We start from the raw sequence: 144,179 nt of genomic DNA, 5'->3' as shown, positions 1-144,179 counted from the left end.
CGAACTCATAGTTAAACCAGTTACGCACCTAGTGGGGACGAATCCATTGAAGTACCTTTTCCTTCTCCTACTTGGCCTCTCCTTCCACTCTGTTACATCGATAATGAGGAATAAACTCAACATTGTTTGTGTTCGGTTGCCTGCCACTTTTTTTTCGGAGCCATTTCTGATTCCTCATTAGCATTTTGCTCGGATGTTCAATTTCGCTTGCTATTTGATGGATTACCCACAGTTTGCCCCTTGGCATTTGAAACCTTTGACTCACCTATAGTGCCTAAGACTTCATCATGATCTCTTTCATGTCTGCCTGATGGCTGAGCAGAATCTTCAAGTAATTGTATTATCCTATGAAAAGAGATAGATACGAGGGAGAATGGGGATAGGATTACTGAAGCACACAACTAAATTTTGATAGATTTTTTTCCAAAGAAGTAAATTAATATTTTGAGTAAAATTTTGGATCAAATAAATGAGTTGAACAAACTAGTATTTTTGAAGGAAATACACTAGTTTTATTTTGAGTAAAATTTTGGATGAAATAAATGAGTTGAACGAACTAGTATTTTCGAAGGAAATACACTAGTTTACGGGCTAAACATTCCATTCATACGAGACATGAACAAACCCTATATCTAAAATGTTAGATGTCAGGAACAACTACAAACCGCATCCATGAAAGTTACCTAACAAACATGAAAAATAGCGGTAAAAATATGAAAAATCTACCACAGCCGAACTCGAACAGGAATAACGGAACGACAACTTCAAATTGCATATACCCTAACTCGGTGATGCGCAATAGCTATGAGAGCATGGTGAAAGAGATGGACCGCAGTGGCTATAGTGGACTCAGGCGACCCAACGGCGAAGGAGGTCCACGACATGGAGCTTGAGACGGAGCTTCAGAGAGGTTTTTGGTGGTGGAACGGAGAAGCGGATGAGAAGGACGATGGGAGCGGAAGAGCATATATATATGTGAGAGGATAGGACCTCTCGTGGAGAGGCATATCGGACGACCATCGTCAGAGGACTTTTTTTTATGTAATAGTGTAGATGAGATGGTAATTATTGAAGAGCTCGTGGAAAGTGTCACTAAATATGTGGACTTGACTTGGGCGGGAAACCCCAATTTTTTGGACGACTCTCGCAAAACAGATTAAGCTTGAAACATAACTTTTATCATGGACAGGGACACCGGATAAAATTTCGTAGCTGTAACATCCCAAAATTATAAATTTTGGAATGTTAATATAATTATTATTAGATTGTTTGTTTGTTTGCTTGAGTGATTGAAACTTGAGTGAAATTTGAAACTTTTCAAAACTTTTGAATGAGAGGGAATAAAATGACTTTCCCCTTCTCCGGTGAATTAAATTTCAAGCTTTTAAAAACAAAGAGAGAAGATGACATGACTTCTTCAACTACGAAGAATTTGAACGGAGATATTTGCATTGAATTCTTTTTGCATTTCCATTCGTTTTCTTCGCGCAAGAAAATGCCGGGAAATACATTCGGTCAAACAGAAAAGAGCGGAGGAACATGACCCTCAAATACCCGGGCATTTTGAATGTTATTTGAACCCTAAAACTTAGAGGGTCATTTGAAAATTATTTGCAAAAGAAAATAAACCTTTTAGGAAATTTGTGAAAATAATTTTTTCTGAAGTTTTTATTTTTGCCGTGGATCTGTGTTTCTGTGCCATCCCTGGATCAGTATGCTGGCACACACAGTACATCAATGTATATATCAAAGTGCAATCACATGTAAATAGCGTAAAACTGGTATATACCTTAATTATCTCAGCGAAAGCGGTCAAGGGTGTGGAGTCCCAATGAACACCAACAACAAGTTGAGTGTAGACCGTAACCCTGAATCGTACTCTTACTCGTCGAAGGAAAGTATCTGCAACATAAGACGTTGCAGCCATGTAGGTCAGCATATTTAATATGCCGGCAAGTCACATAAGAGAGGGGTAAAGTCATAATCAACTATCTCTACATGCATATTTGGTCGGTGGAGCTAAGTTTTGCATAAAGCCAGTTTTATCCTACAACAAGAGGGGTTGAAAGCAAAATGTTACTACAATGTTTGTTGTTAACGAGATGGTTCCGCGAACCAGTTCTCGTACCTGAGTTGTCAATAATTACCCTCATCAAATATGTATAGTGGTGTTGGGAAATCCAGATAACTTCAGTTCCTTTGGCTCAAGTTGTCCATGACCGTGGACACGGCTAATCGATTAGGTTTGAGTACTCTGCGGAGTTTTGCACACGTTCCCCACAAGATTTGATCGCCTCCGAGTATGTCCTCGCACTACAGGGTGTTTGAAGACCGGATGATCAAAACATGGTCTTTCAACGGGTCCCTCTGAATCCCTGTCGGTGCCCATCCATTCCTACCGTTCGTCTACATCTGCTAGCACCGCCTGTCCAGAGTCGCCGTGTTTTCCAACCAAGCCAGAGCCCATAATGACTTGTGGCTGTGCAGGTAAGCCTTGGGTCTTGAAAATATCCGTCCGTCTCTTTGAGCCTGGGTGAAGCTTTCCGCAGGATGACATGGCCTCTCCAGCATCCCGGGCATCCAGTGGGTTTTCCAGGGAGCCGATCAACCGTCCTTCACCCAGAGTTGCATTGCGTCCGAGGTCTTGAAAATCTTGTCTTAGTCTGGTCTTGATTATTATATCAACCTCGCATCAGTCGTGGTATACACTCAACCGATAACCCGTCTACTCAAGCATAGCATTAAGAATTTGTCGTCCCGGGGCCAAGTGTCGGGGTTGTTGTGTTCCTACCACATGATACTACAACTTATGCTAAAGTTTCCAAGTACCTAGGCAGCATGCAATTGGGCATAGGATGGTAGAACTACAATGCATAAAACATGGGTGATAGTATGATCAAAGTGACTTGCCTGTGATGTTGACGAAGAAGAATGTCTCGACAAATAACTTGATAGACTACTCGTCACTCTCCGATGAAATCTATATAGCAAACATATCATTCACATAAGCACTCTTACTAGCAATCATTCTAGCAATCAAAACAAAAGAGAGAGCGAATAGGAATTCCGAAAGAAACTTCAAACAAGACTAGAGAGTCCTCTACCACGTCAAATACTAAATAGTTTTGTCTAACAGAAAATAATGACAAGGAACTAAGATATAAGTTTAACTAAGATAAAATAAAGTGTTTTTCACAAAACCTTTTGAAAGTATTCCCAAACGCAATTTGAAACAATGCGGAAACCAATTGCAAGTTACTAAGGAACTACAATTCATTTCATGAAAACAAATAAACATAAAATAAAAACTTGTTGCAAAACTACTGTTAACTAACATAAACAAAACAATAATCTTTCTGAAATAATAAAGAAAATATTTTAAAACAATTTACAGAAAAATAATGGCCATAGTCCTAAAAGAGCTAAAACAGAATCTGTTTTTGGTAAAAACCCCAATTAAAAATATTTTTAAAAAATTGAAACTTAATCTACTGAAAGATATGATCAATAGGAAGCAGCAGCAAAAAGAATAAAATTAAAAGCTACTTTTAAACTCCCGTAATAAGCAAAACAAGCTTTAGTTCAAATCTGATCTAACTGAATTTTTATATATCCAAACAAGACAAATTATATATCTACAGAAACTTCATAAAATTTGTGATCCAAGGCAAAAAGAATCACCTAATCCGGAGTTATAGACTAATAGATATGAATTTTCTAAGATCGCAATTTTCTGAAAAAACTGCAATACGGGATTTCGTGAATCTCACCGGAGTTATTCGCCGGAATTGGAGAAGACGATGGGAAGGTGGCTCCGGTGGCCGGCCGAGGCAGCGGAGGGGTCCAGGCGGGGGAGGAGGGCTCCGTCCGAAGGTTGGTGGTGCCGGCGGGGCGTGGGGCGACGGGAGGAGGCAGCAGGACCTCCGGCGAGTTCCTGTTGAAGATGAACTTCGGCGAGGTGGGGGCTGCGGCTAGGGGCGAGGAGAGGTTCTTGCGGAAAATGGATAGAGGAGGGTGTGGGGGTTCTTATAGGGGCGACGGGAGGTGCTGGGAGGGAAAGAGCTTCGCGAATCCCGGGGGTGGGGATTCTCCTCTCCATGGAAGGTAAGTTCTCTGTCACGTGGAGAAGAGATGGAGGTAGGAGATGATCTCCTGTTGGGCCAAAATAGGGAAAGGTTTTAATGGGCCAGGAGGTATTCCTAATAAAAGTGATTTCCTTCCTATTTTCAAAACTAGGAAACTAAAACGTTAAAAAGGAAAGGAAATCAATTCAGAATAAAGAGTTTTTATATACTCAAATTATCAGAAAAATAAAATATAAATGATGGGAATTTTTCCACGGAAAAAATAAAAACTTCAGAAAAAATTATTTTCACAAATTGCCTAAAAGGTTTATTTTCTTTTGCAAATAATTTTCAAAGGACCCTCTAAGTTTTAGGGTTCAAATAACATTCAAAATGCCCGGGTATTTGAGGGTCATGTTCCTCCGCTCTTTTCTGTTTGACCGAATGTATTTCCCGGCATTTTCTTGCGTGAAGAAAACGAATGGAAATGCAAAAAGAATTCAATGCAAATATCTCCGTTCAAATTCTTTGTAGTTCAAGAAGTCATGTTATCTTCTCTCTTTGTTTTTCAAAGCTTGAAATTGAATTCACCGGAGAAGGGGAAAGTCATTTTATTCCCTCTCATTCAAAATTTTGAAAAGTTACAAATTTCACTCAAGTTTCAATCACTCAAGCAAACAAACAAACAATCTAATAATAATTATATTAACATTCCAAAATTTATAATTTTGGGATGTTACAAACTACCACACTTAAAATGAATCTCGTCCTCGAGATTCGAAGAGGCTAGAAAGAAAGGTTAGGGTTTGGGGGTCTTCTAACAATTCCAATCTCCTGCAAAGTGGGATGCTACCACACTTAAAATGAAGGTTACTGGTCTCTCAAAATGCTTTAACGATCCTCTGGGGTTTTGGCAACTGACATCGCACAGTCTTCATATTAAATCCTTTGGTGATGCTCTCCCGTTGATATAAGCTTCTTCCATCACTGGGTCTTCTTAACTCACAGTCTCGTGGTCAATTCGAAATAACATATCGATGGTTCTCATGGTGGTCTACCATTTGTGGTTATCCTGCAGAGAGAGGGGTCTTGGTTTTCATCCTCACCATAAAATTTCCTACGCGTGACAACAAGTGCCATGTACATGGGCTTTTCTTATACCACTCTAAGGCTTAAACAAAAGCTTCAAAGGACATCGTCTCTCACTATGGGTAAGTCTCTCAGATTTACCATTCCGAATAGCAAGATCAATGATAAGAGTAAGTCGTCATGGTGATCAATCCATTCCGCACCCAAATCATTTCTCTGTATAAGGTTTAGCGAATCTCGCATTCTAACACTTGGGCATCCTCACAAGCGTTGCAGAATTTCTCTTGTCCACGAACGAAGTTCGGATAATCCATTGGTTCTGCAAGCTGAACGAAACATCTATCGTATCTTCACAACTCTCAGGTTTTTGTATGCTCCTAAGAAAATGTTTGCTGATACAAGTTTACTTCTCCAAAAAGATAGTACTTGATCTTTGTTAGTCCCGGGGTCTGTGGGTTTCAGGCATACTTGGGGTAAATGTGACACGCCGCTGGGTGGTGGGTGGTTCCTTCACACAAGAAACAAGTCACCTGACTAGTTGGGCATTCCTCAGCTGGGTGATTTTCTTCACAATGAGTGCATCCATCCTTGTGTTCTTCCTGGGTGTGTCCTATTTCTCCACAGATCTTGCATGCACAAGTCTTCTCGTTCGGATTATCATAGCACTTCCAAATGGGACAGGATCTTAACAGATTGTTCTTGAATTCATCCCATGTTTTTGCTCCACTAAATCCTTGTATGGCATGGTGCATTTTCCACCAGATAGCAGAACTTTGTGTAAAGTACTGAAGAGCATGTTCCACTTCATACTTCTTTGAGATCAAGTTGCTCCCGAAGTGGTTCTCCATGTTCTGAATCCATATCTCAGTTTCCAGCTGGGTCATTGGTCCAGATACTACAAGTCTAGCTTCATACTCCATCTGGTAGGGTTGAGGTTTTGGGGATGAGACGGGTAAGAGAGGGAGGGAGATACACACAATACAAACAATATTTTTGAGAATAGGTTTTGTTTGTCGCTGTCGGAAAACACACACCAATGACGGCTCACAAATCATCGTAACTAACGTGGGTATATAACAGGGGTTTGGAGTTCTAATGGTCATATAAATATTGGAACACTTCAGGGTCTTTGAATTCTTCGGGTCCTGAGAGTCTTCAATTGGTGTAGCTTCAATTCTTCAAACGCGTGGTGAAATCCTCTTTACTTTGAAGTAGAACTCCGTTGATTCTTCATGAGGTCAAAGGGGTAAGGGGATTGTATAACTATTTGGGGTGAGGGAGAACATTTGATGAAGTCAGAAGAGATGAGAAGTAAAAGGTGTTCTTGAAAATAAAGTTTTTTGAGAGATCCTTTCCTAAGAAATTTCCAGTTTCTAGGGTCACGTCCTACAGTCAACATGTGCTCTGATACCATTTCTGTAGCGACCAGACTCAAAATGAGTCAAGCCTCTGTGTTTCTGTGCCATCCCTGGGTCAGTATGCTGGCACACACAGTACATCAATGTATATATCAAAGTGCAATCACATGTAAATAGCATAAGACTGATATATACCTTAATTATCTCAGCGGAAGCAGTCAAGGGAGTGGAGTCCCACTAAACACTCAACTTGCCGTTGGTGTTTAGTGGGACTCCACTCCCTTGACTGCTTCCGCTGAGATAATTAAGGTATATATCAGTCTTACGCTATTTACATATGATTGCACTTTGATATATACATTGATGTACTGTGTGTGCCAGCATACTGATCCAGGGATGGCAGAGAAACACAGAGGCTTGACTCATTTTGAGTCTGGTCGCTACAGTAGCCTAATGAAGTTGTGCATTCATAACGGATCATTAGTATATTGGGCTTCAGCCATATATAGAGAGACACAATTCTGCTTCCTTGACAACCAACATACCAATGATCTATCAAGGAAACCACATGTCCTAGAGGTAGATTTCCTATCAACCCGGTCACCTATATGATGTGAGTCTGATTATCCCATGAGATCAAATTGTGCTCCTTTAGGATACCATAAAGCTAAAGTGGAGGTGTGAGCCAAATATTTTAGAATACACTTGACCGCTTGGTGATGCGATTCTTTTGGTGCAGCTTGAACCCTTTGTCAATAAAAAAACCTATTAAGAGTGTCATACGAGGGTCGAGGAGCTTGCTTCAGCCCATAGAGAGCCCTTTTCGACTTGGAAACTTTGTTAGGGAACTAAGGGTTTTGAAAGTCGGGTGTATGCCTAAGATAAACTTCTTCCTCAATCTCACCATTGGGGAAAGCACTTTTCACATCCATTTGATAAAGTAGAATATCATGGTAATTTGCATATGTGAGAAGAACGTGAATCACCTCAAGGAAAGCAATAGGAGCATATATTTCACCAAAATCAATACCTTGTACCAGTGTACATCCTTGAGTAGCAAGACACACTTTGTGTCTCACCATGATGCCATTTTCATCTTGCTTATTACAGAAAATCCATTTGGTGCCAATGATATGTTATTCTTAGGATTCAGTCGAATGACCGATTCCTGACTACTGATGATCTACGCATTGCAGACGTGACTACTGATGATCAAATGAATGATCCTGAACACCTACCTACGTCAAACATAACCCCACCATGTCCTCGATCGGAGAAGGAACTCACGAAAGAGATAGTCACGGTTACGCACTCAGTTGGCATGTTTTAGTTAAGTTAAGTTAAAGTTATCTAGAACCAATGTTAAACAAAGTTTCCACGTTGCCACATAACCACGGGCACGGCTTTCCGAAAGATTTAACCCTCCAGGGGTGCTCCAACTAATCCATCACAAATTACCACAAGCCACATAGAAATCCTCGATCACGAAGCTCGCGATCTCGTCAGACTCCTTAGTGGAAAACCTCAACTCTGAGATTACCCAAAGCATCACCGGAATCCCGATGCACAAGATATCTCGTCAAAGGTAAAACTGCTCCAGCAAGGCCACCTAACGTGTCGACGATCCCGATAGGAGCCGCGTATCTCGTTCTCAGGACACGACGGATGAGCGATGGTTACCACGCCAGACGCCGAGTTGCCCCGGGTAGCGTTAGTAAGCTGCTCTATTTTGGACCAGCACCATCAACACTAGCCCTCCCTATAATATGTAAAATTAATCCTCGGGTTCATGACGCCCTATGCTTTCAGTATTAACAAAGTTATTATGTTGGGAAAATGTAGTACCAATGCTGGGCCTTGCCAGACCAGCTTTAATATAAAACAAATTATCAACGGGGTCCCCATAACAACCCCGATCGTGTTAGGAGTGCTCATTATGGAACATAACACCGGTAGCCGAAACTATGGGGGCAAAGGTGGAACAAAACACCAGGCTAGAAAGGCCAAGCCTTCCACCTTTTACCAAGTATATAGGTGCATTAAATTAAATAGCATTTAATAGGGTGATATAACAAGGAACCCATGTTGTCACATGGAAGCAACTGCACCTGCAACTAGAAACGCTAACACATGGTTAAGCAAGTGGTAACATAGCCAATAAGTGGTTTGCTAGGTTGTGTAGAGGTTGAAGGTTTTCATGGCATTGTTGAGAGGCTGATATTTAACATGTGGTAGACAACGAGACATAATCGATAGAGACGGTAATACTAGCATGGCAATGATAGTAATGGTATCTGGGGAAATGGTCATCTTGCCTGAGATCCCGCTTGGAAGAAGAATGACTCCGTGAAGCAGACGAGCCGATGTAGTCGAACGGGTCCTCACAATCCGACACGCTTGCGGAACTCCATCGAGACGAAGCAAACCAGAAACAAGAATCAACACACGAGATTCACCACATGATGCACCCCACATATGATGCATGAACATCTGAATACATGCAAGTCACGGAATGTCAACTCACAACAACCAAATACTACACATTAAGTGAAGTTCAATATGCAACGAGTTGCATATTGACGAAACTCCACATAAGAGTTATTTAGTTCTATCCCGATTAGGTACACGACAATATTAAATGTGGTTACACATGGCAAGAGGTGAAGCGTAATTAAACTACCTATCTAGGTATTTTAAATGAGGTCAGAAATGACATATAACACCTCCGAGATGACCTCACATGTTAATTTACAATTCTGTACAGATCTGAACTAAAACATTTAATTAGTTGTTAAACAGAAAAACAAATAGGTTCACGTGATTCTACGCGTTGTTACAAGCAATTTACACATAGAGAACATCTCCAACGCAGCTACAGATCAAAAGATACGGACACCGCAAAATATGTTGGCATGAATGCAATATGTTTGCAAATGGCATCCACAACATTTCAAAATGCACAACCAGCAAGATAAAGTGAAACTACACGAGATTCTAAGCAAGTTTCATATAGGACACGGCCAAAACGGAGCTACGGTTCAACAACTATGAGCCAAACAAGAAATCGCTACAAACTGCCAAAATCAGCCACATAGCATTTTCTACACCCCACAATTACGAGCTACACAATTCCAATATACTCAACCAATACATGACACGATAGAGGGCAAGGAGCACTACAACATACTACTAACAACACCTAGCATGGAAGCATGGAACACTAGGAAAAGAAGTCACAAAATGGCTTCTCACACACAGGTTCAGACTTAGTGAAAACAACAGTTTATGAAACTGGAGTTTTCGATCTGATGGCATATTGACAGCAGCAAAACCATAAGCTACAGGACTCCAAATGGCATGAAAATTGACAGCATGCTAGAGAATCCCAAAGTCTACAACTAACTCCATTGCACCAACCTCAAAAGAGCTACATATCACTAGATAAACTCATGCAAAGACAATAACAAAATATAACAGATTTCAGCTTAGAAATATTTCAGCATCTCCAATCAGCACTATTTTCTAGCAACTTGAGAGCAAGCAAACCACACATAAACATGGATTTCTATTGCAACCAAAAGTACCAGAGGCTAGTCTAAACATCCAAGGGCATATCTCTAGTTGACAACTCCTTCAAATGAACCACGGATTAAATCACACAAAAGAGACAAGAGGGCAATATAGCAAAATATCACGCGCACTAACTTGCTCAAAATCCAAAACTAAATGCACAGTAAAATCCTATGGATTTTTCTACCCCGAAAACATATATAACACGAGGGGTTGCACAACAATAATATCACCACACGTATATGCGGGAATATGTCCTAAACGCAAAAATATAAACTAGCTAAGGAATCCTACATGCAAAAGTACCAATTACTACTCTAAAATACATGGCAAAGGGGTTCCTAAAACATGAACATTTTATCTACGGAGTTCTAGCAATCCGGACACGCGCGAAAAATAACTACGGGCAACTATCCTACTGAGACAGCACGCAAAACTAGACATATGGCGGCTCAAACTACTTCAAACATTTTTGAAAGTTGCATATTCGTGATCTACGCGAGATTCTACACAAAATCCATATCTAAATCATCGCGATCCTACATACGGATTAAAAGTTACGGGCGTTTTAAATATATGTCTATTTTCTAGAATTTTATCAATTCACAAAAATTCCTAAAAGAAAAAAATATCAACGGGCCTAACGGAGAGGGCGCAATTTAGTATAACTCGCCACGGGCGGGGGATAGGCTCCCCTTGGGGGGCCTCTTGGGCCGGTTGGTGGAGGAAGCTGACCAGGCCGACGGGATGATGGGCCGCGGGAGGAGCTAGCCTCGCGGTCAACGCGCTGGGGCGCTCTGGGCCGGGGCGAGGCCTGGGCCGGCACGGAGGCGGTATGGGCCGCAGCGGGGGGAGGCCTGGGGCGCTGGTGTTGCTGGTCCCCTCCCGTGCTCCCCAGGAGCACGAGGGCACGGGCATGGCGGTGGGAACCTACGACGGTCACGACGAGGTTGAGGTGCGGGGCGAGGGGGATCGACGGATCTGGCGCGGGACCTCCCGGATCCTTCCGTTTCTGAGGTAGGGGCGACTCGAGGCGGCGCATGGGTGCTCGGGCGGCGATGCGGACATGGCGCGGCGGCTCACTCGCAGGGGAGGCCATGGCTGGCTGCGGCGACGGCTCGCTGGCAGGGGAGGCCAGTCGGACTGGCTGGCGGCGGCTCGGGAAGGTCTGGCTCGCCGACGACGGGGCGTAGGTGCAAGGCGGTGGCGCGGGGAGGAGCAGCTCGGGCGTAGAGGAGCTGCTGGCGGCGGCTGGCTCGGGTGGGGTTCGCGGGCGTGACCTGGGCTCGAGCGGGCCCGCGGCGCTGGGGAGAGAGAGGCTGCGGGAGGAGGCTAGGGTTAGGCGTAGGTGGCGCGGATTGCGAGGTGCGAGGAGAGGGGCTGCCTAAAATTAGGAGGAGGTCTATATATAGACAAAGGGGGGGCTAGGTTTAGCGAAATTTCGTCCCGGATCCAACCCCGCGGTCGGAATCGGACATTTCCGAACGCGGGACGAGCTGCGTGGCCGTGTAGAGTAGTTGTCCGGAGACGAGAGGGAAAACGGGCGACCCAACAATGAGATTTAAAACTCCGAAAGACGTCTGATGAATAACTGAAGACGGTGCCGCTACGGTCGACCGTTCGGGTACCAGACGGACTCCAATCGTGACGAAATTTGACACGCGGCCTACCTATATTAAAATAAGACCGCATGTCAAATCTCAAACCCAACAGAGAAAGTTTTACACACACTGTTGAAAACAAGATTTCGACGATGCCGCGGGCGCGTGCGTGTGTGGTCGGGCTCAGAACGGACAACGACGACAACCGGCAACTACTAACGGATGCAAGTTTTAAAGCTGGCGGCAACGGGATGCCGATGCAATACTGATGATGCGCATGATGCGATGATGATGTGACAAATGAAAATAGACACACGACGAAAACGGAATAAAGGGGGGAATCTTCTGGAACGTCGGTCTCGGGCTGTCACAGTCTGTAACCTGGATCCTCAAGTTCTTCAAGAATTAGTTTGGGATCAACTTTATTTGCCTCTTGTGGAAGAGGATTTCCTCCATCACCATTATTTCCTTCGGCATCGACATTTGGGTTTGCATTCCGATTGGCATCTTCATTAGCATTTCCATTAGGTTCGACTGCCACATTTAGAGCAGCAATTTCTTCAACAGTTGTTTGACGAGCTTTCGTTCAAATAGAAGAGGTATCTTCATTGGAAAAAAATCATAAGCATATACTTCGACAATGCTGACCTCTCCAATTTCCATTTTTCGAATGGCATTCAAGATCGATGGTTCATCTATCACATTAGGCAAGTGCTCCTTTTGAGAGCCATTAGATTCATTGAACTGCACATTTGGAGTCTCCATAAATTTCCCATGATGAGAGTTATAGACACAATAAGTATGCGAGTTCGGGCCATAAACAAGAAGAAAACCTTCATGCGCATTAGGTGCAAACTTAGAGTTTTGATTCATGTCACGAATGTAGCATGGTGCACCAAAAACACGTAAATAAGAAACATTTGGTCACTTGCTAGTGATAGCTCATATCAGGTTTTATTAAGGAATTTGTGAAGATAAACATGGTTAATGACATGGCATGCAATGTTAATAGCATCATCTTTGAATCGAATGGGATTTTTGTACTCACTAAGCATAGTTCTCGCCATTCGATAAGGGGTCTATTCTTCCGCTCAATGACTCCATTATGCTCGAGAGTTTATTCGAAGGAGAACTCATGAGTGATACCATATTAGTCGAGAAAATCCTTGATGTGAGTGTTTTTGAACTCAGTACCATTGTTGCTTCTGACGTGCTTGTTTTGCATATCATATTCATTCTGAGCCTTCTCGACGAATCTTTTGAAGATGTCTTGGGTGCAGGTTTTCTCTTTGAGAAGGAATACCCAAGAGTATAGAGAGAAATCATCAACAATAAGTAGACCATAGTGACTTCCACTGGAACTAGCATTGTTCCGAGGTCCTAATAAGTCCATATGAAGAATTTTGAGGGGTCTCGCCGTGGTCATGACTATTTTTGACGAATGGTGCTTCTTGTCCAATTTGCCAGCCTCACATGCACCTCACAACCAATCTTTATTGAATTTCACATCCAGAAAGCCATGAGGATGGATTTTCTTCATGAGAGTATGCAAAGACCTCATACCTGCATGACCAAGTCTTTGGTGCCATAACCAGCCTTCGGTTGCTTTCGCAAGAAAGCAAGTTTGGACTGAGGGACACTTAGAGAAATCTACACAATATGGATCACGTATTCTATTTCCTTTGAAGATGAAGAAAATTTCAGTGGCCATAAAGGCAATGCATTTGGTGATGGAAAATAAAACTATCATGCATAGATTGCATAGTTTTCCAACTGACATAAGGTTGGATCCAAGAGACAGAACAAGTAAAACATCATCAATGTTCTTTTATTTGGATATTGCAATCTTACCAAGACCAAGTACCTTTCATTTATTGTTGTTTCTAAAAGTAATATACTTCAAGGGTGAAGTAGATAAGTTGGGGTCGACAAACAATGACTAGTCTCTGGTCATATGACTGGTACATCCACTGACCATGATCCATTTAGTGCACCTGGGTACATAGTCCGACAAAGGAATTAGGCTTTCCTAACGATCCACATCTTTGCAGGTGGCGTGGACACATATGAGCTAGCAATATAGGATTTCTTTCGTTAACCATAAGGGTATGCATTAAAGTTCTCTCCACATGAGTGAGCAAAATGATAAGATGAAGTATGCATGTACTCATTCCGCGTGCTCTTCTTGAGGATATATCGAGCATCTTCTGCCTGCAAAGTTAGTAGAACAGTAACAGGTAATTCCTTTATAGTTTCCTTGGAAACACAAATTGTATTCTTTGGGGGTCATTTTTGTTGTTAGGTCCAACATAGCGAGCGAAGGCTTCACCACATTGGTTCTTTAAAACTTGTAGTTATGCATCGAATCATAGTGAGAGTATTTAGGTATGGGAATTTATAACCCGGGAGTAATGTTGGGTCGAGCAACTTGCTCTTGTAAATAACCCACACGATCCGAGGGTATTGATTAGGTCTCTAGTAAGTGCCATCTTCATTCAGTTTCCTTTCAAAATCGACACCCTCTTTTCTGGGGTTCTTATGAAGAATGGACTTCTTCAAAACATCACAAAAGGTTTGATGCCCCTTGAGACTTTTAAACATTCTATATTGAAGAAGATCCTTTAACCTAGCATTCTCATCAAGAATGGACATATTTCCCTCAGTAGAGGAGTTAGTAGCAATATCATTCAATGAACAAATACTTTCAACAGTTTTAGAAGATTCAACATTGGATTTAGTGTTACTGCATTCAAGACATTTTAATCTAGGTGGTACAAACACTTCAAGTTTCTCCTTATGTTGCTGGGCTAGAAGAGAATGTTCTTTGATCAAACCATCATGAGCCTCTCTCATTGACTCAAGTTCTTCCTTACTTTTCAGTAGTCATACGTCAATCTTTCATTGTCGGCTAAGAGAAAATCATGATGGTTTGCTAGTTCTTCCATTCGTGACTGGAGAGCAGTATGCTCCTTTTTTTAGCATCTGATTTTTCTCCATCTACTCAAACAACAACCCTTTGGATTTTGTGAGTGTTTTCTCAAATTCCTTAGGTGAGTTTTTTTGCGTCTTAGCAATGATAACCAGTTTAGCATGACCATCCTCATCAAAAGAAAATTGATCACTGGTGAAAACCTTGTGATGTTTGAGTCTTTGTCCATGAAGCAGTAGGCACGGGCTTTGTCATCACTTGAGTTATTTGCAAAAAAGTTCGAAGCTGGAGTAGAGACGATGCTATGCCAGCCATGCCAGTGTCGATCATCATCAGGGTTTGCAGTTTCCTCAGAATCAAATGACACTTCTTCACCCGAGTCCATTTCCTTTCCAAAGTAGGCTTTGGCCTTACGAGAGGTGTTCTTGCGTTGGGAGAGGATTTGGAATAATTTGGTGTATAAGATTTTCAAGAGGACTTGGATGAGGAGTTGTCCTTATTTTTGGAAAACTTCTTTGATTTCTTCTCATCATATGCATCGTGTTCTTGCTCGTTCCTTTTCCATGGTTACAGCTTCCCGAGTCAAATCTTCCACCGGCACAAATTTCAACTTCCCAAAGAGGGCAGTCTGAGATGAAATGCCTTTATTTTTTGCACTTGAAGCAAGTGTAATCTCCAGTAGGCTTTGTCAAATATTTGCAACTGTGAGAACTACTAGAGCATTTCATTCGAAACTAATTTTTTCTTTCGGAAATGCTGGAATCTTTTTGTGATCAACGCGAGATCCTTGCTGATTCTGCCGAGGTCATATGAATCTTGTTTGGTGTTGTCTTTTGAGGAAAATTCAACCACAACTTTGAGTGTGTGATTCTTTTGGTGACTAGAGCCACAGAGTTTTGTCTTTTCTTCATCCTATTCCTCATGGGTGTTTGACCATTCCTTGATATTAGCATAGTCGAGAATTCTGAAATCAACATGTTCACAAATCATTAGAACCAAAGTGTCTATAAAACCACCAAGGGATGGGAGCAAATTCTTCACAATTTCGTGATCGGTGATATCCTTGGAGATGAGACCTTGCAACTCGTTCGCATTATTACTCATACAATTTAAAGTTTGTTGGAAGCTTTCATTTCCAATTCTCTTGAACCGATTGAATTTCGCCGAGAGAGTGTCAATACGAGCTTCTTCATGAGTTGAAATGCCGTGGTTGATCTTCTCAAGAATGTCCTAATTCCTTTGCAATTTCGCATTGACAGTACCGAAGAAATTGAGCCCAAGAGAGATGCCCACCAATTTAATCTTTGGCTCGAGCATCCATCTCAATAAGTTTCTTCTCAAGGTCACTGGGGACATGAGGAATTTCAACCATGAAGCCATTCTATAACATGTTCCACTTTTCATCATCAATGGCTCTGAGGCTGACCTTCATCTTCTCTTTCTTGAAGGGATAATCCTTTCATCGAAGATAGGATCTTGAGGTGCAATTTGTAGCTCATTAAATATGTACTTAAACTCCAAAGTTGTTAGACCAAAATGAGCAAAGTGAATGAGTACCATGCTTTAATAACAATTGTAGGAAAGCAGTATGTCAACCAGAGAGGGTGTGAATGGGAATTTAAAATTTTCTTCAGAAACTTTCAAAATGTCGAAACCCAGCAGCACAGAGAATGTAAATAAGCTACAACTAACAAAGGTTAAGCTAACAATCGACAAACAGAATCATACAAAAAAGGTAAACACATGATTGATATATCATAGGTAACCGAATGGAAGAGTGAAAGAAAGAAGTCATCAGTGGTGATCAATGGCGACAAGGGGATTGATATACTAGTCCGCCCTTCTACGGAAGGAATACGCCTGGTTGGAGGGGCTGTGAATTAACACCAAAGATAAACTCTCTTCACCCTATTCTCCTCGACAACTGGTTCATCAACCAATGTTGAGTACTCTTGGTAGATACATGAGGTGATCTCTGAATCTTTACAGACTTCTTCTTTGAGAACGACAATTACTCTTGGTCTCTGAAGAGATTGACACCTGCCCGTCTATAGAGTTGCCAACTCTCAAGATTAATAGGTGGAGCGTAATGGAGTTAGATTCGAGTGATGCTAAACCACTATCTAAATTTTCGGCTCTAGGATTTTTCTCATGGTTGGTTTTGAACTCAGATCACTTTGGACAGGGGGTTTCTCACAACTACCCCGGAATCACACAGAACAGCCGCCGGGCAAAGCCGGTGCGGGGTGGCTATTTATAGCCGCAACCTTCCCTAGTGGGAAATGACCATATTGGACATGCGATCCAACCAATGGCCAATTGTCACTTTCTCAATGGCTGAATTTTGGAACAAATCGTAACATTACTTGAGGAACAAGTAATGCTAACTCCTCGTCTGATACAACTCTCTTACAATAAAGAATAACACAATCTCTTGCTCGCAAGTATTTGCTCGGAGCACAAGTATATTTCCCTCGCAACTTTCATGGGATTGGGTTTAGCATCATAGAACCAAAGTTTCGAACACAATATCCCTCTTAATAGTACGTTGCTCCTATGACTCAACAAAGAAAAAGAGGAACAACAAAATAAATGCTACGTCTTCACTTCCCCTTCGCCTTCTCAACTACAGTCAATTCCTTTGGATGAACAACGAACCAATTGCTTATCTTTAGTTATTTTCAGGGGTCACTCTTTTTAGCATAATCTTTGATGATAAATCTCGCTGGCATGCACGGAATTATTTTCGGAGTTTGAACCCAACTCCTCATGACTCCAAGGACTTGTTACTCTGTGTGCACTAGAAAACACATAAGTCATGTTTGTACTGACAAGCAATTGGCAGATATCTTCAATAAGCCACTTGATGAGAAAGTTCTTTGTTTCTTGAGGAGTGAGCTGAACATCATAGATGCTTCAAACTTGTTCTAGAGACTCACTGAGATACATGCAAAGTTCATGAGATTACATGAATATTGCTTGATACTACTGACATGACACCATTTCATATCTTGGAAAACTATGCTCCCTTGCTTTGCATCTAATCTTTTGTAGGTACTTGGATGAACTACACTCCATAAGATTGACATCAACTCAAATCTTAAGCAATCTTGCCATTGCCAAGTATCAACAGTTCCACTTTTAGATGAAGGAAGGAGACATCACAAACTATATCCTTGACAAACATTTGATGCAAAACCCCACTCTTGTCATCTGGATATATTTATGTTCTTCCTTGCATGAGTAACCCATGTAGGAGGACCTACTTCAAAGGAAAGAAGGAATGCTCTAAACTCCAACTCTTGAGTATCCACAACAAGTCCACCTACACGCTATGTCATCTACATCATGCAATGGTACGTAATCATATCCTTGAAGAAGCTTTACTCCAAGATAAGAGATAAAGCAACTCTAAGTGATATGGGAACATTAAAAATGCTTACATGAAAAATGGTAACCCCATTTTGAGCTTAACGATGAGTATGACCTATGATCAAGCATTCTTTCTTGGCTCCTTAAGTCAATATACTATAATATAGGTGACCTAGTCGCCGACCAACATCTGTATAAGGAAAATGAATGGATGATCTTTTGATGCATGTTTTGTTGTCATCATTCAATTCACACCTAGATGAAAATTCCTTGCAAATCTTATTGCCAATTCTCGCAAAATGGTCAAGTTTTTACGAAATTTTCTTTGACAAAATTGTCCTAGAATAACTTTTGCCAAGTTAATGTTTACAACTCGGACACACTGACATAGGGGTATCAACATTACCGATGTTACCCAGAGCCCTAATATACTTTCCAGTTTCACTGATTGCATTCACCTCAGAGTCTGTGAGACTTGCTACTGCATGTGTCGTTTGCCATATCCTGACTTTTTTAGACGAAACATTCCATGACCCTCACACTCTAGGATCCCTTGCCCTCTAGGTGTCTCATACATTCCTATGCTCAACTCAAGGGAATCCCACATTTATGACAATCTCTAAACCCTTCCAAGCATATGTGTGTATAGACAATCCTGGTGGTTTCCATATAATGTTGCACAGATTCCTCAAAACCTACACCCAAGTTTCCTCTAACTCCATCTCCAACACACCATAACGACTGGAAAAAGCTAGCTGTGTGCATCAACTTCACAAGGAAATACTAGTTGTCCCCTACATCGTCCATTTAAAGTTCTTACATCCACATCCACATATGGCCTACAATCATCCAGAAACCCCTGCGAGCAAGCCTTGAAACAAACAAAAGCCCTCCTAGAATATTCCTTCTCAAATGCTTCCCCCCTAATTTTGTACTGAACAATATGCTTATCAAGCTCTACAACACTGCCTGGACTTGCCATCTCCATTTCAGCTTTGTAGGTCTACAATGAAGCAAAACTTTCATTCCTTGGACCATTAGTTCTGTCAAGATCCATTTCCTTTGCATAAAAAATCCTCATGTATGGTATGATCATCTTATACTTCTCAAAGAACTTCTTGTGTAGTGTTGTAGGACCAAGTGTTGGTGTGTCTATAAGCCAATCCATGATTGCATCGACCAACCACGTTATTTTTGCTATTTGTTTGGGACTCCCCCAAGGTGGATGATGTTTACTATGCAACTTTATTCTTGTAGACTATGTTGGGACTCTAAGCGTAGAGTTTTGTAGGACAATACCAATTTCCCTCAAGTGGATGACCTAAAGTTTGTCAATGCACGAGAGGTGTAGGTTGAATGTGTCTCTCTCAAACAACCCTACAATCAAAATACAAAGAGTCTCTTTGTCCCCAACACACCCAATAAAATGGAAAATTATATAGGTACACTAGTTTGGCAAAGATATGGAGATATAAGTATAATAGGGATGGTAGAAATAGGTTTTTGTAATCTAAATAGATAAAAATAGCAAGATAGCAAGTAGTAAGTAGCTAGCAAAATGACATACTAATACTTGGAGATAAGGCCTAGGGTTCATACTTTCAGTATTGCAATATCTCAACCATGCTAGCATAATCGAATCATATAACAATCCTTTAGTGTGTGACATACAGTCACTCCAAAGTTCTTATCAATAGCGAAGAACATCAGATGAAATTGGTGTAGGTAGCAAACTACCTCAAAGTTATCATTCCGATCAATTTATTTATCCATTCCTATAAGTGTGAAAAAACATATGCTCCCTTGGAGGTTTTGATAATTCATGACAACATACATTATCTCTTGTACTAACAGTTCTGCCAAGTTTGTTCAGCTTGATTCTAAAGATTCAGATTTTCAGAATTGTGAGGAGGATCCCCTAGAAGGAGAGGAACATCAATTGGCAAAATCTTCAAGACTCTACAGTTTCACTTCATGTGAGATATCACATTTGATTCCATAGTAAAGCCAATACTATTAAAAGGGTATGAGGTATCTACGATGATATGGTTGCTCAAAGTGCTTAGAGATTAGCCACCAAAAATCTCAACATTTCTCCCACAAAACATTCTGTCCAAAACCCTAAATATCGAATTCGGTGCCACCAACAATTCACACATCATCCATACTGATTTTTGCTTAGACAAAACCCAAGCCGTACAACCGAGCCTCGCTTGCGTATACACGAAAAGCAGTGACTGGTACATCCATTTTATTATCATGGTTTATTATAGATAATTATATTATTATTGGTCATTTTTCCACTTTATGATACAATTCTTATGCTTTTTCTCTCTGAATTTACAAGGTACACCATAAAGAGGGTAATTGCCGAAAACTGCAAATGTGGACCTGAAAACCAAGAAAAAGGTTGAACATTCACTCGACTCCAAATGACATGAAACTTCATGACGAATTTTGTTGGAATATTTGAATTTATGAAGCAAAGAGGTGCCTGAGGGGGCCACCTATTGGTGCCAATACAATAGGGCGCACCCTGATGGCTTGGGGCCACCTCGAAGGTCCTCCGGACCCCTTTTCTGTTATATTATGGGTTTTGACCTAGAAAATAATTAAGAATATACTTTCAAGGCGAAGCGCCACTGTCTCTAGGCCTAAACCTGGCCAAAGGCCATTTTGCTCTCTCGTAGAGTGATTTTGCCGGGGAAAGTTCCCTCCGAAAGGGGGAAATCGAAGCCATCAGCATCACCAATGCTTCCTCCTTTATGGAAAGATCAATATGCATCAACATCTTCACCAGAACCATCTCATCTCAAACCCTAGTTCATCTCTTGTATTCAATCTTTGTACCAAAACCTCAGATTGGTATGTGTGGGTTGCTAGTATTGTTGATTACGTCTTGTAGTTGATGCTAGCTAGTTTACTTGGTGGAAGATAATATGTTCAGATCCTTATTCATAATTATTATACATCTGATCTTGAACATGGTGATGATTTGTGAGTAGTTACTTTTGTTCCCGAGGACATGGAAGAAGTCTTGTTATAAGTAATCATGTGAAGTTGGTATTCGTTCAATATTTAGATGATATGTATGTTGTTGCTTCCTTTAGTGGTGTCATGTCAACGTCGACTACATGACACTTCACCATATTTGGGACTAAGGGAAGGCATTGTGGATTAATAAGTAGATGATGGGTTGCTAGAGTGATAGAATTTTAAACCCTAGATTATGTGTTATTTCATAAGGGGTTGATTTGGATCCACATGTTTCATGCTATGGTTAGATTTATCTTAATTCTTCTTTCGTAGTTGCGGATGCTTGCAAGAGGGGGTAATAATAAGTGGGTTGCTTGTTCAAGTAAGAATAGAACCTTAGCACCAGGCATCCACATATCAAATTATCAAAGTAACAAACGGGAATCAACTCAACATGATGAACATGACTAGACAGAAATTCCCATGCGCCCTCGAGGGCACTTTACTTTATATAACAGTACTTTCAGGCTTGTCCTTCGCTATAAAAAGGATTGGGCTATTTTGATACACACTTTCTACTTTTTTTACTTGTTACTTGTAACTTGTTATGAATTATCTTGCCACAAAACTAACTATTACTGTTACTTACAACACTTTCAGATAATACCTTGTTGAAAACTGCTTATCATTTCCTTCTACTCCTCGTTGGGTTCGACACTCTTACTTACCGAAAAGACTATGATTGATCCCCTATACTTGCGGGTCATCAAGAGTATTTTCTGGCGCTGTTGCCAGGGAGTGAAGTGCCTTTGGTATGTGGAAATTGGTAAGGAAACATTTTCAGTACGTGCTGAAATTTACTAGTGCTTGTCAGTACGGATAGTAATATTTTGAAGGGCCTATTTGGGGTATCTTCACCCTGACCAGAAGTGGAAAAATTTGCCCCTCAACCTACTAAAACTACTGAGAATATTTACTATGAAATTCCTTTGGGTATGTTCGAGAAACCGCTAGCTAATCCTTATCCAGGAGACGGTACAACTCATCTTGATTTGCACCCGATACATGTAGATGAGATTTGTGGATTATTTAAGCTTGGAGGTTTATCTGAGGACAAAGTCAAGAAGAAAGTTTCCCTTTATCTTAGGAGGTAAAATCATTCACTTGGTATAGGATATTGGATCGTGGGACTTGAATCATTTGAAGCTAGAGTTTAGTTAGAAGTTTTATCATATGCATCTAGTTCATCGTGATCAGAAGTATATATATAATTTTCGGCCTCACGAAGGCGAAAGCATCGCTCAATCTTGGGAGGGGGAGGGGGAGGGGTCTTAAATCTATGATGCACACTTGCCCAACCATGATCTCTCAATAGAAATGATTGTAGCAAACTTTTATGATCGGCTTTCTCATGATTGTCAATTAATACTCGATTCTACTTCCACTGACTCCTTCATGAAGAAAGCTATTGAATTCAAATGGGATCTTCTAGAAATAATTAAATGCAACTATGAATATTGGAAACTCGACAAATGTAAAGAGTCACGTATAAAGCTTGAGTTTGATTGTGTTAAATCTTTTATGGAAACTCATACTTTTCGTAAGTTTAGCAATAAATATGGGCTTGACTCTTAGATAGTAGCTTCTTTCTATGAATAATTCGCTACTCATGTTGATATCCCTAAGGAGAACTGGTCTAAATCCATCCACCTATTTAAAAATAATTAGGGGAACCCATTAAAGTTAAATAAGAAACAATTGTTACCATGTTGATCCAGTTGTGCCTACTGCTTACATTGGGAAACCACCTTTTCCTGTTAGGATTAAGGAACATGCTAAAGCTTGAAATTTGTTTAATAGAAGTAATATTAGCGCACCTAAACCTTCTAAGCCATTAAAAGTAGAACTTAATATTCCTATGGTTAAATATATTCTAGGTTATAATATTGATGGTCATGTCAGTTACTTCTATGATGAAGGTGGTAGAATTGCAAAACCTGTTAGAAACAAGTAGGATGAGTAAGAGAAAAATAAACTAGTTGTTGGCATGCCTATTGTTTGTCTTAAGATTGGAGATCATTGCTATCATGGATTGTGTGGCATGGGTGCTAGTGTTAGTGCTATACCTTTTACCTTATATCAAGAAATTATGAATGGCATAGCTCCCTGTGAGATTGAAGATATTGATGTCACTGTTAAACTTACAAACAGAGACACTCTTTCAACACTTTGGATTGTTAGAGCTATTGAAGTCTTGTGTTGAAAAATTTAGTACCCCACTGATTTCTTAGTACTTGGTTCACAACAAGATAGTTTTTGTCCCATTATATTTGGTAGATATTTCTTGAATACCGTCAATGCTGAAATTAATTGTGTCATGGAGAGTGTTAAAGTAAGCCTTGGTGATGAGTCTCATGGACTTAATTTCTCTAAGTTAGGTAGGCAACCACTTGAGAAAGAATTATCTAGTAAGGATGAAATAACTGGTCTTGCTTCTATTATCGTACCTCCTACTGATCCGTTAGAACAATATCTGCTAGACCATGAGAATGCTATGCATATGAATGAAAGGAATGAAATATATGAAATATTCTTTACACAAACACCTATTATTAAACACAACTTGCATGTTGACATTCTAGGGGATGCTCACATTCTAGGGGATCCTCCCCCACCTAAGGGAGATCCCGTGTTTGAGCTAAAGAAATTACCTGATACTTTGAAATATGCTTATCTTGATGAAAAGAAAATATATCATGTTATTATTAGTGCTAACCTTTTAGAGCATGAATAAAAGAGATTACTTAAAACTCTAAGGAAGCACATATATGATATTGGATATACTCTTTATGATCTTATGGGCATTAGTCCCACTCTATGTCAGGACAAGATCAATATGGAACCAGATGCTAAACCAACTGTTTATCATCAACACTGCTTGAACCCTAAAATGGAGGAAGTGGTATGAACTGAAATACTAAAGCATGTGGAGACACGTATAATTTATCCTATTACTGACAGTAGATGGGTAAGTCCTCTTCATTGTGTTCCTAATAAAGGAGGTATAACTGTTGCTCCTAATCATAAAAATGAACTTATCGCCCAAAGAATAGTAACTGGTCATAGGATCGAAATTGATTTCAGGAAATTAAACAAAGCTACTAGAAAAGATCATTACCCTTGCCTTTTATTGATCAAATCTTAGAAATATTATCGAAGCACACACACTTTTGCTTCCTTGATGGATATTCTGGTTTTTCTCAAATACTTGTTTCGAAAGAAGACCAGGAGAAAACTACTTTTACTTGCCCCTTTGGAACCTATGCTTATGGGTGTATGCCTTTTGGTTTCTGCAATGCACTTGCTACCTTTCAAACATGTATGAATGCTATTCTATGACTTATGTGAAAAGATTGTTGAGTTGTTCATGGGTGTTTTTTCCCGTTTACAGGACTCCTTTTGATGATTGCTTAAGCAACCTTGATCGAGTCTTGCAGAGATGCAAAGAAATTAATATTGTCTTGAATTGGGAGAAGTGCTACTTTATGGTGAATGAAGGTATAGTACTTGGGCATAAATTTTTTGAATGAGGTATTGATGCAGACAAAGCTAAAGTTGATGACACAGAGAAAATGCCATGTCCAAAAGATGTTAAAGGTATACGGAGTTTTCTTAGTCATGCTAGGTTTTATAGGCATTTCATTAAAGGTTTATCAAATATTTATAGGCCATTAACTAATCTTCTTCAGAAAGATATTCCATTTGCTTTTATGATGATTGTGTAGAAGCCTTTGCAATACTTAAGAAATCCTTAATTTCTGCACCTATTGTTCATCCACCTGATTGGAATTTACCATTTGAATCATGTGTGATGCTAGTGATTATGTTGTTGGTGCTATTCTAGGGCAAAGAGTAGATAAGAAATTGAATGTTATCCCTTATGCTAGTAAAACTCTAGACTGTGCCCAAAGAAATTATGCTACTACTGAGAAAGAATTTCTAGCAGGTGTGTTTGCATATGATTAGTTTGGACCTTATATTGCTAATTCCAAAGTTACTATTCACACTGATCATGCTGCTATTAAATACCTTTTTGAAAAGAAAGATGCTAAGCCTAGACTGATTGGGTGGGTGCTTCGACTTTAAGAGTTTCATTGGCATATTGTTGATAGAAAGGGAGATGAAAATCAGATAGCAGATAATTTGTCTAGAATGGAAAATGTTCTTGATGACCCACTGCCTATTAATGATAATTTTCCTGATGAGCAATTAGCTGTTATAAATGCTTCCTGTAGTACTCCTTGGTATGCATACTATGCTAATTATATTGTTGCTAAATATATACCACCTAGTTCACCTGCCAACAAAATAAAATGTTCTTCTTTGATTTAAGACATTACTTCTCGGATGACCCACATCAATATACAGAAGGAGTAGATGGTGTTATTAGACGTTATGTACCTGAGCATGAATATGAATAGATCCTATGGAAGTGTCATTCAGAGGCCTATGGAGGGCACCACGCCGGTGACAGAACTGCACACAAGGTATTGTATTTTGGTTTTTGTTGACCTACTATTTTCGAAGAGCACTACTTCAGGATGCTGCTAATGCGACACTACATCAGAGACCCTTCGATGAAACTGTGTGAGATGTATGAATCGCAAATGATGATGTGAAAAAACCATAACAATGATACAAACCATTTGCGATGGTGGAGACATCAAACACGGTTCATATTATAGTTGCGTCTGCGATGCATGACATATGGTTAATCCATAAGAACTGTTTGTGATGAGTTAGAACAACAGAAATGGGCAGCTGGATCAAGGTGTGTGCGATATACGACATACTGTTTGCTTCGATGATCCGTTTGCTATGATCGAGTTGAACTCAAATGATTTGGCGTACCAAGATGTGTGTGATACCCGACAAACATGTCGGTAATCAGAATTGTGTGCGATCATTATAGACGGTGCATACGATTTTTTTGTGAACTGTGTGCTTGACATGGCACACAATTCAAAAAACCTACTTGTGGGCGATAATGTAAAAGATCTCTATTGAGTAGGTATTGCTAAAATTTTTCAATGAGATTGATAGGGGAAACAGAGATAACAAATTAATATGAGTGAATGGAAATAGAGATATATACAGTCTACTTAATTTAGTCTTTCTGCTTCCTGTTGTTATTGGATGGACTCAGGACATCATCTTGGCGAGGATGCTTCTTGCTGTAGACCATTGGCTTTGCATCACCGCCGCTACCGTCATCATCGTTGCTGTCATTGTCGTCGTCGTCCTCGTTCGACCATTCCTCATCATCATCGCCACCGTCATCTTCTTCATCCTCTGACGGCTCCTCATGCGTCTGGTTGTCGTCTGACAACTCGGGAGGCGGCGTCCCTTCCATGATCCGGATAAAATCAAGGTCTAGGCTCAACGCCAGAGTCATGGAAGACGAGCAGGATGATTCCAATGTTGACCTATCATTGGGCGCCACACAACTAGCGAAACTGTTGTCCTTGCTATCACTCAACATGGCTGCTGTACTTATACAAACCGCAAGAAAGAGAGATCTCAAAGTGTGTGCAAGTGTGTAGCACGACCAGCCAGGGACGATGAAGATGGTGGACACTTAAGTAGGGTATGCAGAGAAGATGAATGTTAATTGAAGCGGGGGATTGACGTATTATCTAACCGCTGATATAACCAGCCAAAATTATTTGTACCGAGTCGCTCCAAATTCCCGGTGTTGCACAGTTCTCAATGTGATAATTATGCACACACGTTGGAGCGTCCAAATATGAAACAAGCATTTTTCATATACTAATCCCTCCGTACCGGCGACCTACATGGGAAAATAATGAGAGAACTTGATGATTATTTGCTAATCAATACCATTGCGTGTAGAGAATTGACCATTGCATGTTATGCTAAGTAGTCTAAAGTAATTGAATGCATACAAGACCCACGACTCCTATTGGACGATTTCTTTTTTCACGACAAAAAATAGGGAACGCCTTTTGGGATTATTTGGTTTTCGTAATGTGACTTATACACTGATATGAACAGAGTAGGATAGTTGGCAAGCAATAAATTGAGCTCTACTTATTGATAAAGCCAGTAATAATCAAACAAAACCCCTAATCATCATTGCAAACAACGCATAGAAGATGGCTAATGCGACATCCACAACTACACATGCGAGTTCCTTCTTTTGTCTTGCTTTCATCTGTTGCATGTGATTGATTCTTTCTTCCTTCATCGTATTGATTGTACACTACAGATTAGTCCGTTTGTTCTTTAGCTTTATGTTATCTTCTGTGAGCTTGGTGATAATACTCCAAGTCCTACCATGCCATTCTTCATCCAACTAGTTAAAAAAGGCGCAAGGCTCACATCCCTGTCAATGTAAAATAGTATTTAGGATGAGTGGTGGCATTAACTCAACTACAATGATGAAGTTAGCCCTAACTTCTAATGAACAGCTGAGAAACCGCCTGCCAATGTTGAATCCCTTCATTCATACACGTTGAGCGGGAGTGTGTCCGTGCACACAACTCATCTTTTGGTACTTCTCGGTGGTGCAAAACTTGGAGTCGAACTCATGTTGGGGGAGTCTCGAGTCATACTCCGGATTTGGTGGCTGATCGCCTTCGTGTGTGTGTGGTGGATGGGGGAGGGGTTAGGACGGATTGAGCAGGGAGCTACTTTGGACATGCTAAAAATATCGGGAGAGATTAGTACACCTTCCTTCTAATGACCTCACACAAGTGCACGACGGTGATTGCCGTCGTGGCGGCGTTGCCGAGAGTGGCGATACAAGCAGGAGCAGCCGCATCGAAACCATCAACACTACTCGTCCGCATTCCTCCTATATTAGTGGCACATGAGGGAATTTGGAGGCTATCTAGGGATTTGGGGGAAATGGAGAAACTGTGGGGATATGCTAACGGTCGGAAAACTATGGGGACAACCGTATGTGATGTACTACCCTATACATATGGGGATGCAATAATTGAGTTACAGTAACAGTGGTAAACAGCCGCTCTACTAATACCTGTAAAAAATAAAAACACTCGCTCTACAGGTAGAGATGGCGGCGGTGGCCGAGGTAGCGCTTACCGAGTAAGAGCTCAATTCTTGTTTGGTGGGCGGTGGCAGCATCATAGAGGTCAACCCATGGTCTGCGGAAGGATATAGGAGGAGCTCAACCATCAAGGTCAGCGGCGACGTGATTGGAGCACAACCATCGCGGTCGATGGCGGGATAGTGGAGGTCAAACTTCAGGCGGTTGCCTCACTAAGCTTTGCTCCTTGACCCTGCTGTCTCGGCATGCCACCGCATCACACTTCTCTATCTACTGGGTGGAGGTCACCACGCGGCTAATTAATTAATGTATTCTTTTTGTTGAGTGGCTTAATCAATGTATTTAATTCATAAGGATAGTATTGTAATACTCTGCGTGTAACACCATTAATTTTTGTCATCGCACGTGTGTATAACAATATGGAGCGCCCTGAGTAATTATGAAAATAGAATCTTGTGATTTATGCATGCATCTTTGGGCTTACTTAATTCGTGTGTTGATGTTGTTATTTTGTTTTTAATTACCCTTCGTGTGGTGCATATGGAACAATCTAAATGGATGAAGAATCAGAGAACCTCAAATTTTATCAGTGGGGGTGACATAGTTCATAAATTTGGCTGAAAGTACTACAAAGAACAAAATTGGTAATGATTATTATATCCTATGTCCATGCAGTCGTTGTGCCAATACATAGTCACTAAAATTATAGTTTTTGAGTTCCAATTAGTCACTTGGGGATTCATGGATGGATATACACGTTGGACCATACACGGTGAAGAGCAGGTCATGGATGAATATACCCAGGGCTGCGAGATGCCAAACCTCGGTGGGAGTCACATGTATGTTGAATCTAACATCTCGGCTCGGGTGTTAAGCTACCAATGGAATACCAGAAAGCCAAAAACCCCACCGGAAAACCAAGATGGAGACGCAGACAATGTCGACGACCTTGATATGCCAGATTTTGTTGCTATGATTGCAGATTTCAAGGGCCCTCAAAAAGATATGATTGGGTACAAGGATCTGCCAACCATTGACGCGGACTCCAAGAAAGATTTTTATCCAGGTTGCAAAAAGAAATATTCCAAGCTGAGTGTCACTCTCGCGCTTCTCAGATTTAAAGCAGCAAATGGTCTATCAAACAAGGACTTCGTAGAGTTGTTACGTCTTCTCAAAGAAATTCTTTTAGAAGATAATGTACTCCACAAAAGCATGAACAAATCGAAGAAAATTGTTTGCCCATTGGAACTTGAAGTATAGAAGATACACGCTTGTGTGAATGATTGTATATTATACCGTGGTGAGCACTACAAAGATTTGCATGCATGTCCCACATGCAAGCATGCGCGAGACAAGCGCAAGAGAGCAAAGGACATGTACAAATTGGATGACGAGGTCAAGACAGGAATCCCTTTCATGTTTGTTTGGAACTTGCCTCTAATTCCAAGGTTGAGGCGTTTGTTTGCAAACCCTACAGAGGAAAAGAGGTTGCGGTGGCATATGATGAGCGAACTGCGGATCAATATATCAGGCACCCGAAAGATGGGGCTCAGTGGGGATTAGTTGACAACAATTTTGAAAATTTGCCAAGGATCCTTGAAGTATAAGGCTAGGGGAGTGTACTGAAGGGATGAATCCTTTCGGTGATATGAGCACCAAACACAACACATAGCCGGTTCTTGTGTGCATATATAACCTTGCTCCTTCGTTGTGTATGAAGAAAAAATAAATCATGATGTCAATGATTATCCAAGGCCCGAAACAACATAAAAATGACATCGACATTTACTTTGAGCTATGATACGTCCATTTTGCATCATGCTTTCATGTTGATATTTATCGCTTTGTGGGCTGTTATTACATTTCACAGTACAATACTTATGCCTTTTCTCTCTTATTTTGCAAGGTTTACATGAAGAGGGAGAATGCCGGCAGCTGGAATTCTGGCCTGAAAAAGGAGCAAGTTTGAGATACCTATTCTGCGCAACTCCAAAAGCCGTGAAAATCAACGAGGATTTATTTTGGAATTTATAAAAAATACTGGGCCGAAGAAGTACCACAGGGGAGTGCTGCGGCAACAAAAGTCCTTCCCTGGCGCTTAGGAATTCTTCTTGTTACTTCTCTGGTTTGCGTCGGTTTTTCCCTTGAAGAGGAAAGGGTGATGCAGCACAGGAGCAGTAAGTATTTCCCTCAGTTTGAGAACCAAGGTATCGATCCAGAAGGAGGGCCTCGTCAAGTCCAAAGTACCTGCGCAAACACAAACAAGCTTGCACCCAACGCTTCAAAGGGGTTGTCAATCCCTTCAAGATTGTTTGCAAAGTGAGGTCTGAAGGCGGAAAGTGCAACGAAGTAAAAAGTGTAAGGTTGAAAATATGGTGTGGAGTAGACCCTGGGGGCCATAGTGTTCACTAGAGGCTTCTCTCATAATAGCAAATATCACGGTGGGTGAACAAATTACCGTCGAGCAATTGAAAGAACCGCACAAAGTCATGACGATATCTAAGGAAATGATCTAGCATATAGGCATCACGTCCGAGACAAGTAGACCGATACTTTCTGCATCTACTACTATTACTCCACACATCGACCACTATCCAGCATGCATCTAGTGTATTGAGTTCATGACGAACAGAGTAATGCTTTAAGCAAGATGACATGATGTAGAGGGATAATCTCAAACCAATGATGAAAACCCCATCTTTTTACCCTTGATGGCAACAACACGATACGTGCCTCACTAACCCTTCTGTCACTGGGTGAGGTCACCGCACGGTATGAACCCAAAACCAAGCACTTCTCCCATTGCAAAAATCATAGATCTAGTTGGCCAAACAAAACCCACAACTCGAAGAGAATTACAAGGATATGAAATCATGCATAACAGAGATCATAAGAAACTCAAATAAGATTCATAGATAATCTGATCATAAATCCACAATTCATCGGATCTCGACAAACACACCGCAAAAGAAGATTACATCAGATAGATGTCCATGAAGATCATGGAGAACTTTGTATTGAAGATCCAAGAGAGAGAAGAAGCCATCTAGTTACTAGATATGGACCCGTAAGTCTATGGTGAACTACTCACGCATCATCCGAGAGGTCATGGTGTTGATGAAGAAGCACTCCGTGTCCGAATCCCCCTCCGGTAGGGCACCAGGACGTGCCCCAGATGGGATCTTGCGGAGACAGAAGCTTGGGGCGGCGGAAAAGTAAATGCGATCCTCTCTTGATTTTTTTGGGAATATTTGAGAATATATAGGCGCAAGATCTAGTTCAGGGAACCTCCAGGGGGCCCACAAGCCTGGATGGCGCGACCCCCCTGGCCGCGGGGTGGGGGCTTGTGGGGCCCCTGGTGCTCTTCTGGTTTGGCTCCCAAGTTCTCCGATCTTCTTCCGTTCTAGAAAAAATATTTTCTGGGATTTTCTTCCCTTTGGACTCCATTTCAAAATCTCCTCTGAAAGGGGTCAAAAACATTGAAAAAACAGGAACTGTCACTTGGCACTGAGTTAATAAGTTAGTCCCAGAAAATAAATAAAAGGCATGCAAAACATCTAAAGTTTGAGAAAATAATAGCATGAAACCATAAAAAAATTATAGATACGTTGGAGACGTATCACGGAGCGAGCAGGAGGCCACAAGCCTACTAGGCGCGGCCCCCTTGGCCGCACCTAGGGGGCTTGTGGGTGCCCTGGTGGCTGCTACTGCAACAAAAGACCTTCCAACGGCGCCAGAAATAGTCGTGTCAAGGGCACCATGAATCCTTCTGCTACGGCTCCGCCTTAAGGTGTTGGGGAATGTCGCATGGGAAACAAAAAATTTCCTACGCGCACGAAGACCTATCATGGTGATGTCCATCTACGAGAGGGGATGTGTGATCTATGTACCCTTGTAGACCGTACAGCAGAAGTGTTAGTGAACGCGGTTGATGTAGTGGAACGTCCTCATGTCCCTCGATCCGCCCCGCGAACCGTCCCGCGATCAGTCCCACGATCTAGTGTCGAACGGACGGCACCTCCGCATTCAACACACGTATAGCTCGACGATGATCTCGGCCTTCTTGATCCAGCAAGAGAGACAGAGAGGTAGACGAGTTCTCTGGCAGCGTGACGGTGCTCCGGAGGTTGGTGATGATCTTGTCTCAGCAGGGCTCCGCCCGAGCTCCGCAGAAACGCGATCTAGAGGAAAAACCATGGAGGTATGTGGTCGGGCTGCCGTGGAAACAGTCGTCTCAAATCAGCCCTAAAACCTCCATATATATAGGGGGAAGAGGGGGAGCCTTGCCTTGGGGCTCAAGGAGCCCCAAGGGGGTTGGCCGAGCCAAGGGGGGAAGGTCTCCCCCCCCCAAACCGAGTCCAACTTGGTTTGGTGGGTGGAGTCCTTCTTCCCTTTCCCACCCCCTCCTTTTTTTCTTGTCTCTTTGATTTTATTCCTATGGCGCATAGGGCCTTCTTGGGCTGTCCCACCAGCCCACTAAGGGCTGGTGTGCCTCCCCCAAGGCCTATGGGCTTCCCCGGGGTGGGTTGCCCCCCCGGTGAACTCCCGGAACCCATTCGTCATTCCCGGTACATTCCCGGTAACTCCGAAAACCTTCCGGTAATCAAATGAGGTCATCCTATATATCAATCTTTGTTTTCGGACCATTCCGGAAACCCTCGTGACGTCCGTGATCTCATCCGGGACTCCGAACAACATTCGGTAACCAACCATATAACTCAAATACGCATAAAACAACGTCGAACCTTAAGTGTGCAGACCCTGCGGGTTCGAGAACTATGTAGACATGACCTGAGAGACTCCTCGGTCAATATCCAATAGCGGGACCTCGATGCCCATATTTGATCCTACATATTCTACGAAGATCTTATCGTTTGAACCTCAGTGCCAAGGATTCATATAATCCCGTATGTCATTCCCTTTGTCCTTCGGTATGTTACTTGCCCGAGATTCGATCGTCAGTATCCGCATACCTATTTCAATCTCATTTACCGGCAAGTCTCTTTACTCGTTCCGTAATACAAGATCCCGCAACTTACACTAAGTCACATTGCTTGCAAGGCTTGTGTGTGATGTTGTATTACCGAGTGGGCCCCGAGATACCTCTCCGTCACACGGAGTGACAAATCCCGGTCTTGATCCATACTAACTCAACGAACACCTTCGGAGATACCTGTAGAGCATCTTTATAGTCACCCAGTTACGTTGCGACGTTTGATACACACAAAGTATTCCTCCAGTGTTAGTGAGTTATATGATCTCATGGTCATAGGAACAAATACTTGACACGCAGAAAAACAGTAGCAACAAAATGACACGATCAACATGCTACGTCTATCAGTTTGGGTCTAGTCCATCACGTGATTCTCCTAATGACGTGATCCAGTTATCAAGAAACAACACCTTGTTCATAATTAGAAGACACTGACTATCTTTGATCAACTGGCTAGCCAACTAGAGGCTTGCTAGGGACAGTGTTTTGTCTATGTATCCACACATGTAAATGAGTCTTCATTCAATACAATTATAGCATGGATAATAAACGATTATCTTGATACAGGAATTATAATAATAACTATATTTATTATTGCCTCTAGGGCATAATTCCAACAGTCTCCCACTTGCACTAGAGTCAATAATCTCTCCGTCAGATCATCATGCGAATTACATTGCCATAAATCTAACACCCATACAGTTCTGGTGTTGATCATGCTTTGGCCGTGGAAGAGGTTTAGTCAGCGGGTCTGCTACATTCAGATCCGTGTGCACTTTGCATATATTTACGTCCTCCCCTTCGACGTAGTCGTGGATGAGGTTGAAGCGTCGTTTGATGTGTCTGGACTTCTTGTGAGACTGTGGTTCCTTTGCTAAGGCAATGGCACCCATGTTGTCACAGAACAAGGTTATTGGATTCAGTGCGCTTGGCACCACTCCAAGATCCGTCATGAACTGCTTCATCCAGACACCCTCCTTAGCCGCCTCCGAGGCAGCCATGTACTCCGCTTCACATGTAGAATCTGCTACGACGCTTTGCTTGGAACTGCACCAGCTTACCGCACCCCCATTAAGAATAAATACGTATCTGGTTTGCGACTTAGAGTCGTCCGGATCTGTGTCAAAGCTTGCATCGACGTAACCATTTACGGCGAGCTCTTCATCACCTCCATACACGAGAAACATCTCCTTAGTCCTTTTCAGGTACTTCAGGATATTCTTGACCGCTGTCCAGTGATCCACTCCTGGATTACTCTGGAACCTACCTGCCATACTTATGGCCAGGCTAACGTCCGATCTAGTGCACAAAATTGCATACATGATAGAACCTATGGCTGAAGCATAGGGGACAGAGCGCGTATGCTCTCTATCCTCATCAGTTGCTGGGCACTGAGTCTTACTCAATCTCGTACCTTGTAAAACTGGCAAGAACCCTTTCTTGGACTGTTCCATTTTGAACCTCTTCAAAACTTTATCAAGGTATGTGCTTTGTGAAAGTCCTATCAGGCGTTTTGATCTATCCCTATAGATCTTAATGCCTAGAATGTAAGCAGCTTCTCCTAGGTCCTTCATAGAGAAACTTTTATTCAAGTAATCCTTTATGCTCTCCAAACACTCTACGTTGTTTCCAATCAACAATATGTCATCCACATATAATATTAGAAACGCCACAGAGCTCCCACTCACTTTCTTGTAAATACAAGATTCTCCAACCACTTGTATAAACCCAAATGCTTTGGTCACCTCATCAAAGCGTTTGTTCCAACTCCGAGATGCTTGCACCAGTCCATAAATGGATCGCTGGAGCTTGCACACTTTCTTAGCATTCTTAGGATCGACAAAACCTTCGGGTTGCATCATATACAATTCTTCCTTAAAGAAACCGTTAAGGAACGCCGTTTTGACATCCATCTGCCAGATTTCATAATCGAAAAATGCAGCTATTGCTAACATGATTCTGACGGACTTAAGCATCGCTACGGGTGAGAATGTCTCATCGTAGTCAAGTCCTTGAACTTGTGAAAAACCCTTTGCCACAAGTCGAGCTTTATAAACGGTCACATTGCCGTCAGCGTCCGTCTTCCTCTTAAAGATCCATTTGTTCTGAATAGCCTTGCGGCCCTCAGGCAGTACTTCCAAAGTCGACACTTTGTTCTCATACATGGATCCTATCTCGGACTTCATGGCTTCTAGCCATTTGTTGGAATCTGGGCCCACCATTGCTTCTTCATAATTTGCAGGTTCATTGTTGTCCAACAACATGATTGATAAGACGGGATTACCATACCACTCTGGAGCAGCACGTGGTATCGTCGACCTGCGTGGTTCGACAGAAACTTGAACCAGAGTTTCATGATCATGATCATTAACTTCCTCCTCAACCGGCGTCGCAACGACAGAGGTTTCCCCTTGCCCTGCGCCACCATCCAGAGGGATGAGAGGTTCGACAACCTCATCAAGTTCTATCTTCCTCCCACTCAATTCTCTCGAGAGAAACTCCTTCTCGAGAAAAGCTCCGTTTTTAGCAACAAACACTTTGCCCTCGGATTTGAGATAGAAGGTGTACCCAACTGTCTCTTTTGGGTAACCTATGAAGACGCACTTTTCCGCTTTGGGTTCCAGCTTTTCAGGCTGAAGCTTTTTGACATAAGCATCACATCCCTAAACTTTAAGAAACGATAACTTTGGCCTTTTGCCATACAACAGTTCGTATGGTGTCGTCTCAACGGATTTTCATGGTGCCCTATTTAAAGTGAATGCAGTTGTTTCTAATGCATAACCCCAAAACGATACCGGCAAATTGGTAAGAGACATCATAGATCGCACCATCTCTAATAAAGTACGATTACGACGTTCGGACACACCATTACGCTGTGGTGTTCCAGGCGGTGTCAACTGTGAAACAATTCCACATTGTCTTAAGTGAGCACCAAACTCGAAACTCAGATATTCACCCCCACGATCAGACCGTAGGAACTTGATCTTCTTGTTACGATGATTTTCAACTTCACTCTGAAATTGCTTGAACTTTTCAAATGTTTCATACTTGTGCTTCATTAAGTAGACATAACCATATCTACTCAAATCGTCAGTGAAGGTGAGAAAATAACGATATCCGCCGCATGCCTCTACGCTCATCGGACCAAACACATCGGTATGTATGATTTCCAACAAGTCACTTGCACGCTCCATTGTTCCGGAGAACGGAGTTTTAGTCATCTTGCCCATGAGGCATGGTTCGCACGTGTCAAGTGAATCAAAGTCAAGTAACTCCAAAAGTCCATCGGCATGGAGTTTCTTCATGCGCTTTACACCAATATGACCTAAGCGGCAGTGCCACAAAAATATGGCGCTATCATTGTTAACTCTAACTCTTTTGGTCTCAATGCTATGTATGTGTGTATCCCTATCAAGATTCAATATGAACAATCCTCTCACATTGGGTGCATGACCATAAAAGATGTTACTCATAGAAATAGAACAACCATTATTCTCTGACTTAAAAGAGTAACCGTCTCGCAATAAACAAGATCCAGATATAATGTTCATGCTCAACGCAGGCACTAAATAACAATGATTCAAGTTCATAACTAATCCTGATGGTAACTGAAGTGAAACTGTGCCGACGGCGATTGCATCAACCTTGGAACCATTTCCTACGCGCATCGTCACTTCATCTTTCGCCAGCCTTCGTCTATTCCGCAGTTCCTGTTTCGAGTTGCAAATATGAGCAACAGAACCAATATCGAATACCCAGGCACTACTACGAGAGCCGGTTAAGTACACATCAATAACATGTATATCGAATATACCTGATTTTTCTTTGGCCGCCTTCTTATCTGCCAGATACTTGGGGCAATTGCGCTTCCAGTGACCCATACCCTTGCAATAGTAACACTCTATTTCAGGCTTAGGTCCAGCTTTGGGTTTCTTCGTCGGATTGGCAACAGGCTTGCCGCTCTTCTTTGAATTTCCCTTCTTGCCTTTGCCGTTTCTCTTGAAACTAGTGGTCTTATTCACCATCAACACTTGATGCTCTTTACGGAGTTCAGACTCTGCGACTTTCAGCATCGCAAACAACTCGCCGGGTGACTTGTTCATCCCTTGCATGTTGTAGTTCAACACAAAGCCTTTATAGCTTGGCGGCAGTGATTGAAGGATTCTGTCAGTGATAGCCTCTTGCGGGAGTTCAATCCCAGCTCAGCTAGACGGTTTGAGTACGCAGACATTTTGAGCACATGTTCACTGACAGACGAGTTCTCCTCCATCTTGCAAGCATAGAATTTATCGGAGGTCTCATACCTCTCGATCCGGGCGTTCTTCTGAAAGATAAACTTCAACTCCTGGAACATCTCAAATGCTCCATGACGCTCAAAGCGACGTTGAAGTCCCGGTTCTAAGCCATAAAAGACTGCACATTGAACTACTGAGTAGTCCTCCTTACGTGCTAACCAAGCGTTCTTAACATCCTGATCAGCCGTAGCGGGTGGTTCATCTCCTAGCGCAGCATTAAGGACATAATCCTTCTTCCCAGCTTGTAAGATTAGCTTAAGATTACGAGCCCAGTCTACAAAGTTGCTTCCATCATCTTTCAACTTAGCTTTCTCTAGGAACGTATTAAAATTCAGGGTGACTGTCGCGTGAGCCATGATCTACAACACAAACATATTCAAAGTGGACTTAGACTATGTTCAAGATAATTAGAGTTTAACTTAATCAAATTATTTGCTAAACTCCCACTCAAAAAGTACATCTCTCTAGTCATTTGAGTGGTTCATGATCCACTTACACTAGCTCAAGTCCGATCATCACGTGAGTTGAGTATAGTTTCAGTGGTAAGCATCCCTATGCTAATCATATCATCTATATGATTCATGATCGACCTTTCGGTCTCATGTGTTTCGAGGCCATGTCTGCACATGCTAGGCTCGTCAAGCTTAACCCGAGTGTTCCGCGTGCGCAACTGTTTTGCACCCGTTGTATGTGAACGTTGAGTCTATCACACCCGATCATCACGTCGTGTCTCGAAACGACGAACTGTAGCAACGGTGCACAGTCGGGGAGAACACAATTTCGTCTTGAAATTTTAGTGAGAGATCACCTCATAATGCTACCGTCGTTCTAAGCAAAATAAGGTGCATAAAAGGATTAACATCACATGCAATTCATAAGTGACATGATATGGCCATCATCAGATGCTCCTTGATCTCCATCACCAAAGCACCGGCACGATATTCTTGTCACCGGCGCCACACCATGATCTCCATCAACGTGTCGCCATCGGGGTTGTCGTGCTACTCATGCTATTACTACTAAAGCTACATCCTAGCAAAATAGTAAACGCATCTGCAAGCACAAACGTTAGTATAAAGACAACCCTATGGCTCCTGTCGGTTGCCGTACCATCGACGTGCAAGTCGATATTATCTATTACAACATGATCATCTCATACATCCAATATATCACATCACATCGTTGGCCATATCACATCACAAGCATACCCTGCAAAAACAAGTTAGACGTCCTCTAATTTTGTTGTTGCATGTTTTACGTGGTGACCATGGGTATCTAGTAGGATCGCATCTTACTTACGCAAACACCACAACGGAGATATATGAGTTGCTATTTAACCTCATCCAAGGACCTCCTCGGTCAAATCCGATTCAACTAAAGTTGGAGAAACTGACACTTGCCAGTCATCTTTGAGCAACGGGGTTACTCGTAGCGATGAAACCAGTCTCTCGTAAGCGTACGAGTAATGTTGGTCCAAGCCGCTTCAATCCAACAATACCGCGGAATCAACAAAAGACTAAGGGGGGTAGCAAAACGCACATCACCGCCCACAAAAACTTTTGTGTTCTACTCGAGAAGACATCTACGCATGAACCTAGCTCATGATGCCACTGTTGGCGAACGTCGCATGGGAAACAAAATTTTTCCTACGCGTGCGAAGACCTATCATGGTGATGTCCATCTACCAGAGGGGATGTGTGATCTACGTACCCTTGTAGACCGTACAGCAGAAGCGTTAGTGAACGCGGTTGATGTAGTGGAACGTCCTCATGTCCCTCGATCCACCCCGCGAACCGTCCCGCGATCAGTCCCACGATCTAGTGCCGAACGGACGGCACCTCCGCGTTCAGCACACGTACAGCTCGACGATGATCTCGGCCTTCTTGATCCAGCAAGAGAGACGGAGAGGTAGAAGAGTTCTCCGGCAGCGTGACGGCGCTCTGGAGGTTGGTGATGATCTTGTCTCAAGAGGGCTCCGCCCGAGCTCCGCAGAAACGCGATCTAGAGGAAAAACCGTGGAGGTATGTGGTCGGGCTGCCGTGGAAAAAGTCATCTCAAATCAGCCCTGAAACCTCCGTATGTATAGGGGGAAGAGGGGGAGCCTTGCCTTGGGGCTCAAGGAGCCCCAACGGGGTCGGCCAAGCCAAGGGGGGAAGGTCTCCCCCCCCAAACCGAGTCCAACTTGGTTTGGTGGGTGGAGTCCTTCTTCCCTTTCCCACCTCCTCCTTTTTTTTCTTTTCTCTTTGATTTTCTTCCTATGGCACATAGGGCCTTCTTGGGCTGTCCCACCAGCCCACTAAGGGCTGGTGTGCCACCCCAAGGCCTATGGGCTTCCCCGGGGTGGGTTGCCCCCCGGTGAACTCCCGGATCCCATTCGTCATTCCCGGTACATTCCCGGTAACTCCGAAAACCTTCTGGTAATCAAATGAGGTCATCCTATATATCAATCTTCGTTTCCGGACCATTCCGGAAACCCTTGTGACGTCCATGATCTCATCCAGGACTCCAAACGACATTCGTAACCAACCATATAACTCAAATACGCATAAAACAACGTCGAACCTTAAGTGTGCAGACCCTGCGGGTTCGAGAACTATGTAGACATGACCCGAGAGACTCCTCGGTCAATATCCAACAGCGGGACCTGGATTCCCATATTGGATCCTACATATTCTACGAAGATCTTATCTTTTGAACCTCAGTGCCAAGGATTCATATAATCCCGTATGTCATTCCCTTTGTCCTTCGGTATGTTACTTGCCCGAGATTCGATCGTCAGTATCCGCATACCTATTTCAATCTCGTTTACCGACAAGTCTCTTTACTCGTTCCGTAATACAAGATCCCACAACTTACACTAAGTCACATTGCTTGCAAGGCTTGTGTGTGATGTTGTATTACCGAGTGGGCCCCGGGATACCTCTCCGTCACACGGAGTGATAAATCCCAGTCTTGATCCATACTAACTCAACGAACACCTTCGGAGATACCTATAAAGCATCTTTATAGTCACCCAGTTACGTTGCGACGTTTGATGCACACAAAGTATTCCTCCGGTGTTAGTGAGTTATATGATCTCATGGTCATAGGAACAAATACTTGACACGCAGAAAAACAGTAGCAACAAAATGACACGATCAACATGCTACGTCTATCAGTTTGGGTCTAGTCCATCACGTGATTCTCCTAATGACGTGATCCATTTATCAAGCAACAGCACCTTGTTCATCATCAGAAGACACTGACTATCTTTGATCAACTGGCTAGCCAACTAGAGGCTTGCTAGGGACAGTGTTTTGTCTGTGTATCCACACATGTAAATGAGTCTTCATTCAATACAATTATAGCATGGATAATAAACGATTATCTTGATACAGGAATTATAATAATAACTATATTTATTATTGCCTCTAGGGCATAATTCCAACATAAGGGACTTCCTAGGCAAATATGCAAAGGATTTCCAACGTGGCCTTGGAGCCTTGCGTTGGTGTTACCTCAAAGCGGAAAGGGTGATGTAGCGCAGCGGTGGTAAGTATTTCCCTCAGTTTTGAGAACCAAGGTATCGATCCGGTGAAGGAGTATCACAAGTGCCTGCACAAACACAAAGAACCTGCTCCCAACGCTATGAAGGGGTTGTCAATCCCTTATAGATTGTTCGCAAAGTGAGAACAGAAAGCAACAAAGTAACAAAGCAAAGTAAAAGTGGAGGTGTAAACGATAGATGTGAATAGACCCGGGGGCCGTAGTGTTTACTAGTGGCTTCTCTCATGTAAGCAAGTAGACGGTGGGTGAACAAATTACTGTCGAGCAATTGATAGAACCGCGCAAAGTCGTGACGTCACCTATGGCAATGATTATATCTATAGGCATCGCGTCCAAAACAAGTAGACCGATACCGTCGTGCATCTACTACTATTACTCCATGCGTTGACCGCTATCCAGTATGCATCTAGTGTACTAAGTCCAAAAGAACAGAGTAACGCCTTAAGCAAGATGACATGATGTAGATGGACAATCTCATGTCAACGACAGAGCCCACCTTGTTACCCTTGATGGCAACTACTCAATGTGTGCCTTGCTACCCCTACTGTCACTGGGAAAGGTCACCACATGGTAAGAACCCAAAACCAAGCACTTCTCCCATTCCAAGAATCATAGATCTAGTTGGCCAAACAAAACCCAAGACTTGGAGAGACTTACAAGGATATCAAATCATGCATATAAGAAATAAGCAAAGACTCAAATATATATCATAGATAATCTGATCACAAATGCACAATTCATCGGATCTCGACAAACACACCGCCAAAGAAGATTACATTAGATAGATCTCCATGAAGATCATGGAGAACTTTGTATTGAAGATCCAAGAGAGAGAAGAAGCCATCTAGCTACTAACTACGGACCAGTAGGTCTGAAGTGAACTACTCATGAGTCATTGGAGGGGCGATGATGATGATGAAGAAGCCCTCCAACTCCAAAGTCCCCTCCGGCAGGGCACCGGGAAGGGTCTCCAGATGAGATCTCGCGGAAACGGAAGCTTGCGGCGGAGGAAAAGTATTTTCGAGGCTCCCTTGATTTTTTTTCTGATTTTTAGAGAATATATAGGCGCAAGATCTAGGTCAAGGGGGCGCCAGGGAGGCCAAAAGCCTGCCCACCGCTGCCTCCCCCTGGTGGCGGAGTGGGGGCTTGTGGGCTCCCTGTAGCCTTCCTGGCTTGGTCCACAGGCCCCCTGATCTCCTTCTGTTCGGGAAAAAATCATTTCGGGGATTTTATTCCGTTTGGACTCCGTTCCAAAATCAGATCTGAAAAGAGCCAAAAACACAGAAAAAATAGGAACTGGCACTTGGCACTGAATTAATAAGTTAGTCCCAAAAAAGATATAAAAGGTACGTAAAACATCCAAAGATGACAAGATAACAACATGAAACCATCAAAAATCATAGATATGTTTGAGACGTATCAGTGGCCCTCTGGCCCCCCTCTTTTTCTATAAGAAGGGTTTCGTTCCATAAAAAATCAGGAGGAGGGTTTCGGGAGGAATCGCCGCCGCCACGAGGCGGAACTTGAGCAGAACCGATCTAGAGCTCTGGCAGGGTCGTCTTGCTGGGGAAACTTCCCTCCCGGAGGGGGAAATCATCGCCATCGTCATCACCAACACTCCTCTCATCGGAGGGGACTCGTCACCATCAACATCTTCATCAGAACCATCTCATCTCCAAACCCTAGTTCATCTCTTATAACCAATCTCCGTCTCGCGACTCCGATTGGTACTTGTAAGGTTGCTAGTAGTGTTAATTATTCTTTGTAGTTGATGCTAGTTGGATTACTTGGTGGAAGATTATATGTTCAGATCTTTGATGCTACTCATTACCTCTCTGGTCATGAATATGATTATGCTTTGTGAGTAGTCACTTTTGTTCCCGAGGACATGGGATAAGTCATGCTATAAGTAGCCATGTGAATTTGGTATTCGTTCGATATTTTGATGTGTTGTACGTTGTTTTTCCTCTAGTGGTGTTATGAGAACGTCGACTACATAACACTTCACCATTGTTTGGGACTAGAGGAAGGCATTGGGAAGTAGTAAGTAGATGATGGGTTGCTAGAGTGACAGAAGCTTAAACCCTAGTTTATGCGTTGCTTCGTAAGGGGCTGATTTGGATCCACTAGTTTAATGCTATGGTTAGACTTTGTCTTAATTCTTCTTTCGTAGTTGCAGATGCTTGCGAGAGGGGTTAATCATAAGTGGGATGCTTGTCCAAGTAAGGGTAGTACCCAAGCGATGGTCCACCCACATATCAAACTATCAAAGTAGCGAACGCGAATCATATGAACATGATGAAAACTAGCTTGACAGAAATTCCCATGTGTCCTCGGGAGAACTTTACCTCCTATAAGAGTTTTTCCAGGCTTGTCGCTTGCTACAAAAAGGGATTGGTCCACTTTTTTGCACCGTTGTTACTATTTTTACTTGCTACTTGCTGCAAATCATCTTATCACACAACTTTCTGTTACTGATAATTTCAGTGCTTGCAGAGATTACCTTGCTGAAAACCACTTGTCAGATCCTTCTGCTCCTCGTTGGGTTCGACACTCTTACTTATCGAAAGGAGTACGATAGATCCCCTATACTTGTGGGTCATCAAGACTCTTTTCTGGCGCCGTTGGCGGGGAGTGAAGCGCCTTTGGTAAGTGGAAATTGGTAAGAAAACATTTATATAGTGTGCTGAAATTTATTGTCACTTGTCACTATGGAAACTAATCCTTTGAGGATCTTGTTCGGGGTATCTTCACCTCGAACGGAAGCACAAGGAGTTGCTCCTCAACCTGCTGCACCTACTGAAAATATTTGCAATGAATTTCCTTCGGGTATGCTTGAGAAACTACCGGCTAATCCTTTTACAGGAGATGGAACAACACATCCCGACTTGCATCTAATCTATGTAGATGAAGTTTGTGGTTTATTTAAGCTTGCAGGTTTGCCCGAGGATGAGGTCAAGAAGAAGGTCTTTCCCTTATCTTTGAGGGATAAGGCGTTTACATGGTATATGCTATGTGATGATACTGGATCATGGAACTACAACCGGTTGAAATTGGAATTTCATCAAAAGTTTTATCCTATGCATCTAGTACATAGTGATCGGAATTATATTTATAATTTTTGGCCTCGTGATAGAGAAAGCATTGCTCAAGCTTGGGGGAGGTTTAAATCAATGTTATATTCATGCCCCAACCATAAGCTCTCGATAGAAATCATCATTCAAAACTTCTATGCTCGGCTTTCTCATGATGATCGCGCTATGCTTGACACTTCTTGTACCGGTTCTTTTATAAAGAGAGATATTGACTTCAAATGGAATTTATTGGAAAGAATTAAAGGCAACTCTGAAGTTTGGGAGCTTTATGAAGGTAAGGAGTCAGGTATGAATTTCAAGTTTGATTGCGTTCAATCCTTTGTTGAAACAAATACTTTTTGTGATTTTAGCGAGTATGGACTTGACTCTGAGATAGTAGCTTGATTGTGTGAATCATTTGCTGCTCATATTGATCTCCCCAAAGAGAAGTGGTTTAAATATCATCATCCCCTAGAAGTCAATGTAGTTAAACCCAATCCAATTGAAGAGAGAGTCATTGCCTATAATGATCCTATTGTTCCCAGTGCTTACATTGAGAAACCACCTTTCCCTGTTAGGATAAAGGACCATTCTAAAGCTTCAACTGTGATATGTAGGGGCTACATTAGAACATCTACACCCCCTGAGAAAATTAGAGTTGAACCTGGCATTGCTATTATCAAAGATCTCATGTCCGACAATGTTGATGGCCATGATATTCACTTTTGTGAAGATGCTGCTAGAATTACTAAACCACATGCTAGAGACAAACATAGGCCTGTTGTTGGCACGCCTGTCGTTTCTGTTAAGATAGGAGATCATTGTTACCATGGTTTATGTGATGTGGGTGCTAGTGTTAGTGCAATACCTCGATCCTTATATGATGAAATCAAAGACGAGATTGCACCTATCGAGATAGAACCCATTGATGTCACTATTCACCTTGTCAATAGAGATACTATCTGCCCTTTGGGAATTGTTAGAGATGTTGAAGTCTTGTGTGGTAAAATGAAGTATCCTGCTGATTTCCTCGTTCTTGCTACCACACAAGATAGCTTTTGTCCCATCATATTTGGCAGACCCTTCCTCAATACTGTCAATGCTCATATTGACTGTGAGAAGCAAACTGTCACTGTTGGCTTTCAAGGTGTGTCACATGAGTTCAATTTCTCCAAGTTTGGTAGACAACCTCATGAAAAAGAGTTGCCTAGTAAGGATGAAACTATTGCCCTAGCTTCTATTGCTGTGCCTCCTACTGATCCTTTGGAGCAATACTTGCTTGAGCATGAAAATGATATGCATATGGATGAAAGGGATGAGATAGATAGAGTTATCTTTGAACAATATCATATCCTTAAGAATAATTTACCTGTTGAACTGCTTGGAGATCCACCCCACCAAAGGGTGATCCTGTGTTCGAGCTTAAACAGTTGCCTCATACTCTTAAGTATGCTTATCTTGATGAAAAAGAGATATATCCTGTTATAATTAGTGCTAGGCTCTTAGAGCATGAAGAAAAGAAGTCACTCAAAACTCTGAGGAAGCATCGTGCTGCTATTGGATATACTCTTGGTGATGTTAAGGGCATTAGTCCCACTCTATGCCAGCACAAGATTAAAACCAATCCTGATTCCAAACCAGTTGTTGATCATCAACGAAGATTAAATCCTAAGATGAAAGAGGTAGTAAGAAAAGAAATACTAAAGCTCCTGGAAGCTGTTATTATCTATCATGTTGCTCATAGTGATTGGGTGAGTTCGGTGCATTGCGTTCCTAGGAAGGGAGGTATTACCGTTGTCCCTAATGATAAGGATGAATTGATCCCACACAGGATTATTACTGGCTATAGGATGGTGATCGATTTTAGGAAATTGAATAAAACCACTAGGAAAGATAATTACCCTTTGCCTTTTATCGACCAAATGCTAGAAAGACTGTATAAACACACACACTTCTGCTTTCTAGATGGTTATTCTGGTTTCTCCCAAATACCAGTTGCACAATCTGATCAGGCGAAAACCACTTTCACCTGCCCTTTCGGTACCTTTGTTTACAGACGTATGCCTTTTGGCTTACGTAATGCACCTGCTACCTTTCAAAGATGTATGATGGCTCTATTCTCGGACTTTTGTGAAATGATTGTTGAGGTTTTCATGGATGACTTCTCCGTTTACGGGTCTTCTTTTGATGATTGCTTCAGCAACCTTGATCGAGTCTTGCAGAGATGTAAAGATACCAACCTTGTCTTGAATCGGGAGAAGTGCCACTTTATGGTTAATGAAGGCATCGTCTTAGGACATAAAATTTCTGAAAGAGATATTGAAGTCGATAAGGCTAAGGTTGATGCAATCGAGAAAATGCCATGCCCCACACATATCAAAGGTATAAGAAGTTTCCTTGGTCATGCTGGTTTCTATAGAAGGTTCATTAAAGACTTCTCTAAGATTTCCAGGCCTCTTACGAATCTCTTGCAAAAGGATATTCCTTTTGTTTTTGACGAAGATTGTGAGGAAGCCTTCAAAATACTTAAGAAGGCCTTGATAATTGCGCCTATTGTTCAACCACCAGATTGGAACTTACCTTTTGAAATCATGTGTGATGCTAGTGATTATGCTCTTGGTGCTGTTCTAGGACAAAGAGTTGATAAGAAGTTGAATGTTATTCACTATGCTAGTAAAACTCTAGACAGTGCCCAAAGAAACTATGCTACTACGGAAAAGGAATTTTTAGCAGTCGTGTCTGCATGTGAAAAGTTCATATCTTACGTAGTTTATTCCAAAGTCACTATTCACACTGATCATGCTGCTATGAAGTACCTCATGGACAAGAAAGGCGCTAAACCTAGACTTATCAGATGGGTTCTCTTGCTACAAGAATTTGATTTGCATGTTGTCGATAGGAAGGGTGCTGATAACCCAGTAGCAGATAACTTGTCTAGGTTGGAGAATGTTCTTGATGACCCACAACCTATTGATGATAGCTTTCCTGATGAGCAATTGAATTTCATCAATGCTTCACGTAGTAAACCGTGGTATGCTAATTATGCAAACTATATCGTTGCCAAATATATACCACCTAGTTTCACATATCTTCAAAAGAAGAAATTATTCTTTGATTTGAGACATTACTTTTGGGATGATCCTCACCTTTATAAGGAAGGACTAGATGGTGTTATTAGACGTTGTGTACCTGAACATGAACAGGGATAGATCCTACAGAAGTGTCACTCTGAGGCCTACGGAGGACACCATGCGGGAGATAGAACTGCACACAAGGTATTGCAATCAGGTTTCTATTGGCCCACTCTCTTCAAGGATGCCCGTAAGTTTGTCTTGTCTTGTGACGAATGTCAAAGAATAGGTAATATCGGCAAAAGTCAGGAAATACCTATGAATTATTCACTTTCCATTGAACCATTTGATGTTTGGGGCTTTTATTATATGGGACCTTTTCCAAAATCCAATGGGTATATTCATATCCTAGTTGTTGTTTATTACGTCACTAAGTGGGTAGAAGCTATCCCAACTAGTAGTGATGACCACAACACCTCTATCAGGATGCTTAAAGAAGTTATCTTCCCTAGATTTGGAGTCCCTAGATATCTAATGAGCGACGGCGGTTCACATTTCATTCATGGTGCTTTCCGTAAAACGCTTGCTAAGTATGATGTCAATAATAGAATTGCGTCTCCCTATCATCCTGAGTCGAGTGGTCAAGTAGAGCTAAGCAATAGAGAGATTAAACTAATTCTGCAAAAGACTTTCAATAGGTCTAGAAAGAATTGGTCTAAGAAGTTGGACAATGCACTGTGGGCTTATAGAACTGCTTATAAGAATGCCATGGGCATGTCTCCGTACAAAATGGTTTACGGCAAAGCATGTCATTTACCTCTTGAGCTAGAGCACAAGGCTTATTGGGCAATCAAAGAGCTCAACTTTGATTTCAAACTTGCTCGTGAGAAGAGGTTATTTGATATTAGTTCGCTTGATGAATGGAGAGCTCACGCATATGAAAATGCCAAGTTGTTCAAAGAAAAGGTTAAGTGGTGGCATGATAAAAGGATACAAAAACGTGAGTTGAATGTAGGTGATTATGTCTTGCTATATAATTGTCGTTTAAGATTTTTTGCAGGCAAGCTTCTATCCAAGTGGGAAGGTCCTTACATTGTTGAGGAAGTATATCGTTCCGGTGCCATCAAGATCAACGACACGGAAGGTAATTTTCCGAGAGTGGTAAATGGGCAGAGAATCAAGCATTATATCTCAGGTACTCCCATAAATGTTGAAAGCAATATTATCAATACCATAACTCCGGAGGAGTACATAAGGGATATTCATCAGCCTGTTTCAGACTCAGAAAACGAAGAGGTATGTGATTCGGTAAGTAAACCGGCTCCAAAACTTTTCCAGTAGGATTTTCCCCCGTTTTAGAATTTTTCAAAAAATAGAAAATTTTAAAGCAGTCCGGAAAGCGCACGAGGAGGAGACAAGCCTACCAGGCGCGGGCCACCCCCTGGCCGCGCCTGGGGGGCTTGTGACCACCTCGTGTGCCTCCCGGACTCTGTTTTCTTGCAGAGTACTCCTTCTGGTCGGAAAAAAATCATTATATATTCTCCCGAAAGGTCTGCCCTCGTATCACGCAAATTTCCTCTGTTGTCGTTTCGAGCCTGTTTTCTACCGCAGATTTAGAGCAAGATGTCGTCTCAGGAATCTGTGGGAGAGAACGATCTCCCTCAAGTCTATGAAGAAGTAAATGCTGATCTAAAAAGAAACTAAGGGCAAATGTAAGGAGAAGAATCCGGTGTTGGACGAAGGGCAATCTGTACTCAACAAGGAAGAAGCTGAGGAAGATGTTTTTCTTCAACCTTACCTCCACCTTTTACCTCCATCCTTGATCGAGCTCTTGAGGTTATGTGAAATAACTCATGTTCGTAATACTTATCTCATTCGTGAAGTTGTTTTGCTGGAGAAACATATCACAGAGCTCCAAGGTATAAATCAAAGATTGATGGCCCTCTTGGAATCAAATGACAAAACAACTTCACCACCATCACCATCGAAGGAAGACAAGTAAGCATGGGTATGGGCAATCCCCTTGGATTATTCCAAGCTTGGGGGAGTTTCCCCGGTATCGTATCACCATCAGATCTTTTGCCTTTACCTTTTCTTAGTTCGTTCCATTTTGGTTTTATCTTTCTCTAGTAGAATAACGCTCTTAGTGTTTTAGGCTTGAGTTTTGCTTTGTGTCACCCCCGATGTATTCGAGCACGTGAGTCATATAATAAAGAGTGTTTTAGTTAAGGGTCTTGCCTCATGCCATGATCAAGAAAAGAATGATAAAAGAACAAAAGCATGAAAGGTCGTGTAATGATCTTATGGGAAGTGATGGCTTCACATATAAAAAGAATGTTGATTGAAAGTTGTTGTAGGAGGACAAATGTAGACCTTGGTCATTGTTGCAATTAATAGGAAGTGATAAAGAAGGAGAGGTTCACATATAAATATATCATCTTTGACACCATCTATGATTGTGAACACTCACTAAACTATTGCATGCTTAGAAGTAGATGTTGGACAAGGAAGACAACATAATGAATTATGTTTGCTTGGTTCTCAACAATGATTATATGACTAGAGACCCCTTAGCATGTGACGATTGCTTCCACCCCATATCAGCCAAAACTCCTGCACCAAGTAGAGATACTACTTGTGCATCAATAAACCTTCAACCCAGTTTTGCCATGAGAGTCCACCATACCTACCTATGGATTGAATAAGATCCCTCAAGTAAGTTATCATCGGTGCAAGCAATAGAAATTGCTCCCTTAATATGTATGATCTATTAGTGTGTGGAAAATAAGCTTTGTACGAACCTGTGATAACGAAGACATAAAAGCGACGGACTGCATAATAAAGTTCTTTATCATAGGAGGCAATATAAAGTGACGTTCCTTTACACTAAGAGGTCGCACATCCAAACCTCAAAAGCGCATGACAACCTCTGCTTCCCTCTGCGAAGGGCCTATCTTGTACCTTTACTTTTCGCCCTTGAAAGTGTCATGGTGATCGACACCAATTCCTTATTTCGCCTTTATCTTGGCTAACGTCATATGCTAGGGAAAGATCTATATTCATATGTCAACTTGGAAGTAAGTATTCATGAACTGTTATTGTTGACATTACCCGTGAGGTAAGTAGTTGGGAGGAAAAATTATAAGCCCCTATCTTTCTCTGTGTTCAGCTGAAACTTTGATCTCATGAGTACCACGTGAGTTGTAGCAATTGTAGAAGACAAAAGGATGATTGAGTATGTGGATTTTCTTTACAATATCTTACTTGACTCTTTGTGATGTTATGATAAATTGCAATTGCTATAATGACTAAAGGCTATTGGTTGTTAATTCTCAGTAAGGTTCTTGATCCTTACTTTACTTTGTGAAGGAATTATCACTTCAGCATGAGAGATTATATGTTCCTATTGCTGTTCTAATTATGATCATGATGCCTGCATGTCTGTATCTTGTTTTGTCGACACCTCTCTCTCTAAACATGTGGGCATATTTATTGATCTCGTCTTTCGCTTGAGGACAAGCGAGGTCTAAGCTTGGGGGAGTTGATACGTCCATTTTGCATCATGCTTTCATATTGATATTTATTGCTTTTTGGGCTGTTATTACATTTCAAGGTACAATACTTATGCCTTTTCTCTCTTATTTTGCAAGGTTTACATGAAGAGGGACAATGCCGGCAGCTGGAATTCTGGCCTGAAAAAGGAGCAAGTTTGAGATACCTATTCTGCGCAACTCCAAAAGCCGTGAAAATCAATGAGGATTTATTTTGGAATTTATAAAAATTACTGGGCCCAAGAAGTACGAGAGGGGAGCCAGCAGGAGGCCACAAGCCTGCTAGGCGCGCCCCCTGGCCGCGCCTAGGGGGCTTGTGGGCACCCTGGTGGCCCTCTGCCCCCCCTCTTTTGCTATAAGAAGGGTTTCGTTCCAGATAAAATCAGGAGGAGGCTTTCGGGAGGAATCGCCGCCGCCACGAGGCAGAACTTGAGCAGAACTGATCTAGAGCTCCGGCAGGGTCATCCTGCCGGGGAAACTTCCCTCCTGGAAGGGGAAATCGTTGCCATCGTCATCACCAACACTCCTGTCATCTGAGGGGACTCGTCACCATCAACATCTTCATCAGCACCATCTCATCTCCAAACCCTACTTCATCTCTTGTAACCAATCTCCGTCTCGCGACTCCGATTGGTACTTGTAAGGTTGCTAGTAGTGTTAATTACTCTTTGTAGTTGATGCTAGTTGGATTACTTGGTGGAAGATCTTTGATTCTACTCATTACCTCTCTGGTCATGAATATGATTATGCTCTGTGAGTATTCACTTTTGTTCCTGAGGACATGGGATAAGTCATGCTATAAGTAGTCGTGTGAATTTGGTATTCGCTCGATATTTTGATGTGTTGTATGTTGTTTTTCCTCTAGTGGTGTTATGTGAACGTCGACTACATAACACTTCACCATTATTTGGGCCTAGAGGAAGGCATTGGGAGGTAGTAAGTAGAAGATGGGTTGCTAGAGTGACAGAAGCTTAAACCCTAGTTTATGTGTTGCTTCGTAAGGGGCTGATTTGGATCCACTAGTTTAATGCTATGGTTAGACTTTGTCTTAATTCTTCTTTCGTAGTTGCGGATGCTTGCGAGAGGGGTTAATCATAAGTGGGATGCTTGTCCAAGTAAGGGCAGTACCCAAGCGACGGTCCACCCACATACCAAACTATCAAAGTAGCGAACGCGAATCATATGAACATGATGAAAACTAGCTTGACAAAAATTCCCATGTGTCCTCGGGAGCACTTTACCTGCTATAAGAGTTTGTCCAGGCTTGTCCCTTGCTACAAAAAGGGATCGGGCCACTTTTCTGTACCATTGTTACTATTGTTACTTGCTACTTGCTACGAATCATTTATCACACAACTTTCTGTTACCGATAATTTCAGTGCTTGCAGAGATTACCTTGCTGAAAACCACTTGTCAGATCCTTCTGCTCCTCGTTGGGTTCGACACTCTTACTTATCGAAAGGACTACGATAGATCCCCTATACTTGCGGGCCATCAATCTACTTGCAGAAGAACTGATGACATTATGGGTATAAGAGCGTGCTATGAAATGTTATGATGCTTACGAAAAGGAGTTTTTCAATCTACATGTGATGCTGCTGCACACCATTCAAGATATGCCAGCATTAGGCAACACATTAGGGTAGAAAACAAAGGGATATGTAGGGTGTGTCACATTCATGGATAGGATAGCCAACATATTTCTTTCCAACTCACACAAAACCATGTATTTGCACCATCGTGGGTTCTTACGGAAAGATCACCCATACCGAAAGATGAAAACTGAATTTGATGGTATGACACAGGAAGGTTTGGGCCCAAGACCTTATGCTGGGGAGTGGGCCCACAACATGGCTAAACAAATTAATGTTGTGCTTAGCAAGAAACACGCTTTGACGGTAAAACAAACACCAATGAATCAAGTATTTAAGAAGAAATCGATGTTCTAGGAATTACCTTACTGGGAGATTCTACATGTACGTCACTTCATCAATGTCATGCACATAGAGAAGAACATATTTGGAAGCATCCTTGGTACTCTGCTCAAGATTAAAGGTAAAACAAAGGATCAATGCGAAACGATGCCCGAGGGGTCACAAGCCCAGGAGGCGCGCCCCCAGGGCGCGGCTGGCAGGCTTATGACCAATCCCTAAGGCGGTTGGTGCCCTTCTTTTGCCGCAAGAAATCTAATATCCGGAAGAATTTTTTTTTAAATTTTAGCCCAATCGGAGTTACGTATTTCCGGGAATTTAAGAAACGGTGAAAGCCAGAATCTGGGAGCGCAGAAACAGAAGGACACAGAGAGAGATATCCAATCTCGGAGGGACTCTCGCCCCTCCGCCGCCATGGAGACCATAGACCAGAGGGGAAACCCTTCTCCCATCTAGGGAGGAGGTCAAGGAAGAATAAGAAGAAGGGGGGCTCTCTCCCCCTCTCTCCCGGCGGCGCCGGAACACCGCCCGAGACATCATCGTGTGACGGCGATCTACACCAACACCGGCGTCATCTTCACCAACACCTCCATCACCTTCCCCCATCTATATTCAGTGGTCCACTCTCCCACAACCCGCTGTACCCTCTACTTGAACATGGTGCTTTATGCTTCATATTATTACCCAATGATGTGTTGCCATCCTATGATGTCTGAGTAGATTTTTGTTGTCCTATCAATGATTGATGAATTGCTATGATTGGTTTAATTTGCTTGTGGTTATGTTGCTGTCCTTTGGTGCCCATAATATGAGCGCGCGCATGGATCACACCATAGGGTTAGTAGTATGTTGATAGGACTATGTATTGGAGGGCAAGGGTGACAGAAGCTTCAGCCTAGCATAGAAATTGATGCATACGGGATTGAAGGGGGACCAATATATATTATTGCTATGGTTGGGTTTTACCTTAATGAACGTTAGTAGTTGCGAATGCTTGCTAATAGTTCCAATCATAAGTGCATAGAATTCCAAGTAAGGGATGACATGCTAGCAGTGGCCTCTCCCACATAAAACTTGCTATCGGTCTAGTAACGTAGTCAATTGCTTAGGGACAATTCCGCAACTCCTACCACCACTTTTCCACACTCGTTGAACTAGCATAATTGTTTCTTTATCTAACCAGCCCCTAGTTTTTATTTACGTTTTCTTTCTTTCTTGCAATCCTATCCTATCACTCCTACAAAGTACTTCTAGTTTCTTACTTGTTCTAGGTAAAGCGAACGTAAAGTGTGCGTAGAGTTGTATCGGTGGTCGATAGAACTTGAGGGAATATTTGTCCTACCTTTAGCTCCTCGTTGGGTTCGAAACTCTTACTTATCGAGAAAGGCTACAATTGATCCCCTATACTTGTGGGTTATCAAGACCTTTTTCTGGCGCCGTTGCCGGGGAGAGATAGCGTGGGGTGAATATTCTCGTCTGTACTTGTTCGCTTTATCACTAAGTAGATTTATTTTCTGTTCTAAGTTGTTCTCTACCTTTATTTATGGATATGAAACACGAAATACCAAAAAATTAGGTGTACTTGCTACTCATGGAGATGGGGAACCTCCTAAAACCCTCGATGCTCGTTATGTGGAAAATATTATGCACTTCTTTAATAATCTTGAAAAAACCCCATTATATTATATAATGGGATACACGTTGGATCAACATGAATACTTTAGGGATTATCGCTTGACTCAAAAAGGGAAACTATTATGGGATCAAATTCATATGTTGAAATGGTATGCTTGGGAGCTAGGCTCGAGATATGATATTACTTGTTGCTCTACGATGAACGCTAAACACCTTCCATTTTCTTGTAAATTTAATGCTAATGAAACCATGGCTTCTTATGCTAATGGTATATATGATTACTATGATGTGGAACAAATAGAAGAGTTTGTTGCTTTTATGGGTGCTTATGAAATTGAAGCTCTGTTTAAAAGGTGTGATGGTAATGATATGGTGCTTACCAATCTGAAATTTTCATTATGCTTCGTTATTGTTATACTAATTATGAATATAATTCCCATATTGATCGATTTATGGAGAAATTCTACGCTGCCCAAGAAGAGACTAATATTTTGCAGGAAACTACGGAAGAAGAAAATGCTGAAACTGTGAGCTCATTAGATGAAAAAGATGATGAGGAGAGCGAAGAACAAAAGGAGGAAGAGCGGACTAGCTACCTGTGCCCACCTTCTAATGAGAGTAACTCTTCAACTCATACATTGTTTAATTCCCATTTGTTCTTACCGACGGATGAATGCTATGTTGATTGCTATGATCCCTTGGATTCATTTGAAATATCCCTTTTTGATGAACTTGATGCTTGCTATGCTTGTGGCCATGATTCCAATATGAATGATGCTTATGAAGATGAACTTGCTATAGTTCCTTACGTTAAACATGATATTGTTGCTACCGCACCCACTTACGATAGTCCTATTATCGTTTTGAACTCTCCCAACTACACTATAGCGGAGAAGTTTGCTCTTATTAGGGATTACATAGATGGGTTGCCTTCTACTGTTACACATGATGATTTTGATGAATATACTATGCATGTGCTTGTTGCTCCTACTTGCAATTATTATGAGAGCGGAACTACATCTCCACCACTCTATGTTTCCAATACGATAAAATTGCAAGAAACTGCTTATGCTATGTATTGGCCTTTACTTGATGTGCATGAATTGTTCTTTTATGACATGCCAATGCATAGGAAGAGAGTTAGACTTCGTCATTGCATGATATATGTTACCTTGTGCTCACTACTAAATTACAAATCATTGTTAATGAAAATTGGCTTTGATATACCTTGGGATCCGGGTGGACCATTACTGGAGCACTTTATGCCTAGCTTAATAGCTTTAAAGAAAGAGCTACCTGGGAGACAACCCGAAAGTTTTAGAGAGTCATTTATTTCTGTTGAGTGCTTTTATATAGTTTTAAAACAAAAAATATATAGAGGGGAACTTAAAACTTTTTAAAAAAAGAGAAGCGATTGAAAGGTGATGCATTGCGGAAGTGAGGGTCGACCTTGAACACTTGTGTTCATGCTCATGGAAACAATGTTGAATTTTTCAAGGAAGTTTCTCGTAAAAATAATTATCCACTTGTACAATTCCATTGTATCATAAAAATAATGTGCCAAGTAAAGCCTTTATGATTAGTTTGGGTGATAGTTGTTTGATCATGCTGAAAACGACAACAACTTTGCACTCACGAAATCATTTCTCATTTCTATACAGAGAGTGATATTGAGTTGATTATTTTTGCTGCTAATTGATATGAAAATTTTCCTAATTTTCATAAATTTTCAGAATTTTTGGAGTATCAGAAGTGTGGTATAAGTTCAGATTACTAAAGAATCTTCTGTTTTTGACAGATTCTGTTTTCTATGCATTGTTCTGTTATTTTGATGAATCTATGGGTAGTATCGGGGGGTATGAACCATGGTGAAGTTGGATTGCAGTAGATATAATGCTAATATGAATTTGGAATGAGTTCACAACAGTACTTAAAGTGGTGGTTTACTTTATTATACTAACGGATCTCACGAAGGTTTTGTTGAGTTTTGTGTGATTGAAGTTTTCAAGTTTTGGGTGACACCACGATGGATGAAGGAATAAGGAGAGGCAAGAGCCTAAGCTTGGGGATGCCTGAGGCACCTCAAGGTAATATTTAAGGAAGACTCAAGCGTCTAAGCTTGGGGATGCCCCGGAAGGCATCCCCTCTTTCGTCTACAATCTATCGGTAATTTTACTCGGAGCTATATTTTTATTCGTCACATGATATGTGCAAATGCTTGGAGCGTCTTTTGTGTTTATTTTTCCTTTTTCTTTTATGCACCATGCTGGTATGATATAGTCCTTGGTTGATTTATAGAATGCTCTTTGCACTTCACTTATATCTTTTGAGTATGGCTTTATAGAATGCTTCATGTGCTTCACTTATATCATTTGAAATTTGGATTGCCTGTTTCCCTACACGCAGAAAACCGCCATTTGTAGAATGATCTTTTGCTTCACTTATATTTGTTAGAGCGGGGCATATCTTTTGTAGAAAGAATTAAACTCTCATGCTTCACTTATACCTATTTAGAGAGTTAATAGGAGTTGGTCATTCACATGGTTAGTCATAAAATTCTATATAAAATTTGTAGATCACTGAATATGATATGTTTGATTCCTTGCAATAGTTTTGCGACATGAATATGTGATATTAGAGTCATGCTAGTGAGTAATTGTGTATACGTAGAAATACTTGTGTTAAGGTTTGTGATTCCCGTAGCATGCACGTATGGTGAACCGTTATGTGAAGAAATCGGAGCATGATTTATTTATTGATTTTCATCCTTTGTGTGGAAGTCGGGATCGCGTGATGGTTAACTCCTACCAACCCTTCCCCTAAGAGCATGCGTGTAGTACCTTGTTTCGATGACTAATAGACTTCTGCAATAAGTATGTGAGTTCTTAATGACTAATGTTGAGTCCATGGATTATACGCACTCTCACCCTTCCACCATTGCTGGCCTCCCTAGTACCGCGCAACTTTCGCCGATGCATTACACCCACCATATACGCTTCCTCAAAACAGCCACCATACCTACCTATTATGGCATTTCCATAGCCATTCCGAGATATATTGCCATGCAGCTTCCATCGTTCCGTTTATTATGACACGCACCATCATTGTCATATTGCTTTGCATGATCGTAAGATAGCTAGCATGATGTTTTCATGGCTTGTCCTTTTTTGATGTCATTGCTACGCTAGATCATTGCACATGCCAGTACACCGCCGGAGGCATTCATAGAGTCATATTTTGTTCTAAATATCGAGTTGTAAGTAAATAAAAGTATGATGATCATCATTATTAGAGCATTGTCCCATGTGAGGAAGTAATAAAAGAGGGCAATGAAGCCCAAAGAAAAAAAAAGAGGCCAAAGAAGCACACCAAAAAAAGAAAAGAAAATATAATAAAAAAAATGAGAGAAAAGAGAGAAGGGACAACGCTACTATCCTTTACCACACTTGTGCTTCAAAGTAGCACCATGATCTTCATGATAGAGAGTCTCCCATGTTGTCACTTTCATATACTAGTGGGAAATTTTCATTATAGAACTTGTCTTGTATATTCCAATGATGGGCTTCCTCAAATTGCCCTAGGTCTTCATGAGAAAACGAGTTGGATGCACACCCACTAGTTTCTTTTTGAACTTTCATACACTTATAGCTCTTGTGCATCTGTTGCATGGCAATCCCTACTCACTCACATTGATATCTATTGATGGGCATCTCCATGGCCCGTTGATACGCCTAGTTGATGTGAGACTATCTCCTCCTTTTTGTCTTCTCCACAACCACTATATTCTATTCCACCTATAGTGCTATGTCCATGGCTCACGCTCATGTATTGCGTGAAAGTTGAAAAAGTTTGAGAACACTAAAGTATGAAACAATTGCTTGGCTAAAACAGAGGTTGTGCATGATTTAAATACGTTGTGTGGGGATGATGGAGCATAGCCAGACTATATGCTTTTGTAGGGATAAATTTCTTTGGCCATGATATTTTGAGAAGACATGATTGCTTTGTTAGTATGCTTGAAATATTATTGTCTTTATGTCAAATGATAGACTATTGCTTCGAATCACTCGTGTTTTAGTATTCATGCCATGATTAGATTATATGATCAAGATTATGCTAGGTAGCATTCCACATCAAAAATTATTATTTTTATCATTTACCTACTCGAGGACGAGCAGGAATTAAGCTTGGGGATGCTGATACGTCTTCGTCGTATCTATAATTTTTGATTGTTTCATGCCAATATTCTACAACTTTCATATACTTTTGGCAACTTTTTATAATTTTTTTGGGACTAACATGTTGATACAGTGCTCAGTGCCAGTTCCTGTTTGTTGCATGTTTTTTGTTTCGCATATTATCCATACCAAGCGAAGTCCAAACGCAATAAAAAACCTACGGGGATTTTTTTGGAATATTTATGATTTTTGGGAAGAAGAATCAAAGCGAAACGATGCCCGAGGGGGTCACAAGCCGAGGAGGCGCGACCCCCCTAGGGCGCGGCTCGCAGGCTTGTGACCAATCCCTAAGGCGGTTGGTGCCCTTCTTTCGCCGCAAGAAAGCTAATATCCGGGTGAAAATCAGCTTACTGGGAGATTCTACATGTACGTCACTACATCAATGTCATGCACACAGAGAAGAACTTATGTGGAAGCATCCTTGGTACTCTGCTCAAGATTAAAGGTAAAACAGAGGATGGTGATCGTGAATGACTCGATATGTTTGGTGATCAATCAAAACGCAAGAGTGAAGCAGAAGATGATATCAAATTCCTCCATGCTCGCCAGAGTTACAATTTTAGTACAAAAGAAGCAACCGAGTTCTTCAACTATTTGTTATCAATTAAGACACCCTCTTCCTACTCCGCAAACATGAGAAGTCTCGTGGATGTGAGATCAGGTAAAATGAAGTTGGTACACATGAAGTCACATGTTTGCCATGTAATGTTGACACAAATCCTCTCGGTGGCCATCAGGAATTTGATGGACACAAATATAAGAAACTCACTCATTGTGCTCTGTGATTTCTTCAACAAACTATGTCAGAAAGTTGTAGATCGTGAAGAGTTGGATTATATGCAAGAGGATATGGCAAGAATATTGTTGAGCCTAGAGATGTTTTCCTACCGTCATTCTTTGCCTAGTTTAACCTTGCTTGCCATTGCATTCATGCAATCATTTTTAAATTCAATTGAAATTGAAATGCGGAATGATCAATCCTCACAATCAAATTTCTGTCAAATAAGAAATATAATTTTTTTCTCAAAGAAGTCTAAGAAAATGTGGGTGGTATTCTAATAAAATATTGGCATGAGGTAAAATTCAAACCAATATTTTTGAAATCACACCAACATTTTAACTTGAGCATTTGAATTAATCTCACAATTATTTTCCATTGATTTATATTTGTTATATATGAAATATAAGTCCACTAGTTCTGAAACATTTTGTGTTGCTATGGTTTAATCCCTTTGACTCACGTGCAAATTATCAGAATTTTATAGAATGGTTTGGTATATTTTCAAACAAGAAAAAATTGAAGATCAATAGAAAAGACAAAAAAGGCATAGACCTCACGTAGCTTACTTGGCGTCCGAGTAGAGAAGCAGCCCACCAAGCCCAGCTACTCCCGCGTCGTCTTCCTTCTCGGACAGTAGGCAGATGTCGTTTCGCCCGTGCGTGCCGCGAGCTCCACCTCCTACTTCCACCTCCTGCTAGCTTCCCCGTCCTCATCCCCTTGCTAGAGAGACGACCTCGAGCTCCTCTCTCAGTCTCCTCCTCCCATGGATATTCTCCCCTTTCTCTCGCTCGATCCTGAGCATCCCTGAGAGTAACCAACGATCGTCGTAGCTCGTCCATGCAGCCATCGCCCATTGCTTTCCTTGCCAGTGTGTCCAGAAGCACCAGATGAATGCCCTCTATGCCTTCCCCCACATGCTCAAGCCATGAAGGCCACAAGACAAAGCCCACGGCCATCTTTCTCGTGCATGGCCGCCGGACACCATCGATCGATTCGCCCTTCCCCGACCGTCCCCAAGCCCGCTGACCAGCTCATCCGCCTCCATGTGAGCTCCCCTTGCTCCTCCCACTAACCCCGTTGCCCCGCTCAATCTCTAGCCGCGATTCCCACCATGACCAAATCACGTCGCTGCATAGGCTCGTTGCCGAAGTACTCCCGATGCCCCTCCGGCCACCCAGTTGCCACAAACTGAAGCGCCACGGCCCCATGCACCCATTCCGCTCGTCTGCGCGTCGAACGGTGACCTGTAGAAAAATTCCGATGCGAACACCGCCGTGATGCATGGTTGTTGGCGGCTAGACGCCGGTGGCCGATGTGTCAGCGATTTGATTTAGGTCTAGTGACCTATTAATTTAATCCTTGTGCAACTAACTATGGGTATGCCCTGTTAAAATCTGGTTAGATTAGTTTTAACACATGGTTACCACCCCATGTCACTGACCAATGCCCCCCGGGTCAGTTTTGACCTGGCCACGTCAGCTTTGAACATGCCCCACTAGTCAACCTCTGAAGATGACTCTGAGCCTCTCACCAGTGGGCTCCACTCGTTAGGTTTGACATGGACCCAACCTGTTGACCAGTGATACGTCTCCGTCGTGTCTATAATTTTTGATTGTTTCATGCCAATATTCTACAACTTTCATATACTTTTGGCAAATTTTTATACTTTTTTTGGGACTAACATATTGATCCAGTGCCGAGTGCCCGTTCCTGTTTGTTGCATGTTTTTTGTTTCGTAGATTATCCATACCAAACGAAGTCCAAACGCAATAAAAAACCTACGGGGATTTTTTTGGAATATTTATGATTTTTGGGAATAAGAATCAACGCGAAACGTTGCCCGATGGGGTCACAAGCCCAGGAGGCGCCCCCCCGCAGGGCGCGACTGACAAGTTGTGACCATTCCCTAAAGCCGTTTGTGCCCTTCTTTCGGTGCAAGAATGCTAATATCCGGAAGAAAATCGTGTTAAAATTTCAGCCCAATCGGTGTTACGGATCTCTGGGCATTTAAGAAACTGTGAAAGCCAGAATCTGGGAGCGCAGAAACAGAAGGACACATAGAGAGAGATCCAATCTCGGAGGGACTCTCGCCCCTCCACCGCCATGGAGACCATGGACCAGAGGGGAAACCCATCTCCCATCTAGGGAGGAGGTCAACAAAGAAGAAGAAGAAGGGGGGCTCTCTCACCCTCTCTCCCGGCGGCGCTGGAACGCCGCCCGGGACATCATCGTGTGACGGCGATCTACACCAACACCTCCGTCATCTTCACCAACACCTCCATCACCTTCCCCCATCTATATTCAGCGGTCCACTCTCCCACAACCCGCTGTACCCTCTACTTGAACATGGTTCTTTATGCTTCATACTATTATCCACTGATGTGTTGCCATCCTATGATGTCTAAGTAGATTTTCGTTGTCCTATCGGTGATTGATGAATTGCTATGATTGGTTTAATTTGCTTGTGGTTATGTTGCTGTCCTTTGGTGACCATCATATGAGCGCGCGCATGGATCACACCATAGGGTTAGTAGTATGTTGATAGGACTATGTATTGGAGGGCAAGGGTGACAGAAGCTTGAGCCTAGCATAGAAATTGATGCATACATGATTGAAGGGGGACCAATATATCTTATTGCTATGGTTGGGTTTTACCTTAATGAACGTTAGTAGTTGCGGATGCTTGCTAAGGGTTCCATCATAAGTGCACATAATTCCAAATAAGGGATGCCATGCTAGCAGTGGCCTCTCCCACATAAAACTTGCTACTCGTCTAGTAACGTAGTCAATTGCTTAGGTACAATTCCGCAACTCCTACCACCACTTTTCCACACTCGATGAACTAATGTAATTGTTACTTTTTCTAACCAGCCCCTAGTTTTTATTTACGTGTTCTTTCTTTTATTGCAAACCTATCCTATCACTCCTACAAAGTACTTCTAGTTTCTTACTTGTTCTAGGTAAAGCGAATGTAAAGTGTGCGTAGAGTTGTATCAGTGGTCGATATAACTTGAGGGAATATTTGTCCTACCTTTAGCTCCTCGTTGGGTTCGCCACTCTTACTTTTCGAGAAAGGCTACAATTGATCCCCTATACTTGTGAGTTATCAACCAGCTGATGCAATGATGACGAAGAGCTGACGCAATAAATAAATTCTAGATTTATTTAATTCCAGAAAATACCCAAAACTTCAAAAATTCATAGAAAATAATCTATAACTCCAATCAAAATAAATTATATACGAAAAATTATCAAAAAATTCAAGGAATCTGTTTACGCCATGTTCATGCATGTTTAAACAAGTTAACATCACCAAGTAGGACATTTCATGATTAGGACCAATTTGATAAATAGTTTGGAGTTTGAATTTGATATCTAATTGAATTCCACTTCAATTAATCTGATCAAATATTGAGCTAGGTGAATTAAGTACCTTAACATGCCATATCATACATCATGTTTGATGTATTGCATTGAATGTGTTATTTTCTTGTTTTGTCAGTGTTGTTCGTGTTGGAAATATGCCATAGAAGCAATAAAAAAATGGTCATTATTATATTTCCATGCTCATGATAATTTTCTATTGTTCATGCTATAATTATATTAATTGGAAACCGTAATACATGTGTGAATACATAGACCACACCATGTCCCTAGTGAGCCTCTAGTTGACTAGCTAGTTGATCAATACATGGTCATGGTTTCCTCACCATGGACATTGGATGTCATTGTTAATGGGATCACATCATTAGGAGAATGATGTGATTAACAAGATCCAATCCTAAGCATAGCACAATATCGTGTAGTTCGTTTGCTAGAGCTTCTAATGTCAAGTATATTTTCATTTGACCATGAGATTGTGCAACTCCCGGATACCGTAGGAATAATTTGGGTGTATCAAACGTCAGAACGTAACTGGGTGACTATAAAGGTGCACAATAGGTATCTCCGAAAGTATCTGTTGGGTTGGTACGAACCGAGACTAGGATTTGTCACTCCGTATGACGGAGGGGTATCTCTGGGCCCACTCGGTAATACATCATGATAATGAGCTCAATGTGACTAAGGAGTTAGCCACGGGATCATGTGTTACGGAATGCATAAAGAAACTTGCTGGTAACGAGATTGAACATGGTATAGGGATAGCAACGCTCGAATCTCGGGCAAGTATCATACCGATAGACAAAGGAAATTGTGTACGGGGTTAATCGAATCCCCGACATCGTGGTTCATCCGATGAGATCACCATGGAATATGTGGGAGCCAATATGGGTATCCAGATCCTTCTATTGGTTATTGGTAGGAGAGGTGTCTCGGTCATGTTTGCATGGTTCCCGAACTCGTAGGGTCGTTTAGTGACACTAGAATTTTAATGGGAATTGCATATGGTCACCGAAATTTGTCGGAGTCCTGGATGAGATCCTGGACGTCACGAGGAGTTCTGGAATATTCCGTAGGTGAAGATTCATATATGGGAAGTCCAGTTTCGGTTATCGAAAAGGTTTTGAGGTTAATCACTATTGTACCGGACCACCGAAAGGGTTCCGGGGGTCCATCGGGAGGGGTCACCTGTCCCGGAGGGCCACGTGGGCTGAAAGTGGGAGGGAACCAGCTCCCTAATGGGCTGGTGTGCACCACCAAAGGGGCCCAAGGCACCTAGGGCTAAAACCCTAGGGCGTGGGAGGCTCCTCCCACCAACTTGGGAGGCAAGCATACACACTTGGCTGCCGCTGCCCCCTCCTAGGTCATCTTGGGTGGCCAGCCCCCTCTGCCCTTCCCCTATAAATAGAGGAGGTGTGAGAGGGCTGCGACTCACATGAACCCTCTCCCTCTGGCGCAGCCCTACCCCCTTCACCTCCTCCTTCGTAGTGCTTGGCTAAGCCCTGCCGAAGAACCACAAGCTCCACCGCCACCACGCCGTTGTGCTGCCGAAGCTCTCCCTCAACTTCTCCTCCCCCCTTGCTAGATCTAGAAGGAGGAGACATCTCCGGGCTGCACGTGTGTTGAACGCGAAGGCGCTGTTCGTTCGGTGCTTGGATTGGATCTTCCGCGATTTGAATCGCCGCGAGTACGACTCCATCAACCTCGTTCTTTGCAACGCTTCCGCTTAGAGATCTTCAACGGTATGAATATGCTCTCCCTCTCTCTCACTGCTAGCATCTGCTAGATTGAACTTGGTGACACATAGGAAAATTTTGAATTATTACTACGTACCCCAACAGTGGTATCAGAGCTAGGTCTATGCGTAGATTCTATGCACGAGTAGAACACAAGTAGTTGTGGGCGATGATTTGGTCAATTTTCTTACTGTTATTAGTCCTATCTTGATTCGGCGACATTGTGGGATGAAGCGGCCCGGACTGAATTTACACGTATGCTTACATGAGACTCGTTCCACTTCCTAACATGTACTTGTTGCATAAGGTGGCTAGCGGGTGTGTGTCTCTCCCACTTTACTCGGACCGGATTCGGTGAAGAGGGTCCTTATGAAGGGTAAATAGCAATTGACATATCACCATTGTGTCTGTAACGTAGGTGAGAAACGTTCTTGCTAGGAACCCATAGCAGGCACATAAAACTTGCAACAACAATTAGAGGACGTCTAACTTGTTTTTGCAGGGTATGCTATGTGATGTCATATGGCCAAAAGGATGTGATGAAATATATGTGATGTATGAGATTGATCATGTTCTTGTAATACGAATCACGACTTGCATGTCGATGAGTATGACAACTAGCAGGAGCCATAGAAGTTGTCTTAATTTATTGTATGACCTGCGTGTCAATCAAAAACACCATATGATTACTTTACTTTATTGCTAACCGTTAGCCACATTAGCAGAAGGAATAGTTGGCGGGACAACTTCATGAAGACATGATGATGGAGATCATGATGTCGTGCCAGTGACAATGGTGATCATGCCGCGCCCCAAAGATGGAGATCAAAGGCGCAAGATGATATTGGCCATATCATGTCACTTTATGATATGCATGTGATGTTTATCATGTTTTTACATATTATTTGCTTAGAACGATGGTAGTAAATAAGATGATCCCTCACTAAAATTTCAAGAAATGTGTTCCCCAAAGTGTGCACCGTTGCGAAGGATCGTTGTTTCGAATCACCACGTGATGATCGAGTGTGATAGATTCTAACGTTCGCATACAACGGGTGTAAGCCAGATTTACACATGCGAAACACTTAGGTTAACTTGACGATCCTAGCATGTACAGACATGGCCTCGGAACACGAGAGACCGAAAGGTCAAACATGAGTCGTATAGTTGATGCGATCAACATGGAGATGTTCACCATTAATGACTAGTCCGTCTCACGTGATGATCGGACACGACCTAGTCTCTATGGATCATGTATCACTTAGATGACTAGAGCGATGTCTATCTGTGTGGGAGTTCATTAAATAATTTGATCATATGAACTTAATTATCATAAACTTACTCTAAAATTGTATTTACAATCTATATTGTAGATCTAATGGCCCACGCTAATGTTGCCCTCAACTTCAACGCGTTCCTAGAGAAAACCAAGCTAAAAGATGATGGAAGCAACTATACGGACTGGGTCCGTAACTTGAAGCTCATCCTCATAGCTTCCAAGAAAATATATGTCCTTGATGCACCGCTAGGTGACGCACCCGTTTTCCTAGTAACTCAAGACGTTATGAACGTCTGGCAGTCGCGTAGTGATGATTACTCCCTGGTTCAGTGCGACAATCTTTACAGTTTAGAACCCGGGCCCCAAAAGCGTTTTGAGCAACATGGAGCATATGAGATGTTCCAAGAGCTGAGAATGGTTTTCCAAGGTCATGCCCGGGTCGAGAGATATGAAGTCTCCGACAAGTTCTTCAGTTGTAAGATGGAGGAAAATGGTTCTGTCAGCGAGCATATACTCAAAATGTCTGGGTTGCACAACCGCTTGTCTCAGCTGGGAGTTAATCTCTCGGATGACTCGGTTATTGATAGAATCCTCCAGTTGCTTCCACCTAGCTATAAGAGCTTTATGATGAACTACAATATGCAAGGGATGGAGAAGTCCATTCCTGAGTTATATTCAATGCTGAAATCAGCGGAGGTTCAAATCAAAAAGGAACATCAAGTGTTGATGGTGAATAAGACCACCAGTTTCTAGAAAGGCAAGGGTAAGAAGAACTTCAAGAAGGATGGCAAAGCAGTTGCAATGCCCGGTAAATCAATTGCTGGGAAGAAGCCCAAGAATGGACCCAAGCCTGAGACTGAGTGCTATTATTGCAAGGGAACCGGTCACTAGAAGCGGAACCGTCCCAAGTACTTAGCGGATAAGAAGGCCGGAAACGTCAAAGGTATATATGATATACATGTTATTGATGTGTACCTTACCAGTGCTCGTAGTAGCTCCTGGGTATTTGATACCAGTGTTGTTGCTCACATTTGTAACTCAAAACAGGAGCGGCGGAATAGGCGGAGACTGGTGAAGGACGAGGTGATGTTGCGCGTCGGGAATGGTTCCAAGGTCGATGTGATTACCGTCGGCATGCTACCTCTACATCTACCTGCGGGATTAGTTTTAAACCTTAATATTTGTTATTTAGTACCAGCTTTGAGCATGAACATTGTATCTGGATCTCGTTTGATGCGAGATGGCTACTCATTTAAATTCGAGAATAATGGTTGTTCTATTTATATGAGAGATATGTTTTATGGTCATGCCCCACTGGTCAATGGTTTATTCTTATTGAATCTCGAACTTGATGTTACACATATTCATAGTGTGAGTACCAAAAGATGTAAGGTTTATAATGATAGTCCCACATACTTGTGGCACTGCCGCCTTGGTCGGTGTCAAACGCATGAAGAAACTCCATGCAGATGCAATTTTGGTGTCTCTTAATAATGAATCATTTGACACGTGCGAGCCATGCCTCATGGGCAAGATGACTACGATTCCGTTCTCCGGAACAATGGAGCGAGCAACTAACTTGTTGGAAATAATACATACCAATGTATACGGTCCAATGAGCATTGAGGCTCATGGTGGCTATCGTTATGTTCTCACCATCACTGATGACTTAAGCAGATATGGGTATGTCTACTTAATGAAACACAAGTCTGAGGCCTTTGAAAGGTTCAAGGAATTTCAGAGTGAGGTAGAGAATCAACATCACAAGAAAATAAAGTTCTTACGATTTGATCATGGAGGAGAATATTTGAGTCACGAGTTTGGCACACACTTCAGGAAATGTGGAATTGTTTCACAACTCACACCGCATGGCACACCTCAGCGTAACGGTGTGTCTGAACGTCGTAATCACACTCTATGGGATATGGTGCGATCTATGATGTCTCTTACTGATTTACCGCTACCATTTTGGGGTTATGCATTGGAGACTGCCACATTCACTTTAAATAGGGCACCGTCTAAATCCGTTGAGACAACACCATATGAATTATGGTTTGGGAAGAAACCTAAGCTATCATTTCTGAAAGTTTGGGGATGCGATGCTCATGTCAAGAAACTTCAACCTGAAAATCTCGAACCCAAATCGGAGAATTGCGTCTTGATAGGATACCCTAAGGAAACTATTGGGTATACCTTCTATCTAAGATCCCAAGGCAATACCTTTGTTGCCAAGAATGGATCCTTTCTAGAGAAAGACTTTCTCTCGAAAGAAGTAAGTGGGAGGAAAGTAGAACTTGATGTGGTAACTGTACCCCTCTCGAACCGGAGAGTAGCGCAGCGCAGGAAAATGTTTCTGTGGTGCGTGCACCAACTATAAAGGAAGTTAATGACGATGATCATGATACTTCGGATCAAGTTACTATGAACTTCGTAGGTCCATGAGGACACGTTCCAAACCAGAGTGGCAGGACAACCCTGTCCTGGAAATCATGTAGTTAGACAATGGTGAACCTTCGAACTATGAAGAAGCAATAACGAGCCCCAATTCAAAAAATGGCTTGAAGCCATGAAATATGAGATAGGATCCATGTATGAGAACAAAGTATGGACTTTGGTGGACTTGCCCGATGATCGGCAAGCCATAAAACATAAATGGATCTTTAAGAAGAAGACTGACGCGGATGGTAATCTGACTGCCCATAAGGCTCGGGTTGTCGCTAAGGGTTATCGACAAGTTCAAGGAGTTGACTATGATGAGACTTTCTCACCCGTAGCAATGCTCAAGTCTGTCCGAATCATGTTAGTAGTTGCCGCATTTTATGATAATGAGATCTGGCAAATGGACGTCAAAACGGCATTCCTTAATGACTTTCTTAAGGAAGAATTTTATATGATGCAGCCGGAAGGTTTTGTCGATCCTAAAAATGCTGACAAGGTATGAAAGCTCCAGCGCTCCATCTATGGGTTGGTGCAAGCATCTCGGAGTTGGAACATTCGTTTTGATGAGGAGATCAAAGCGTTTGTGTTTGTACAGACTTATGGAGAAGCCTGTATTTACAAGAAAGTGAGTGGGAGCTGTGTAGCATTTCTCATTTTATATGTGGATGACATATTGTTGATGGTAAATGATATAGAACTTTTGGAAAGCATAATGGCCTACTTGAATAAGTGTTTTTCAATGAAGGACCTTGGACAAGCTGCTTACATATTAGGCATCAAGATCCATAGAGATAGATCAAGACGCCTCATTGGTCTTTCACAAAGCATATACCTTGACAAGATATTGAAGAAGTTCAATATGAATAAGTCCAAGAAGGGGTTCTTGCCTATATCGCAAGGTGTGAGATTGAGCATAGCTGAATGCCCGACCACAACAGAAGATAGAGAAAAGATGAGTGTCATCCCCTAAGCTCCAGCCATAGGCTCAATTATGTATGCCATGCTTTGTACCAGACATGATGTGAACCTTGCCATAAGTTTGGTAGGCAGGTACCAAAGTGATCCCGAAATGGATCACTAGACATCGCTCAAGAATATCCTTAAGTACCTGAAAAGGACTAAAGATATGTTTCTCGTTCATGGAGGTGCCGAGGAGCTCGTCGTAAAGGGTTACGTCGATGCTAGCTTCAACACAGATCTGAATGACTCCAAGTCACAAACCAGATACATGTATATTTTGAATGGTGGGGCAGTCAGCTGGTGAAGTTGCAAGAAAAGCGTCGTGGTGGCATCTACATGTTAAGCGGAGTACATAGCTGCGTCGGACCCGATGGCTCTCTTCTGTGAAAACACTGGAGCTATTGCCATTGCCAAGGAGCCCAGGCTTCACAAGAAGACCAAGCACATCAAGCACTGCTTCAACTCCATCTGTGGTTACATTCAGGATGGAGATATAGATATTTTAAAAGTACATATGGATCTGAATGTCGCAGATCCGTTGACTAAACCTCTTCCACGAGCAAGACATGATCAACACCAGAACTCTATGGGTGTTCGATTTATCACAATGTAACTAGATTATCGACTCTAGTGCAACTGGGAGACTATTGGAAATATGCCCTAGAGGCAATAAAAAAATGGTTATTATTATATTTCCTTGTTCAGGATAATTGTCTATTGTTCATGCTATAATTGTATTAACCGGAAACCGTAATACATGTGTGAATACATAGACCACACCATGTCCCTAGTGAGCCTCTAGTTTACTAGCTCATTGGATGTCGTTGTTAACGGGATCACATCATTAGGAGAATGATGTGATGGACAAGACCCAATCCTGAGCATAGCACAAGATCGTGTAGTTCGTTTGCTAGAGCTTTCCTAATGTTAAGTATCTTTTCCTTAGACCATGAGATTGTGAAACTCCCGGATACCGTAGGAATGCTTTGGGTGTATCAAATGTCACAACGTAACTGGGTGCCTATAAATGTGCACTATAGGTATCTCCGAAAGTATGTGTTGGGTTGGAACGAATCGAGATTGGGATTTGTCACTCCGTATGACGCAGAGGTATCTCTGGGCCCACTTGGTAATACATAATCATAATGAGCTCAGTGTGACTAAGGAGTTAGCCACGGGATCATGCGTTACGAAACGAGTAAAGAGACTTGTCGGTAACGAGATTGAACAAGGTATAGGGATACCGACGATCGAATCTCGGGCAAGTATCATACTAATAGACAAAGGGAATTGTATACGGGATTAATCGAATCCCCGACATCGTGGTTCATCCGATGAGATCATCGTGGAACATGTGGGAGCCAATATGGGTATCCAGATCCCGCTATTGGTTATTGGTCGGATAGGTGTCTCGGTCATGTATGCATGGTTCCCGAACCCGTAGGGTCTACACACTTAAGGTTCGGTGATGCTAGAGTTGTAATGGGAATTGTATGTGGTTACCGATAGTTGTTAGGAGTCTCGGATGAGATCTCGGACGCCACGAGGAGTTCCAGAATAGTCTGGAGGTGAAGATTCATATATGGGAAGTCCAATTTCTATCACCGGAAAGGTTTCGGGGTGTATCGATATTGTACAGGACCGTCGAAAGGGTTCAGGGGGTCCACCGGGTGGGGCCACCTATCCCGGAGGGCCACGTGGGATGAAAGTGGGAGGTAACCAGCTCCCTGATGGGCTGGTGCGTGATACGTCTCCAACGTATCTATAATTTTTGATGGTTCTATGCTATTATCTTGTCAACTTTGGATGTTTTATATGCATGAATATGCTATTTTATATCTTTTTCGGGACTAACCTATTAACTCAGTGCCAAGTGCCAGTTTCTGTTTTTTCCGTGTTTTTGGCACATTTCCAGACGGAGTCCAAATGGAATGAAACTTTACGATGATTTTTTTGGACCAAAAGAGACCCCCGAAGTTTTGGAAGAAGGCCAGAAGAGCCACGAGGAAGTCACAAGCCCTGACGCCGCCACCACCCCCTAGGTGGTGGCGACAAGGCTTGTGACCTCCTCGTAGGCCCAACCGACGTAATTCCACCGTCATAAATTCCTATAAATTCAGAAATCCCCAAAAAGAAACCTAGATCGGGAGTTCCGCCGCCGCAAGCCTCTATAGCCACCAAAAACCAATTTGGAGCCCGTTCTGGCACCCTGCCAGAGGGGGAATCCATCTCCGGTGGCCATCTTCATCATCCCGGCAATCTCCATAACGAGGAGGGAGTAGTTCTTCCTCGGGGCTGAGGGTATGTACCAGTAGCTATGTGTTTGATCTCTCTCTCTCGTGTTCTTGAGATGTTTTGATCTCGATGTACCATGGGATTTGCTACTATAGTTGGATCTTATGATGTTCTTCCCCCTCTCCTTCTTGTAATGAATTGAGTTTCCCCTTTGGAGTTATCTTATCGGATTGAGTCTTTGAGAACACTTGATGTATGTCTCGCATATGTCTATCTGCTGTGATCAACTTGCGGGTTTGTGACAATTGGGAACCTATGCATATGGGTTGGCACACGTGGATTCATGTGAGTACTTGATGTATGTTTTGGTGATCAACTTGCGGGTTCGTGACATTAGGAACCTATGCACAGGGGTTGGCACACGTTTTGACTCTCTGGTAGAAACTTTGGGGCACTCTTTGAAGTTCTATGTGTTGGTTGAATAGATGATTCTGAGATTATGAGATGCATATCGTATAATCATGCCCACTGATACTTGAGGTGACAATGGAGTATCTAGGTGACATTAGGGTCTTGGTTGATATGTATCTTAAGGTGTTATTCTAGTACGAACTCTATGATGGATCGAATGAAAAGAATAGCTTTGTGTTATTTTACTAAGGACTATTGAATAGATCGATCAGAAAGAATAACTTTGTGGTGGTTTCGTACCCGACAATAATCTCTTCGTTTGTTCCCCGGTATTAGTGACTTTGGAGTGACTCTTTGTTGCATGTTGAGGGCTAGTTATATGATCCAACTATGTTATCATTGTTGAGAGAACTTCACTAGTGAAAGTATGAACCCTAGACCTTGTTTCCACGCATTGTGATACCGTTCGTGCTCACTTTTACCATTTGTTACCTTGCTGTTTTTGTAATTTCAGATTACAAAAACCTATATCTACCATCCATATTGCACTTGTTTCACCATCTATTCGCCGAACTAGTGCACCTATACAACTTACCATTGTATTAGGTGTGTTGGGGACACAAGAGACTCTTTGTTATTTGGTTGCAAGGTTGCTTGAGATAGACCATCTTCATCCTACGCCTCCCGCGGATTGATAAACCTGAGGTCACCCACTTGAGGGAAAATTGCTACTGTCCTACAACCATCTACACTTGGAGGCCCAACAACGTCTACAAGGAGAAGGTTGCGTAGTAGACATCAAGATCTTTTCTAGGGCCGTTGCCGGGGAGGTTAGAGCTTGAAGTTATATATTTATATCTTGCAATCGAATCTTTTTGTTTCTTGTTCTTTCTCTAGAAAACTACAAAAAAATGGAATTGAGGATGCCTCATATGCTCCATCTTTTCAATGTCTTTCGTGAGCATGATGGGAAGGGAAATTGTGCTCAAGTGCTGAAAGAAGAATTACATAGAATGCTTGGCATAGAATATGTGAATGATGAGCATGATTGCAACGTTGTTAGCATGAATTCTGTGAATACCCATGATGCTATATTTGATGAAGATGATCTTTTTAGTTCTTCCACTTTGAATGATCAAAAATATTTTGATGAAAGCATGCCCCTTATCTATGATGATTATTGTGAGGATACTTATGCTTTAAAGAAGAGGGATGATATAACTTGTCATACTTTCGAAAATTCCTTTGTTAAACCTTGCTTTTTCATTATGGACACAATTTGTAGTGCTCAAGTCTTTTACGATACTCCCACTACTATTCTTGAGAATAAATTTCCTTATGTGGAGAGTAGTAAAATTTCTATGCTTGTAGATCATGAAAAGAATGCTTTAGGTTCTGGTTATATTGTTGAATTCATTCATGATGCTACTGAAAATTACTATGAGAGAGGATCATATGCTTCTACTTATTGCAATAGTATCAAGCTTCCTCTCCATATGTTGAAATTTTTGAAGCTATGCTTGTTTTGCCTTCCTATGTTAGTTGATTCTTGCTCCAATAAATTGTTTGATCACAAAATACCTATGCATAGGAAGTGGTTTAGACTTAAATGTGCTAGCCATTTGCTCCATGATGCTCTCGTTGTGTTTCAATCCTTACCTTTTATGTGATCATCATTGAAATCAATGCCTAGCTAAGGGCGTTAAACGATAGCGCTTGTTGGGAGGCAACGCAATGAATAAATTTTTATTTGTTTTTTGCTTCCTTTTTTTTATCCACACCATCATAATTATGTTATGATTGTGTATTTTGTGTGTCTTTTTGTGTTTGTGCCAAGCAAAACCGTTATGATTAGTCTTGGTGATGATTGTTTGATCATGCTGGAAAAAGACAGAAACTTTCTGCTCACGAAAAGAATTTTCATTTTTTTCTGTAAGAGATTCGGAGTTGATTCTTTTTTATGCTGATTTCTACGCAAATTTTTCAGACTTACGTAATGTTTCAGAAGTTTTGACGTACCAGAGGTATACGAAATATACAGATTGCTACAGACAGGTCTGCTGTTAACAGATTCTGTTTTTTGTTGAGTTGGTTGCTTATTTTGATGAAACTATAGATAGTATCGGAGGGTATTAGCCATGGAAGATTGAAAATACAGTAAACCAACATCATCATAAGTAGAATTTAAGTTTGCTACAGTACCTAAGGAAGTGGTGGTTTGCTTTCTCGTACTAATGTTATCACGAGTTTCTGTTTAAGTTTCGTGTTGTGAAGTTTTTAAGTTTTGGGTGAAGTTCTTATGGACAAAGAGATAAAGAGTGGCAAGAGCTCAAGGTTGGGGATGCCCAAGGCACCCCAAGTTGATTCAAGGATGTCGTAAAAGCCTAAGCTTGGGGATGCCCCGGGAAGGCATCCCCTCTTTCGTCTTCGATCCATCGGTAACGTTACTTGGGGCTATATTTTTATTCACCACATGTTATGTGTTTTTGCTTGGAGCGTCTTGTATCGTAGAAGTTTTTTTTTGTGTCACAATCATCCTTGCTGCACACCTAGATAGAGATACATGCACTCACCATGATTTTGTCGAGATTCACTTATATCCTTTGGTAGACAATTCAGCTCACATGTGCTTCCCTTATATCTTTTGAGCTAGATACTTTTGCTCTATGTGCTTCACTTATATATTTTAGAGCGCAGCGGTGCGTGGCTTGGTAGTTGATCTATGCTTTAAGTAGTCTCAAAAGGGGTGGTTATCCAAAGGGATACGAAAACTTCCACCTTCATGTACATTGAATAGTTAGAGAAGTTTGATTCATCTCAATTAGTTTTGAGTTGTGGTTTTGGTAATATTGAAGTCATGCTAGTAAGGAGTTCTGGATCTAGAAATACTTGTGTTGAAGTTAGTGATTCCTGTAGCATGCATGTATGGTGAACCGCTATGTGATGAAATCTGAGCATGATTAGTCTATTGATTGTCATCCTTTGCGTGGCGGTCGGGATCGCGCGATGGTTTATGCCTACCAACCCTTCCCCTAGGAGTATGCGTTGAATGCTTTGTTTCAATTACTAATAAAAACTTTGCAACAAGTATATGAGTTCTTCATGACTAATGTTGAGTCCATGGTTTAGATGCACTTTCACCTTCCACCATCACTATCTTCTTAGTGTCGTGCAACTTTCGCCGGTACACAAAACCCACCATTAGCCTCCCTCAAAACAGCCACCATACCTACCTACTATAGCTTTTTCAAAGTCATTCCGAGATATATTGCCATGCAACTACCACCATGACATGTGCCACCACGTCTACATTTCCCTTGCATGATCGTAAGATAGCTAGCATGATGTTTCCATTACTGTCTATGCCATGCTAGATCATTGTCACGGTACACTACCGAAGGCATTCCATATAGAGTCATCATTGCTCTAAGTTTTGAGTTGAAAGTGTGATGATCATCATTGATAGATCATTGTCCCATGTGAGGAAATAAAAGAGGCCAAAGATGCCCACCAAAAAAAGAAGAGGCCAAAGAGACCACCAAAAAATATATAAAAAAAATGAGAGAAAAAGAGAGAAGGGACAATGCTACCACTTTTCCACACTTGTGCATATTAAGCACCATGATCTTCATGATTGAGAGTCTCTCGTTTTGTCACCACCATATAGCTAGTGGGAAATTTTCATTATATAACTTGGCTTGTATATTCCAATGATAGGCTTCCTCAAAATTTCCTTAGGTCTTCGTGAGCAAACAAGTTGGATGCACACCCACTAGTTTTCTTTAAGAGCTTTCACATACTCTTAGCTCTAGCGCATCATTTGTATGGCAATCCCTACTCATTCACGTTGATATCTATTGATGAGCATCTCCATATCTTATTGATATGCATAGTTAATGTGATCATCTTCTCCTTTTTGTCTTGCAACCTCCACCACACTCCACACCACTTATAGTGCTAAAACCATGGCTCACGCTCATGTATTGTGTGAGAGTTGAAAAGGTTTGAGAAAGTAAAGGTGTGAAACAATTACTTGGCCAATACCGGGGTTGTGCATGATTTAAATTCATTGTGCAATGATGATAGAGCATAGCTAGACTATATGCTTTTGTAGGGATAACTTTCTTTTGGCCTTGTTATTTTGAAAGTTCATGATTACCTTGCTAGTTTGCTTTAATTATTATTGTCTCCACGTCAATAGCAAAGTATTGTTTTGAATCTAACGGATCTGAACATTCATGTCACGTGAGAGAAGTTACAAAGGACAACTATGCTAGGTAGCATGCAACATCAAAAATTCATTCTTTATCACTTCCCTACTCGAGGATGAGCAGGAGTTAAGCTTGGGGATGCTTGATACGTCTCCAACGTATCTATAATTTTTGATGGTTCCATCCTATTATCTTGTCAACTTTGGATGTTTTATATGCATGAATATGTATTTTATATCTTTTTCGGACTAACCTATTAACTCAGTGCCAAGTGCCACTTTCTGTTTTTTCCGTGTTTTTGGCCCATTTTCAGACGGTGTCCAAATGGAATGAAACTTTACGATGATTTTTTTGGACCAAAAGAGAACCCCGAAGCTTTGGAAGAAGGCCAGAAGAGCCACGAGGGAGTCACAAGCCCTGACGCCGCCACCACCCCCCTAGGTGGTGGCGACCAGGCTTGTGACCTCCTCGTGGGCCCAACCGACGTAGTTCCACCGCCATAAATTCCTATAAATTGAGAAACCCCCAGAAAGAAACCTAGATCGGGAGTTCCGCCGCCGCAACCCTCTGTAGCCACCAAAAACCAATCTGGAGCCCGTTCTGGCACCCTGCCAGAGGGGGAATCCATATCTGGTGGCCATCTTCATCATCCCGGCGATCTCCATGACGAGGAGGGAGTAGTTCTCCCTCGGGGCTGAGGGTATGTACCATTAGTTATGTGTTTGATCTCTCTCTCTCTCGTGTTCTTGAGATGTTTTGATCTCGATGTACCATGGGATTTGCTACTATAGTTGGATCTTATGATGTTCTTCCCCCTCTCCTTCTTGTAATGAATTGAGTTTCCCCTTTGGAGTTATCTTATCGGATTGAGTCTTTGAGAACACTTGATGTATGTCTTGCACGTGTCTATCTGTTGTGATCAACTTGCGGGTTTGTGACAATTGGGAACCTATGCATATGGGTTGGCACACGTGGATTCATGTGAGTACTTGATGTATGTTTTGGAGATCAACTTGCAGGTTCGTGACATTGGGAACCTATGCACAGGGGTTGTCACACGTTTTGACTCCCTGGTAGAAACTTTGGGGCACTCTTTGAAGTTCTATGTGTTGCTTGAATAGATGATTCTGAGATTATGTGATGCATATCGTATTATCATGCCCACGGATACTGGAGGTGACAATGGAGTATCTAGGTTACATTAGGGTCTTGGTTCATATGTATCTTAAGGTGTTATTCTAGTACGAACTCTATGATGGATCGAACGGAAAGAATAGCTTTGTGTTATTTTACTACGGACTCTTGAATAAATCGATCAGAAAGAATAACTTTGTGGTGGTTTCATACCCGACAATAATCTCTTCGTTTGTTCCCCGCTATTAGTGACTTTGGAGTGACTCTTTGTTGCATGGTGAGGGCTATTTATATGATCCAATTATGTTATCATTGTTGAGAGAACTTCACTAGTGAAAGTATGAACCCTAGGCCTTGTTTCCATGCATTGCAATACCGTTCGTGCTCACTTTTACCATTTGTTACCTTGCTGTTTTTGTAATTTCAGATTACAAAAACCTATATCTACCATCCATATTGCACTTGTTTCACCATCTCTTCGCCGAACTAGTGCACCTATACAACTTACCATTGTATTAGGTGTGTTGGGGACACAAGAGACTCTTTGTTATTTGGTTGCAGGGTTTCTTGAGAGAGACCATCTTCATCCTACGCCTCCCGCGGATTGATAAACCTTAGGTCACCCACTTGAGGGAAAATTGCAACTGTCCTACAACCCTCTGCACTTGGAGGCCCAACAATGTCTACAAGGAGAAGGTTGCGTAGTAGTCATCAGTGCGCACCACCAAAGGGCCCCAAGGCGCCTAGGGTTGAAACCCTAGGGCATGGGAGGCTCCTCCCATCAACTTGGGAGGCAAGCCTACCCACTTGGCTGCCGCTGCCCCCTCCTAGGTCATCTAGGGTGGCCGGCCCACTCTCCCCTTCCCCTATAAATAGAGGAGGGGTGAGAGGGCTGCGAATCACCTGAACCCTCTCCCTGGGGTGCAGCCCTACCCCCTTCACCTCATCCTCCGTAGTGCTTGGCGAAGCCCTGCCGGAGAACCACAAGCTCCACCGCCACCATGCCGTCATGTTGCCGGAGCTCTCCCTCAACTTCTCCGCCCCCTTGCTGGATCAAGAAGGAGGAGATGTCCCTGGGCTGCACGTGTGTTGAGCGCGGAGGCGCCCTTCGTTCGGTACATGGATCGGATCTTCCGTGATCTGAATGGCCGCAAGTACGACTCCATCAACCGCGTTCTTTGCAATGCTTCCACTTAGCGATATTCAACGGTATGAAGATGCTCTCCCTCTCTCTCGTTTCTAGCATCTCCTAGATTGATCTTGGTGACACGTAGGAAAATTGTGAATTATTACTACGTTACCCCAACAGGTCCTTATCGGTAAATGATGGTTCTGATGATGTGTCCGTTGACATTAATGAAGAGAAGTACTATCTTCAGAACTGTGAGGCAAGCTACCCCGCTTGAGCACACTGATGCAAACCCACTCTCTCGCTCCTGCTGTCTTGTACTGCATTAGGACAATCACGATTCAATTGTTACATGTTCACGGTAGTTGAACCCATTCCTTTGCATGACCTATCTTTGTCACAGTAAATAGTTGAAACCACTTAGCATGAGTAGCAACTGCTTGAGCCTTGTTGTGCTTACTCATCCATGCTTGCTTACTGTGCCTGCTATGCTTAGAGTTGTGTTGAGGTTGATCCATCTGGACGATGAATCGGAATCGTTGTGTTCATGTCCTACTGTGTGAGAGTAAAGTGTGTGAATCCGATTTGGTAAAGGTAGCAATGAGAGGCCATGTAGGACTACATGGCAGGTTGTATCATTGGGACCGTCCTTAAGAACTGAGTTTTGTGTATGTTATCCATGACAAGATACTACCACACAATGGGCTTCGGTAACTCGACCCCTCTTGGCTTACTAATCGCCTAGATCTCTCTCCAGGACTTGCAATTTGTTTCTGTTGTTTGTAGGAAAAATGTTGGCGGCCGTGTTTAGCTCTGCCTGATGGGGTAGGCTTCAGTGAGGTAGATACACAATGGCATAGTGTACAAAGTGGCACCCAGATGGTGGGCTTGTGGAACCCTGTACACATCGCCTGAGGCCGTAGAGGAAACTTCGGCCAAACTTTCTTGCGGGTTTAGTCTCAAATATGCGATAAACCTGGACTAGGGTCTTGTGTGGTTAACGGTCGTGGCGACGCTCATGCCAGTCTTTCTGCTTGAAGGTTGCCGAGATGCATGACGTGCATATGGTCATAAGTGGTGAGAGCATGTGTGAACAAGTATACCCTTGCAGGGTGAATTAATCTGTTCGAATAGCCGCGTCCTCGGATATGGACTACTTGGAAACATTATGTGGTACATAGAGAACTTGAAATGGATACTCTAAAATACACAAGATAAGTGTGAGTGATATGGATGGCCTTCTCGTAGGGAGACGAGAGTGGATCCATAGTGGTGTATTGTTTTGGTGAATATGTGGACTCGTGTGTGCTACCCCACCTCAAAGAAAGTGTATGTGGTCGTAGTATAGATTAGTCAAGAGTCAAAGCTGGCTTGCTGCAATAAACTCCACAACCCCTTTACTGAGACTGATGCATATGTAGATAGTTCTGATGTAAGTCTTGCTGAGTACCTTTGTACTCACGGTTTCTTAATTTATGCTTTTGCAGAGGAGACATTAGTCTCGCCGTTGGTTTTCTACGTGATGTGTTCAATGTTGACCAGAATATCTTGGGAATCCCAGACAGAGGTCTGGCTCCTTTGGTAGGGTCGTTGTAGATTGTCCCTATGAGAAGAGAAACTCAAGGCCCAATTTCTCCAAGAATAACTCAAGTGGGTCCAAGACCAAGCAGCGTGTGAGGACATGCTATAACTGCGACAATGTGAGTCACTTCATGGCAGATTGTCCCTGTGAGAAGAGGGAAGACAACGGTGGCAAGCTCATTCGCAAAGACAAAGCCAAGTCTTTCCCAAACAAGAACAACTTTGTGAAGAAACCCCATCCAAAGGGTATGGTGGCACTTGAAGAGTACACCTCTGATGATAACGATGATGATACGATGGCTACGGCTACTGTAGCCATTTCCACCTCCTCTCCCAAGGTGTCTCTCTTCGGCGCCCCCAACGATAATCACATCGCTTTTGACATTGTTAACACCCAACATTAAGACCACCAATCACTACTGCTCCTTCATTGTTAAACTGTGTTGATGATAGTGATGTTGTGGAACTTAATGAGCATGATTTTGAAAAATTTCTGTGTAAAATCAAAGGAGAATCCAAGAAGTACTTTGTTGCTCTTTTGGAACAACTGGGTGAGGCTAATGACCTCCTCGAGTCTCATGAGGAGACTATCTCTGAGATGGAAGGACATAGTCGTGACTATGCCGATGAGATTGCTGAATTATCTATTGCTCTAAAAGAAGAGCGCAGTCTTCGTTTGGCTCTTGAGGAGTCACACAACGATGATTGTGCTAAATTACAAAAGGAGCTAGATCACGCTATTTTCTTTAAACGTGTGCTTAAGTCTGAAAAGGCTGCACTTGGGGTTGGCCATGACAGACTCAAGGAGGAGTTTGATACACTTGACAAGGCCCACAAGGTCTTGAAAGGTGCTCATTTCTCCCTGAAAGAGTCTCATGATCAACTCCAAGCAAAGCTTACCAAGGATATATCTCTCTGTCCTCCTTTTGTTATAATTGATAATGCTTGTGCAACTAACCCTTGTTGTGAGCATATAAATCTTGTGGAGGAAAATGCTAAGTTGAAGGATCAACTTGAGAAGGGCCTTATGTCATGCATCCAAGGCAAGAATAACCTAAACGATCTTTTGAGTAATCAAAAGGGAGTTGTAGGAAAGGAGGGACTTGGACTTACATCCAAGTCGAAAATAAAAAGGAAGAACAGGAACAAGCGATCTCTTACTCGCATGGACATTTTTGTCAAAGAGGGCGAAGGGACTCAGAAGGAGAACAGGAACAAGGGAGAGGATGGTACTGTCAAGAAAGGGAAAACCATCCCTACCATCACAGCCGGCAACTTTAATCCCTATTATGTTTTATGTCGTGCTGGTGATGGGCATGTTTATGCCAAATTTGTTGGTTCTTATTATGATTCCATTGAATGGGCTATTTGGGTTCCTAAGACCCTTGTTTCTAATATCAAAGGACCCATTCAAGAATGGGTACCTAAAACCAAGCCTTGATCTATTGCAGGAGTTTGCTTCCGATGGGGTGTCATGGTTGCTTGATAGTGGAGCAACAAATCATATGACCGGAAGCAAGGACTTAGTGGTGGACGTGCATCCTACTCCATCTATGCCCACCCATGTCCAATTTGCCGATGCTTCAACATCCAAGGTATTGGGATTTGGTAAGGTGGTAATCTCTCAAGATTTATCTATTGAGAAGGTCATGCTTGTTCAGTCGTTGCTTACAATTTACTTTCTGTTCGTCAACTTGCAATTATGGGCTTTGCCACATTCTTTCATCTTGATACCGTGGTACTTTTGTGGAGCAAGACTCTTAAAGTAGCCTATGTTGGATATGTCGAAAATGGTCTCTATGTGGTGAACTTTTCACAGCGACCCACTAAGACTGCGACTTGTGTAATGGCTAAAGTTGATGTGGGATGGCTTTGGCATCGCCTACTAGCTCATCTCAATATGAGATCTTTGCAAAGTCTCCTCAAAGGGGACCATGTTTGTGGACTAACAAATGTGAGTTTTGCCAGAGATCGTGATTGCAGTACTTGTATTGAACGGAAGATTCATGAGACTGCTCATCGTCCCACGACTCTCATTTACACTAAGAGGCCCTTGGATCTCCTTCATATGGATCACTTTGGCACTCCATCTTTTGATAGTCTTGGGGGCAGAAAGTACTGCTTGGTGATTGTTGATGATTACTCAAGATACACTTGGGTATATTTCTTCAAGAGGAAGAGTGAGACTCAACAAACTGTCATCAATTTTGCTAATGAAGCTCAACGTCAACATGAAGCAAAGATTTTGATGATTAGAAGTGACAACGGCACCGAGTTCAAGAACTACACCTTGGATGAGTTTCTTAGTGGTGAGGGGATCAAGCATCAATATTTAGCACCATACACCCCTCAACAAAATGGTGTGGCGGAGAAGAAGAACCAGACGTTGATTGACGCGGCAAGAACAATGATGGCAGAATTCAAATCTCCGTACTACTTTTGGGCCGAAGCCATCAACACAACATGTCATGCATCCAATTGTCTCTATATCCGCAAAGGCTTGAACAGGACTCCATATGAGATTCTCACTGGAAACAAACCCAACCTCAAGTACTTCAGGGTATTCAGGTGTAAGTGTTTCATTCTCAAGAAAGGTGCACGTTTAGCTAAATTTGTTCCTAGAGCTCAAGAGGGCATTTTGTTGGTTATGCTACAAACTCTCATGCTTACCGTGTCCTCAACAAGTCCACCGGGCTCATTAAGGAGACGTGTAACGTGGAGTTTGATGAAAATAATGGCTACCAAGTGGAGCAAAGTGGTCTTTGTGATGTAAGTGATGAAATTCCTCCCAAGCCATAAGAATAATGGGGATTGGTCAAATACTCCCCATTGAGGAACCCCTTGTGGCCGAAGGAGAAGGACAATGCTCTACTCAAGTGGAGCCATCACCCTCGCTAGCCCCACATGCTTCCCATGAACAAAGTAAAGACCCTCAACCAGGTGAACACGATCAAGGGCAAGATCAACCACATGAAGATGGTGATGCACCACATGACGTCCAAGTTCTTACACAATGTTTCGAATCTGCTCAAGATCAAGATCAAGTGCAGCCACGAGATCAAGATCAAGAGCAGCCACAAGATCAAGAACAAACCAGTGAGCCTGCTCAAGATGAAAATCAAGTTGATCAGGCTGCTGCTCCTCAATTTCCTACTGCAGCACCTAAGAGGGGTCGCGATGCCAAGGAAGGATCAAAACTCAAAGCCAAGGCCAAGCAACGTTATCAAGTTGCTGCTCCCCAATTAACAAGCGCGAAACTCTTGGAGCATCGCGCAACCAAGATAGCATCCAAGCTGGGAGTCAAATCAATCTTATTAAGAATGTGCTTGGAAGCTTAAAAAGGGGAGTATCCACTCTTCAACAAATTTTAAATTTTTGTGAGCATCACGCGTTTGTTTCGTATTGTGAACCTCAATAGGTACAGGAAGCGCTCGATGATGAGTATTGGCTTATGGCCATGCATGAAGAACTGAACAACATCGAGCGTAATCAAGTCTAGGAATTAGTGCAAAGACCAAAGGAGGAACAAAATGTCATTGGGTCCAAATTGATCTTCAAAAAAAAGCAAGATGCCAATGGGATTGTGGTTCGAAACAAGGCAAGATTAGTGTCTCAAGGCTACTCCCAAGTCGAGGGTATCGACTACGATGAAACCTTTGCCCCTTTTTCTCGTCTAGAATCTATTCGGATGCTACGTGCATTTGCATCTCATCATGATTTCGAATTACAACAAATGAATGTGAAAAGTGCTTTTCTTAATGGTTCTTTAAATGAGTTGGTATATGTCAAACAACCCCCGGGATTCAAACATCCCAAGCTCCCCTATCATGTATACAAAATTAATACGACACTCTATGGCCTCAAACAAGCCCCACGTGCGTGGTATGAGTACCTTACCAAGTTGTTGCAAGATCGTGGGTTTGAAATTGGGAAGATTGATCCCACTCTTTTTACCAAGAAGGTCAAAGGGGATTTGTTCATATGCCAACTATATGTTGATGATATCATTTTTGGTTCCCCTAACGAATCTTTCAATGAAGAATTTGCTGCACTAATGACCGAAAAAATTGAGACATCAATGATGGGTTAGTTGAAGTTCTTCCTTGGGTTCGAGATTAAACAAGGTTGAGAAGGAACCTTCATCAAACAAGCCAATTACACCCAATACATGCTCAAGAGGTTCGAGCTAGAGGACGTCAAGCTGGTCAAGTTTCCCATGCCAACCAAATGCAAGCTTGACAGTGATCCCAATGGCAAAGAAGTGGATCAAAAGGTATATCGCTCCATGATTGGATCCCTTCTTTACCTTTGTGCATCTAAACCGGATATCATTGTGAGTGTAGGGATTTGTGCACGGTTTCAATCTGCACCAAAGGAAAGCCATTTTGTGGCTGTCAAACGAATCTTTCGATATTTGGCTCATACCCCAAACTTTGGCCTATGGTATCCCAAAAGAGCAAGCTTCAACCTAGTGGGCTATTCTGACTCAGATTAGGCGGGAGATTGTGTGGAGAGGAAGTCAACTTATGGAGAATGTCCATTTCTTGGCCGTTCACTGGTAAGTTGGTCTTCAAAGAAGCAGAACTGTGTCTCATTGTCTTCCACCGAAGCTGAGTATGTTTTAGTTGCAAGTTGTAGTGCACAGTTGCTATGAATGAGGCAAACTTTAAAGGATTAAGCTGGCACTTGTGACAAAGTGCCTCTTCTATGCGACAATCAAAGTGCTATCAAGATTTCCCTCAATCCGGTGCAACATAGCAAGATGATACGTCTCTGCCGTATCTACTTTTCCGAACTCTTTTGCCCTTGTTTTGGACTCTAATTTGCATGATTTGAATGGAACTAACCCGGACTCACGCTGTTTTCAGTAGAATTGTCATGGTGTTGTTTTTGTGCAGAAATGAAAGTTCTTGGAACGTCCTGAAAATTTACGGAGATTTTTTCTGGAATAAAAGAAAAATACCTGCGCAAAGATCCATGTGAGGTGGCGTGCCAGTGGGCCACAAGCCCCTGGGCCGCGGCCACCCCCTATGGTCGCGCCATGAGGGCTTTTGGGACCCACGTGGCACCACCGCCCCCAATCTCAGTCCTATATCTTCCGTTTCGCCTGGAAAGAAATCAGAAAGAAGATTTCATCGCGTTTTACGATATGGAGGCGCCGCCACATCCCGTTCTTCATCTGGAGGGCAGATCTGGAGTCCGTTTCGGACTCCGGAGAGGGGAAATCGTCGCCATCGTCATCATCAACATTTCTCCATCGACAATTCCATGATGCTCTTCATTGTTCGTGAGTAATCTCATCGTAGGCTTGTTGGACGGTGATGAGTTGGATGGGATCTATCATGTAATCGAGTTAGTTTTTGACGGGGATTGATCCCTAGTATCCACTGTGTTCTAGATTGATGTTGCTACTACTTGGCTATGCTTAATGCTTGTCACTAGGGCCCGAGTGCCATGATTTCAGATCTGAACCTATTATGTTGTCGCCAATATATGTGTGTTTTAGATCCTATCTTGCAAGTTGTAGTCACCTACTATGTGTTATGACCCGGCAACCCCGGAGTGACAATAGCCGGAACCACTCCCGGAGATGACCATAGTATGAGGAGTTCATGTATTCACCGCGTGTTAATGCGTTGGTCTGGTTCTTTATTAAAAGGAGAACCTTAATATCCCGTAGTTTCCATTAGGACCCCGCTACCACGGGATGGATGGATAATAGATGTCATGCAAGTTCTTTTCCCAATACACGTATGACTACATACGGAATACATGCCTACATTAGATTGATGAACGGGAGCTAGCCACATATCTCTCCGTGTTATAGCTGTTACATGATGAATCACATCCGTCACACTCATCCATCACCGATCCATTGCCTACGAGTCTTTTACTACTGGTCCTCGCTATGTTACTTTGCCTAGGCTTGTCCCTTGCGACAAGAGGGATTGGGCCACTTTGCTGCTGTCACTACTACTGTTACTTTGCTGTTGCTGCTACTACTGTTACTTGTTACTTTGCTGCTGCTACTACTACTGTTCCTTGCTACCCCGCCGTTACTTGTTGCAAGACTTTGTTGGCGCCGTTGCCGAGGCTAGGTAAGCGGTACTAACATCCCATCAAGAAGGCTTTTTCTAGCGCCGTTGCCGGGGATTGTCAAAGCTTTTTCTGGTGTCGTTGCTATCATACTACCTTGCTACTGATACTTTGCTTGCAGACACTAATCTTTCAGGTGTGGTTGAATTGACAACTCAGCTGCTAATACTTGAGAATATCCTTTAGCTTCCCCTTGTGAGTGAATCAATAAATTTGGGTTGAATACTCTACCCTCGAAAACTGCTGCGATCCCATACGCTTGTGGGACATCACAAGACCAAGCACATTGATATTCGTCATCACTTCATTCGTGAGCATATCAAGCGTGGTGATATTGAGGTTCACTTCATCAACACTGAAGAGCAACTTGCAGATATTTTCACTAAGCCCCTAGATGAAGCAAGGTTCCGAGAGTTAAGGAATGAGCTAAATATCATTGATTCAAGTAATGTGGATTGAAATTGGGCACTCTGCACCTCATTCCGTGTTATATCTAGTCCTATGTGTAGGCATGGACATAGGGGGTGTTGTTCTCTCAATGAACTTTCCCTCACCCCATTATGGAAAAATCGATCAAGTCTTTCGCATTAGCCTTTATTGATAGAACTTGTGCTTCAAAGATGACCTTTGGTCATGAAACCAAGGATAATTCTTCACGGTGTCATTCCTTTTGTCTCAAACATAGGTAGCTCCGACCACAGCCCCCTCTCTCCCGGTAAAGGAGGGTTATAATATTGTTAGTTAGTATATTTTGCTTGTGTTTTTACTCTGGTACTGACTGGTATGTGTCCGTAGTGATTTCTCGCGGTTATGGCAATTTTTAGTGGGTGTTTTGGAGCGGTACTACCGCTAGGGGGAAGCGGTACTACCGCCAGGGGGAGCGGTACTAACGCTAGGGAGAGCGATACTACCGCGATGACCCAACGGTACTACCGTGATGACCAGAGCGGTACTACCACTGACTAGGGCTAGAGTCTGCACCTTCTCAGGGGGAGCGGTACTACCGCGATAATCCGAGTGATACTACCTCTATGACAAGAGTGGTACTACTGTGGCCAACGGTACTATTGCTATGCCCGAGCGGTACTACCGCCGTGCCTGTGCCCTAGGGGGTATATAAAGAGAGGGGGCATTTTTCTCTGCCCCATTTGTTTCTCTTTCGTGGAGCTCTCCCTCTCTATCTCGAGTTCCCCTAGATTTGATCTTCCTCCATGGCGCTTCTCCTCCCGTACCAGTTGGAGGGATTGTCCCCTCCCCCTTCCTCCTCTGTGTGCCATTGACTCCGGTACTGCCCCTATCCTCCTTAAGTTGTGTTGATGTTCTTGGTTCTAGGGTTAGGGGCTAGATGTATTGGCTTCATTCCTGTGGCATGATTTTTTCTCGTACATGGATAGGAGGAGAGATATTGGGAAGTGCCTCAATATGCTTTGTTGCATAGGATCTGCATAGTTTTGGTCCCTTATGATCTTAAATCTGCAGCATAATGGTTAGATCCATATTTTGTTCTTCCAGATCTATAACCACGCGGTACTACCGCCCTGCCCGAGCGGTACTACCACTCGTGGAGCGGTACTACCGCCCTGCCCTAGCGGTACTATCGCTCGTTCACAAATTGATATCTATGCATGCTCCTACTTGGTTCCATTTGTGTTTTGTCCTGTGTTCTGGATGTTGCCATGACTTCTTTTTGTCGTTTTTGCGTGTTTGTGTTGCGTTTCTCAGGTGGTGGATCCCGTCGTTCTAATCCAGTTCGCATCACCGAGTCCAAGAGGTACCGCAACACTGACGAACCGGAAGGTTCCAATCCTCCGAAGCGCAATATCAAGAAGACTGCATCGAAGCAGAAGGAGACCAACATTGACTATGACACTATGCCTCTCAAGGAGTTTGTGCACAGAAAGCACCATCCTTATGTCACTCAGAGGGCTCAGATCAAGGGCAGTGAGGTGTTCTGGTCCAAGCAGCAACTCCTGATATATCAAGATGTCATCCTGACTCGGAAGAAAATCTTTGTTCCGGTGCAGTGGATTGATATCAATCATCTCCAAAGGGATCCTGCATATTTTGGAGAGGCCGTGAATATGATACAAGAGCTCAGTATTGAGAACCTCATCACCTTTCGTTGTGACTTCGATCCTGAGGTAGTGGCTCAATTCTATGTCACTATCCACTTTCATGCTGATGTGGATCGTACTATGACTTGGATGACTCATGGCGAGAAGATGTCTGGCTCTTGGGTTGAGTTCATGAAGCTCCTGAATGTTCGTGACGAGGGGCTGCATCAACCTGTTGGCTTGCGCCCTCATGCCAACCCCGGCCCTACCCCCAAGGAGAAGTTGATGCCCTTTTATCTCAGGAAGAATGTCCTCCCCACCTTCTTGGATGTCATGCATAGGATCTTCCGCAACACTCTGTTCCCGCGGGTTGGCAACAAAGACCAAGTTCATTCTTATCTGGTGGACATGCTCCTTATGTGTGAGGAGGGACGTACGAAGGACACTCGGCCACTCGATGTGTCTAATGTGATGTTCTGCGAGCTTTAGATGGCCATATTCAACCGTAAGGTTCCCATCTATGGTCCTTACCTATAATTCTTCATCAAGACCAAGTGGGCTGAGTCTTTTCCTCGTGTGCCCTTTCCTGCTGCCATTGGGTGTTTCAGCCATGGTCCCATCAAGCTGTGCTAGAAAGACAAGTGGGCCAACACCTCCACTTCAGGTACTGCTGAACGCATGGAGTCTGAGGAGGCTGCTACTTCTGAGGATGAGGGCGGCCCTACCACACATACCCATTCTTTTGTTGAGCCATCTTGGGCCAAGAAGCTGAAGGACCAGATGAGGACCTTATTTTGCATGTAGGCGAAAGGATAGTATCTGACTCATGTGGCCCGGAAGGAGAGCTGTCAGAGGGATAAGCGCATTATGGGGACGCTTGATGTGCACTTCTCGAGTGGATCTGAAGATGTCATCACTCCAGAGGCTGAGTGGATGCAGGCACGAGACTTCCAGTGGTCTAGGTCTGACCAGGATTAGCCTGATGAGGAAGATGAGGCGGGAACTGATCCAGAAGATGAGGAAGATGAGGATTCTACGGAGGAATCTGATGGCCGAGCTACCACCTGTGTTGTTCGCGTCCTCGATACCTTTTTGGTGTCCTAATGCAAAGGGGGAGAGAGAGTTCGGGATTTGCTTTGGTCTTTTTTCATTTTTTTTGGTTTCTTTGCTGAACTTGGCTGGTTTTATCTTGTCGGATATTTTATCATGTGTGTGAAGACTCTTAGTCATATGGTGTGAGACATATGCTATCCCTATCCCTATATTATCGTTATTATTTCTCTATATGCTTAGCCTGTGAGATCATTCATCTTGTGCTCTTATATTTATACTCACATGTTATACCTTGCTTTTTACTCAAGTGTTCTATCAGTTCATTGCAAGAAGTATCCGTCTCTGATTTCTAGGGGAGTGCTTCCCCTTGGATTGTGTGCCTTGTTGTTCATAGCACTACTTTAAACATGTACACATCCAGGGGGAGCTAATCTCTAACTCATAGACCTTGGGTTCGCCTATGTCTTAATTTTATCATTATATCTTTTGTGCAAATCAGGTGTTGTCGTCAATCCACAAAAAAGGGGAGATTGTTAGGGCATATTTTGTCCTAAGTAATTTTGGTGATTGATGACAGCACGTCTACGGACTAATCGTGTGCATTGACCATTTCAGATAATACATCACATGGCACAAGATGATTCGTCGCCCCTCAGTGTTTTTGAAGCACAATGTTTTCTACGGTTCTTCTTGGTGATTTTGAGTCATAGGAAAACCGTACTATTAAGAGGGGGTCCGCCTCGGAAAGGCTTGGGTGGAATCAACTCGCGCACGCGCACTTTTTCTTTCCATCACCTCTTTTGTGCAGGAATGGAGCTCCCACATGTTCTCTTCTTTCATCTTCAAAAGGTCAAACGGTAGTACCGCTCCAGGTGAGCCGTAGTACAACTCTAGTTGAGCGGTACTACCGCTTGGGGACAGTAGTACCTCCCTCTCTGAGCGGTTGTACTTCGTCGGACTTTTTGTGAGTACTTTTCCAGCGGTGGAAGGCTCGGTAGTAGTATTTTTACTACCGTCTCTAGGAGCCTACCAAGCGGTAGTACCGCTTCTGGTCTAGGGGTAGTACCGTTGGGGCTTGCGGTAGTACCGCTCCCCCCAAGCGGTAGTATCGCTAGGGGCAGCAGTAGTACCACTTCCTCAAAGCGGTAGTACCGTGCTGAGTGTGCTCTTAGTGGGGGTAATGGTAGGATATGTTCCCCCACTATATAAAGGGTTCTTCTACTTCAAGAACCCTACCTTTGACCCTCCAAGACTCCATTGTTGCTCCCTAAGCTCATATGTGCCGGATCTCTCTCCCTAGCCAATCAAACTTGTTGATTTCCTAGGGATTGGTTGAGAAGGCCAAGGTCTACACTTCCACCAAGAGAAAATTGATCACCCCCACTAATCCCTTGCGGATCTTGTTACTCTTGGGTGTTTGAGCACTCTAGACGGTTGAGGTCACCTAGGAACCACATTCCATTGCGGTGAAGCTTCGTGGTCTTGTTGGGAGCCTCCGAGCTTTGTGTGGAGATAGCCCCAACCTTGTTTGTAAAGGTTCAGTCGATGCCTTCAAGGGCGCCTATAGTGGAATCACGGCACCTTGCATTGTGTGAGGGTGTGAGGAGAATACGGTGGCCCTAGTGTCTTATTGGGGAGCATTGTGCCTCCACACCGCTCCAACGAAGACGTACTTCCTGTCAAAGGGAAGGAACTTCGGTAACACATCCTCATCTTCATCGGTTCCACTTGCGGTTATCTCTTACCTTTACATTGTGTATGATATTGTTGTAGTGTACTTCTTACTTGCTTTAGTGGTCATAGTAAGTAGCATCATATAGGTTGCTCACCTAGTTATTATTTTAGAGAACCTTTATGTTGTTAACCCTAACTTGTTAAGAAAAGCTAAAAATTGGTAGTTTCCTATTAACCCCCCTCTAGTCAACCATATCAATCCTTTCAAGATCTCAAATGCACCACAAAATTGAACCTTATGATACAATGGTGATTTCTTCCCGTGAAAAAAAATCGATGCAAAACGTTGAACTCATGTTTCCATTCAAACGAAACTAGACTGTTAGTTTATGTAAATGTTTTAAAATAGCACACATTTCATTCACGAAAGTCGTGTGCTGCATGCACGATGCGAGTCGTGCATTCTGATTAGGCAGAATCCAAACCCCACGGATCGTACATCTGCACCGTTGCATGCTCCTAGATCGAACGACAATCCACCACCCTTTCATCAGCACATGCAGTTGCGGTTAGGATTTGATTTATATGCACAAAATGCACGTTAAATTCGAAAAATGTCTTAAATATAGCAAACGATACCTGAAATGTGCCCGAAAATCAAACCTGTGGTATAATGCTGATTGCGTACCATGGATAATTTTATGAGGCCAAACGATGAAGTCACCGACTACTAGAATTTGAATTGACACGTCTCCTTTTCAAAACCACAATCCTTCTTGTGAGATGCTCCGGTTTCCAAGGAGCGATCATCAAAACTTGTGCCAAACTTTGCCAAAAAAATTCCACGGGGTCGTGAGAGCATGCCACGGTCACACATCAGTTTTCATGATGTCCGGACTCCATCTGAATTTCCTATAGTTAAAATACCAACTCGGCCTATGCCGGTGGCCGCACCTCCTATCCAAAAATGTTTGGAACTTCTCCCCGCTTCTTGGATAATGGATGAAAATTCCCAAACTGACACACAAATGATTTGTACACCTTCTTTTCTAACACCCACATGTAGTTGTATAAGGGTTTTGATTTTATATGCACTAAATGCGAGGTAAATGCAAAAAAGGCTTAAATATAGTAGACGATACCTGAAATGGGCCAGAAAATCAAACTTGTGGTATAATGGTGATTGCTTACCGTGAAAAAAAATCGTGGCAAAACGATGAACACATAATTAGCATGTCTTCATTTCAAAATTAGCACGTCTTCATTTCAAACAATATTAAGTTGTTTCTGCACACGGGCACTTAGAGGCAACCGTTTGCATATGCCTTTTCGCATGGTGACCGATGATATTTTTTCACTCTATTCACCTAGGCTACCAAAAAAACCACCGCACGCCCCCGTTTCGTGCAATAGTGCACCCGATCTCCATCTCTAGCTCCCCTCCCCCAGATCCACAATAGAACCCTCTCCGGCATCGGCGTGCTCAACCCGTCCATGTGCCCGCTCTTCGGTGTCAACCCTACCTCCGTAGATGTTTTGAACATGTGGTTGCCGACGCCTTGCCGTCTTCGTTTGCTCGCCAGCCACCCTCAAGCATATCGATCTTGTAACCCTCGCCTCTCCTATGGCCCCGCCGGGTTTGGACAAGAAACCTGTTAGTTACTGCTCTCCATCACAGTCAGGCATATTTACTCACAGTACCTCTTCTTATTTCATTCAATATGTTCCCAAATTGGCTATAAAATAATGGAGAGCTTATATATGTTCATTATCTACCTTCCTAACTACTGCCTCTGTACCTAAATAATTATAGTTGGGGAGAACTAGACTAGTTCTCCCCAACTATAATTATTTAGGTATAGAGGGAGTAGTACATATAAGTTGTATTTGTTCCAATTAGTTATTATCGATTTACGGATCATGGTCGCCCGAGTCACATAAACTTAACAAATTAGCAGTACATTTTCTAAATTATTGCATGACACGTTTACACAACTTGATACCAAGTTGTTAGCTTTATACTTATCCTCCTTTCATGAGTTTCACATGTGTCTTGTGTAGATGCCAAGTAGCAATGACAACTCTCATGCTTCAGGCAATGTATCTTCATCTGAGTCCAACAACCCTAGGTCTCCAGCCGATGATGAGGGATCAAGTAATATGGAACGTGATAGAGATGCATCAATTACCCTTCTGGCCAGGACACGGAGGAACACTCCAAGGAAGCTTACATACCAACCTAAAGGTGTATATGAAGTAACCAACATCGATTTAAAGTCTTGTGCTCCAACTAAATGAGATAAAGTATACACGAGGTTCAGGAGTGTGTGTGGATTTGTTGATAGGCCAAGGCTCAACATTAATCTACGAGGGTTTCGGAAGGTTGAAACAGACACATGACAAAGGATAGTCCAGGAGATCATGGATCACTTCAATGTTCTAGAGCAGTGGAGAATGCAGGTGGAACATGCTGCAATGAAGAAGGTTAGGGATGCTTGGAGAAACTGGAAGCATGTGTTGTACAAGAAGTATTTGAGTGAAGACAAGGACCCAATCCCCTCATACCCCCAGAATAGAAAGGCAGACTGGGCAGAATTCAAAAGGGCCACGACAACTAAAGAGTTCATTGAGAATACCGCAAGCAATCATTACTTCAGAAGAGGAACACATACCCCCACCATATGGGTGTGGCAGGATACTACGACATGAAACCAATATGGGACCAGGAGGACAAAGAAGCAGTAGCCGTGGGTGGGAAACCGGACTTTAGTGAAATCAGGGGCCAATGTGCTAGATACTACTTGCGAGCACATGCAAGGAGGCGTGATGACGGAACTTATTACTTTGAAAACTCACGTGGCGAAGAATTGGATCGCGTGATGTTAAAGGCTTCCAAGATCCTTGGATGGTTCTATAGGAACTCGAGGACATGTGACATTCTGTTCAATGCTCTCGAAACAAGAGATCCCCCTGCCGTGCAAGTGGTATATGTGTGAATGTCCCGCACAAGAGGGCTTTCACACTCAGCAAAGAAGAGAGGCTCGGCATGAAATAAGCAAGGAGTGAAATGAAGCAGAATAAATTGTATGTAAGATTGAGGAATGACATGTATATGACAGTACGAAAGGAAATTGAGGAGTCAATGATGATGTAGAAGACTCTAACACTAACAAATAGCCAGCCGTTGGGAGGGGAGGCGTGCATGGAGGATGCTGGTTATTGTGCGACAACACTTCACATGGGTAGCTATGTATCATCTCACCCTAGTGACAATGAGACTGCAACTGCTCATGATGATGCTATATCTAATCTATATGGCATGAAACAAAGATTGAGTGGCATGTTTACACATCATGAAGGTACGTTAAAATTTGCAACAGCCTGGTTTGCCCACCCTTCTTGGAAGAGGGCCTCTTGTTGGACAATGTGCCATTGAAGCTAGGTTGTGTGAATTGCTACGTGACTGAAGTAAAGCCTGGATTCAATGAATTTTCCCTAAAGAATGTCCTAGGGGACTTTGATGATCAGAGGACCTTGGGAGAAACACTTTTACATCACATTCAGTGGCCATGAAAGGAAATAGACTTCACGATGAGATGCCTGAAGCCCCGCCAAGAGCAACCATGGTCGCCCTTCAACCGGTGACGTTCTCCTTGCCACAACTTCTCCCGCGTGCTTCCCCCAAGGAACCTAATACCCGTAATACGATGACTGATGCATCAACCTCTGGTCAGCTTGCCCGACTTTCTGCCACACACGCGGTGTAAGTGTCCGCCATAGAATAGTTAGTGACAAGGCCTACAACTGCTGAAGGTGCACCACCGACTCAGATGTTGTCCACTGAAGCATCAGTAGGAGACTCAGCCAAACCACATGCTCAGCAGACTAACCTGGTGGAACGGACTGCTAAGCAGTCTGAGCCTTCAGAACCACCTGCTAAGAAGTTTGTAGGTCCATAACCGACTGCTCATTAGTCCATCAGTCCGCTTCCGCATGATCAGCATACCAACGCGTCAGCACTGCCTACTCACGAAACCAACACATTGTCATGTCCTGCTCGTCATACCTACAAGTTGGCACCACCTGCGCAGAAACCTGACATAGCTTCATTGCTTGGTCACAGTTCTGATGCATCTGCTCCTGGAGCCCAACAACCCATCAAGGCAGCACCGCCAGCTCAGCAGTCCGGCGTAGCTAAATCGTCTGCTAAGCAGTCCATCACAGCTTACCGTATGTCCGGGAGTCCGCCTTTTAGCTATGGAGACCTTGGCCCAAAAGTGCTTTAAGTACAAAGATGGAAGCAGGCAAAAAGTCTGCACTCGTGAAGAGGCGGCCCGTGACATCAAAGAGGAATGAGAAGGATTGCCTCTTACTTAAGGAACTCATCAACCAGAACTAATTTAACATCAAGTGTTCGAATCAGAGAGTAATATTATTTTTGACGGCATGGATGATGCACAAATAAAATTGCCGATTGCTAAAAATAAAGTAGACATATTTGAAGGATAGAATTATGTCCATGGCCAGCCATTTCTTATTGGCAAATACTTTGATGATTGCAGTTGTCGTTGCCGTGAGTTACATAAATATTGCATGGATCCGATGTTAGCATGTAATCATGTTCTCCTAGTCTACTACAACAAAGATCATTTCTGACACAATCCTGGTTTTGTCAGTGTGGATTTCGAAGACTTACATCACTTCTTCAACTTCAACATGCTCGATGCCACTCTTGTTAGATGCCTGATTTTGCAAGTACTTAAAAAACTCTGATCAACTTCTCCATACAAGGCTATAAATGATAAACTTCTAACTACATTTTACTCCTCTCATGGGATTGACCACCTAGACAAGAAAAAGGGAGTGTGTGTATTTCATAGATCCTGCATTTGGAAATGGCACAACATTACATGGTAAGGATGAACGGGAGTGTGCCATTAACATGGTTGCCCGTATCTTTGAAAACACGACCCATGCAAAATCATTTCTCTAGCCATATCATGAACGATAAGTCAAATGAACAACCATGCATACACTGATTGTCTTTAAGACTTTGACATAATTTATAAGTTCATGGTTTTCTTCATATGTAGGAATTACTGGATCTTGGTATTCATTATTCCAAACAAGAACAAAGTTTACTACATGAGTTCTCCGAGAGAATCAATAAAGGCTTGGGATCTGCACATCTTCATTAATTCATGGATAGGTATTGAGTTCTAGGAAGTTGAAGTTAATTTGCATTCATATATGGTTCAAGAATTGATGTTGTGAAAATTCATCTATATTTGCAGTGTGTTTGCATTCTAGAAAACAAAACCAGGGAACGTGTTCAAGAGGGAACTACCTCTAGAGCACGAGATCATTTCTCCAGTAACACACAAAATCCGTTATTTTTGGAAAATGTATCCAATAGTCTGCATATACCTTTTCTTCCGCTAGTCAAATGTTCAAGCTTATAAATAAACCTCTTTCTATTTATTTCCAAAGAAAAAGTATATCTAACACCGGTTAGGTTTTTCTTTACACGACAAATACATGACTAATTCTGTGCAAGACATTTCAGTGTCCTTGGGACCAAGCAGTCACCAACCTTTGTGGATACTATGTTTGCACACACATGATCTCCATCTGCAAATCTGTGGATAGTTGTGAAGATGCTTGCGAATTTGTACCAATAAGTCTATCTTAATTAATAGCTTGTACTCCACTCATATGGAACATTTTCTTCTTAAAAATATTGCAGCTCATCTTAGAACCAAGGACCCCTGAACCGCTCCCCGCTGGTGAATTGTTGATGGTTCAGAATCACTACATCAATCCCATTCGTGATAATGAAGATTTCAGCATGCCTTGTCCAGAAACATTGAGTAAGAGTTAGTCGCTAAACATATATGCATGGATCCATTGATTCTCGTGTGATGAGGTCTTCATATTTCATACACTATGATTAATTATGTAATGCATATATATGTCGACAAATCATTGGAATTTAGCTACCATTTGTTCAATTGCAATTGTTACATAATCTGATGAATCTTCTTCCTGTGGACACTATTTCTTCAATTGCATATTGTGGGGAATTTTATTTTTGCACGCTGATTCAAATGGGATATTTTTTCTTTAACCTGGCAATTGTTGCGCACACGGTTGAGCTAACTAAGTTTGTGCGATCCACATCGAAAAGCATACGTCAATCATAGCGGAATCATCAGTGATACACAACAGATCACAGACGATTTGGAGCACTACTACGTGTGTGCAGGGGCTCTGGAACCGTTTGTGATGCCACATTATCGCACACGAGAGCTCAGAGTAAACCGTGCCCAATGTGAAATACAATCCCACTCGTAAATTCTTCAGGAAACGTGTGGGATCCCAAACGGAAGGCACATGCCACTCATATCACAACCGTCGGTGATACACAAAAAATCACAAACGACCTGCAACACTTGTATGTGTGCGAAGGGGATCTTGAATCATTTGTGATAACTCACTATTGCACATGGTAATTGTTCACCAAACGTGTGCAATAGTGTCATGCATGGCAAATGAGTTCCGCACAAAACTTGTGTGCGATGGGGCACATATCATACACAGTTTATAAGTTGGCACATGTCCCTTAGGTACTGTTTCCCAAACGGTTTAGTATGAAACACCATTTGGTTTCACTGCATCATTATAAAAGTTTGATCACCAATCCCACACATGTGCCAGAATGTGGTGTGTGTGATTTGTTGCTACATCGCATATGATTACATTTGGCAACGTGTCTCCATCATGGCTCCATATCCCTGGCGGTTTATTGGTCGTGTGGGAAGGACCCTTTGAAATCACAATATGCTCCCTTGGTGGTTTTGATAATTCATGACAACATACATTGTCTCTTGGACTAACTCTTTTACCTAGATATTTCAGGCTTAGTCCATGGAGAGCTTTGGCTAAAGGTTTATGTGGAGATACCCCTTGATGCAAGAAAGGAAAAGGGTTGGCTCAAGCTTCAAGCTAGAAGACTCTTCATTTTATATTTGTGAGAAATCACTTTTGAGTCCACAGGAAAGCCAATACTATTAAAAGGGGGTGAGGTAGTAAAATGAACTGATTGCTCCAAGTGCTCAAAGTTAGCCACGAAAACACTCAGTCGTTTTCCCACATATCCATTCTGTCAGTTTTCACATACTCAAAATCGGTGTCACCAATTTCCACATTTTAGACCCACCGAGTTTGACCTCAGATAGAAACCCTAGCCATTCCCACCAAATTGGTGCAACCGAATCCAGATCGGTGCTATCGAGTTCAGTGTGACCAACATTCTGTTGCTAGGATACACAAAATCGGAATTTCCGAGTTCGAGCATCGGTGCCCCCAAGTTTGGGCATATGATCGTTAGCTACCTTTTCGGTCCCACCAAATTTTGGATATCGATCCCACAGAGATTCAAAAATTCTGCCTTTTGTGCTAATCGGTAGCATCGAGTTTATGACTTTGGTGTCACCGAGTTTGCCACTTTAGGTGTAATGGTTTGATTTTGTGTGCTACCTATATATACCCCTTCACCCACCTCTCACTCGTGGGAGAAGCACTCAAAACACACACTTCATTGCCAGATCCATTTTTTGAGAGAGAACCACCAACTCATGTGTTGAGACCAAGATATTCCAATCCAACCATTTGAAACTTGATCTCTAGCCTCCCAAAAACTGCATTCCACCAAATCAATCTCTCCTACCCATGCATATTCTGTGAGAGGGTGACTTTGTGTTGAGGAGACTACCTTTAGAAGCACAAGAGCAAGGAGTTCATTGATCTACCACATATATTACCTTTTGGAGGGTGGTGCCTCCTAGATTAGTTAGGTGTCGCTTCAGAGCCTCCTACTTTGTGTTGTGGAGTTGAACCAAGATGTTTGTAAGGGCAAGGAGATCGCCTACTTCATGAAGATCTACTGTGAATAAGGCTAGTCCTTCGTGGGCAGAAGCCGTGGTGGAATAGACAAGGCCGCTTCTTCGTGGACCCCTTGTGGGTGGAGCCCTCCATGGACTCTCGCAGCCGTTACCCTCCGTTGGTTGAAGTATCCACTAACATGGACGTACGATAGCGCCACCTATCGGAAACATGCCAAAAATCGTTGTCTCAACCTTTGCGTTTGATCTCCTAATCTATACTCCTTTACATGTGCAAAGTCTTCAGTTTTTTGCTGGCATTTATGTTCACTAGCATGTGTAGGGTGCACTAGACTTGTTAGAACTGTTGAATTTCTGCCTTCCTTGAATTGGGATAGGCTAGGAATTTTACCTCGACAAATAGTCTATTCACCCCCCTCTAGACACATATTCTATCGATCCCTCACCCTCCTATTGCCCACACTCACTAGGCGATGGTTTAAAATGGTGTCACGGAAAGGGGTTAAAAACCGTTTGTATAGCACGTCGCTGCACCAGTGGATGCACGTAAGTTTGTCCACTCTTGTGATGAATGTCAAAGAATTGGTAACATTGGTAGATGTGAGGAAATGCGCATGAATTATTGACTTGTTATTGAACCATTTGATGTTTGGGGTTTTGATTATATGGGACCTTTTCCTTCCTCTAATGTGTATAATCATATTTTAGTTGCTGTTGATTACGTTAGTAAATGGGTAGAAGCTATTCCAACTAGTAGTGCTGATCACAACACTTCTATTTAAATGCTTTAAGATGTTATTTTCTCGAGGTTTGGAGTCCCTAAATATTTAATGACTGATGGAGGTTCACATTTTCTTCATGGTGTTTTCTGTAAACTTCTAGCTAAATATGATGTAAACCATAATTGTGTCACCTCATCATCCGTAGTCTAGCGGTCAAGTTGAATTAAATAACCGAGAAATAAATTTGATCTTGCAAAAGACTATTAATAGATCTAGAAAGAATTGGTCTACGAAACTTGATGATGCTTTATGGTCTTATAGAACTATGGGAATGTTCCCTTATAAAATGGTCGGAAAAGCATGTCATTTACCTCTTGAGTTAGAACATAAATCTTATTGGGCAATTAAATAACTTAACTATGATTTCAAACTTGCGGGTGAAAATAGGTTTTTTGATATTAGCTCGTTAGATGAATGGAGGACACAAGCTTATGAAAATGACAAGTTGATTAAAGAAAAAGGTTAAAAGATGGCATGATAGGAGAACCCCAAAACGGGAATTAAATGTAGGAGACCTTGTTATTTTGTAAAATTCTCGTTTCATATTCTTTTTAGGTAAGCTTCTCTCCAAATGGGAAGGACCTTATATCGTCCAAGAGGTTTAGCGCTCTAGAGCTATCAAGATCAATAATGCGGAAGGCACAAATCCTAGAGTGGCTAATGGGCAAAGAATTAAACATTACATCTTAGGTACACCCATTAATGTTAAAACTAATATTATTTAAGTGATGACATGGGAAGAACACATAAGAGAGACCTTCAAGATTGCTCGAGAACCCTCAAGGGGGTAGGTGTGTGGTATGGTAAGTAAACCGACTCAAAAAATTCCATATACATATTTTCTATTGGTTTTGGTAGTTTGGACAAATTACAAAAATAAAGACGAGCCAGGGGACCCACGAGGGAGTCCCAAGCCAACAAGGCGCGACCACCCACGTGGGCGCGCCCTAATGATCTAGGAGTACCTCATGTGCCTTCCAGACTCCGTTTTCTTCCGTGATATTTATTCCGACCTAGAAAAATCATTATTTATACTCCGTACATTCTGACCACCACATCGCAAGTTTCTCCTTTGTTCTTATTTTAGGCTGTTTTCTAACAGATTTTAATATGTCATTGCAAGGTTCAGACGAGGAGATTTATGTCTTAGATCTCATCGCCAACCGCCGATTTTATGGGGATATTGATCCATATGGGTGGTTAGCGGAGGAAGAGGTGGAGGTTGATCTGAAAAGAATTGAGCCTCCGAGTGATGAAGAAGTTAAGGAAGTCAAAATGTCGAGCCTACCCGACAAGGTTACACCTTCCAATACTCGATTTACCCTTTATCCTCACACGTAGGTGGAAATTGTCGCTTCCTCCACCAGCAAAACCCATCCCTTGATGGAAGGGGCAATGATCGTCACCAACAAACTTTGCATGGAGAACCTAGACCTTAATCGAGAGGTTGGCAAGCTTAATGAGGAGATGCATATCCTAACGAGCTTCATTTCTAAGAGAATCGCACCATCACCACCATTACCGAAGAAGGACACTTGACTACATGGGTATGAGCACCACCCTTAGCTTGTTCCAAGCTTGGGGGATGTACCCTAGTATTGTATCACCATTACTTTGACATCATCATCTATCTGAGTTCGATCCCTAGTCATTTTGTGATCTAGAAGAATAGAAGTTTAGTATCTTTTTTGCTTAGGGTGCTTGCTTTGTGATCTATCTATCCCTGTAACCAAGTGTGGAAGTTATATAATAAAGATTAGTTTGAGTTTGCTTGGTTTACTCTCATACATCAATCATAGCAATGAAATAAAAGAATTAGGAAGATCATAATCTAATCCCATAGGGGTTAATGACTTCACATGGATAGAAGTAAGTTAATAAAAGTTGTTGGGAGTTGACAAACATAGCATTAGTCTCTCATACAATCCATGCAAAATTATGATAGAGTGGAGGAGATTCCCATACAAATACACTATCTTGGACATCTTTTATGATTGTAAGCCCCCATCAAATATTATACAATGATCGAATAGTTGATGTTGGACAAGAAAGACATCGTAATGATTTACGTCTGGTTACATTCAGATAGAAATTATATTTTCATGGATCCTCTAAAATGTGGTGCTTGTTTAGGATATTTTGCTAGCCCAAAAATTCACACTAATTAGAGATACTACTTGTGCATCACTAACCCTTAAACCTAGTTTCTTTCCATTAGAGTCCACCATATCTACCTATGGATTGAATAATATCCTTCAAGTAAGTTGCCATCAGTGCACAAAGCAATAAAAAATCTCCTAAATATATATGCTATTTTATTGTAAAGGAAAATAAGCCTTGTATGATCTTGTGATGGAAAAGAAATAAAAGCAACATACTACATAATAAAGGTTGCTATCATAAGGGGCAACATAAAGCGACGTTCCTTTACATTAAGATCTTGCACCTCCTAAACTAAAAGTGCACGAAAACCTCTGCTTCCCTCAACGAAGGGCCTATCTTTTACTTCCATGCATATATTTACTTTTATGCAAGAGTCAATAATGTCTATGCCTATTCCAATCTGTTACTCTTTAGTTGGCAAGCATCATGTGTTGGGGGAAAATCCAGATATATATATCCAGTTAGATGTAGGTGATCATGAGTCATTATTGTTGACATGATCCTTGAGGTTAATAAGTTGGGAGGCGGAAACAATTAAGCCCCTATCTTCCTATGTCTTCAATGGAAGCTTTTACTCCAAAAATATGTATTGAGTGTCAGCAATCATAGAATACTAAATTATGGTTGAGTATGTGAACTTGCTAAAATAAAAGCTCTTACATAGACTCTTTTCTGAAATATGATGAATTGTGATTGTCTTAATGACTAAGAACGAAGTTTGTTCATTGTTAATAAAGTTCATGCTTCATACTTTGATGTTGTGGATAGATTGTTACTTGTTTATGATGTTCTCATGTCAGTATTCTGTTTTTATCCACACCTCTCTCTCAAATTATGTGGTCATTATTATCAAGATTGGCTTTCACTTGAGGACAAGTGAGGTCTAAGCTTGGGGGAGTTGATACGTCCATTTTGCGTCATGATTTATTATTAATAATTATATTATTCTTGGTCATTATTCCACTACAATTCTTATGCCTTTTTCTCTGAACTTACAAGCTACATCATAAAGAGGGAAACTACCGGAAACTAGAAATCTAGACGTGAAAATCAAGAAAAAGGCTGAAAATTCACTAGACACCAAATGACCTGAAACTTGATGAAGATTTTTTGTGGAATATATCTGAATTTTGGAGCAAAGAAGTCCCGAAGGGGGGCCACCTGTTGGTGCCAAGCCAACAGGGTGCGCCCCCCCTCGGCACGCCTTGATGGCTTGGGGCCACCTCCCAGGTTCTCCAGCCCCCTCTTATGCTATATTATGGGTTTCACCTAGAAAAAAATAAGAAGATACTTTCAGGATGAAGTGCCACCGTCTCGAGGCGAAAACCTAGGCAGATGCCCTTTTTCTCTCCAGCGGAGTGATTCTGCGAGGGAAACTTCCCTCCGAAAGGGGGAAATCGAAGCCATCATCATCACCAACGCTTCCTCCTTCGTGGAAGTATCAATCTTCATCAATATATCTTCACCAATATCATCTCATCTCAAACCCTAGTTCATCTCTTGTTTGCAGTATTTGTTCCAAAACCTCAGATTGGTACGTGTGGGTTGCTATTAGTGTTGATTACCTCTTGTAGTTGATGCTAGTTGGTTTACTTGGTGGAATATAATATGTTCAGATCATTATTCATAATTATTATATCTATGATATTGAGCATGGTGATAATTTGTGAGTAGTCACTTTTGTTCCTGAGGACATGTGAGAAGTCTTGTTATAACTAATCATGTGAAGTTGGTATTTGTTTAATATTTTGATGATATGTATGTTGTTGCCTCCTTTAGTGGTGTCATGTGAACATCGAATACATGACACTTCACCATATTTGGGCCTAATAGAAGACACTGTGGAGTAATAAATAGATGATGGGTTGCTAGAGTGATGGAAGCTTAAACCCTTGTTTATGCGTAATTTCATAAGGGGCTGGTTTGGATCCACATGTTTCATGCTATGGTTAGATTTATCTTAATTCTTCTTTCGTAGTTGTGGATGCTTGCGGGAAGGGGTAATCATAAGTGGGTTGCTTGGTCAAGTAAGAACAACACCTTAGCACCAGGCCACCCGCATATCAAATTACCAAAGTAAGAAACACGAATCAACTCAACATAATGAACATGACTAGACAGAAATTCCCATGTGTCCTCGGGAGCGGTTTGCTTTATATAACAGTACTTTCACTACTAGAAATCAGTTTTTTGTCGTCTGCCAAATCTTTGCCGTCTGCTGGCTCATGGTAAAGAGTGTCTTTGTCGTCAGCTCCCACAAAGCAGATCACAAAGAACTGGCTAATGGCAAAGAAGGTCTTTGCCAGCAGTCAATTCTGTGTCGTCTGCCGCAGACGGCAAATAAGGGGAGAGCAGACAGCAAAGATGCTCATCTGGCCGGGGAAACCTTAGGTCAAACTACGCTCTTCTTTGTCGTCTGCTGGCGGATGGCAAAGATACCAGAGGCAGACGACAAAGAGTATAGACCCTTTGCCGTCCGCCAACAGACGACAAAGTAGACGAATCTACTAACGTCCGTCCCAATCCTCTCCCCGTCCCGATCCTGTCAAATGCCACTCTTCCCCCTCCTCTCCCTCGACCCCCACCGCCGCCACCACCATCGCGTCGCCGCCCCCGGCTCCCCCGGCGACACCCCGGGGGCCCACAGCCCCGCCTCCGCCGCCCCGGTGCCCACAGCCCCCCGGCGGCGCCGCTTCACCGCACCCGGCGCCGCCCATGCAGCCCCACCGCCGGCGCCGCCCACGCAGCCCCACCGCCCGCGCCACCGCCCCACCGTCCGCGGCGCCGCCCTGCCACCCCTGACGCCGCCCCGCAGACTCCGGCGCCGCCCCCGCAACCCCAACACTGCCAGTGAGCCCCTACACCCCACCCCCCATGGGAAATTTACTTGTTGTTATTTAGTTTTTTGGAGGAAGAAGAAGAAGAAGAGGAGGAGGAGGAGAAGAGGAGAGGAAGAAGAGGAGGAGAAGGAGGAGGAGGAGAAGAAGAAAAAGAAGAAGAAGAAGAAGAAGAAGAAGAGGAGGAGAAGAAAAAAAATAAGAAGGAGAAGAAGAAGAAGAAGAAGAAGAAGAAGAAGAAGAAGAAGAAGAGAAGAAAAAATAAGAAGGAGAAGAAGAGAAAAAGAAGATAAGAAGAGAAGAAGAAAAAATAAGAAGGAGAAGAAGATAAAAAAGAAGAATAAGTAGAAGAAGAGGATAAAGAAAAATAGAAATAGAAATAAGAGGAAGAAGAAGAAGAAGAGGAGAAGAGGAGGAGGAGGAGGAGGAGGAGAAGAATAAGAAGAAGAAGAGGAGAAGAGGAGAAGAAAGAGGAAAAATGGAAAGAAGAAGAAGAGAAGAAGAAGGAGAAGGAGGAGGAGGAGAAGGAGCCCTCCTTCTTCTCCTTCTTCTCCGTCTTTTCTCCTCCCTATTTTTTAGCTTGTTTAGCTATTTATCCTCCAAAATGACATAATAAGCTAAAAACCTTGGTTAGCTCATGAATATTATATTCTTAGCTTGCTTTCCTAAAAATGACATAATTAGACATAATTAGCATATTTGTGTTGATCGGGTGGATTTACATGTGACAGTTGTCTCGTCGCTGTGAGGTATGTTGTGCGAAGACCTCTCCGTGCATTGTACGAGCTCCGCCCCTGCACTCGTGGGTCAGTACATATGTCATCTCCTCCTCGCCCCTACATTTACTTTGGATCAGTTTTCGGATGAAACTTGCTAGATTTAGGTAATTAAATTAATTTATTAGTATGGTTGACCAGTATGCGTTTCCCGTTCAAAAGGGTTACAGTTATAAATATGCATGCATTTGCTTATATTTATAACCGTGATTCTTACGAATTGTCCAACGTGAACAACCCGAGTATGTGTAGATTGGGTTCGTTTTCCCATATGCTTTGTTCCGGATCCGATGCATAATTTCGTCAGTGCCTCCCTATTGTTCTCCGAATACACATCCTCTCTGTTTATTGCGGAGATGTGTATCAAGAGAACAACGGGGAGGTGCTGCCGAAATTTTGCGTTGGATCCGGAGCAGAGCATGGGAAAACGAACCCAGTCTACACATACTCGGGTGGGATTAGGACCTATCTTTACCTATTAGCGTGTAGGTTGCATGGACGTAATAAAAATGGCGAACTTGATTAATTGATGAATATATATGCTAAATTATATATAAATATATTTCTTGTGTCTTTAGTAGCTAGGCAAGATGACCGATCGTGCGGGGACGTATACCGGTCACCCTAATCAGAAAGAGATGACGAAATAATGGTTTCTAAAAACCAAGGAATTTGTGAAAGCCGCATTTGCAAATGGCCAGGAAAGAAACTATTGCCCCTGTCCTGTATGCGACAACTATAAAAAGACGACAGAGGCTGTAATGATTAAACACCTGCAGAGGAGGGGTTTTAAGCCTAATTATACGGTGTGGACATTTCATGGTGAGTCTATACAATACACCAGAGCTGAGGTGGTCCGTCGTCGAACCGACAAGCATGGTATCGGGATCGAAGACATGGTGCAAGACTTTGATGATGCTCGGGATTCGAAAGATGAGATGGAGGAATCTGCAAAGGCCTTCTATGAAACGTTGGAGTCTTCAAAACGTCCTCTCCATGAGGACACTGAGCTTTGTCAGCTGGATGCAATTGCACAAGTAATGGCTCTGAAGGCTCAGTTTAACTTGGGAAGAGAATGCCACGACGCGATGATGACACTATTTGGACGCTTCCTACCCAAAGGCCTTGTCATGCGTGCAAACCTGTACTAGTCGGACAAAATACTTCGTGTACTTAAGATGCCCTATGAGAAGATATATGCATGTGAGAAAGAATGTGTCTTATTTAGGAAGGAGTATGAACACTTGGACTATGGTCCCAATTGCGAGTCTTGCAGGTATGTTGTGGTAGAGAACAGTATGGGTGAGAAGAGGCTGACCAAAATCGCAGTTAGTGTTCTTCAGTATATGCCAATCGTACCAAGGCTTCAACGTCTTTTCATGGTCGAAGAGACAGCCAGACAGATGACATGGCACAAATTGGGCAAAAGAACCGAACTAGATGCACATGGGAATAAGAAGGCGGTACACACATCGGATGGGGAAGCGTGGAAACATTTCAATGGATTACATCAGGATAAAGCGGCAGATCCAAGGAATCCTCGAGTCTGTGTCTCCACGGATGGTTTTAGTCAGTGAGGGAGTGTCCACCATACATGAGAGAAGAGTGTCCATCATATGTCGTTTATTTAAGTTCCTCAACCATATTTATTAAGTAATTTATGTTGTTTATTTAAAAATATTTGACAACTAATTTCTGTTGACAACTTATTTTCATACTTAGCTCATTTAGCTCCAAAATGACAACTTATTTGACAACTAGTTTCTATTGACAACAATGACATACTTAGCCCATTTAGCTCTAAAATGACATAATAAGCCCATTTACCTCCAAAAGGACATAATTAGAAATTTTAGCTCCAAGAATACGAGAAGAGGAGAATAAATAGGAAAAATGAAAAGAAGGAAGAAGAAGAAGAAGAGAAGAATAAGAGAAGGAGGAGAAGGAGGAGGAGAAGAAGGAGGAGCAGAGGAGGAGCAGAAGAAGGAGAAGGAGGAGAAGACCTTTTCCATCTTCTCCTCCTCCTACTCCTCCTTCTCCTTCTTCTTCTCCTTCTTGATTTCTTCTTCTTATCCTCCTCCTTCTCTATCTTCCCCTCTTTCATATTCTCCTTACCTTATTTTCCCCAACAATGACATACTTAGCCCATTTAGCTCCAAAATGACGTAATAAGCCCATTTAGCTCCAAAAAGACATAATTAGAAAATTTAGCTCCAAGAATAGGAGAAGAGGAGAAGAAATAGGAAAAATGAATATAAGGAATAAGAAGAAGAAGATAAGAAGAAGAGAAGGAGGAGAAGGAGGAGGAGAAGAAGGATGAGGAGAGGAGGAGGAGGAGAGGAGGAGGAGAAGAAAGAGAAGGAGGAGAAGACATTTTCCTTCTTCTCCTCCTCCTCCTCCTTCTCCTTCTTCTCCTCCTTCTTCTTGATTTCTTCTTATTCTCCTTCTCCTCCTCTATCTTCTCATCTTTCATATTCTCCTTCACTTATTTTCCCCAACAATGACATCATTAGCCCATTTAGCTCCAAAATGACATAATAAGCCCATTTAGCTCCAAAAAGACATAATTAGAAAATTTAGCTCCAAGAATAGGAGAAGAGGAGAAGAAATAGGAAAAATGAAAAGAAGGAAAAAGAAGAAGAAGAAGAAGAAGAAGAGAATAAGAAGAGAAGGAGGAGAAGGAGGAGGAGAGGAGGATGAGCATAAAGAGAAGGAGGAGAAGACCTTTTCCTTCTTCTCCTCCTTCTTCTCCTTCTTCTTGATTTCTTCTTCTTCTCCTCCTCCTCCTCTTTCTTCTCCTCTTTCTTCTCCTCTTTCATATTCTCCTTACCTTTTTTTCCCCAACAAAGACATAATCAGCCCAATTAGCTCCAAAATGACATAATTAGCCCATTTAGCTCCAAAAAGACATAATAACATCAAAATGCATAAGAACCTTGGTTACCTCATTAATATTACATACTTAGCTTGTTTTCCTTTAAAATGACATAATTAGCCCATTTAGCTCCAAAAATACATACTTAGCTAATTTAGGTCCAAGAAGAGGAGAAGAGGAGAAATGAAAAGAAGGAACAAGAAGAAGGAGAAGGAGCCCTCCTTCTTATCCTTCTTCTTCTCTCCTCCTTCTTCTCCTTCTTCTTCTCCTTCTTCTATTCTTCTCCTCCTTCTCCTTCTCCTTCTCCTTCTCCTTCTCCTTCTCCTTCTCCTTCTCCTCCTCCTTCTTCTTGTTGTTTTTCTTTTCCTTCTTCTCTTGTTGCTTATTCTATTTCTTCTTCAATTTAGCTTATTTGTCATATATATGTTGTTGTTCTTCTTCTTCTGAATTTCTTATTCCCATTTTGCAGATTGGATGGACTACATGCATGGAAGCTGGCATTGGAGTGCTTTAGTTCTAGTTTTCATTTGACTTAACGAACAATGTGGAACTATACGTATATGTATATATGGATGAACAATATATGTGGAACTATATGTATATGTATCTATGGATGAAACTTTGTACATGTTGGTTCTTTCGATATATGGGATGTACATTGATGAACTTTATATGTATATAATATATGTGTTGTGACCTATATATCATATATGTGCTATGAATTATATATATATGTGCTGTGAAATAGAAAAAAAAGTGACAATATGGGCTCTTTGCCGTCTGCCAGCTGATGGCAAAAGCCTTTGTCGTTAGGTGCCTGAAAGCAAAGGTGCCATGTGGCACCCAGCTGTGCAACCTGGGAGGAGCAGCGACTGGCCCATATAGGCTCTTTGTCATCCGCCTCCTCGGGAGGCTGACGACAAGGCGGACAGTGGCAGACGGCAAAGAAGCCGACAGGCACTGGCCCAACACTATGCTGGCCCATAGAAGTAGACAACAAAGAGTGGGAGGGAAGCAGACGACAAAGAGGGGGAGGGAAGGAGACGACAAAGATGGGAAGGGAAGCAGACGGCAAAGCCTCCGTTAGCCCTAACTGAGGTGTCGCCTGTCGGTTGTCGTCTCAATCTCTTTGCCGACTGCGTAGTGTCTGACACGGACGGCAACGAGCTTTGCCGTCCGCTTAGGGTAGGCTGACGGCAAAGAAGCTACAATGCCGTCGTAGGCTGACGCAGAATCTTTGCCGACAGGTGGCAGACGGCAAAGATCATTGCCGTCGGTGTGGAGCTCTTTGTCGTCTGTGATGGCTGACGGCAAAGAAGTTGATTCCTGTATTGTTTGAGGCATATCCTTTGCTACAAAAAGGACTGGGCTATCTTGCTGCACACTTGACTTTTGTTACTTGTCACTCGTTATGAATTATCTTTCTGCAAAACTATCTTTTACTATTACTTACAACACTTGAAGAGAACATCTTGCTAAAAATTGCTTATCATTTCCTTCTGCTCCTCGTTGGGTTTGACACTCTTACATATCGAAAAGACTATGATTGATCCCCTATACTTGTGGGTCATCAATGACCAACTTGTTGTTGCCCATTTGCAAAAATCAAAAATTCTGAGTTTTGCTGATAGGTGTCACCGAGTAACTGGAAGTGCCTAGGTCATCCGAATCGGTTCCACCGAGATGCTTTCTATGGGTTTCACCACGAACCCAAAAGTTACATCATTTTGCACTAGTCGGTTCAGTTGAGTTTTACTTCGGTTCCATTGAGTTGGGTAATGATGTTGTAAGAGTTGGATTTCTGGAGATCGCTATATATGCTCCCCCATCCCCCTCTCATTTGTAGAGAGAGCGCTCATAACAAGCAAACACTTCCAGTATTCATTTTCTGAGAGAGAACCACCTACTCATGTGTTGAGATCAAGATCTTCCACTCAAACCATATGAATCTTGATTTCTAGCATCCCCCGGTTGCTTTCCGCCCAATCAATCTCTTCTACCAAGCCAAATTCCGTGAGAGAGTGATTGAATGTTAAGGAGACTATCTTTTGAAGCACTAGAGCAAGGAGTTCATCATCCATACCACATCTATTACCAGTTGGAGAGTGGTGTTTCCTAGATTGGTTAGGTGTCGCTTGGGAGTCTCCAAATCATATGGGGTTGAACCAAGAAGTTTGTAAGGTCAAGGAGATTGCCTACTTCATGAAGTTCTACCCGTAGTGAGGCTAGTCCTTCGTGGACGTAAGCCATGGTGGAATAGACAAGGTTCCTTCTTCGTGGACGCCATGTGGGTGGATCCCACCGTGGACTCGCAGAGTCGTTACCCTCCGTGGGTTGAAGTATCCATCAACGTGGACGTACGATAGAACCACCTATTGGAACCACACAAAAATTCGTTGAGTATTCATTACGTTTGATTTTTCTATCTATACTCCTTACATACACATGCATTCTTGTACTTTACACTGCTATACTCGTATACTTGCATGTGTAGGGTGTGCTAGTCTTGATGAAATTGCTAAAACTTGCAATCCATGAAAATTTGGAAAATATTAGGTTTTTACTTGGCCGAGTAGTCTATTCACCCCCTCTAGATGCCTCTTCACGATCCTACATAGTGTCACAAACATCCCTAGAGTTTGTACTAGAATAACACCATATGATACACATCAATCAACTCCATGCCACTTATATACTCCAATGTCACCACAAGTATCTGTGAGTCAATTATTCTATATGTATCAAATGATTTCCGATTCATAATATTCAGCCAAAAACAACGAACTTCAAAGAGTCGCGCCAAAGTTTCTATCAGAGAAAGTAGGACGGAAACATGTATGAACCTATCTTCTTGATTACCCCAACGTCACCTCGGTAATCCACAAGTTGATTACCGAAATATATATCAAGTGACTCAATAGAATACCCCATTCGCACCACGGATATCCACATGCAAAACATATATCTAGGGATCTCAAATCCTCATATATTAAATCCGGTAATAATGAAACCTGAAAGGGCGAGACTCAATTCATCACAACAAAGGGAAGAACATGATATGATTCTACTAAATTAACAAATCTCATGGTACATCAAGATCATGCACTATCAATATCACAAGAGATAAAGAGAGATCAAACACATAGCTACTAGTAAATACCCTCAGTCTGAGGGGTGAACGACTCCGTCCTCGTCCGACAGGGGTCCGGATGAGATTGCTTTAGAACGTAGGCTTGAGGCAGCGGCGTGAAACTTCTAGATTTCTTTCTAGGAGTTTTTGGACTTATAGGATTTTTTAGCGTTGGAATCACGCCAATCGCAGTTACGAGGTCCCCACAAGCTCATATGATACTCCCTACCCCCCAGGACGTGCGATGTGAGCTTGTGGGAGCCTCGTGGCTCTTCTGGTCCTCCCTCAAAGGTTCATGGGTCTCCTATGTTCCAAAATATCTCCATAAAGTTTCATGGCATTTGGACTTTGGTTGGTATGGACTTATGGAAAATCAAAAACATGTTGAAAACAACAGTTAACACTGGGCACTAGATTAATAGGTTACTCCATAAAAATCATACAAAAATGCACGAAAAGTATATAAAACTCAAGTAAACATGGCACAGATACTTATTAAATTATAGATATGTTGGAGACGTATCAGCATCCCCAAGCTTAATTCTTGTTCATCCTCGAGTAGGTAAATGATAAAATAAATAATTTATGAAGTGTGAATGCTAGCATAGTGCATAAGTTTGATCAACGATATTTTCAATCATTTTTGCCTAGCATCGTAAATAATAACTCTTTCTCAAAAAACTCATCATGATAAAGTAGCAATCATTTCACATCTTATGGTTCAAAAAATTCGTTCTCTTGAAGCTTAACAACCTATATTATTAGTCACCAAACATTATCATTATCTTATTTTCAAGAAAGTCTAAGTAAGAGTTCCACATACACAATTGTCATATAGTCTTTTATGATTGTAAGTAATCAAAGCATATTTTTTGAGCAAATAACATCCATCGCACATAGATGAAGATAGGGGCTTAGTGTTTCGCCTCCCAACTTACTTATCATAGAGATAATTGTCAAAAATAATAAATCATGATAAAATATATTTGACTGCATATATGTGCGTGGATCTTCACCCACCTCATGATGCTTGCCAAGTAGAGAATTATTGAGGTTGAAATAAGAAGTTGACTCAACATTAAAAGTAAATAATGTGAAAGAAAATAGAATGTCCCTTCGCATAGGGAGGCAAAGATTTGTAGAGGTGCTAGAGCTCAAAGTTTAAAATGAAGCTGAATGTATTTTGAGTGGTGTGCCTTTCCTGTCAACATTGCGACAAAGGATTCCAACATCTTCCATGCTAAAGTGAAATTTTTACTCCCCCTTCCACCATTCAAACACAATGCAAGGCTATCCGAATCCTCGGGTGCCCTCCAAACAATAAAATTTCTAGGTGGAGCTTTTTGGTTATTAATTTTTGTATTATGCGAGAGTAACATCCTTTTCACCAGCGTCTCTCATGCAAGACGAATGAATAAGCTCTTGTCATGAGAATAATTCGCTTAGCATGAAAGATACTGACCGCTCTATCGCTCCATGAGCGGGACGGTCACACATTAAAAATGTTTATTTGAATGATTAGAGATGAAACACACAAATGTACTTGGAATTGCATTGAAGTACCACATATATGTAGGCCTAGGGGACTCTCATGAGAAGAAACTGGGTTTAAGGGTTTGTGGATGCACGCGCAGTATATCTACTTAGTATGAAGTATTGGCTAGCAAAATGTTATGAGCAAGAACCATATGTTACATGATCCATAACAATATAACTTATTTGAAAATATACCCAAAAGTAAACCATTACATTGTATTCCTTTTCCAACATCAACTACTTGATCAAGTTTGAAAATAATTAATGGGTATAGACAATCATAAAAGATGTCCAAGATAATATATTTCTATGTGAAATTGCTCTTCCATATACTAATCTTTCATGGAATCCTTGTATGGCCAATATTGTGATTGACAAATTTCAATAGATTTTACTTTCTAAACCCAACGTGGCACTACTACTAAGCATATGGAACATGGATAATTTCATATTTATGATATTCAATCCATTCAACAATTTACTCTTCAGATATAAGTGAGGAACATGAGTGACTGTCAAACTACTTCCAAAAGATACAAATGAAGATCAAATAATGTTAAAATAATTAAGTAGCTATTGGAATACTATCTCTCAAACAAGGATTTCAGATCTAAGAATTATTTCAAACAACAAGCAAAACAAAAATAAACTCCAAGAATAACAACAAGCAAACTTAGGATCAACATAGACTAACCGATAGTTGTTGATGAAGAGAGGTGGGATGCCTAACATGGCATCCCCAAGCCTAGATTTTTTAGGCTTCTTGTTATACCAACTTGGGGAGCCTTGGGCATCCCCAAGATTGAGCTTTTGTGCCTCTTTAATTCCTCTCATACCACGGTTTAAGTCTCAAAAATTCCATCCACATAAAACTTGACAAGAACTCATGAGATAAGTTAGTACACATAAGAATAAACCAACAAGTTATGTACTCTCAAGACAAGTTGCATAATAATTTTCAAAACTATCTACTACTATCATTTCCACAATTTATATCTAACAATATAAGCCATAAAAACTCTAGGATAAGCAGATAACAAAACTATGACATCAGTCTATCTAAACAGAACTGTGTGTATCAATTAATTTCAGAAGTGTACTTATGTAACTAAATATGTTCTACAAATTTAGTATTTAGTGTCAAATTTGTATGAAAGCACTTTATAAAAATTTCAGAATCTTTCCACATTGCAGTCAATAGGTAACTTGAAACACTACAGCAAGAGTTTTTGTTTCTCCACAGCTCACATCAAATATGCAATTCAAACAACATAAGGACAATCCTTGATTTTATTTATTGAAAAACATGGTTATAAACACCTTAAGAAAATCCCAACAAAATAAGATAACGCTCCAAGCAATACACGTATTATGTGATAAATAAAAATATAACTCCAAGTGAGGTGTACCGATAGTGTTGAAGGCGAAAGAGGGGATGCCCCAACTTAGACACTTTAGTCTTCCTTTAATATTAACTTAGGGTTCCTAGGGAATCCCCAAGCTTTGGGTCTTGCCTCTCCTTATTCTCCTTCTATCATCATCTCACCCAAAATTTGAAAACTTCGATCGCACAAAACATAACGGAACTCATGAGATGGGTTAGTATAATAAAAAGATCATCCACTTAGGTACTTCCAAGACAAGATTCATAATGTTCTCACATAATTTCTACTATATTATATCATTCCCATAATTTATACCACTCATTCTAAGCTATGGAAACACTAAAACAAGCAAACTATGCATGCAAAATAGAATCTGTCAAAAACAGAACAGTCTGTAAAGATCTGAACTGAAACCATACTTCCCTATCTCTTTAAATTATGAAAAAATATAAAAGATAGGAAATTTGTAGGGAAATACTATGTAAAAAATAGAATATTTTTGTGCTCTAGTAAAATCTAAGAATTCATATACTGCACACACAAGTTTCTGTTTTTGCAGAAAATCAAATCAACAAGTATCCACACTATCCCAAAGGCTTTACTTGGCAAACTATTGAAATAAATGATTCAAAACGTTATTAGTACAGTAGCTTAATCATGTGAATACACAAAAATAGGAACGATAAATATTGGGTTATGTGATGCCCTCGATTTAATCGTATGCTAATCATACACGCAGATGCGTACGATCAAACTCAAGGACTCACGGGAAGATATCACAACACAACTCTAGACACAAATAAAATAATACAAGCTTCATATTACAAGCCAGGGGCCTCGAGGGCTAGAATACAGAAGCTCGATAAACACACGAGTCAGCGGAAGCAACAAATATCTGAGTACACACATAAACATGGGGTGCCTTAGAGAAGGCTAGCACAAAAGAAACACGATCGAACGAGGCGAGGCCTCCTGCCCGGGAACCTCCTAACTACTCCTGGTCTTCAGCGGCCTCCATGAAGAAGTCACCATTGGGATGGCAGTCGTCGGCAGGAAACTCCATCTCTTGGGCTCCATCATCTGGTCGAAGCAACGGATCAAGGGGACAAATGGGGAGCAAAGCAATGGTGAGTACTCATCCAAAGTACTCGCAAGACTTATATCAGAACGATGCTAAGTATTCAACAGTATCAAAGAAAGGGGGGTTTATATGTGGACTAACTGCAGCAATGCGAGAATAGAGAGAGAAGGCCTAGCCCTATCGAAGACTAGCATCTTCATGGGCCTTGCAGCAATAGACGAGAGTAGAGCAAGGTAACACAAGTAATAGTCATATTGTTGCAGCAAAATTAATAAGAGGTCACGCCCAGAGATCCTCCCTCGGCTCCCTGCGAGGAAGCAATCCCGGAGCAACTATTCCAGTTAAGTAACACTTGTAGTTGTATAAGATCAGGGCACAACTCCAAGTCGTCCTATAATCGTGGACACGGCTATCCGAATAGTTAATTTTCATCCGTGCAGGGGTGCACCAAGTTTCTCGTCACATTCGATAACACTCTGGCCGGACACACTTTTCTGGGTCATGCCCGGCCTCTTGATATCGACACGTCGCAGCCCCACCTAAGTTCAACAGAGAGGCCAGCCCACCGGTCTAACTCCTAAATACAAAGGGTTCATGGGCCCACTTGCCCTCCACGCTCCTACACGATGTGTGGGCGGCCGATGTGAGTCCTAGCAACCCTTAATCACAAGCGTGATGCATCTCGGGACCACTCAGGCGCGCGCCACTCCATCGCTGACGTCTGAAGAGCTTCAGCTGATACCGCGATGTAGAGTACCCATAATTCTTCCCGCCTAGCCGATTAGTGCGAAAAGGTTTCCGACCAACCGAGATCAAATATCCAAATCCATTATCATTTTAATTATGTCATCGACACAAACACGCGGGAATCCACCCGCCTAACATCTATTCATCAAAGATCCCAGCAACATGGTGAAGTAACTGTGTGGTTGTAACATCAGGGGGGTCCGAGGCATCACCCTCGTTGGATCCCGAATGATGTAACCGTCAAGGTGGGGTTAGAGGAATCACCCTCGAGGGTCCCACACTTGAGGGGATGTACGACAGAGACATTGTCAGGAGTGGAGAAGGAGGAATCACCCTCGATAACCATGACCGACTAGCTGTACTACAGAGATATCATCCTGAGTACTTCGCGAGGTGTCACCCTCGGTACCCGATAGTATCTCTGTAGCGTCGTACAACTAAGGGGGTGTAAGTGATGTGTCGGGTCTGGCTTGTCGATCAGGGATCGAGATTCGACAATTACGCGGGGCAACTGCATTAAGGGGTCAGCGGGGATGACTGCTCCACCTATAGTTAGCAGATTAAAAGTACAATACTGAAAGTAGCAGTTCATCATAAATAGGCTATGCATCAGATGTAGGAGCTAACTACAACAGTAGCAAAATTCTAATGCAATTAAGAGGAAGAAATACATAGGCGATATAGGGATGATCAAGGTGGATTTTCTTGCCTTGTTGCTCTGCGGCAAAGGGCTGGTCGCCAGGGGCGCATATGTACCCGACATCAGCGTCAGTCTCGGGCTCAACCGGTAAGAAGAGGGGGGAGAAACAATAAATAACACCAACAGATGCAACACTAAGAATGACATGGCAATATGCATGCTAGGCATGAGCTAACGCAGTAATCCGTCATAGACGGGTAGGGAAAATATCAGATGATATTTCCTGGGTCTTTGGCTACTACCAGTCACAATGAAAACGATGAAAAAGTTCCATGTTTGCTATGGTAGGGACGTGTGATAGACGAATGGACCGCGTATCCAGGTTCGTCTCGTCCTACTGATCAACTTTCATGCTGAAAATATTTTCATCTGAGTTACGGATTATTCTATATTAATTTTTAAAGTTTTATTAATATTTAGGAATTAAAAACATATTTAATTAATTATTAAAAGATATGACGACATCAGCATGATGTCATGCTGACATCAGTAGTCAATGTTCTTAGTTTGACTCGTCAATTTGATTAGTGGGTCCCAGTGTCATAGACACATGTTTAAATGAGTTAATTTTTAATTTAACCGGAGTTAATAATTAGTATGGGTCCCACATGTCATCCACGCACTTGGATAATTGAACAAAAAATTAAATAAAAGGATAATATTAGTTCTTAATGGGGCTCGACCCACATGCCAACCATATGTTAAAATTAACTCAGTAGCTAAGTAACCTAAGTAGGTTAATTAATTTAGTTAACAGATTACTTAAATAATTATTTAATTAATAAATTAACTAATAAATTATATATATATATAAATCATATTTATATTTACATTTATTTTATTTTATTTTACGTAATTTTTTAACACTTTTAGAGGGACGGGTCCCTCTTGTCATAAACGCAGGGGGGCAAATCTACCCCAAAATTACTTAAACACAGGGGGGGTGCTAATCTCCATGGTTTACAGGAACGACTCCGAGGGGGCTCGAGGCCGAAGCCTTAGCCACGGCCAAGAGGCCGGAGGGAGGAGCAACGGGGCCAACGACCCGGTGGCCAATGGGCTGCGGCGGCCACCGGCGGCGGCGGGAGGCACGACGCACAGTGCGACAACTGCAGATCAGACACGGGAGTGGGGGCACACGACTGCATGCGGGGCCGGTGCAGAGCACGGTGAGGGGTGTCGTGGGGCGCGGCAGGAGGGGTGTCGGTGCCGGAGCGAGGTCAGGGTGCGCCGGCGGCTCGCCGGAGCGGGGCCGGACGAGGGGAGAGGTGAGAGGAGAAGAGAGGAGCGAGACGGGCTCACCAGCATTGTAGGGAGGTGGAAGTGGGCGCGAGGAGGAGGTTGGGGAGGCGCCATTAGGGAAGAGAGGCCGACGACGGGGCGGCCGGGGTCGGTGCCGAAGAGGCGACGACGAGGTGGCGGCGGTGCGCAGTGGCGCCGGGGGAGGGCCGACGGCGTGGCCGGGAACCGAAGGGGCAACATGGAGTGGTGGCGCTGTGGCTGGAGGACGCTGACGAGAGGGAGGGCGACGGAGGAGCGAGTTCGACGGGAGGGAGAGGCGGTGGGGAGGCACTGGCGACGGGAGCTTGAGCGGGATCGAGATGGGATGGGGCGAGGGCGATCTGGGGAGTGGGCTCCTAATGTTGGAAATATGCCCTAGAGGAAACAATAAAATGGTTATTATCATATTTCCTTGTTCATGATAATCGTCTATTGTTCATGCTATAATTCTATTAATAGGAAACAGTAATACATGTGTGAATAAATAGATCACAATGTGTCCCTAGCAATCCTCTAGTTGGCTAGCTCGTTGATCAATAGATGATCATGGTTTCCTGACCATGGACATTAGATGTCATTGATAACGGGATCACATCATTGGGACAATGATGTGATGGACAAGACCCAATCCAGAGCATAGCACTAGATCGTATTGTTCGTATGCTAAAGCTTTTATAACGTCAAGTGTATTTTCCATCGACCGTAAGATTGTGCAACTCCTGGATACCGTAGGACTGCTTTGTGTGTATCAAACGTCACAACGTAACTGGGTGACTATAAAGGTGCACTACGGGTACCTCGGAAAGTGTCTGTTGGGTTGGTACGAATCGAGATCGGGATTTGTCACTCCGTGTGACGGAGAGGTATCTCTGGGCCCACTCGGTAGAACATCATCATGAGCTCAATGTGACTAAGGAGTTAGTCACACGATGACGTGCTACAGAACGAGTAAAGAGACTTACCGGTAACGAGATTGAACAAGGTATATGTATACCGACGATCGAATCTTGGGCAAGTTCTATATTGACAGACAAAGGGAATTGTATACGGGATTGATCGAATCCTTGACATCATGGTTCATACGATGAGATCATCGTGGAACGTGTGGGAGCCACAATGGTTATCCAGATCCCGCTGATGGTTATTGGCCGGAGAGCGTCTCGGTCATGTCTGCATGCTTCCCGAACCCGTAGGGTCTACACACTTAAGGTTCGATGACGCTAGGGTTATAGGGAAATGTTATAGGAGGTTACCGAAAGTTGTTCGGAGTCCCGGATGAGATCCCAGACGTCACGAGGAGCTACGGAATGGTCCGAAGGTAAATATTCATATATAGGATGGATGGTTTTGGACACCGGAAATGTTTCGGGCGTCACCGGTAGCGTACTGGGACCACCTGGACCACCGGAAATGGTCCCGGGGGTCCACCGGGAGGGGCCACCAGGCCCAAGAGGTAGCATGCGTCAAAAGAGGGAGGGCAACCAGCCCAAAGTGGGCTGGTGCGCCTCCCACAAGAGGCCCAAGGCGCAGGAGGGAGAGAAGGGGGGGGAACCCTGGCGTTGGTGGGCCTAAGGCCCACCTAAGGGGTGCGCCACCCCCTCCCCCTGCCCTAGCCGCCACAACTCCCATCTGGGGGGGGGGGGGGCTGCCACACCACCTAGGGGGAAACCGCACCCCCCTCCCCTCCTCCTATAAATAGAGAGGGGTTTGGGGCTGTTTTGCACACGGTTTCTTCTCCTCTCGGCGCAGCCCTGCTCCACTCCTTCCTCCTCCTCCCATGGTTTTTGGCGAAGCCCTGCCGGGAGACCTCGTCTCTCCATCGACACCATGCAGTCATGCTGCCGGAGAGCTTCCTCAACCTCTCCCTCCTCCTTGCTGGATGAAGGTGCGGGAGACGTCACCGGGCTGCACGTGTGTTGAACGCGGAGGTGTCGTGGTTCGGCACTAGATCGGAATCACACCACGATCTGAATCGCCGCGAGTATGACTCCATTAACCGCGTTCTAGCAACGCTTCCACTTAGCGATATTCAAAGGTATGAAGATGCACTCACCCCTCTCTCGTTGCTGGTCTCTCCATAGGGAGATCTGAATATGCGTAGGATTTTCTTTGAATTTATGCTACGTTACCCAACTGTGGCATCCGAGCCAGGTTTTCTATGCGTAGATTCAATGCACGAGTAGAACACAAAAGGTTATGGGCGATGATTTTTCCATTGCTTGCCGCTACTAGTCTTATTCTTTTCGGGCTGTATTGTGGGATGAAGTGGCCCGGACCGACATTACACGTACGCTTACGTGAGACTGGTTCCACCGACAGACATGCACACCGTGCATAAAGGTGGCTAGCGGGTGTCTGTTTCTCCTACTCTAGTCGGATTGGATTTGATGAAAAGGGTACTTATGAAGGGTAAATAGCTTTGGCATATCATCGTTGTGGCTGTCACGTAGGTAAGAAGGCGTTCTTTCTAGAAACCCAAATCAACCACGTAAAACTTGCGACAACAATTAGAGGACGTCTAACTTGTTTTTGCAGGGTTTGACATGTGATGTGATATGGCCAAAGTTGTGATGTTGCATGTATGACGTATGAGATGATCATGTTATTGTAATAGGTTTCACGACTTGCATGTTGATGAGTAGGAGAACCGGTAGGAGCCATAGGACTTGTCCTAATTTATTGTGTGAGATGCAACGCCATGTGCTTACTACTTTTACTTCATTGCTAACGGTTAGCTATAGTAGTAGTGATAGTAGTAGTTGGCGTGACGACTTCACGGAGACACGATGATGGAGATCATGGTGTGACACCAGTGACAATGATGATCATGCGATGCGTGAAGATGGAGATCGAAAGAGCAAAGATGATAATTGACATATCATGTCACTATATGATTGCATTGTGATGGTTATCATGTTTTTCATCTTAAGATGATCCCTCTTAAAATTTCGAGAACTTATTCCCCTAAGAGTACACTGTTGCGAAGGATCGTTGTCTCAAAGCACCACGTGATGATCGGGTGTGATAGATTCTAACGTTCGCATACAACGGGTGTAAGCCAGATTTACACATGCGAAACACCTAGGTTGACTCGACGAGCTTAGCATGTACAGACATGAACTCGAATACAAGAGACCGAAAGGTCGAACATGAGTCGTATGGTTGAATACGATCAGCATGAAGTTGCTCACCATGATGACTAGTCTGTCTCACGTGATGATCGGACACGGGTTAGTCAACATGGATCATGTATCACTTAGATGACTCGAGGGATGTCGATTTAAGTGGGAGTCCGTACTTAATTTGATTAAATGAACTTAATTGTCATGAACTTAGTCTAAAAGTTGTCTTTATAAATATTGTAGATGGCCAACGTCAACCTCAATTTCAACGCATTCCTAGAGAAAAACAAGCTGAAAGATGATGGTAGCAACTATGCGGACTGGGTTCGCAACTTGAATCTCATCCTTGAACCAGCTAAAAAGGCTTATGTCCTTGATGCACCACTAGGTGACCCTCCCACTCCCGCAGAAGCCCAGGCCATTCTGAACGTCTGGCAAACGCGGAGTGATGACTACTCTCTAGTTAGGTGTGGCATGTTATATAGTTTGGAAACGGGGCTCCAAAGACGTTTTGAGCAACACGGTGCAGATGAGATGTTCCAAGAGCTGAAACTGGTTTTTCAAGCTCATGCCCGTGTCGAGAGATATGAAGTCTCCGACAAGTTCTTTAGCTGTAAGATGGAGGAGAAAGTTCTGTCAGTGAGCAAATACTCAAAATGTCTGGGTTACACGGTCTTCTAACTTCACTTGGAGTCGAACTTCCGGATGATGCTATAATTGACAGAATCCTCCAGTCTCTCCCACCAAGCTACATTGGTTTTGTGATGAACTACAACATGCAAGGGATGGAGAAGACCATTCCCGAGTTGTATTCAATGCTCAAGTTTGCAGAAGTAGAAATCAAGAAAGAACATCAAGTGTTGATGGTCAACAAGACCACCAGTTTCAAGAAGGGCAAGGGTAAGAAGAACTTCAAGAAAGACGACAAAGCCATTGCCGCGCCCAGTAAGCCAGATACCAGGAAGAAGAAAAAGAATGGACCCAAGCCTGAGATTAAGTGCTTCTATTGCAAGGGAAAAGGTCAGTGGAAGCGGAATTGCCCCAAGTACTTAGCGGACAAAAAGGCCGGCAACGTTAAAGGTATATGTGATATACATGTTATTGATGTGTACCTTACCTGCGCTCGTAGTAGCTCCTGGGTATTTGTTACCAGTGTTTTTGCTCACATTTGCAACTCAAAGCAGGAACTGCGGAATAAGCGGAGACTGGCCAAGGACGAGGTGACGATGCGCGTCGAGAATGGGTCCAAGGTCGATGTGATCGTCGTCGGCACGCTACCTCTACATCTACCGTCGGGATTAGTTTTAAACCTTAATAATTGTTATTTAGTACCAGCTTTGAGCATGAATATTGTATCAGGGTCTTGCTTAATGCGAGACGGCTACTCACTTAAGTCAGAGAATAATGGTTGTTCTATTTATATGAATGATATGTTTTATGTTCATGCTCCGCTGGTGAATGGTTTATTCTTGATGAATCTCGATCGTGACGTTACACATATTCATAGTGTTAGGACCAAAAGATGTAAAGTTGATAATGATAGTCCCACATACTTGTGGCACTGCCGCCTCGGTCATATCGGTGTTAAGTGCATGAAGAAGCTCCATATTGAAGGACTATTAGAGTCTCTTGACTTTGAATCATTTGACACATGCGAACCGTGCCTCATGGGCAAGATGACTAAGGCTCCATTCTCAGGAATAATGGAGAGAGCGACCGGCTTATTGTAAATAATACATACTGATGTGTGTGGTCCAATGAACGTTGAAGCTTGCGGTGGCTACCGTTATGTTCTCACTCTCACCGATGATTTCAGTAGCTATGGGTATATCTACTTGATGAAGCACAAATCTGAGACGTTTGAAAAGTTCAAGGAGTTTCAGAGTGAGGTTGAGAATCAACGTGACAGAAAAATTAACTGTCTATGATCTGATCGTGGAGGAGAATATTTGAGTCACGAGTTTGGCACACACCTAAGGAAGTGTGGAATAGTTTCACAACTGACGCCGCCTGGCACACCGCAACGCAACAGAGTGTCTGAACGTCGTAATCGCACTTCATTAGATATGGTACGATCTATGATGTCTCTTACCGACTTGCCGCTATCATTTTGGGGATACGCATTAGAAACTGCAGCATTAACTTTAAATAGGGCACCGTCTAAATCCGTTGAGGTGACACCGTATGAACTATGGTTTGTCAAGAAACCTAAGTTGTCGTTTCTTAAAGTTTGGGGTTGCGATGCTTATGTGAAGAAACTTCAACCAGAGAAGCTCGAACCCAAAGCGGAGAAATGCGAATTCATAGGATACCCTAAGGAGACTATTGGGTATACCTTCTATCTTAGATCCGAAGGTAAAACCTTTGTTGCCAAGAACTGATCCTTTCTAGAGAAAGAGTTTCTCTGGAAGGAAGTAAGTGGGAGGAAAGTGGAACTTGATGAGGTAATTACACCCCCTCTCGAACAGGAAAGTAGCGTAGCGTGGGAAATTGTTCATGTGGCGCCTACACCAACTGAAGAGGAAGTTAATGATGATGATCAGGATGCTTCGGACCAAGTTACTACTGAACCGCGAAGGTCCACAAGGGCACGCTCCGCACCAGAGTGGTACGGCAACCCTGTGATGGAAATCATGTCCTTAGAAAACGGTGAACCTTCGAACTATGAAGAAGCAATGGCGGGCCCGGATTCCAACAAATGGCTTGAAGCTAGGAAATCCGATATTGGATCCATGTATGAGAACAAAGTATGGACTTTGGTGGACTTGCCCGATGACCGACGAGCCATAGAAAATAAATGGATCTTCAAGAAGAAGACTGATGCTAACGGTAATGTGACCATTTATAAAGCTCGACTTGTCGCAAAGGTTTTTCGATCAATTCAAGGAGTTGACTACGAAGAGACACTCTCTCGCGTAGCGAAGCTGAAATCAGTGTGAATCATGTTAGCAATTGCCGCCTTTTATGATTATGAAATTTGGCAAATGGACGTCAAAAAAGCGTTCCTTAACGGGAATCTTAAGGAAGAGTTGTATATGATGCAACCAGAAGGTTTTGTCAACCCTAAGGGTGCTAACAAAGTGTGCAAGCTCCAGCACTCCATCTATGGGCTGGTGCAAGCATCTCGGAGTTGGAACATTCGCTTCAATGAGGTGATTAAAGCGTTTGGGTTCATACAGGTTTACGGAGAGGCCTGTCTGTACAAGAAAGTGAGTGGGAGCTCTTTAGCTTTCCTCGTACTGTATGTGGATGACATATTATTGATGGGGAATAATATAGAGATGTTGGAGAGCATAAAGGCCTATTTGAACAAGAGTTTTTCAATGAAGGACCTTGGAGAAGCTGCATACATATTAGGCATCAAGATCTATGGAGATAGATCGAGACGCCTCATAGGTCTTTCGCAAAGTACATAGCTTGACAAGATATTGAAGAAGTTCAATATGGAAAACTGAAAGAAAGGGTTATTGCCAGTTTTGCAAGGTATGAGATTGAGTAAGACTCAGTCACCGACCATGGCAGTAGATAGAGAGAAGATGAGTATTGTCCCCTACGCTTCAGCCGTAGGCTCTCTAATGTATGCCATGCTGTGTACCAGACCTGATATAAACCGTGCCATAAGTTTGGTACCAAAGTGATCCCGGTATGGAACACTTGACAGCGGTCAAGAATATCCTTAAGTACCTGAAGAGGACTAAGGAGATGTTTCTCGTTTATGGAGGTGACAAAGAGCTTGTCATAAAGGGTTATGTCGATGCTAGCTTCGACACAGATCCGGATGACTCTAAGTCATAGACCGGATACGTATATGTTTTGAATGGTGGGCGAGTGAGCTGGTGCAACAGCAAACAAGAGTTCGTGGCAGCATCTACTTGCAAAGTGGAGTACAGAGCTGCTTCAGAAGCAGCTCATAGAGGAATTTGGATGAAGGAGCTCATCACCGACCTTGGAGTGGTTCCAAGCGCGTCAGGTCCAATGATGCTCTTCTGTGATAACACTGGGGCCATTGCCATAGCCAAGGAGCCCAGGTTTCACCGGAAGACCAAGCACATCAAACGCCGCTATAACTCCATCCAAGACCATGTCCAGAGTGGAGTGATAGATATTTGTAAAGTACACACATATCTGAATATTGCAGACCCGTTGGCTAAACCTCTTCCTCGAGCAAAACATGATCAACATCATAATGCTATGGGTGTTCGATACATCACAATGTAACTAGATTATTGACTCTAGTGCAAGTGGGAGACTGTTGGAAATATGCCCTAGAGGCAATAATAAAATGGTTACTATCATATTTCCTTGTTCATGATAATCGTCTATTGTTCATGCTATAATTGTATTAACAGGAATCAGTAATACATGTGTGAATAAATAGATCACAATGTGTCCCTAGCAAGCCTCTAGTTGGCTAGCTCGTTGATCAATAGATGATCATGGTGTCCTGATCATGGACATTAGATGTCATTGATAACGGGATCACATCATTGGGAGAATGATGTGATGGACAAGACCCAATCCTAAGCATTGCACTAGATTGTATTGTTCGTATGCTAAAGCTTTTCTAATGTCAAGTGTCTTTTCCTTCGACCGTGATATTGTGCAACTCCCGGATACCGTAGGAGTGCTTTGGGTGTATCAAACGTCACAATGTAACTGGGTGACTATAAAGGTGCACTACGGGTACCTCTAAAAGTGTCTGTTGGGTTGGTACGAATCGAGATCGGGATTTGTCACTCCGTCTGACGGAGAGGTATCTCTGGGACCACTCGGTAGAACATCATCATGAGCTCAATGTGACTAAGGAGTTAGTCACACAATGACGTGCTACGGAACGAGTAAAGAGACTTACCGGTAACGAGATTGAACAAGGTATAGTTATACCAATGATCGAATCTTGGGCAAGTTCTATACCGACAGACAAAGGGAATTGTATATGTGATTGATTGAATAATTGATATCGTGGTTCATCCGATGAGATCATCGTGGAACGTGTGGGAGCCACCATGGGTATCCAGATCCAGCTGATGGTTATTGACCGGAGAGCGTCTCGGTCATGTGTGCATGCTCCCCGAACCCGTAGGGTCTACACACTTAAGGTTCGATGACGCTAGGGTTATAGGGAAATGTTATACGAGGTTACCGAAAGTTGTTCGGCCTCCCGGATGAGAACCCGGAAATCACGAGGAGGTCCAGAATGGTCCGGAGGTAATGATTGATATATAGGATGGATGGTTTTGGACACCGAAAATGTTTCGGGCGTCACCGGTAGCGTACCGAGACCACCGGGAGGGCCCACCAGGCCCAAGAGGTAGCATGGGCCAAAAGAGGGAGGGCAACCAGCCCAAAGTGGGCTCGTGCGCCTCCCACAAGAGGCCCAAGGTGGAGGAGGGACAGAAGGGAGGGAACCCTGGCGTTGGTGGGCCTAAGGCCCACCTAAGGGGTGCGCCACCCCCTCCCCATGCCCTAGCCGCCACACCTCCCATCTAGGGGGGGGGGGCTACCGCACCACCTAGGGGGGAAACCCTAGGGGTGGAACCCCCCTCCCCTCCTCCTATAAATAGAGAGGGTTCTAGGGCTGTTTTGGACACGGTTTCTTCTCCTCTCGGCGTAGCCCAGCTCCCCTCCTTCCTCCTCCTCCCACGGTGCTTGGCAAAGCCCTGCCGAGAAACCTCGTCTCTCCATAGACACCACGCCGTCGTGCTGCCGGAGAGGTTCCCCAACCTCTCCCTCCTCCTTGCTGGATCAAGGTGCGGGAGACGTAACCGGGCTGCACGTGTGTTGAACGCGGAGGTGCCGTGGTTCGGCACTAGATCGGAATGACACCACGATCTGAATCACCGCGAGTACGACTCCATTAACCGCGTTCTAGCAACGCTTCCGCTTAGCGATCTTCAAAGGTATGAATATGCACTCACCCCTCTCTCGTTGCTGGTCTCTCCATAGGAATATCTGAATATGGGTAGGAATTTTTTTGAATTTATGCTACGTTACCCAACACCTGGCGCGAGGGAGCGCTGGGGGGCGAGGGCACCGTGGGTGAGGGAGTGGGGCGACGGGGGAAGACGAGGTGGGGCGACGGGCTTGGTGCAGGGTGACGAGGGGGATTCCCTCGTCTCTGGCGGCGCGTGGAATGAGGAGAGGAGGGCTGGCGCTAGGGTTCCCTAGGGGTCTTATACCCCGAGGCGAAATGGGCTGGGGGTGGCCGGCTGGGCCACTTTGGCCTAGTTGGGCCAGGCCTTTTTGGTTTTTTTACTTTCTTTTATTTATTTTTTATATAGTTTATGTTTTAAATATATAGGGGTTTTAAATAACTTCAAAAATGCCCGATTCACTTCTATAATTTATTACGGAATATTTATAACTCCCCCGACATTTTTATTTTAACATTCTAAAAGTTTTCTCGTTCGACTTATTTTTAAAATTGGAATTTGACTCGATTTCGACTAACACGAGATCAATGATAGAAATCACGGTGACGTGGCATCATTAGCGTGAGATCACTGTAGCTTAATTACATACGTTAATGTAGCAAAAGTTGAGAATGTCACAACTCTCCCCTACTAATAAGAATTCTCATCCCGAGAATTAAGAGGTAGAAGGAAAGAGTTCCGGGTATTCATCACGAAGATGATCCTCGCGTTCCCAAGTGGCTTCATCTTCAGAATGATTTGACCATTGCATTTTAAGGAACTTGGTGACTTTGCGACGAGTCTGACGTTCAGCCTGGTCGAGAATGCGGACCAGATGCTCCTTATAAGAAAGGTCTTGTTGTAGCTCAAGCATATCATGATCCACTGCTCGAATAGTATCCTTGAAGCAGTGACAGAGATGAGACACATGGAAGACATCGTGAACCTGAGAATGGTTCGCCGGTAGTTCCAATTGATAAGCTACTTTTCCATGCCTTTCGAGAACAGTGAAAGGACCAATATAGCGAGGAGCTAACTTGCCCTTGATCCCGAAACGGTGTGCACCTATCATTGGTGTAACACGAAGATAAGCCTTTTCGCCAGGTTGATAGAACATATCTTGATGATGACGGTCATACCGACTCTTCTGACGAGATTGAGCAGCCTTCAGATTCTCATGAATAATGCGGACTTGATCTTCAACATGTTGTATAATATCCGGACCGAAGAGTGATTGTTCCGTTGGACGGTGGCTCGGGAATTTCATACGAAGCAAAGTGCAAAGGATACTTAGAGTCAAAAGATGTACAGGAGAGTCAGGTTTCAATCCCGTGGAACTTTGCGTTATGGGTCCACCATGTGGGCCAAGAATAGGCAGAGCGGCGACATCTTATACGATCTTGGTAGCAAGACATGTCCGGTGATAACGTGTTAGTTATGTTGGCAAGAACATCGGTAACAAGGGCGGGGGACGAATATAACCATTTTCCTGCTCGTTGAAATGAGGCGGACCAATAGGCAAGTCTCTCGTCCACCGGTGGTTACCGGAATGTTATCCACAATAGTAACAGGGTTTTACTGACAGAGTTGTATACCGAGCATTTTACCTAAGCAGGGAATTAACACAGCTTAGATAAGTTATGCCACAAGAAAAGTCAAACATACCATTGGGAAGGAAAAATGTGTTCACACACACAAGTATTAAAGTATACCATTCCCGAAGAAAAGAGGGTATGGTATATGTGGTAGGTCATCAAGTACCTAACCATCTTGATAAAAGGGCAAGAAGAATCATGATGTTTACCCATACCATACGGGTTGGATAATCGATCAGGAACAATTTAGCATTGCGCTTCCAATGTTCCCGTTGAATTTTGAAGTACCACATCCGTGCTTCGGGGTAGCATCGACATGGTCATTAGGTAAAGGACTAACCAATGGATACACAAAGAGGATCCATGAGGAACAACTTATGAAGTAAGTCATGTAGTTTCCGCATGGTAGAATGGCTAACCTTACGTATGAAGAATCTATAACAATAGGTCCTTCGGCCCGATGTGCTAGAGAAGACATCACCGTACCAGATTACGTAAGAACAAAGTTATAATTATTAGAAAATGTTCCAACCATCATATCTGCCCGAGATTCATATCTAGTTGGTGTCAGGACACCTCAGGCTCAAGATACCTGAGAAGAAAAGATGATGATGCATGATTCTCAGGATATGAACTACACAGGCAATCCTTGGATCACGAGTTGGATTGTAAGACACATGAACACCATGTCAAGACATTCGTGCCCATGTGGAATTCTAACAATGAAATGCAAGTGAGTTGTGGTTTGAGAACCATCATCGAGGATATCAAGGCTCCATGTGTAAGTCTGGATTAGCTCTTATGAAGGAACTTCTTTTCCCTTGTGAAATCAGTCAGTGGCTTGGGGTGCTAAGAGAAATAATATGGAGTGAAGATAGCAAATCTTCAAAACATATAACACTTCGCACATGCGTGAATGACTTCAAAACTATTGGAAATATGCCCTAGAGGCAATAATAAAATGGTTATTGTCAAATTTCCTTGTTCATGATAATCGTCTATTGTTCATGCTATAATTGTATTAACAGGAAACAGTAATACATGTGTGAATAAATAGATCACAAAGTGTCCCTAGCAAGCCTCTAGTTGGCTAGCTCGTTAGTCAATAGATGATCATGGTTTCCTGATCATGGGCATTAGATGTCATTGATAATGAGGTCACATCATTAGGAGAATGATGTGATGGACAAGACCCAATCCTAAGAATAGCACTATAACGTATTGTTCGTATGCTAAAGCTTTTCTAATGTCAAGTATCTTTTCCTTCGACCGTGAGATTGTGCAACTCCCAGATACCGTAGGAGTGATTTGGGTGTATCAAACGTCACAACGTAACTTGGTGACTATAAAGGTGCACTACGGGTACCTCCGAAAGTGTCTGTTGGGTTGGTACGAATCGAGATTGGGATTTGTCACTCCGTGTGACGGAGAGGTATCTCTGGGCCCACTCGGTAGAACATCATCATAAGCTCAATGTGACTAAGGAGTTAGTCACACGATGACGTGCTACGGAACGAGTAAAGAGACTTATCGGTAACGAGATTGAACAAGGTATTGGTATACCGACGATCGAATCTCGGGCAAGTTATATACCGACAGACAAAGGGAATTGTATATGGGATTGATTGAATCATTGACATCGTGGTTCATCCGATGAGATCATCATGGAGCAAGTGGGAGCTACCATGGGTATCCAGACCCCGCTGATGATTATTGGCCAGAGAGGTGTCTCGGTCATGTCTGCCTGTCTCCCGAACCCGTAGGGTCTACACACTTAAGGTTCGGTGACGCTAGGGTTATAGGGAATTGTTATACGAGGTTATCGAAAGTTGTTCAGAGTACCGGATGATATCCCGGACGTCACGAGGAGCTCCGGAATGGTCCGGAGGTAAAGATTGATATATAGGACGGATGGTTTCGGACACCGGAAGTGTTTCGGGCATCACAGGTAACGTACCGGGACCACCGGGACCACCGGAGGTGGCCCCGGGGGTCCACTGAAGGGGGGCAACGACCCCGGGAGGTAAGATGGGCCAATTGGGGAAGGGAACCAGCCCCTGGATGGGCTGGTTCGCCTCCCCACTCAGCCCAATGCGAAGGGGAGAGAAAGGGGGGCAAACCCTAAGCCAGGTGGGCCTAAGGCCCACCAGGGGTGCGCCACACCCCTCCTCCCCCCTTGGCCGCCACACCAGCCCCCATCTAGGGCTGCCGCCCCCCCCCAGGAGGGGGAAACCCTCAAGGGGGCGCAGCCCCTCCCTTCCCCTATATATACCGGGCACTTTTGGCCATTGGGAGATAGACTTCTCCCTCTCCCTCGGCGCAGCCTGCCCTTCTTCCTCCTCCTCTCTGCCGGTGCTTGGCGAAGCCCTGCCGGGAGACCTTGTCTCTCCATCGACACCACGCCGTCGTGCTGCTGGAGTTCTTCCCCAACCTCTCCCTCCTCCTTGCTGGATCAAGGTGCGGGAGACGTCACCGGGCTGCACGTGTGTTGAACGCGGAGGTGCCGTAGTTCGGCACTAGATCGGAATCGCCGCGAGTACGACTCCATCAACCGCGTTCTAGCAACGCTTCCGCTTAGCGATCTTCAAAGGTATGAAGATGCTCTTACCCCTCTCTCATTGCTGGTCTCTCCATAGGAAGATCTGAATATGCGTAGGAAAATTTTGAATTTATGCTACGTTACCCAACAGTGGCATCCGAGCCAGGTTTTCTATGCGTAGAATCTATGCACAAGTAGAAAACAAAAGTTGTGGGCGATGATTTGTCAATATGCTTGCCGCTACTAGTCTTATTCTTTTCCGGCGGTATTGTGGGATGAAGTGGCCCGGACCGACTTTACACGTACGCTTACGTGAGACTGATTCCACCGACAGTCATGGACGTCGTGCATAAAGGTGGCTAGCGGGTGTCTGTCTCTCCTACTCTAGTCGGATTGGATCTGATGAAAAGGGTCCTTATGAAGGGTAAAGAGCTTTGGCATATCATCGTTGTGGCTGTCACGTAGGTAAGAAGGCGTTCTTTCTAGAAACCCAAATCAGCCACGTAAAACTTGCGACAACAATTAGAGGACGTCTAACTTGTTTTTGCAGGGTTTGACATGTGATGTGATATGGCCAAAGTTGTGATGTTGCATGTATGATGTATGATATGATCATGTTATTGTAATAGGTTTCACGACTTCCATGTCGATGAGTATGACAACCGGCAGGAGCCATAGGAGTTGTCTTAATTTATTGTATGAGATGCAACGCCATGTGCTTACTACTTTTACTTCATTGCTAACGGTTAGCTATAGTAGTAGTGATAGTAGTAGTTCGCGTGACAACTTCATGGAGACACGATGATGGAGATCATGGGCGTCACGCCGGTGACGATGATGATCATGCGATGCCTAGAGATGGAGATCGAAAGAGAAAAGATGATAATGGCCATATCATGTCACTGTATGATTGCATTGTGATGTTTATCATGTTTTACATCTTATTGCTTAGAACGACGGTAGCATAATAAGATGATCCTCTTAAAATTTTGAGAATGTATTCCCCTAAGTGTGCACCGTTGCGAAGGTTCGTTGTCTCGAAGCACCACGTGATGATCGGGTGTGATAGATTCTAGCGTTCGCATACAACGGGTGTAAGCCAGATTTACACACGCGAAACACCTAGGTTGACTCAACGAGCTTAGCATGTACACACATGACCTCGAATACAAGACACCGAAAGGTCGAACGTGAGTCGTATGGTTGAATACGATCAGCATGAAGTTGCTCACCATGGTGACTAGTCCGTCTCACGTGATGATCGGACACTGGTTAGTCAACATGGATCATGTATCACTTAGATGACTAGAGGGATGTTGAATTAAGTGGGAGTTCATACTTAATTTGATTAAATGAACTTAATTGTCATGAACTTAGTCTAAAAGTTGTCTTTATAAATATTGTAGATGGCCAACGTCAACCTCAATTTCAACGCATTCCTAGAGAAAAACAAGCTGAAAGATGATGGTAGCAACTATGCGGACTGGGTTCGCAACTTGAAGCTCATCCTTGAAGCATCTAAAAAGGCTTATGTCCTTGATGCGTCGCTAGGTGACCCTCCCGCTCCCGCAGCAGCCCAGGACATTCTGAACGTCTGGCAAACACGGAGTGATGACTACTCTCTGGTTAGGTGTGGAATGTTATACAGTTTAGAAACGGGGCTCCAAAGGCGTTTTGAGCAACACGGAGCATATGAGATGTTCCAGGAGCTGAAGCTAGTTTTTCAAGCTCATACCCGTGTCGATAGATATGAAGTCTCCGACAAGTTCTTTAGCTGTAAGATGGAGGAGAACAGTTCTGTCAGTGAGCACATACTCAAAATGTCTGGGTTACACGATCGTCTGACTTCACTTGGAGTCGAACTTCCGGATGATGCTATAATCGACAGAATCCTCCAGTCTCTCCCACCAAGCTACAAAGGCTTTGTGCTTAACTACAACATGCAAGGGATGGAAAAGACCATTCCCGAGTTGTACTCGATGCTCAAGTCTGCAGAAGTAGAAATCAAGAAAGAGCATCAAGTGTTGATGGTCAACAAGACCACTAGTTTCAAGAAAGGCAAGGGTAAGAAGAACTTCAAGAAAGATGGCAAAGCTGTTGCCGCGCCCGGTAAGCCAGATGCCGGGAAGAAGAAAAAGAATGGACCCAAGCCTGAGACTGAGTTCTTCAATTGCAAGGGAAAAGGTCAGTGGAAGCGGAACTGCCCCAAATACTTAGCGGAGAAGAAGGCCGGCAACGTTAAAGGTATATGTGATATACATGTTATTGATGTGTACCTTACCAGCGCTCGTAGTAGCTCCTGGGTATTTGATACCGGTGTTGTTGCTCACATTTGCAACTCAAAGCAGGAACTGCGGAATAAGCGGAGACTGGCCAAGGACGAGGTGACGATGCGCGTAGGGAATGGTTCCAAAGTCGATGTGATCGCCGTCAGCACGCTACCTGTACATCTACCATCGGAATTAGTTTTAAACCTTAATAATTGTTATTTAGTACCAGCTTTGAGCATGAATATTGTATCAGGATCTTGCTTAATGCGAGACGGCTACTCATTTAAGTCCCAGAGTAATGGTTGTTCTATTTATATGAGTGATATGTTTTATGTTCATGCTCCGCTGGTGAATGGTTTATTCTTGATGAATCTCGATCGTGATGTTACACATATTCATAGTGTGAGTACCAAAAGATGTAAAGTTGATAATTATAGTCCCACATACCTGCGGCACTGCCACCTTGGTCATATCGACGTTAAGCGCATGAAGAAGCTCCATACTGATGGACTATTAGAGTCTCTTTACTTTGAATCATTTGACACATGCGAACCGTGCCTCATGGGCAAGATGACTAAGACTCCATTCTCAGGAATAATGGAGAGAGCAACCGACTTATTGGAAATAATACAAACTGATGTGTGTGGTCCAACGAACGTTGAAGCTCGCGGTGGCTATCGTTATGTTCTCACCCTCACCGATGATTTGAGTAGGTATGGGTATATCTACTTGATGAGGCACAAATCTGAGACATTCGAAAAGTTCAAGGAATTTCAGAGTGTGGTTGAGAATCAACGTGACAAAAAAATTAAATGTCTACGATCTGATCGTGGAGGAGAATATTTGAGTCAGGAGTTTGGCACACACCTAAGGAAGTGTGGAATCGTTTCACAACTGACACCGCCTGGCACACCGCAACACAACGGAGTGTACGAACATCGTAGTCGCACTTTATTAGATATGGTACTATCTATGATGTCTCTTACCGACTTACCGCTATCATTTTGAGGATACGCATTAGAAACTGCAGCATTCACTTTAAATAGGGCACCGTCTAAATCCGTTGAGACGACACCGTATGAACTATGGTTTGGCAAGAAACCTAAGTTGTCGTTTCTTAAAGTTTGGGGCTGCGATGCCTATGTGAAGAAACTTCAACCAGAAAAGCTCGAACCCAAAGCGGAGAAATGCGTATTCATAGGATACCCTAAGGTAAGTATTGGGTATACCTTCTATCTTAGATTCGAAGGTAAAACCTTTGTTGCCAAGAACGGATCCTTTCTAGAGAAGGAGTTTCTCTGGAAAGAAGTAAGTGGGAGGAAGGTAGAACTTGATGAGGTAATTACACCCCCTCTCGAACAGGATAGTAGCGCAGCGCGGGAAGTTGTTCCTGTGGCGCCTGCACCAACTGAAGAGGAAGTTAATGATGATGATCATGAAGCTTCGGATCAAGTTACTACTGAACCGCGAAGGTCCACAAGGGCACGCTCCGCACCAGAGTGGTACGACAACCCTGTGATGGAAATCATGTTGTTAGACAACGGTGAACCTTCGAACTATGAAGAAGTGATGGCGGGCCCGGATTCCAACAAATGGCTTGAGGCTATGAAATCCAAGATAGGATCCATGTATGAGAACAAAGTATGGACTTTGGTGGACTTGCCCGATGACCGGCGAGCCATAGAAAATAAATGGATCTTCAAGAAGAAGACTGATGCAAATGGTAATGTAACCGTTTACAAAGCTCGACTTGTCGCAAAGGGTTTTCGACAAATTCAAGGAGTTGACTACGAAGAGACTTTCTCACCCGTAGCGAAGCTGAAATCAGTTCGAATCATGTTAGCAATTGCCGCCTTTTATGATTATGAAATTTGGCAAATGGACGTCAAGACAACGTTCCTTAACGGGAACCTTAAGGAAGAGTTGTATATGATGCAACCAGAAGGTTTTGTCGACCCTAAGGGTGCTAACAAAGTGTGCAAGCTCCAGCGCTCCATCTATGGGCTGGTGCAAGCATCTCAGAGTTGGAACATTCGCTTTAATGAGGTGATTAAAGCGTTTGGGGTCATACAGGTTTACGGAGAAGCCTGTTTGTACAAGAAAGTGAGTGGGAGCTCTGTAGCTTTCCTCATACGGTATGTGGATGACATATTATTGATGGGCAACAATACATAAATGTTGGAGAGCATAAAGGCCTATTTGAACAAGAGTTTTTCAATGAAGGACCTTGGAGAAGCTGCATACATATTAGGCATCAAGATCTATAGAGATAGATCAAGATGCCTCATAGGTCTTTCGCAAAGTACATACCTTGACAAGATATTGAAGAAGTTCAATATGGAAAACTCAAAGAAAGGGTTCTTGCCAGTTTTGCAAGGTATGAGATTGAGTAAGACTCAGTCGCCGACCACGGCAACAGAAAGAGAGAAGATGAGTTATGTCCCCTACGCTTCAGCCGTGGGCTCTCTAATGTATGCCATGCTGTGTACCAGACCTGATATAAACCTTGCCATAAGTTTGGTAGGGAGGTACCAAAGTGATCCCGGTATGGAACACTGGACAGCGGTCAAGAATATCCTTAAGTACCTGAAAAGGACTAAGGAAATGTTTCTCGTTTATGGAGGTGACGAAGAGCTCGTCGTAAAGGGTTACGTCGACGCTAGCTTCCACACAGATCCGGATGACTCTAAGTCACAGACCGGATACGTATATGTGTTGAATGGTGGGGCAGTGAGCTGGTGCAGTAGCAAGCAAGAAGTCGTGGCAGCATCTACATGTGAAGCGGAGTAAATAGCTGCTTCAGAAGCAGCTCATGAAGGAATTTGGATGAAGGAGCTCATCACCGACCTTGGAGTGGTTCCAAGCGAGTCGGGTCCAATGACACTCTTCTGTGATAACACTGGGGCCATTGCCATAGCTAAGGAGCCCAGGTTTCACCGGAAGACGAAGCACATCAAACGCCGCTACAACTCCATCCAGGACCATGTCCAGAGTGGAGTGATAGATATTTGTAAAGTACACACGGATCTGAATGTTGCAAACCCGTTGACTAAACCTCTTCCACGAGCAAAACATGATCAACACATATGGGTGTTCGATACATCACAATGTAACTAGATTATTGACTCTAGTGCAAGTGGGAGACTATTGGAAATATGCCCTAGAGGCAATAATAAAATGGTTATTATCATATTTCCTTGTTCCTGATAATCGTCTATTGTTCATGCTATAATTGTATTAACAGGAAACATTAATACATGTGCGAATAAATAGATCACAAAGTGTCCCTAGCGAGCCCCTAGTTGGCTAGCTCGTTAGTCAATAGATGATCATGGTTTCTTGATCATGGGCATTAGATGTCATTGATAACGGGATCACATCATTAGGAGAATTATGTGATGGACAAGACCCAATCCTAAGCATAGCACTAGATCGTATTGTTCGTATGCTAAAGCTTTTCTAATGTCAAGTATCTTTTCCTTCGACCGTGAGATTGTGCAACTCCCGGATAATGTAGGAGTGCTTTGGGTGTATCAAACGTCACAACGTAACTGGGTGACTATAAAGGTGCACTACGGGTACCTCCGAAAGTGTCTGTTGGGTTGGTACGAATCGAGATCGGGATTTGTCACTCCGTGTGACGGAGAGGTATCTCTGGGCCCACTCGGTAGAACATCATCATGAGCTCAATGTGACTAAGGAGTTAGTCACACGATGACGTGCTGCGGAACGAGTAAAGAGACTTACCGGTAATGATATTGAACAAGGTATTGGTATACCAACGATCGAATCTCGGGCAAGATCTATACCGACAGACAAAGGGAATTGTATACGGGATTGATTGAATCCTTGACATCGTGGTTCATCCGCTGAGATCATCGTGGAGCAAGTAGGAGCCACCATGGGTATCTAGACCCCGCTGATGGTTATTGGCCAGAGAGGTGTCTCGGTCATGTCTGCCTGTCTCCCGATCCCGTTGGGTCTACACACTTAAGGTTCGGTGATGCTAGGGTTATAGGGAATTGTTATACGAGGTTACCGAAAGTTGTTCGGAGTCCCGGATGAGATCCCGGATGTCACGAGGAGCTCGTGAATGGTCCGGAGGTAAAGATTGATATATAGGACGGATGGTTTCGGACACCGGAAGTGTTTCGGGCATCACCGGTAACGTACCGGGACCACCGGGAGTACCGGAGGTGGCCCCGGGGGTCCACCGAAGGGGGGCAACGACCCCGGGAGGTAAGATGGGCCAAGTGGGGAAGGGAACCAGGCCCTAGGTGGGCCGGTGCGCTTCCCCACTCAGCCCAATGCGCAGGGGAGAGAAAAGGGGGGCAAATCCTAAGCCAGGTGCACCTAAGGCCCACCAGGGGTGCGCCAAACCCCTCCTCCCCCCCTTGGCCGCCGCACCAGCCCCCATCTAGGGCTGCCACCCACAGGAGGGGGAAACCCTCAAGGGGGCGCATCCCCTCCCTTCCCCTATATATACCGGGCACTTTTGGCCATTGGGAGATAGACTTCTCCCTCTCCCTCGGCGCAGCCCTGCCCTTCTTCCTCCTCCTCTCTGCCGGTGCTTGGCGAAGCCCTGCCGGGAGACCTCGTCTCTCCATCGACACCACGCCGTCGTGCTGCTGGAGTTCTTCCCCAACCTCTCCCTCCTCCTTGCTGGATCAAGGTGCGGGAGACGTCACCGGGCTGCACGTGTGTTGAACGCGGAGGTGCTGTAGTTCGGCACTAGGTCGGAATCGCTGCGAGTACGACTCCATCAACGGCGTTCTAGCAACACTTCCACTTAGCGATCTTCAAAGGTATGAAGATGCTCTTACCCCTCTCTCGTTGCTGGTCTCTCCATAGGAAGATCTGAATATGCGTAGGAAAATTTTGAATTTATGCTACTTACCCAACAGGAACATCCTAGAGGAAGCAAAACAAAACTTCTACATATTCACTGTGGCAAGAATGCACATAAACTTTGGGGAAACATTTCTGCTATCAAGCACATTCTTCATGAGCTAGGCACAAGGATAATGCTTTCAAGAGCTTCATCGCCGAACACTGAATAAGTTGAGGGAGTGTTCGATGGGCTCAGCAACAATCCCTCAAGATTTTGACAGGGATGAATTTCCAAAATTATAATATCAAGGAGATAGCATTTGTCAAATCAAATGGTATAGTGTCGTATGCTTGAGGGAAGAACAACAATTAGACACTGGTTGACTGGTGCGCTCGGAAATGCAGACGGAGTAGCACAACCAATGTCAAAATGATGAGTCAACACCCAACACACTAAGAATGAAACAATCAATTGTTAACCTCAAGGCAATAGGGTTTCCAGAAGTATTGGAATCACATATCATAGTTCACTTGTTGGTATTCCGGTTTGAAACAACATGGGACCAAGAAATGAATAGTGATGGCGAGAAGTATTACTATATCAAGAATTCTTAAGAGGTGCAATGATGCTCATAACATTATTGACCTAAAAGATAGTAATACTCCAAGGTAGAAGATAACATAAACTGAATAGCAAGGAGCTTAAGGAAGAACACAAAACATGAACATGTTTGTGTTGGAGGGAAGGCAAACAACGATGTCGATGATAATGCAATTCATCGAGGGGGAGGGATGGTATTTGTCAACATGCATTTGATTGATACCCTACAAGAGCTCAGAATGCTGATGATTGACCACGACACATTTGTCGAGAAGTTTCATGAAGATGTAATCGTTCAACGATGACATCAAGCAAAGGGATAGTGAAGCTAAAGGTTGTCGGAATCATAGATAAAACCGCTAGCTCCGAATCGAGATTGCCTTTCAAGACAACCAACATAATGTTTAAATCTCGATGTAAGCGTATTGTACGGCTGGATATGTGCTCCGAGGATGTGGGACAGAGATAGCATGGTCAAGCTCTAGTGTGACGATGATGATGTGGCTTAACAGCTTGGAATGACAAGATCGAGTATAAACTCGTAAGAAAAGAATAGTACTAAGAGTTGTTGAATTGCAATGCGTACTCAATTCAGTTATGAGTGTCCAATAACTCAAAACACGAGGAAAACTGGAATCAACGAAATAGCTTAGTTGATGCGGAGCACACAAGAAGTTATGTAGCTTTGTGATATTCTCGGGATACGAGGGATAATACTCGAAGGTAGATCAACATTAAGGCTTGGGTCGATGTACTGATCTGAAGAAGACAAGTATTTTAACTTGTCTACATATGAGATCAAAGGAGAACAATCATGGTCGGAACTACGATTGCAAAGTGCAAGATCACAGATACCAGACTAATTCAATGGATGAATGTTTATTGATACAAGAAGCTTCTATGGTAAGATCTACGTTGTTTCCATGGGCATGAACACAAGTTCAAGGTCGACTCCCACTTCATCAATGCATCACCTGCCATTTACTCCTCGCCTTTGATGAGGTTGTAGCTTGGAAAGAATATCCGGAAAAACACCAGAAGAGTAAGACTCATGACAACCCTTTGGATCATTTTGTTTTAGGAAGGCATAGGTTCAACCCATCGGGGAATCTTAGGAACATATACCACAAACTTCAAGAGTAATCAACACATGCTTGACAACAAAGCATGGCTGACAAAAGCATAGGATACAATTTATCAGAGGGAGAAGACACAATTTACCAATGGCATTATGTATTAGAGGAACAATATAACAATAATTTTGAATGTAAAGGATGCCATCGGATAATAACCAAACAATGGGTGTGGCAGTCCACAAGGGACCTGATGTGAGTATCGGTACTCATTCAAAGGGAGATAGGATGCAATGCATCAGGTTAATAGAACATCTGAAAAATACCTATACTTAAATACCAAGGGAATTTATGATTTCTAGACTGGTGTATCAGATTCAGATGCTCCAATCAAATACAAGTAAGCTGAATGGACGTAGATGGACAATAAATCAAGGTTGATTTGTCGAGATCCAACTCTATCTGGAAGGATGTCTAAGCCGAAAAGATAATTTATGTGTATCAACAGATGATTGTGTTCAGTCATACAGAGGTTGAATCAATAAGATCAGAGGAAAATCACAAAGGATTTTATTGAATGCTGCTAGACATATGGATTTAACCATAATGCAAGCAGGTGAGAAAGGTCAAGAGTAATAGGCTACTAGAGATTTCGAAAGATCGAATAGTAATTCGAAGAACTCTCGAGACCCATGACAACTGATGATGGACGAATCCCCGATAAGATAATTTGTTGCATCTCGTAATACAAGAGCAATTGAAAGAAAATATGAATGAAATTTGTATGTAGTCATCCATACTGGTTGACGGAGGAAGGGAAAATTGCAGAAGCAATGAGCACAAGATCTCAAGAGAACATCGAAGAGTAACTACAGTTATTCTGACGGATAAAGCCATCGTCTGGAATATGGGGCTCTCCGGGAGGAAATATTTACGAGAGCCTAATGTTAGAGTTATAAAAATCTTTAACCCGAAAGAGAAGAGAGAGTAGAACCCAGAGTCTAGAAAAGGAGTAAAAGACACTAATACCAGCCGATCGAGATGTGGGCCCGTAAGCCACAACATCAGTGTTACTAAAGTTTTTCAAGTACTAGACTCAACTTCGGCCAAGGAGTTGGAAAGGGGGCTACCTACAGGCAGTCGGCTCAGATACCAACTTCTGATGCCCTCGATTTAATCGTACGCTAATCATACACGCAAATGCGTACGATCAAACTCAAGGACTCACGGGAAGATATCACAACACAACTCTAGACACAAATAAAATAATACAAGCTTCATATTACAAGCCAGGGGCCTCGAGGGCTAGAATACAGAAGCTCAATAAACACATGAGTTAGCAGAAGCAACAAATATCTAAGTACAGACATAAACATGGGGAGCCTTAGAGAAGGCTAGCACAAAAGAAACACGATCGAACGAGGCGAGGCCTCCTACCTGGGAACCTCCGACCTACTCCTGGTCTTCAATAGCCTCCATGAAGAAGTCACCATCGGGATGGCAGTCGTCAGCAGGAAACTCCATCTCTTGGGCTCCATCATCTGGTCGCCCCAACGAATCAAGGGGACAAAGGGGGAGCAAAGAAACGGTGAGTACTCATCCAAAGTACTCGCAAGACTTATATCAGAACTATGCTAAGTACGCAACAATATCAAAGAAAGGGGGTTTATATGTGGACTGACTGCAGCAATGCAAGAATAGAGAGAAGGCCTAGTCCTATCGAAGACTAGCATCTTCGGGGGCCTTCTAACAATAGACGAGAGGAGAGCAAGGTAACACAACTAATAGTCATATTGTTGCAGCAAAATTAATAAGAGGTCACGCCTAGAGATCCTCCCTCGACTCCATGCAAGGAAGCAATCCCGGAGCAACTATTCCAGTTAAGTAACAGTTGTAGTTGTATAAGATCGGGGCACAACTCCAAGTCGTCCTGTAACCGTGGACACGGCTATCCGAATAGTTAACTTTCATCCCTGGAGGGGTGCGCCAAGTTTCCCATCACGCTCGGTAACACTCTGGCCGGACACACTTTTCTGGGTCATGCCCGGCCTCGGAATATCGACACATCGCAGCCCCACCTAAGCTCAACAGAAAGGCCAGCCCGCCGATCAAACTCCTAAGAACAAAGGGTTCATGGGCCCACTTGCCCTCCGCGCTCCAGCACGATGCGTGGGCGGCCGATGTCAGTCCTAGCATCCCTTAATCACAAGCGCGATGCATCTCGGGACCACTGGGGCGCGCGCCGCTCCATCGCTGACGTCTGAAGAGCTTCGGCTGATACCGCAACGTCGAGTACCCATAATTCTTTCCGTGTAGCCGGTTAGTGCGAAAAGGTCTCCGACCAACCCAGATCAAACACCCAAATCCATTATCATTTTAATTATGTCATCGACACAAACACACGGGAATCCACCCGCCTAACATCTATTCATCAAAGATCCCAGTAACAAGGTCAAGTAACTGTGTGGTTGTAACATCAGGGGTATCCGAGGCATCACCCTCGTTGGAACCCGAAAGATGTAACCGTCAAGGTGGGGGTTAGAGGAATCACCGTCGAGGGTCCCACACTTGAGGGGATGTACGACAGAGACATCGTCGGGAGTGGAGAAGGAGGAATCACCCTCGATAACCATGACCGACTAGCTGTACTACAGAGATATCATCCTGATTACTTCGCAAGGTGTCACCCTTGGTACCCGATAGTATCTCTGTAGCATCGTACAACTAAAGGGGTGTAAGTGTTGTGTGAGGTGTGGCTCGTTGATCAGGGATCGATATTCAACAATTAAGCGTGGCAACTGAATTAAGGGGTCAGAGGGGATGACTGCTCCACCTATACTAAGCAGATTAAAAGTACAGTGTTGAAAGTAGCAGTTCATCATAAATAGGCTATGCATCAGATATAGGAGCTAACTACAAAGTAGCAAAATTCTAATGCAAGCAGGAGGAAGAAAGACATAGGCGATATAGGGATGATCAAGGGGGATTTGCTTGCCTTGTTGCTCTGCGGCAAAGGGCTGGTCGCCAGGGGCACAGATGTACCCGACAGCAGCGTCAGTCTCGGGGTCTACCGGTAAGAAGAGGGGGAGAAACAATAAATAACAGTAATAGGTGCAACACTAAGCATCCCATGGGTATATGCATGCTAGGCATGAGCTAACGCAGTAACATCCGTCATAGACGGGTCGGGAAAATATCAGATGATATTTCCCGGGTCTCTGGCTACTACCTGTTAGACTGAAAATGATGGAAAACTTCCACGTTTGCTATGCTAGGGACGCGTGACACATGAATGGACAGCGTATCCGGGTTCGTCTCGTTCTGCTGATCACCTTTCATGTTGAAAACATTTTCATGTGAGTTACGGATTATTTTATATTAATTTTTAAAGTTTTATTAATATTTTGGAATTAAAAACATATTTAATTAATTATTATAAGCTATTATGACAACAACATGATGTCATGCTCACATCAGTAGTCAACGTTCTTAGTTTGACTAGTCAATTTGACCAGTGGGTCCCACTGTCATAAACACATGTGTAAATGTGTTAATTTGTAATTTAACCACAATAAATAATTAGTATGGGTCCCACATGTCATCCACACACTTGGATAATTGAACAACAAATTAAACCAAAGGATAATATTAGTTGTTAATCGGGCTCGACCCACATGCCAACCATATGTTAAAATTAAGTGAGTAGCTAAGTAAGCTAAGTAGGTTAATTAATTTAGTTAACAGATTACTTAACTAATTATTTAATTAATAATTCAACTAATAAATAATATATATATAAATCATATTTAATATTTATACTTATATTTATTTTATTTTATTTTACCTATTTTTTAACACGTTTAGAGGGACGGGTCCCTCTTGTCATTCACGCAGGGGGCAAATCTGCCCCAAAATTACTTAAACACACGGGTGCTAATATCCCTGGTTTACAGGAACGACTCCAGGGGGGCTCAAGGCCGAAGCCTTAGCCATGGCCAAAAGTCCGGAAGGAGCAGTGACGGGGCCAACGACCCGGTGGCCAATGGGCAGCGGTGAGGGACGTCTTGGGGTGCGGCGGGAGGGGTGTCGAGGCCGAAGCGAGGTCAGGGTGCGCCGGCGGCTCGCTGGAGTGGGGCCGGACGAGGGGAGAGGTGAGAGGAGAAGAGAGGAGGCAGACGGGTTCACCAGCGTTCTAGGGAGGTGGTAGTGGGCGCGAGGAGGAGGTTAGGGAGGCACCGTTGGGGAAGAGAGGCCGACGACGGGGCGCCTGCGGGGCGGCCGGGGAGGCAACGACGCGGTGGCGGCGGTGCGCGGTGGCTCCGGGGGAGGGCCGGCAGCGTGGTGGGGCACCGGAGGGGCGACGTGGAGTGGTGGCTGATACGTCTCCATCGTATCTACTTTTCCAAACTCTTTTGCCCTTGTTTTGGACTCTAATTTGCATGATTTGAATGGAACTAACCTGGACGGACGCTGTTTTCAGCAGAATTGTCTTGGTGTTAT

This window comes from Hordeum vulgare, chromosome 7H, assembly GCF_904849725.1.
Source record: "Hordeum vulgare subsp. vulgare chromosome 7H, MorexV3_pseudomolecules_assembly, whole genome shotgun sequence".
NCBI lineage: Eukaryota > Viridiplantae > Streptophyta > Magnoliopsida > Poales > Poaceae > Hordeum > Hordeum vulgare.
The sequence above is the reverse complement of the archived record's forward strand: the minus strand, read 5'-3'. Positions refer to the sequence as shown.